Consider the following 144,179-nt stretch of genomic DNA (forward strand, 5'->3'; position numbering starts at 1 on the left):
AGAATAAAAATGCGTTTGGTAAATTTGTATAATTTTATTATTTTTTAAATTTTTCAATATTTTTATTACATTTTCTTTTCTTTTTCTTTTTTTCTTCTTTCTCTTTAACGCGCGTTTGGTAACGTTCTGTTCAAAAATTGTTCTAGGAACGAAAAAAAAAAAGTGTTTTACATTCCAGAAACAATTTTTTACCGTAAACATGCGTTTGGTAAACTTGTTACGGAAATAAAAAATGAATAAAAACACGTTTGATAGATTTTATATATTTTTTTCTTTTAATTTTTTAATATTTTTCTTTTATTTTTCTTCTTTTGGCCGGTCGCCGACCTCCTGGCCAAGTGATCGGCCGATGGGGGCCGATAGCCTCGCCCAAACATGGCAAGGCTCGCCGGGTTGGGCAAGACTTGGCCTCGCCTTGAACGTAGCCCGAGCTCGTCCGGATCCGGCAGCCGGTGGTAAACGTAAACCCTCGATGGCAGCCAGATAAACCACTCATGGGATCCCATGGTCAAGTCGTCGGAAAAAGAAGAAGAAAAGAATAGAAAAACTTTTTTGTTTCTTTGATGAGGTAGTGAAACAATTTTTTTTGTTTCTCATTTCCATCACAAAAAATGGATTTTGAACAAAAACTAAACGTGTAGATTCCTCTCTTTATCGTTGTTGAGCTAAATTGCTAGTATCGAGCAACGGGTTGTTAAAGGAGGAGGGGTGGGGAAAAAGACCACGACCACGAGTGGGGGCTGTGCATGAGTCCCGGTTCCATCAAGGAAACAGACCGCACTGGACCAAAGTGGCCAATTTTGAGTAGTGCTTGAAGGACTAGTCCGATTCCCAATTTCCAGTTTCACACAATGAGCCAAATTGACGGACCGATAAAGATTTTATTTATTTATTTTTATTTTGAAGCAAATTTTGTTCCTAATTATTTTTTTCTTTTAATGTTAGGAAATTCCCACATGTAGAAATAATGAAGAAAAAAATCACCAAATATTCCAAATCGAGTGAGCCAATTTTTATTCCATAAATTGATAAGCAATCCTGGCTGAACCAATTCCAAGTTCTAAAGTGAGAACTGAACCATCTTGAAATTGATCGTTCCTATTTATGAACATGCGAGTGATTAGATTAACAAATCGAGCTAGTTGTACTGGAAATGAAGTCGTTACTCAACGAGGTAAAGCACCGTGACGAGACAAGCGAACGATGGATCAAATCGGAATCATCATTCGAACCACCCCGACTTCGTATCATTTGTATTTTCAGTGGGCACGCATAGCCTCGGCTCGGTGCATCTCTTCAAGGAGCGGGACGGTACTCCTTGTATTCGACGAAGACGCAGGCGGCTCCAGGACAACTGACATGCTACTTGACATGCTTCCGCCATTACTCACACTCGTGCATGATAAACGATTTCGTCGCATGAAGCACATAAAATCATTTCTATTTTGGGAAAGCTACTGCTCAGGAGCCAAACAAAATCCTCGTATTTTCGCTCCCCTAGATTTCGCAACTTCGGGAAAACATGCATAAACTCTGTATAAATTCTACCTTCTGATCTTTCCCCTTCAAAACAAGAAGAGGCCACCTGAACACAAACTTGAAACCACCCGAAACACAATCGCAACGAATCTTAAATGGAGCGCCGCCCAAATTTTAACGGCATGTTGTCTGAGCCATGTGGTCTGGATACGTAATGTATCTGTGCGCTAGAGAAACATCATGAAGATGAGATTGACTCTGAATCACTTTCTCCGGATTCGGACAAGGGGATTGCCTCCGAAAAGTTGAACTTCTTGTCGACCGAGAAGATGCTAGCAATCTGCCGGACTACGCTCTGGACTGCGACGCTTGCAGGCATGAAGGATTTGGGAAGACTGGGCAGACACTTGGGAAGGAACTCCTCCTTACCTGAGGTCGGGATGTACAGACTCAACACTGCCTGGCAAAATAGAAATCTGCACAAGAAATGGGCAAAGAAAATGAAAAGAAAGTTGAGAGCCCGAAGCAAATCGTGCATGTTATATAATCATTTGAAATATACTTTGTCAAAGGCGGTCTGTACGCTCTCGCCAGAAAACTATTGTATCACAGAGCTATATTGCTAGAACAGCTAAGTTTGACAATCCCACCGGTACACTGGATTCAAAGAGAATAGTGACTGGTAATAACTCATTGCAAGTAAAAAAAATAGCCCCACAAACCTGCCGCATCCCAATGTTTTGAACTGTATTAGTTTTACAGCCCAATTCTCCAATACTATTAAAAAGCTTAATCCGGTCAAAACCACATTGATAGATTCACTAGTTGGGCCAATCAAACAGGGTAATACCTAATTTTGACCAATGTTTTTACTCAGGTGAAAACAAAATAAAGAAGCATCCAAGAACTGGTTTGGCCAGTCAAGTGCAGCTTAACAACATTAGCATACAGTGCACAAGACAATGAAAAAGAATACAATTTGTGGGAGCAGAATGGAGAGCTTTTCACTACTGAGCGAAATCTGCTCTTTTCTTGAGGTAGCCTGCTTAAAAGCCTCATTGCTCCCTTACCAACACACCAAAATAGCCACCAGCCTTTTCTGATCTGGTGTAAGGTTTTCACAATCATAATTTACAGAAAGAGAGGTCTATTCAAAGGATATGAAGTGTAAGACAATCTTTTAAATCTTTAGGACCAGGTGACTTATTCATGATGATCAAATATGGACATGCCAGACAATTGAAATTTAGCATAAAATTAAGCTGCGTAATCAGGGATTCAGAAGTGTTTTAAACAAGTGTCCAATGACAAAGCTGGAGAAAGCTACAAGAAGTTGACTTTTGGCGCCTTTGGATACCTATTCTGGATACGTTGCACAAAACTACATAAACAAACCTCTGTGCAACAGCATATGGAGTCACAAATGGCAAAACATCTAAGCTGTTGTTTTGGAGAGTCCATAAAAATATATCCATGAAAACAGTAACGAAAAACCAGCTTATGCATTCACTGATTAGGTGAAAGCCCGAAATATGTAGGACTAATATTTGCAAATGTCTCTCTACATGTCTCTCTACAGCCTTCATAAGTTAAGCAAACTTACCTGCTTTCCCTGTTCTCTTAGCATGAGTGATAATCACTGAACATAATCTCAGTGCTAAAGAGCAAGGAAACTACTGATAATTTGTTTTAGCTATCTGATACTACTAAGTACTCATGAAGTGCACCACAGTTCTCAGAAACTTGTTATATGATGTCAGAAACACTGAAGAAATATCCAGCCTCACAGACATATTTTCCATGTCATGCATCGTCTGCATTTGGCCGTGTTAGAAGTATGAAGGATAAAGTGGTCTTTAGGACCTTTAGGACTTATTTTGGCATGTGTGTGTCTCTCTCTCTCTCTCTATATGTGTGTGTGTGTGTGGTGTATGTATTAAACTTTATTGGATGATACAATAGTTAATTCCTCTCACATGGTATCAGAGCCTAAGGCTTAACCCTAGTCAACAAAGCAGCCACTCGCCAACATCAACCACTAGCTGGAACAATCAGCCATCCCCGCCATGGCTTGTCTCCATCATGCATCCCTCTCTCATGCTTCCTTGCACATTCTAGTGTGAGAGGTATTGACTATTGTATTATTCAGTTAAGTTTATATCTACATACATACATACATACATACATAAATATATATGTATGTGGGTATGGCTGCGTTAGGGAATTGCTTTCCAAGGAGCTTTTGGGGGCTAAAGGCCTTTGGGCCAAAATGGAGGTGTTTAGGAACTACTTTCCAAGGGGCTTAGGGGGAAGTTAGCATTTGCCTTGGGCTTTCAGCATTCTCGGAATGCCTCAGGTACTGCTCATGATACTGTTCATTTTCCTTCTCCAGCCACGCCGCTGATCAAAGATGAGCTCGAGAGGCCGGCGAGGTCACGGCTGAAGTCTGCGAGGTCGCGGCGACTGTCACCAGCTAGTCGTGGCAACCACCCGCAAGTCCCGGCGACCGCACGCGAGTTGCGTCGCCGCGACCCAGCACTGGGTCGCGCGACCTCAAGCGCGACCCAGATCTGGGTTGTCGCGAGGTCGTGCCGGTCGCCGCAAGGTTGCGCAACCTCCGATGGACCCAGATCTAGGTCGGCAACCTCCGTGAAGGGCCGCCGGGGGTCGCCCGACCCTAGGCGACCCTCGCCGGAGGTCGCCCGACCCTAGGCGGCCCTCGCTAGTCGTCTCCGGGGGCTGCCTGAGGCCACCAGCGGCCACCTGCCTCGCTGGCAGCCGCCTGCCCTTTGCAAATATAATTCCCCAAACACAATTTTGCTCAAAAGTACTTCAAATGGGCTTTCAAACTACAATTTATCAAACACACTTTGCATTTTGGAAAATACCTTTAACTCAAAAGGTCTTTGCATTTTCCTAAAAACTTTCCCTAAAAGCCTTCCCAAACGCACCCTACATATATATTTATGTATGTATGTATACCCACATCAAAATAAGCCATAGGTCCTAAAGACCACTTTACCCTTCATACTTCTAACAGGCCAGTTGGGATAAGCATGACAAAAGTATTCAACAACCCCTATTAATTCAACTTCCCAACTCCATCTTTGAACTTAAAGTCTGAATCATCCAATTTCACGAGAAAGCAAGCAAGAGACCACATCTTCAGCCAACTAATTAATCCAACAACTAAACCACTAAACTTGAACTGTTAATAGCATTGAAATCTGCCCACTCATCTATATGCAGTGTTGAAAACCAGGCCAACTTATACATAGACTATCCCAGTAACATGGCTGCCAAAACAAAACTTGATTCTATGATCAGAAGCAAATATTCAATTGTCTTTTGCCGGAGAAGTATGTATGTAACAGAACCAAATTAGCCAATAGAGAGACTGATCAGTACCTGATAAGAAGTCGCCTTAAAAAAGGGTCATTTAGAATTTGTGCCCAGACAGGATTTAGAGAGTCAGATTTTGCCAAAGCCAAACCCCAGTCATTCAATGAGGACGAAAGAAACTTCTCAGCGACTTCCTGAATGGTTTATTCCCATTAATTTACTGAAAGAAACTAAAATGAAGAAACTTAAAGCATGAGCAGTGAGAAGGCCTCATTCTTACATACCATATGAATTTCTGAGCTAGAAAAACCTAGCAATATACAGAAAGCCTGCAATGGAGCTGTGAGGAAGACCGTAAATAAGCTTCCACCAGGGCAACGAGAGAAATCAGGTACAACAGTTGGAGCTAAACTTCTTGGAGATAAAAGAAGGGCAGCAGGTTCTCCTTTTTCCGCTCCATGTATAGCCTGCAATGACAGTAATCAACTGAAATTCCTAAATTTGCCACGTATTGCTAAATTATACCAGACAGAGTCCAGATCTCTACAAGAAGTAAGTCAAATAGAAAGTCTCTGGAAGTTAGAAGAACAAGGAGAACACATAATTTCAAAAACACGTGGACTCTAATTATCGCGAGGTCAGTCCAAAAGGTACGCAATAGGAAAAGATTTTGACCTATCAATCTTGCTGTCAACATGATTATGTTGTCAAGCCAAACTCCAGTTTTCTCACTACAAAAGGGGCAGGAACGTAACAGCATTGTCACAGTACGCTTATGTTGAAAGAAATTATGATTTAGATGCTCCCTAATGACCAACAAAATAGTAGAACAAGTGAGAATAAGTGCTAAGATGTTTTGATGGGTAAAAAAAAATTATTCATGTATGAGAAGACATTTTTGGCATGCTTCTAATGGAAAATGTCTCTCACTTTAGACTGGTGTGAATGGATCTATATTTTTGAAAAACCAACTAAGTTTTCTAATCCACATTAATTTACATCCTCACTTTTCAAAACCTGCAATTTTCACCTCCAGACGAAATCCAAAGCTTAAAAGACTCATTTGCCCCTCTTTCGAATAGAAAACCACCACCCAAAAAAAAAAAAAAAAAAAAAAAAAACTGCCCACCACCATGTAACTAATCCAAGGTCCACATTACCCAAACCCAAAATCAGCTGCCATGTCCATTGCTGCCCACCACCAACCAATACGCTGCTTGCGGCCAGAGCACTAACCAGCACCAAGCGAACTACCACGATTCTCCCCAACCCTCATGCACGAGCTCTAAAAGAGCTCAGCCATGGAGCTCAGGCTCGAGCTTTGTTCAGAGATCCACCACGGCAAGCTCTATCCAGAGCTTGGCCATGGTGGCCATGGAGCTTGTTGAGGTGCCCATTGCGAGCTCTCTTCGGAGCTTGCCATGGTTGCGACATAGTGACTTCAATCTAGGCTGTCATGGAGGTCGGAGAGGTGTGAATGGATCTATAAGTGCACCTTCTCCTATACATTCTTGTAGTTAATCTACTCACTCTTCTATAGTCTAACCAAATCCATCCAAATGAATCTCAATGAGCTGAAATCACCTCATGATAAGAAAAATGGTTACTATATTCAAGTATATAATAAACATTGATTGCTAGCACTTAGGAGCTATATTTCAAAGGTAGGAGACTACCTCCATTAGTGAATCACAGTTATTAAATGACAATTTCTTGAAAAAACTTCTTAGTAGCATACACTTCATTTTTTGCCAACAGCACTTAGTGGGCTGAGGTTTAGTCTGTGTCATACACTTCATAGCCTGATTCACAAGATTATTGCATAAATGCCAACAAGAAACTTCAAGCATGATACAAAAATTACATGCTCAATGGGAGAATACTTGGACTTAGCAGAAAGAAAATTCTTTATCACTGTTAACATAACTCACACAGCATCCATAGCCTGGCAAAATCATTGGCTTTTATTGATTGAACACGTTGAAGGATCCAAGAGTTAAGAATGGAAGAAGTATCAATCAGTCTGGCAACATGCAGTTTTTATATTGTTTACATTGCTCACAAACTCACCTACTTTCAAGAAAAAACGGAAATTTACAAGCTTGCAGTTAGTAGATCTAGCTAGTGCCTTACTCACCTCAAAGGCCAAGCTGCTGTCACTGTCAACTATTAAAACAAGTGGCCTCCTTGTGAATGGAAGTAAGTCACAGGGATATATGCAATTTGAACCTGACAGTTTACTGTCCAAAATTAGGAGGAGAATCTTCTCAATGGAGAATAGCATCAACAGTATTTAACTCCTTTCTAATGAGAGAGAAACAAAATACTGCAAGACTTACAAAAGCAATTCAACAGTATCAGCACCATAAAATAAGTTGCAAATATAGATAATAGATGAAACATCTCCAGAAAACTGTCCTTCCAAATTTTTGAATGGATCAATAATTAAGAAAAGGAAGTATCACAAGTTTCAAAACCAATAATGCAGAACAATCACCATTTTACAACATTACTTAATATTAGCTCTCCATCATCTAGATCCTATTTTGGTCCCTAAATTTTCTCAAAATTAGAACTAAGCATGTAATTTGATGCAAACCATACATTGCACCAGCAGTTCATGTGCAGGAAGGCATACAAGGCAAAGCTTATCCAGTTCACAAATTCAATATCGTATTATTACCATCTTAATCAACAAAAAATTAGTGACAGACACCAAGATCCAGAAATGTACTAGACAATATCAGCATGATTATTTAATTGACAAAATAACTTGATTAATTAGGCTATAAGCTACGTAAAGGAAAAGCACTAATTATCTAAATACAGCCCATTAGACTAAAGTTGATTTCTATGTACTCCTACCAAAAAAAAAAGAAAAAGATAAAATTTTTTTGCGGTTCCCATAAAGAAAATTTACTTTGAGAGAAAGCCAAAAGCCGACTTTTTCACCCCTAGCAATTCAGTTAACAAAGCTCTGCAAAGATGTCCATCTCCTTCAAACTAAACTGAGTGTTCCCACTGACAAAAGAGTCCACTAGAAGTAAGTTAAAGCTTGTAAATCTATACAAAGATTGGTGATGCTTCTTTCTTTTTTTTCGCAACATGCTTCAATGAAGTCAGAAGCTGCAACAACAGCCTCTATCAAAAGAAAATTGCAGTATGCTTTGCATCTAGCCCTGTGAAATTTACAGTCACCATTAAGGAAAGAACTCATACAGTCAGATGCAATCAGAACGCATGTCTCGATAGATAATATAATATTCACATGCATACACAGACAAACACATTAAACTTCTCAACAACCATAGCGAGAGATTACCTCCATTATTGCGATTGCCAAACTGCAAACAAGGACTTCGGTGATGCATGCAGTCACCTTTGCCTTGTCCAGATGGAGGTACATCGTCACTTAGGGAGCCAGATGTAATACAAGAGGTTTCATCAGATGATATCGCAACGGTCTGGAGGTTTCTCGTTATGTTTTCTGTAGCATCAGAAAAAGCTCCAACCCCTGCTGATAGTGAAATGGGAGATCTTCTTCTTCCTGACGCAATTTAATAGTTGTCAGAATTGATGATTGTACTTCCCATGCAAGCATGAGCCAAAAAAAAAATCCAAAAGTGTCCCACCTGAAGCTGACAGATATAGTAAAAGAACTCCATCGGGAGGAAGCTCTTCACAAATAGTGGCAAGTACCTGTCCAAGAAGAGCATTAGGCAACTTAAACCAACACCTTCAAATAGCAGAGTAACTAAAATCACAGTCCCTGAAAATTTCTGTAAAAGGAAAAACTCCTCCACATTGTTTGTGCAACATGATGGCATGAAGAATGAATTAGCTGTAACATTTTAATCAAACCACCTTACATGTTCCACATGTAGCATACCAGTAAGATTTCTTGTATATTACTACTTTTTATTCATTTTTCTTTCTTGGGCTGTGTGCATGCACGGGGGGATTTAGGCTCTGCAATATACTTACTGCCACAAAATGGGTCACTGATGGTCGATATAAAACAGCTTTTCGCGGGTTTGGAGGCAGAGTATGATCAACAATATCCTGAGAGTGGTTAGTGCGAGTATGAGCAGAAGCACCAAGCTTAGTTCCAGGTGACTGGTAAAATGAGCCACTTGGTTCCCACTCCAAACACTGAAGCATCCTGAAAGTGTCAAGAGTGAGCTCTGAAAACTTCACCTGATTAAAAAAGCAGGAAAGACAACTATAAGGGTACAAAGATATTCCCAGAAACAAGTAGGAAAGGGGCCTAACAACTGATGGCTTACCTCATTATGGTGATAGCTGCTCAGTATTGCATCTCGTAATCTCAGATTTCTATTTGTGATAGATGCAGCAACACGTGGCAGAGAATCTGTGTTGGGATCCAAAGCAAGACTGTATCTCAAAGGCCTGGTATTCATAAAAGCCGTGTCAGCTTTCAAAAACCTATTAATTTCTTGAACCACCAGCTTCCATTCTTTAAAATCAGTATCCTGAAAATAAGATCATGTACACGTCAAGCTCAATGTATAAAAAATAAAGAATCACAACAACTTTGTATTGCCAAGATATAATTTAAGAACTTCTCATTAGATAGTGTATATAAATGCTCATGGTGTAAATAAATCGCCAATATATCTATGATAGCATCAAAAAAGCTTATTTGGGACAAGATAACTTTCCTATAATTAGTTTCAGGTGCTCTACTAAACTAAAACACTGTAGTTTCTAAATGTTTTGGCTTTTTGCATTCAGTCAAAAGCTCCTCCTCTGCTTGCATAGCAGCAGTTCATAAGAACCATAGACTGTACATCTCATCAATAATAACATAATAATAGCTATGTTTTAAAAACTAAAGATAAATGGCAAGATGAGAATACCCTATACATATGCAGGCATAGCATTTGGCAATTCAGTCTTTCTTCCTAAATCAATCAGATATCCACTGTTTTTAAAGCATTCTATTTGGTGCAGTTTCCCCTCAATTCTACTTATGGTCTGACATTTGATCCACCTCGTTCTGTCATTCATAAGCTACACAAAACCCAACCTATACTACTTAGAAACAGGAAGTTGCTCCCACTCCCCCACCTCCTTTTTTTTGGGGGGGGTTATCTTTTAGCTGTGTCAAAATAACTGTCTAAAATAATACAAGCATCTTATTGTGAAAAGACAATTTAAAATCTATAACCCTCCTGCAACAATTCATCATTTTATCAAATAGACAAATGCCTATAATTCCCAGTGCTACAATCACAGAATGTCACAGTTAATACCACAAACCCCAAATTCCATGTTAAGTATGAAAAACCAAAAGCAAGCTGAAGCCCCCTAAACACTCTATATTGTCCAACTTCTTCACATTTTTAGGCTTTAAAATGCTAACATGCATCCAATTGCTGTTCAGCACAGTAATCTAGTCAACTTTTGTTTTTTAAAGGGAAACTGCTCCTTTTCCGGTTGAAGCATAGGTAAGTTTGGTTCAGTGAGACCATCTCCGTGTCCCTACTATTATTCAAGATGACGAACCTATAAGTCCAATGCATACGTAGAACTCATTAAAGAGAAACGTAGATGTGTAGGCAATGACAACATCCAAGATATAGGTGTCAGCAAAACTCCAAAGAACAATAAAAGACATGAGTGCCACAAACTAAAAAATACCAGTCACGTAGACAGCTCACAGTAGGGAAGAATAAGAACCTGAAATGTCCTCTTGCATTCATCAACCAACGACTTTAGTTGACTGACCAACTGATTCACCATTTCTCTCTTGTTATAGACTAAACAGACCATCAAAAACCGGGCAAGGAACCTCAGCTGCTTGTTGGCCAAATTGAGATCCTGACACAATCCCTCCTTGAAATATTCCCGGGTCAAAATGGCCTCATAGAATATGTAGGACTCCGATAAATAACTTGCTTCGCTCGTGCGCATGTACTGCCCAAAATACAGTTGGGCAATCCGGGACGCGATCTCACCAATCTCCCATCTCTTGAGCCCAGATTCCACCAACTTCTGCCTATTCTCTTGCTGAAACTTCCACAGTTGGGTGTACACTTTGAACACCTTGTAGAAGTAGGTGTCGTACCTATCAACAGAGCATGAACATACAAACATCTCACAAATCCCTCTTAACTGGAAAAATTCATGAACGAGAAGTGACAAATTCTTACCATGTCCGAAAAAGTTACCAAAATGAAGACTCAACAATTAAAATCACGCCACTTCCATTTTCTCAAGTTTCTTAAACATACGACACGCAAAGATCTGGCTTCGTTAATAAACAGAAAATTGACTTTATACGGATCCATGTTTACAGTTACCACTCAGCAGTGAGCTAAACTAACTGAATTGGATGCTACAAATTGCTGAGAGAAGAGAACAGATCACCACAACTCTACTAATACCATCTTCTAATTCAATCAATCAAATAAACTCAGTGCTACAAATTGCTAATGGAATACAATAAATCACCAGAAAATTCTACCAACACCCTCTCCAAATCCACTGAATCAATACATGACACAGGCCATCACCCCATAGCCACCCGGCCGCCCACACACAGACTCTCTGAGAGAGAGAGAGAGAGAACCTCTGGCGCTCGTAGAAGGGCAAGTCCCTGATCTTGGAGAACTTCTTGTCGGCCTTATCGACCAGGGACCAATACACCTCGCTCACCGGTATGTTGGCATTGCCGCTGCCGCCGCCGCTGCTGTTGCCATGACCGTGCTGCTGGTGCTGATGCTGGTGCTGGTGCTGGTGCTGCGACATCGTGATCAGCAACCGGCTTCACGAACCGTCCGCGATCATCGCGCGGACCGAGAGGATCCGGTTCGCGGTATACGCCGCGGCGATTCCGACGCTCTAGGGAGAATCGGCCGCCGGAAGCGGCGGCGGCGGCGGCGGCGGCGACCGGAGAGGAGCGCCGGAGCTGAAAAAGCGAGCGCCGCGATTGCCGACGGCGGCGATGCGACGAGGAGTAGAAAAAGTCGTCTCTCTCTCTCTCTCTCTCTTTCTGAGCAACAGAACTTCTTTCTCGAAATTGCAGAAGTGGTCCCTCAAGTCCCCGTCGCTTTATCTTTGTGCCCGGGGCGGGGGATGCTTTCGAAATTACCAAAATGACCTCGGATAAAATCGATTTTTAACAATGTGTCTAAACAAGCTCGTGGATTATAAATGTTCATGATAATACACTCGACTTAAGAAGCTCATCGATCGAGTGTCTCATAGATCGTGAGTTCCCAATGGACTACGGAATTCGAATGGAGATTCGCGGGGCGCCTGTCAATCGACTCGAAATGTGAAAGGAAGTTGAAATCTAAGTTGAGAAGGGTCCATCGACTGAGGGGTAATTATAGTTAAAGGATCACGAATGGTTCCGAATGTTTGAAGTAGCACGCGAGTTAAAAAGAGAGTTGGAGATTATAGATGAAGATCAGGATGTACAAATGAAATCATCCCATTAAGGATAAAGAAGGAAATTGGTCTATAGACACATTCACGCGTGAACACGTATTTGAAGGTTTTTGCGCTTCAAACAAGAATCATATGTCATCAATCAAGAGTTCATCAAATTATGAAAAATATCATTCTGTTCGGGTCTTTATTTAGATTTTGAATTTCAAATTCAAAAACAAAGGAAGCTCATACTAGTGTCGCTCTAAAGTGTTTGATTAGAAGGAAGCTCACCTCTCCAACCTTTCCGACCAAAAAGAAAAGAAAGCTCTTTCCACCTATGTTTGGTAAGCTCCAAGAAGTACTATGAAAAAGCTATCAAACTCATCTCATGAACAGAAAATTAGCTCATAGTAAATATCTCATTGAGAGAAAGAAGGCGTGTTTGTTGGTGCCACGGTAGTAGCGATTGCCTTGACATTCAAATTCAATCGTGCTAGTCGGCCTGTACAGTTGTGATCAAGCTAGTGCGACCGCAAATGTAGCTATAGTGGTGGTCGCGTTATTATCCACGTAAAAGGAGAAATATAAGGTCCCTCTATGATCTTGAAGTAGTCATTTTTATGGTTCCTCATATACTTGAAAACTATTCTATTTCAAGAACAAATTTACAGAAAAAGAAGAAGAAGTAATCCTCAAACATTTAGGCCGTGCAACAATGTACGTGAGCTAATTTCGCAAAATCTCAAAATAGCATAAATCTATATACACATGAGATCATTAATCCTTTAAAATGATATTTAAGGGGTGATTTTCTGAGCATGCATCATTTACAAATTAGTTAACAATCTCTCTCAATTGCATGCGTGATTTTTATATTACATGAGTCATGTTCACTATAATAATGTACACAAGCTAATTTCACAAAATCTAGAAGCAGTGTGAATCTATATACAAGTGAGATCATTGATCCCTTAAAAAGGATATTTAAGGGGCGATTTTGGAAGGGTGCATCATTTACAGATTAGTTAATAATCTCTCTCAATTGTATGCGTGATTTATGATATTATAAGAGTTGTGTTCCATCCATGACCATAAAGATTAAAGTGGTTTGGTTTATGTTCCAAGGAGTACCATGGTGTCCACATAAATTATTACACTTATTCTTATTAGGTCAACCCATGGCCACCAACCTTAAACCATGTAAATTTTATAACACGCAGTTGCTCCATGCACAAATATATAAAAACCACACAGCTTGAGCAAAGCATGCAATTCACAAATCCACGTAGACAAAAGAAGAGAGATACTTGTATTAGAGAGAGAATAAATTATAGGACCGTGACCCTCTCCACTTCGTTACCACCTCGTCTTCTCAGAGAAACAACTGATGTGAAATATCAGAGCTATGTGCCGACATTGATCATTTAATTGTCACATGGCTCGCTCACTAGATTTGTTCAGGCTTCCTCTCATGGGTGAGACCATTTAGTTGATGATTTCTAGTTACTTTCTGGACCTTATTCCATTCTTCAAGAAGTAGAACATAAAGGCACTCATTACACCTCATCACCCATTTCACAATCATGACTTTGGGAAATTACCTAATGAGTTTTAAATCTATTTTATGGATGCTAATTTCATCCTAAAATTTTCAATTTTATCAACTTAGTAATAAACACTTGCACAAAATCCCAATGTAGTTCTCCTCATTAATTGTTCCTAGAAATCACCAATATGGCGGTGTGCTATGTAGGATGGTCGTTTATAACTAGTGCACCATGTCATGGATTCTTAGCAAAGTTTGAGCAGAATGATAAAAACCCAAAAACTTTTTTCTATAGTATGTCCGCCATTAGAATGCTTGATTAGAGAGGGTCCTTACGTGCTGTGAATTAAACTGTTGTAATAATTTGATTGCTAGAAAATCTGCTACATTTAATATCTCATCTTTTATCAAAACGCGATTTAACACAGTGCATACTATAATACTATATTGATTTTTAAAAATAGAAGTTGAAAAACTTGAAAGCTTTGATGGACTTCTATCAATCATATAATAACAAATATATATATATATAGATATATATATCTGCATATGGAAATTTCTCAAATTGAAGTGTTGAGCTCCTTGATCATGTGAATCAATTATTTTCTCCCTAGCAAATACAAATTCATTGTTGCTTTGCACGTTTTAAGAAAAGAATGAGTTCCAAAAAAAGAAAAAGGCATTACCCTTCTTGACAAGCTTTCATTAGATTACAATCAATGACTAATTGCCTCAAAATGAAATTTGAATTTAGATGTAGCATTTGAAAATGACACGAATGAAATATCAATAAATGCGAAGGGGAATTTATTTCGTAAGGAATGTTTGTAGTTAATGTTGAATATATATTACTTATCATGGTGGTTCGTAAGTCACTTTCTTAAGTTTCAACATCTAACGAATAAACCTTAGTCTTCACCCTTAGCAATTCAATTAAAGCATAACAATTTTGTTAGTTTATAGAATATCTTTAAAGATTTATTAGATATTATCTTACACAATGTGTAAAGAAAGAAGAAAAATAAGAAGAAATATTAGAAGAAAGAATAAGAGGAGGAGGTACATAAAAGATTGTAACCTAACCACTTCCACATTAAAATGGAGAAAATAAACTACTAAGTTTGCCCTAATAGCCACATTTCTTACCTAGGAAAGATGAGGTGAAGGGTTCGAATCATCACTTTTGGGGAGGGACAATTTAGTTTCAGGTGTGGATATCGACTCTCACACTTTACAAAGAGTCAGGTCAAAAATTTGAGAATGATAATTAGAGTAAAAATAAAATAGGTTCAATAAAAAAAAATGAAGAAAATATTATGTTCTCAAGTGATAAACACGTTAGGTTCATACTAGTCCATTTAATGGCCCACTCGTGTCATTTTTGGGGCCCATCTATTAAAAACCTTGCATCCTCTCTCTTCAATTAATGTTTTTACTAGTTTTTCTTCTTTTTCTTTTTTTTTCCCCTTTTTTTTCTTCTTCTTCCTCCTTTCACTCCATCGAGGGCGATAACCTCAACTCAAACTCTTATAAATCGCCTTCCACCACCACATCACCTTCGTCTCAGTCCACCACCTCACCGCCGTCTCAATCCTCCATTGTCATGCTCAAGCTTGGCCGACAAACATGAGCCACAAATTTTGGATCTAAGCTCGAGTGAGCCTTAGATTTGTGATCTAGAGCTCAACTCAACCTCGAATCTATTGATTCCAGGTCAACTGAGGTCAACGTAGGCAACAAACAAGGCAAAGGCAGAGGCGACGACATGGTTTGCCGACGCGACGGAGGGCCTCAAGCTCTTAGCCGACACGAGCACCGATGCAGAGGGCGCAAGAGGAGTTAGACAGGAGGCGATGGCACTAGAGGTTGGAGATGGAGGCGACGAGGCAACGTGACAAAGGTGGCAGGGTCTATGGAAGCGAGAGAGCATTTTGAAAAATTAAGAGTAAACTTTGTTCTTTTTAAGAAAAAGCAAAAGAGAGAGGAGAGAGAGAGAGAGTTTGATTAATTGAAGAGAAAGAGGGGATGCAAGGGTCTCTGACAGGTAGGCCTTAAAAATGACATGTGTTGACTATTGAATGGATTAGTATAAAGCTGGCATGTCTATCACTTAGGCACCTTATATTTCTCCATTAAAATATACTTGTAACATATGTCACATAAAAAATATCAAAGAACTTGACAACCAATCACAGATTGACATGTTGTGAGCTTGAAAAGAGCCCTAACTAGATTTATAACTTCAACGTTTCAGGATTTCGTGTAATCTTTGTGACTTTTGCTTGGAAATGAGGAGTTTGTCATAGGTTCAGTGCGGGTTGGTTCGGACCTCCAGTCCCAATAGAACCTTCGACACGATTGAACCCTTTTGACCTCTTTACTTGCATCGACATGTGTCTCTAGGATCTACCTCACTGCAAACCAGGCCACAATGATGGTTTTAAATCGTAAGCCTACCCTTTTTAGGTCAAATAATTGTAAGGTAAAATGAAATGAAAAAAAGGAATTACTATTTGATTATAAAGCTAGAGTCGCTTTTACCTTCTCTCTTTTAATGAGCCATACTTTTAGTAGGCCAATATTTCACTCAGCAAACTAATAAATAGAAATTTATATGTTGATCGTAAATGTCTGACAGTTTCAAAATAATCCATGAATTAGTTTGCTCAACACACCTTACAAATAAACAAATAAAATTACCCATATAATGTTCACAATGACTTTAATAAACTAATTACCAATATTATGCCTTAAGTTCATGATTAATTGGATCTTGTTGAGGAATGTGATCAAAGGCAAACATTTAAGCAAGCGAAATATTTTTTAACCACCAAAAAGAGAATGACTAAATCACTATTGAAATAAGGCTTCCGCTGTAGAGTAAACGTGGTGGCTTGAAGAAACTATACAGACTATATAATCCTGGTAGGATATTACAAATATATTGGCTAACAAGATTATACATTTTAGTAGTTTTGAATATTCCAAATTTTCAATTAGTTTTCTTCAAATGTCTAGTCAAGTCATGGGAAACCGGATTGACCAGACCCAATTTTACAATATTTCATCAATGCTAAAGATACTAAAATTCACAGAGTAAATTAAATTACTAAGTAATGTGACAATCTATACGTAGTTATCCAAGCTACTAGAACTGTTTAAGCACCAAAAGATATGTTGCTAGCAAATTTAGTGGACAAGTCTTAATGTATCTTGCATCATTCGATTTATTTTGTTTCACCATTCCAACACATGAAATTACATCAGTTTGCATATTTCTTTCTTTGGGATTCTACGAAGATCTTGGCTAACAAGACCAAATATCATGTAAGTTCGACTATTCCAAATCTCCAAACTACACTTCAAGCACCAAAGATTTCTTCACATATTGGTTCACATTGGGTTCAAATGGGATTGGCCCGGCCCACCCTCTCGAATTTTGGATCTGGGTCGGGTTGAACCGGTATCCTTGCAGGTTAACAAATAGTTCACTTCTATTCTATTCTTCAAGGTGGGCTCATGCGGATTAATGGATTGGGGTTATTTTGGACGGGTCTAACTCCATGTAGATTCCATATGGTGATGATTTCTCTATGCTAGTCTGTAATGCTACTTAAGTCTAGGATAGGATTAGGAAATGATCCAAATTTAAACTTTTAAAGTGATCCTTGAGTGCTGAAATTGAGAAGTTCCGACAAGTTTGGAAGCAAGCAAAGGATGATTTTGTAAATGAGTTGAATTAGATATTGATCCAAACATGATGGGAATTTGAAGCTTTTTAGGCAAAACAAACTGATCACGTTCAAACAATTTCATTGAAGTGAAATCAACCCAGCATCCGTTCTTTAGTTATTCATAAATTTGCCTGAAAGCAAATTGTACTTGATAGAACTTCTACTGCAATTGAATTATTATCTTCGAAAAGTGTATTATATTTGTTCCCCCATCTTATTTATGTAGGAAGATTGCATTGATTTGTTATGACCATTCTTTTCGTTGTTGGGCTTAAAACAACGGTGGCTCATAATTTTTGGCAATATCCTATTGTGTTAGGAGTGCAGTCACCTCTAGCCAGCTAATTAATTAGTCCCAAATTTTCTAAGGTACAAAAAATGATCCTTGAATGCTGAAGTTGAGAAGTTTTTATAAGCTAGGAAGCAATCCAAAGGTTGATTTCATTTTCATAAGTCAATGAGATATTGATATAGACATAATGGAAATTCGGTGCCTTTTTAGATGGAATGGACCGCTTTCAAGTAATTGCGCTATAGTGACATCGACCTGCCATTCCGGTGATTTAATTACGTACAAATTAGCCCAAAAGTTTGCAAAGCTTTTTTGTTGTAAATTGAATCATTATCATTGCAACGTGTCCGTTTGCCCTCCCATCACATTAATATGGGAAGATCACAATGCTCTGTTGTGACTTTCATTCTTAGGTTTAAAATAACCGAGTCATTCTTTTTGCCTCTACCAACTAATTAATTTGTCAACAACTTTTTAAGGCTACAAAAAATGTAAGCTAAGCAACAAAAGCAGGCGTGAAAAGGGGAAAGAAGCCATGAAAAGGTCAACTATCTCACTTGGAGAAGGAGAGAGGAGGACTTGGAAATCGGTTGACTCAAATGGTCGGAAGACACGTGTAACGGGCTAAAAACAAACGTATCTTCCCATCGTCCTGGGCACATAATTGAGTAGAGTCCATATAGGTATGAAAAGTCTAGGCTTCTAGAAGAGGCATGCTAAGTACGAATTTTGTATTTGCTATTTTTCATGGTTTTTTGTCTTTGATGTCAAAAGTTGGGTTCAGCAATAAATTCAGGTGCTTGTCAGCAAAAATAATTTTATTCGAGATAATTAACGAACTTAAAGACTTAAAGCATGAAATGATAAAAAATTTCGAAAACTCGCATCACAAATTCTACACTAAACTCTCGAAGTCTTAATCCAAAACTAACAAAAATTTCAGGCTGAGCACCTAATTGGGGGTAAGAACCTCTCTCTCCCCTTTAACCCCACCATCATTTCGTCAATTAGGAGGATTTTGAAACTCCTTTAGTAGCTCTTTAACAATAGGAGAGACTTTGTGATATGAACGCATTAGTCGGTCACTTCAAAATATCGAAACGCCTCTTTCCATGCAGGCCGGCCCTCGAGGAAAAATCCCTCACTTCCTAGCACCTTCCTTTAACGCCATAAATCGACTTATATCTCTTCAAATTGAACCAACCAAAACACATTTATATTGCATTGGAAGCCACTTTCATTTCAGGTCATATATCTATCTTTCGAAAAAAAGTTATCTGAAATTAGAGAATAATAAAATGAAAAGTAGTGATCGAATAAATAAAACCAAAGTGATGGAAAGTTCTAAAGACTCACGTTGCAAATTCCATGCTAAATTATCATAATCTTCATCCAAAACTAATGAAAATTTTAGCTGAGCACTTACTACAGGGTAAGAACCTCTCTTGCCCCTTCAAGCCCATTGTCATTTTGTCAATCAGGAGGACTTTGAAACTCCTCTAGTAGCTCTTCAACGATAGGAGAGATTTTGCGATCTAATTACATTAATCAGTCACTTCTATCGAAACGCTCATTTCCACGCGGGGTTGACCCTCAAGAAAGAATTCCTCGCTTCGTTGCACCTTCCTTCAATGCCAAAATTGGCTTATATCTCTTCAAATTGAAATAGCCAAAACAAAATTTATGTTGCACGGAAAGCCACTTTCAATTTAGCTCATATGTTTATCTTTTGAAAAAAGTTATTTGAAATTAGAGAATAATAAAATCAAACACAACGACCGAATAAATAAAGTAGAAGTGATGAAAAGTTCTGAAAACTCGTGTTGCAAATTCCACGCTGAATTATCAAAATCTTAATCCAAAACGAACAAAAATTTAGCCAAGCATCCATTGTGGGGTGGAACCTCTCTCGCCCCTTTGAGCCCGTTATCATTTTGTCAACTAGGAGGACTTCAAAACTCCTCTAGTAGCTCTTCAACAATAGGAGAGACTTTGTGATCTGATCACATTAGTCAATCGCTTCAAAATATCAAAATGCCTATTTTCACGTGGGGCCGACCCTTGAGGAAGAATTCCTCGCTTCCTAACACCTTCCTTCAATGCCATAAATTGACATATATCTCTTCAAATTGAACTAGCCAAAACACACTAATGTTGCACGGGAAGCTTTTTTCATTTTAGGTCATGTTTCTGTCTTTCGAAAAAAAGTTATTTGAAATTAGAGAATAATAAAATCAAATGCAGCAACCAAATAAATAAAATAGAAATAATGAAAAGTTCTAAAAACTCACGTTGCAAATTCCACACTGAATTATCATAATCTTAATCCAAAACTAACGAAAATTTTAGCTAAGCACCTACTACGAGGTAAGAACCTCTCTCGCCCCTTTAAGCCTGTAGTCATTTCGTCAACAGGAAGGACTTTGAAACTCTTCTAGTAGCGCTTCAATGATTGGAGAGACTTTACAATCTGACCACGTTAGTCGGTCACCTCAAAATATCAAAACACCTATTTTCATGTGGGGCCGACTCTCGAGGAACAATCCCTCCCTTCTTAACACCTTCCTTCAATGCCATAAATTGACGTATATCTCTTCAAATTGAACTAGCCAAAACACACTTATGTTGCATGGGAAGCTACTTTCATTTTAGGTCATATGTTTGTCTTTTGAAAAAATTTATTTGAAATTAGAGAATAATAAAATCAAATGCAGCAACCAAATAAAGAAAATAGAAGTGATGAAAAGTTCTAAAAACTTGCATTGCAAATTACACACTGAATTACCATAATCTTAATCCAAAACTAACAAAAATTTTAGCTAAGCACCTACTACGGGGTAAGAACCTCTCTCGCCCCTTTAAGCCTATAGTCATTTCGTCAACTGGAAGGACTTTGAAACTCTTCTAGTTGCTCTTCAATGATTGAAGAGACTTTACAATTTGACCACGTTAGTCGGTCACCTCAAAATATCAAAACACCTATTTCCATGTGGGGCCGACCCTCACGGAACAATCCCTCCTTTCCTAACACCTTCCTTCAAAATCATTATGGACTTATATCTCTTCAAATTAAACTAGCCAAAACACACTTATGTTGCACGGGAAGCCACTTTCATTTCAAGTCATATATTTGCCTTTCAAAAAAAGTTAGTTGAAATTAGAGAACAATAAAATCAAATACGGTGGCTGAATAAATAAAATAGAAGTGATGAAAAGTTCCAAAAACTCATGCTGCAAATTCCACTCTGAATTATCATAATCTTAATTCAAAACTAGCTAATAATTTTAGGCCTAGCACCCATCTCGGGGTAAGAACCTCTCCCGCCCCTTTGAGCCCATTGTCATTTCATGAACCTGGACAACTTTGAAGCTCCTCTACTAGCTCTTTAACGATAGGAAAGACTTTGCAATCCAATCACATTAGTCAAATGCTTCAAAATATGAAAATGCCTATTTTCACACGAGGTCGACCCTTGAGAAAGGATCCCCCTCTTCCTAACACCTTCTCCTTCAACGCCATAATCAACTTATATTTCACATTGTCATTTTGTCAATCAGGAGGACTTTGAAACTCCTCTAGTAGCTCTTCAACGATAGGAGAGATTTTGCGATCTAATTACATTAATCGGTCACTTCTATCGAAACGCTTATTTCCACGCGGGGCTGACCCTCGAGAAAGAATTCCTTGCTTCCTTGCACCTTCCTTCAATGCCAAAATTGGCTTATATCTCTTCAAATTGAACTAGCCAAAATACATTTATGTTGCACGGGAAGCCGCTTTCATTTCAGCTCATATGTTTATCTTTTGAAAAAAGTTATTTGAAATTAGAGGATAATAAAACCAAACACAATGACCGAATAAATAAAGTAGAAGTCATGAAAAGTTTTGAAAACTCACATTGCAAATTCCACGCTGAATTATCAAAATCTTAATCCAAAACGAACAAAATTTTAGAGCATCCATTGTGGGGTGGAACCTCTCTCGCCCCTTTGAGCCCGTTGTCATTTTGTCAACTAGGAGGACTTCAAAACTCCCCTAGTAGCTCTTCAACAATAGGAGAGACTTTGCGATCTGATCACATTAGTCGATCACTTCAAAATATCAAAATGTCTATTTCCATGTGGGGCCAACTCTCAAGGAAGAATCCCTTGCTTCCTAACACCTTCCTTCAATGCCATAAATTGACGTGCATGTCTTAAATTGAACTTGCCAAAACACACTTATGTTGCACGGGAAGCTACTTTCATTTTAGGTCATATATCTATCTTTTGAAAAAAGTTATTTGAAATTAGAGAATTATAAAATCCAACGCAGCAACCAAATAAATAAAATAGAAGTGATGAAAAGTTCTAAAAACTCGCGTCGCAAATTCCACACTGAATTATCAATTTTTTTAATCCAAAACTAACGAAAATTTTAGCTAAGCACTTACTACGGGGTAAGAACCTCTCTCACGCCTTTAAGCCTGTAGTCATTTCGTCAGCTGGAAAGACTTTGAAACTCCTGTAGTAACTCTTCAATGATTGAAGAGACTTTACAATCTGAACACGTTAGTCGGTCACCTCAAAATATCAAGACACCTATTTCCATGTGGGGCCGACCCTCGATGAACAATCCCTCCCTTCCTAACACCTTCCTTCAAAACCATTATGGACTTATATCTCTTCAAATTAAATTAGCCAAAACACACTTATGTTGCACGGGAAGCCACTTTCATTTCAAGTCATATATTTGCCTTTCAAAAAAAGTTAGTTGAAATTAGAGAACAATAAAATCAAATACGGTGGCTGAATAAATAAAATAGAAGTGATGAAACTGAAAAGTTCAAAACTCATGCTGCGAATTCCACTCTGAATTATCATAATCTTAATTCAAAACTAGCTAATAATTTTAGGCCTAGCACCCATCTCGGGGTAAGAACCTCTCTCGCCCCTTTGAGCCCATCGTCATTTCATGAATCTGGACAACTTTGAAGCTCCTCTACTAGCTCTTTAACGATAAGAAAGACTTTGCGATCCAATCACATTAGTCAATTGCTTCAAAATATGAAAATGCCTATTTTCACGCAAGGTCGACCCTTGAGGAAGGATCCCCCGCTTCCTAACACCTTCTCCTTCATAATCAACTTATATTTCACATTAAATTAGTCAAAGAACACTTATGTTGCATGTGGGAAGCCACCTTCATTTCAGCTCATACATCTGTCTTACACGAAAAAAAGTTATATGAAATTAGATAATAATAAAATGAAACACAGTGACCGAGTAAATAAAGCAAAAGTAATGAAATGTTTTGAAAACTCGCGTTGCAAATTCCATGTCGAATTATCGTAATCTTAATCCAAAAACTAACTAAAATTTTAGGCCGAGCACTTACTTAGAATAAGAACCTCTCTCACCCCCTTTGAGCCCGTCGTCATTTTATCAATTTAGACGACTTTGAAGCTCCTCTAATGACACTTTAATGAGATGAGAGACTTTGCGATCCGACACATTAATTGGCCGCTCTAAAATATCGAAACGCATATCTCCATGCGGGGCCGACCCACAAGGAAGAATCCCTGCTTCTTAACACCTTTTCATAATTCCAAAATTACTTCTAAGGAATACCAATCAAGCCATAATTGACTTATATCTATTCATCTAATTACCCAACACACACTTTTATAGCATGGAAAATCACCTTCATTTCAGCTCATCCCTCCAACCTCCTCAACCAGAAAGGAAAGAAAAGAAAGCTCCTCCCACCTTCGTTAAATATTATGAAAAAGCTGCCAAATTCGTCTCATGAACAGAAAATTAGCTCATAGTAAATCTCTCATAGAGAGAAAGGTGAAATGGTCTCGTTGGTGCCGCTGGTAGTGGCGGTCACCTTGACACTCGAATTCGATTGCTCTGTTGTCCAGTACAGAGCAATCGAATTCTGTCTTTCGAAAAAAAGTTATTTGAAATTAGAGAATAATAAAATCAAATGCAGCAACCAAATAAATAAAATAGAAGTGATGAAAAGTTCTAAAAACTCACGTTGCAAATTCCACACTGAATTATCATAATCTTAATCCAAAACTAACAAAAATTTTAGCTAAGCACCTACTACGAGGTAAGAACCTCTCTTGCCCCTTTAAGCCTGTAGTCATTTCGTCAACAGGAAGGACTTTGAAACTCTTCTAGTAGCTCTTCAATGATTGGAGAGACTTTACAATTTGACCACGTTAGTCGGTCACCTCAAAATATCAAAACACCTATTTTCATGTGGGGCCGACTCTCAAGGAACAATCCCTCCCTTCCTAACACCTTCCTTAAATGCCATAAATTGATGTCTATCTCTTCAAATTGAACCAGCCAAAACACATTTATGTTGCATGGGAAGCTACTTTCATTTTAGGTCGTATATCTGTCTTTCGAAAAATTATTTGAAATTAGAGAATAATAAAATCAAACACAGCAACCAAATAAATAAAATAGAAGTGATGAAAAGTTCTAAAACTCGCGTTGCAAATTCCACGCTGAATTATCATAATCTTAATCCAAAACTAACGAAAATTTTAGCTAAGCACCTACTACGGGGTAAGAACCTCTTTCACCCCTTTAAGCCTATAGTCGGAAGGATTTTGAAACTCTTCTAGTAGCTCTTCAATGATTGGAGAGACTTTACAATTTGACCACGTTAGTCGATCACCTCAAAATATCAAAACACCTATTTTCATGTGGGGCCGACCCTCGAGGAACAATCCCTCCCTTCCTAACACCTTCCTTCAAAACCATTATGAACTTATATCTCTTCAAATTAAACTAGCCAAAACACACTTATGTTGCACGGGAAGCCACTTTCATTTCAAGTCATATATTTGCCTTTCAAAAAAAGTTAGTTGAAATTAGAGAACAATAAAATCAAATACGGTGGCTGAATAAATGAAATAGAAGTGATGAAAAGTTCCAAAATCTCATGCTGCAAATTCCACTCTGAATTATCATAATCTTAATTCAAAACTAGCTAATAATTTTAGGCCTAGCACCCATCTCGGGGTAAGAACCTCTCCCGCCCCTTTGAGCCCATTGTCATTTCATGAACCTGGACAACTTTGAAGCTCCTCTACTAGCTCTTTAACGATAGGAAAGACTTTGCAATCCAATCACATTAGTCAATCGCTTCAAAATATGAAAATGCCTATTTTCATGCGAGGTCGACCCTTGAGGAAGGATCCCCCGCTTCCTAACACCTTCTCCTTCATAATCAACTTATATTTCACATTAAATTAGTCAAATAACACTTATGTTGCATGTGGGAAGCCACCTTCATTTCAGCTCATACATCTGTCTTACACGAAAAAAAGTTATATGAAATTAGAGAATAATAAAATGAAACACAGTGACCGAGTAAATAAAGCAAAAGTAATGAAATGTTTTGAAAACTCGCGTTAGAATAAGAACCTCTCTCACCCCTTTGAGCCCGTCGTTATTTTATCAACCAAGACGACTTTGAAGCTCCTCTAATGACACATTAATGAGATGAGAGACTTTGCGATCCGACACATTAATTGGCCGCTCTAAAATATCGAAACGCATGTCTCCATGTGGGGCCGATCCACAAGGAAGAATCCCCTGCTTCTTAACACCTTCTTTCCATAATTCCAATATTACTTCTAAGGAATACCAACCGCGCCATAATTGACTTATATCTATTAATCTAATTACCAAACACACACTTTTATAGCATGGAAAATCACCTTCATTTCAGCTCATCCCTCCAATCTCCTCAACCAGAAAGGAAAGAAAAGAAAGCTCCTCTCACCTTTGTTTGGTAAGCACCATAAATATTATGAAAAAGCTGCCAAATTCATCTCATGGACAGAAAATTAGCTCATAGTAAATCTCTTTCGTTGGTGCCGCGGGTAGTGGCGGTCACCTTGACACTTGAATTCGGTCGCGCTGTCGTCCAGTACGGTTGTGGTCATGCTGTTGCGCCCGCAAATCTGTATGAAGTGGCAGTATGAATGTAAAGGGAGAAATATAAGGTCCTTTGTGATCTTGAAGTAGTCATTTTTATGGTTCCTTGTATTCTTGAAAACCATTCTATTTCAAGAACAAATTCACAGAACAAAAGGAAGAAGTAATCCTCAAACATTTAGGCTGTGCAACAATGTACATGAGCTAATTTCTCAAAATCTCAAAGTAGCGTGAATCTATATACACATGAGATCATTAATCTCCTAAAAGGATATTTAAGAGGTAATCTTGGGAGCGTGCATCATTTACAAATTAGTTAACGATCTCTCTCAATTGCACGTGTGATTTGTGATATTATAAAATTTATATTCCATCCATGACCATGAAGTGTTAAATTGGTTTGGCTTATATACCAAGGAGTACCATAGGGTACAGATAAATTATTACACTCATTCTTATTAGGTCAACCCATGGCCACCAACCTTATACCATGCAAATTTTGCAACACCTGATTTGATCCATGCGCAAATATATGAAAACCACACAACTTGAGCAAAGCATGCAAATCCCAAATCGACGTGGACAAAAGAAGAGAGAGACTTATATGGATTGTCATCCTCTCCACTGCGTTTCCACCTCATCTTCTCAGAGAAACAAGTGATGTGGAATATCAGAACCATGTGCCAACCTTGACCATTCAATCGTCGTATGGCTCGCTCACTAGAGGTGCATATGACAAAATTTATGGAACAAAAATTAATTTCTGATCAGAAATTGATTTCTCATTTTTTATTTCAGAAATTGAGTAGTTAAAAATTTTAGTTTCTGACTTCTTCTTCAAATCTATTTCTAGAATAGAAATCTATTCCAGAAATAGAAAAATCAAATTGCATTACCAAATGGATTTCATTTCCAAACACGTTTCGGGGAATAGAGAAAGAGAGAAATAAAGAAGTAAAAATTTTATTATGCGCACCCTAGATTTACAGGTGGGAGAACCTTACACACAACGTTGTTCTTGTTCCTGGATCTTCTGGGCTTCCTCTCATTGGTGAGGCTCTTCAGTTGATGGTTTTTGGTTACTCTTTGGATCTCATTCCATTCTTCAAGAAGTAGAACTCAAAGACACTCATATCACCTCATTGCCCTTTTCACAATCAAAGTGCTGACTTTGGGAAAATTACCTAACAAGTCCTAAACTTATTATATAGATGTCAATTCCTTCCAAAATTTCCAATTTGTAATAAACATTTGCGCGAAATCCCAATGTAGTCCTCCCCATTAATTGTCTTCGAAAATCACTAACGTGACAGTGTGCTATGTAGGACGATTAACAATAATTATTGTGCCACATAGTGAATTTCTAGCAAAGTTTGACCGAAAGGACTCCATTGGAATTTGTGCAAAAGTTTATAACTAAACTAGCCAATTTAAAAAATTCATGATCGAATCGATATTTATACAGTAAATTTAGGATTAATTGGTAATTTTTCTCTCTTCTTTGTTCCTTTGACACAAGCATGAAAAGACATCTTGGACGAGCAAGGCGGGCGGCCAATAGTAGTGTCGATGCCAATTTCCTTATTTCCTCTCTTTTGCATACACTCATTTTGGCATTCAACTCCTCACGTGAACTATCATCAACTATCTCTTTTCTTGCTCTCTCTATATATAACTCATGGTGAGTTTTTAAAGCACTTATTCATTTGAAGGATTGACTTGATGCATACTAAAATGAGGAATGATACAGACCCACGAACTTTTTTCTATAGTATGTCCGTCATTAGAATGCTTGATTGGGGAAGGTCCGCACGTTCTGCGATTTAGACAGTCATAATAATTTGATTGCTGGAAAAATCTGCGTCCTTACATTCAACATTTCGTTTTTTTTTTTTTTAGTCAAAAAGCGATTTAACATAGTGCAAACTATAATACCATACTGATTTCTTAAAAATAGAAGTAAAAAATCTTGAAAGCTTTGATGGACTTCTATCAATCATATAATAACAATATATATCTCTGCGTATAAATTTCTCAAAATTGAAATGTCGGGCTCCATGATCATGTGAATCAGGTATTTTCTCCCTAGCAAATACAAATTCATTGTTGCTTTGCGCGTTTCAAGAAAAGAATGAGTAAAGTTTGACTTTGAACTTGAAAAAAGGGAAAAGGCATTACCCTCCTTGATAAGCTTTCATTAGATCACAATCAATGACTAATTGCCTGAAGTTAATGTATATATATATATATATATAATTAACTAGTATCGCGGTTCATAAGTCATTTGTTAGGTTTCAATATCTAAAGAATAAACCTTGGTCTTCACCCTTAGCAATTCAATTAAAGCATAACAATTTTTTTTAGTTTGTAGAATATCTTTATAGATTTATTAGTATCATTTTACACAGTATTTGAACGTATAATGTGGAAAGAAGGAAGAAAAATCAGCAAAAAAAAAAGAAAAAAAGATTGGTAGAAAGAATAAGGGGGAGGAGGTGCATGGAAGATTGCAAACTGACACCTTCCACATTAAAATGTACTTGTAACATATATATATATATATATAAAATATCGAAGAACTTGATATCTAATTTATGATTGACACGTTGTGAGCTTAAAAAGCGTCTTAGCCAATTTTATAACTTCAGCATTTTAGGATTTCATGTAATTTTCGCGACTTTTGCTTGGTAATGAAGAGTTTGTCATAGGTTCTGACGTGGTCCAGTTTGGACCTCTACCCCAACACAACCCTCGACACGATTGAACCCTTTTGACCACTTTAATTGCATCGACATGTGCCTCTAGGATTTACGTCACTGTAGATTGGGCCATAGTCACTGTTTTAAATCATAAGCCTATCCTTTTTTAGGTCAAGTAGTTGTAAGGTAAAAGGAAATGAAAAAAAGTATTCCTATGGATCATGATTATAAAGCTGAGTTGTTTCAACCTACTCTCTCTTAACGAACCATTTTTTTTGTAGGCCAATATTCCATCAGCAAACTAATAGATAGAAATTTACACATTGATCGCAAATGTCTGATAGTTTTAAGATAATTCTTGAATTAATTTGCTCAACACACCTTAAAAATAAACAAATAAAATTACCCATATAACGTTCACAATCACTTTAATAAAAGAATTAGCAATATTATGCCTTAAATCATGATTAATTCAATCTTGATGAGGCGTGTGATCAAAAGCAAATATTTAAGCTGGCATTATATTTTTTAACCACTAAAAAGAGTACGAAAAAATTGCTATTGTAATAAAGCTTCGACCGTGGAGTAAAACGTGGCAGCTCCAAAAAAACTATATAAATTATATAATATGTCTAGGATATTACACATATTATTCAAGAAAAAGAAAAAAAGAAAAAAACAAGTTCTTTGCATGTCTAGTCAAGTTGGGTTAAACCGGATTGACCTTACCCGATTTTCCAATATTTCATCGATGCTAAAGACACTAAAATTAACAGAGTAAATTAAATTACTAAGTAATGTGACGATCTGTAACTAGTTATCCGAGCAACTTGAACCATTTAAGAATCAAAAGATCTGTCATATTATCTAGCGAGCAAAATTAGTGGAAGAGCCTTAATATATCTTGCATCATTCGATTTGTTTTGTTTCGCCCATTCAACATATGAAATCACATACGTTGCATATTTCTTCTGGATTTTACAAAGATCTTGCCTAACAAGACCGGATATCATGTAAGTTTGACTATTCCAAATCACCAAACTACAGCTCAAACACAAAAGATTTCTTCACATATTGGTTCACCTTAGGTTAAAATTGGGTTGACCCCGCCTGCCCTTTTTAATTTTGGGTCCAAGTCAGTTTGACCCAGTATGGTTGCGAGTTAAAAAGTAGTTCACCCACTATTCTATTCTTCATGGCGGGCTCGTGCGGATTAATGGGTTCTAGTTATTTTGGACGGATCTACCTTCATGTGGATTTTATATGGTCATTTCTCTATGCTAGTCTATAATGCTACTTAAGTCTAGCATAGGATTAAGAAATGATCAAAAATTAAATTTTTAAAGTGATCCTTGAGCTACTGAAATTGAAAAGTTTTGATATGTTCGGAAACAAGCGAAGGATGATTTTATTAACGAGCTGAATTAGATATTGATCCAAACATGAAGAGAATTCGGCGCTCTTTGGATGAAACAAACCGATCAGTTTCGAGCGAATTCACTAGCGCGAGATCTAACAGCATTCCAATACTTTAGTTATTCATAAATTCACCCGAAAGCAAATTGTGATTCACCAAACTTCGGCGATAATTGAATTGTCGTTTATCGAAATGTGTCTATTATATTCTCCCCCCTCCCTCCCCCAATCATTTTTTATATAGGAATGTCACATTGGTTGGTTACAACCATTCTATTCATTGTTAGGCTTAAAATGACAATGAGTCATACTTTTTGGCAATGTCCTATATAAAGAAACTCAGAAATTGAGTGAATGAAGCATTACTTTTCATTGATATGTTGTACAATATATAGAGAGATATCACCATCTATAATTATGGTGAAAGATATAAATAAAAGATAACGATTTTATCTACAAGGAAAACAAGTCACAAAAGATCTCCAAATGATCAACTCGTTGATATTCTATTAGATTTGTTATCTTCATATTGATTTGTAGAAGATTCTACACTACAAATAATCTGAATTTTTCCCTTATGATTTCTTGCTTCAATACTCCCCTTCAAACCAGTCAATGGGGAGGACCAAAGACTGAGTTTGATTAACATATCTCAAGTCATGGTTTGGTGAAAATATCAGCATTTTGTGAGTAAGCATGACATAGCGTGTTACAATAGAGCCAAGAGCAACCTTTTCCCGAACAAAATAATAATTGATCTCAATATGCTTTGTCTGAGCATGAAAAACTGGATTCGTTGTGAGATGTAGTGGCGATATGTTGTCCGAGAAAAGTAACGAAGGTTGATGTTGGTAGATCCCAACGTCACGTAGTATGTATGAAATCCAAGTGAGTTTGGCAGCTGTGGAAGCAAGAGCTCGGTATTCTGCTTCAGTTGTGGAGTGGGCCATAGTAACTTGTTTCTTGGCACACCATGAAATATAATTTGATCCAAGAAAAGTACAATAACCAATAGTAGAACATCGGGTGATTTTGCACTCGGCCCAATCTGCATCAGCAAAGCCAAATAAATGGAGAAAACTACAAGACAAAATGCGAAGTCCAAGGTGTAAAGTACTACGAACATATCGCAGAATACGCTTTACCATCTGATAGGGAGCAACAGTTGGGGTATGCATATATTGACAAACTATGTTGATTGCAAGTGAGAGATCCACACAAGTAAGGATAAGGTACTGAAGAGCGCCTACGATGCTGTGAAAATGGGATGGATCAGCATAGGGCTTGCCACCATTTTTTAGGGGTGGTTGCTTGGTAGCTAGTGGAGTAGCAATATTTACATTGTGCCATTGATGCTCGACTCAAAAGATCTAATGCATATTTATATTGAGAGAGAAAGAGTCCATCAATGGAGCGATTGACTTCAATGCCCAAGAAATAATGAAGAGCACCAAGATCTTTCATGGAAAACACTTGACCAAGTGCCTACACAAGATGATTAAGCAATTATGAAGAATCACCAGTGAGGATTTTATCATCCACGTAGAGCAATAGAACAATAGTATGACCATGATGACAATAAACAAATAATGATGGATCAATAGTGCTACAGAAGAATCCATACTCAGAAGAAAATTGCTGAATTTGTCAAACCATGCCTTGGGAGCTTGTTTGAGACCATATAGCGCCCATTGGAGTAAGCAAACATGGTCAGGATAAGATGAATCATGGAAGCCCGATGGTTGTTCCATATAGACGGGAACATCTAGATCTTCATGTACGAAGGCATTATTGACATCTACTTGGCGAATTTCCCAATTCTCAACAGTAGCAACAAATAGTACAATGCGAATTGTGGCTTGTTTAACTATCAGGCTAAAAGTTTCTAAGAAGTCAACACCTTTCTCTTGATGAAACCCTTTTGCAACAAGTTGGGCTTTCAATTGTCTACATGTAGCTTTGTCTTGGATACTCATTTACATCCAACTACATTCATCGAGGGTTGACGGGGAACAAGTTCCTATGTTTTATTGATTGCAAGAGCATCCAACTCCTCAAGCATAGCAATTATCCAACCAAGTTGTTTTAATGCTAAATGGACAATGCATGGCTCGAGAGGGATAGATGATACTGCTATATTGGCATACCTCGGGTTTGGCTTCAAGATCCCAATTTTGAGCGTGTAACCATGGGATGCGCCGAGAATGTGGAAGTTTTAGATGGAGATTGAACCAAAGATTCACTTCTATTGATTGTTGCACATGATTAGAAGGTGTGGTAGATGAAGCATTTGAATCCGGTTCTATCTTAGCAAATAGACATGCACGTTTGCTCACAGATTCAAGATCTATTGGTGAACTAACATTTTGATCAACTTCTGGACAAGGTTGGCTAGAAACTTTTGTTTGTGATGGAGTTACAATTAAATTCCATTGCAATAGCTCCCATTTAGTCATAGCAGAAATCTGAGAAGAAGAAGCAAAAGGAAAATAATGCTCATAAAAAACAATATGTCAAAGACATATAAACACGACTAGTAGATTGATGAAGACAATGATATCCTTTGTGCTTCTCACTGTATCCTAAAAATACGCACATCAAAGAGCGCTTGTCGAATTTGTTCATTGCGTAATTGCGTAAATATGGATAACAATGAAAGCCAAACACTCGGAGTAATGAGTAATTAGGGTCCTTCTTGAATAAGATCGAGTATGAACTCTGGTTGCCAAGAGCAGTTGAAGGAAGCTGATTTATTGAATAATTCATTGTTGTAAAAGCTTCCACCCCATAGTTGATGGCATAGAGGCCTCAAACAGTATAGCAAGCCCGAGTTGAATAACATGTCGATGTTTCCTCTTAGCAACACCTTTTTGCTTTGGCATACCCAAACGAAAAGTTGTAGTTGTATGCCTCATTCACAAAGATGCGTGAGAAAATTATTGCGCATGAATTCACCTCCTCCATCGGATTGAAAAACTTTTTTTTTCTTTTTCTTTTTTGCTATCAAATTGATTTTCAACTAATTTTTGAAAGGTTAGGAAAATCTCATAGAAATCTGACTTTCGCTTCAATGGATACGACCAACAATATCGAGAGAAATTATCAGTAAATACCACATAATATCGAAATTTTTACATAGAAGGAATTGGGCTTGGTTCCCAAAGATCACAATGTATTTTCTCCAATCTTTGATGTTCAAGTCTACGTTGGTGCAACGGTCTCTCCGGTAAGAAAACCAAGTAGGTCTTGACTTTCAATTAGAGATTCTACTTGTGTCTCCCAAAGTAAAAAGTTGTTTTCGTTGAGCTTTAACGTAACAAAATTTGCCACATTGATGTTTGAAGGAAATGGAAATCTCGGGTTTGAAGAAGAAAGCGACATGATTACAAGAAAAGATCAGTGTGCCCTTGTGTGGCTTTGATACCATAAAGAAACTTAGAAATTGAGTGAATGAAGCATTACTTTTCATTGATATATTGTACAATATATATACCACCTATAGTTAAAGTGAAAGATAAAAATAAAAGATAATAATTTTATCTATAAGGAAAAGAAATAATAAAAGATCTCCAAAAGATCAACTCATTGATAATCTATTTAATTTGTTATCTTCATATTGATTTGTAGAAGATTTTGCACTATAAATAATATGAATTTTTCCCTTCTGATTTCCTACTTCCATACTCTTATGTTGGGAGTGTGGTCACCTCTACCCGGCTAATTAATTTGTCCCAAATTTTCTAATGTACAAAAAATGATCCTTGAGTGCTAAAGTTGAGAAGTTTTTATAAGCTTGAAAACAATCCAAAGGCCGATTTCGTAAGTGAATCAAATATTGATTGAGACATAATGGAAATTCACTACCTTTTTAGGTAGAATAGACCACTTTCGAGTAATTTCACCATATTGAGATCAACTTGCCATTTTGATGCTTATATTATGCATAAATTAGCCCCAAACCATATTGAGGTTCGCAAAACTTCTATTGTAAATTAAATCATTATCATCCCAACGTGTTCATTACATTTGCCCTCTTGTCATATTTGTATAAGAAGATTATAGTAGTGGCATTTGTCACGATAGTTTTCTCATCACGAAATAAAATTAAGCACAAGTCCTACTTTTTTTACCTCTTCCAATTAATTAATTTGTCGAAAACTTTTTAAGGGTACAAAAAGTTGTAACCTAAGTAACAAAATTAGCATGAGGAAGTCATCTTCTTCTTCTTTTTTCTTTTTGGGTCGGAATGATGAAGTCATCTTTCCTATTGGAAACATGCGTATCTCATCTAAAAGAAGCAAGAACACGTGCTCGGCCGCAAAAACCGGCGTAAAAAGAGGAAGAAGCCATGCAAAGGTCGCTAACCTCACTCGGAAGCAAATAGAGGAGTGGCAATGGCTTGACTTGTCGGAAAAAAGGGTTGAATCAAATGGTCGGAAGACACGTGTAGCGTGCTAAAAGGGAATGTATCTTCCCATCGTCCCGGGCATTTGATTCAGTAGTCTATACATAGGTATGAAAAGTCTAGGCTTCTATATAATTAGCTTGCTGAGTCAGATTTTTGTATTTAATATTTTTCATCGTCCTTTTTTCTTACGTCTTTCAAGTCAAGTGGCTTACCGCAAAAATAATTTAATTTTGACCGATTGATGAAGAGTTTGAAAACTGAAGTTGTAAATTCCATGCTGAATTATTATAATCTTAATTCAAGACTAACTAAAATTTCAAGCCAAGTACCTACTTTGGGGACAATCAGGACGACTATGAAGTTTAGTGGCTTTTTAATGAGAGGAGAGACTTTATGATCTTATCACGTTAGTCAGCCGTCTCCAAGATGTCGAAACACCTATTTCCATGGAGGGCCGACCCTTTAGGGGAAAATTACGCTTTCTAAAACCTTCCTACTACATGATAATTGACTTATATCTCCCTAATTAAACTAGCCAAAACATACTTTTGCTGCATGGAAAAGCCACCGTCATTTAAGCTAATACATCTATTTGACAAAAAAGTCATTTGAAACTAGAGAATAATAAAATCAAATGCAAAGATCGAATAAATAAAAGCAGAAGCGATAAAAGTTTCGAAAACTCGCATTACAAATCACGCACTGAATTATCATGATCTTAATTCAAAACTAACTAATAATTTTAGGCCCAACACCCATTTTGGGGGGTAAGAACCACTCTTAACCCCTTCATGTCCATCATCATTTTTTCAATCGGGACGACTTTGAAACTCCTCTAATAACTCTTCAACGATAGGAGATGCTTTGTGATCTAATCACGTTAGTCGGCTGCTTTAAAAATATCTAAATGCGTATTTCCACATGGGGCCAACCCTTTAGGAAAGAATTCCCCCCCGCTTCCTAGCACCTTCCCTTCCACACAATAATTGACTTATATCTCTTCATTTAAACTATCCAAGACACATTTCTGTTGTGTGGGAAAGTAACCTTTATTTCAATTCAGGCACCTATCCTACAAAAGGTTGTTTGACTTTATTCGGCCCTTCCAAAATATCGAAACACCTATTTCCACGCGAGGCCGTGAATCCCCTCGCTTCCTAACACCTTTCCTTCCACACCATAATTAACTTATATCTCTTCATTTAAACTTGACCAAAACACATTTTCATTGCACGGGAAAAGCCACCTCCATTTCAGTTCACACCTTCGCCTTACAAAAAAAAGCTATGTGAAATTATTGAATAATCAAATCGAACGCAGCAACCCAACAAATACGTAGATTTATATAACACGAAACTGAAAAATAATTTTAAAAAAATAAAAATAGAAAAGGACATTTTTCAAAGAACATTTTTCAAAGAACAATTTTCCCCCATTTCGACTCGGACGGAGTAAAATTTCCGTTGCGGTGGCAGATCGGTAAAATCACCGAACCCCCACGACGCGGCGCGACACCTGGCGCGCCGTGCTCCTCCGTTTCGACCGAAAACGACCGGTGGCGGCGGGGCCCGCGCGGGGGGCAGGGGCGGGGCCGGGGCCGGACGGGGGAAAGGCGAAGCAGGACCGCAGAAGCTCCCGTCGCGACGACGGACGCCGACCGTCGTTTTCGCGTTCCATCCTCCTCCTCCCTCCTCCTCCTCCTCCGCCCTTTCCACACTCAAATCTTTGACATTTTTTTCTAACAGAATCGCAGGGGCGACACGACTCCCTCCCCCACGTTTCCACGCCCCTCCTTTGACTTTCTTCCCTCCTCCTCCTTCCTTCGTCTTCGTCTTCGTCTTCGTCTTCGCCTTCGCCTTCGTCATCGTCTTCGCCTTCTGCCGCAGGCCACCGCCGCGTCCCCACCGCATTCTCTCTCTCTCTCTCTCTCTCTCTCTCTCTCGCTATATCTCAATCGATATCGATCGATCAATCGAGACTCCGGCTTCGGCTTCGGCTTCGCGTCGAGGACTCGCTCGTTGTTCGGGCAGGTGGCGATCGTATCTCTGCTCGATCTAGTCCGTGGAGCTCGGAGGCGTTGCTAATCGCGGTGCGCGCCCTTCGGTCGCTTCCGTCGTCGTCGGACGGTTAGTCGCTGGCTTTGCTCTCTCTCGCTCTCTCTCCCCCCGGCGGCGGCGGCGGCGGAGGCGGCGGAGCTGAAGCATTGCGCCAGCTGCTTGAGCTCAGTCGCTAGCTGAATTCACTTCGCGCGCGTTCCTCCGTGTTTTTTGCATTGCTTGATGCGCGCGTGAGCTCCTGAAGCAGTCGCCGTCGTCGCCGTCGTCGCGTTCGTAGTCCGTCATCTACGCGTTCAAGAGGCACGGCCTCCCTTGCCCCGACAGGACGCTTTCCTTCCTCTGCTTGACTTTGCGGGGTTCTTTGATTCATTTTGTGCCGGTGGAACTTTGGCGATACGTGCGGTTATTGCGCGATTCCTCTCGAATTGAAAAGTTCTACTTTGGTGTAATCCGTGGCTTGACCTGTTATGTTTTTTTGTTTTTGGAGGAACTGGTGCGTTGGTTTGCATATTTGCTGTTAAGACTGCCGGTCTACATAGTCTTGGGTTTTCGGCAGAGGCTGAATTACGTTATCGGCCTTCTTATTAACGGCAAAAACTTGCATGTTGTTACTTTTGCGGGTGACGACTGGAATTCGAATAATTAGACTGCAGTCGATGTTCTTCTTTTCTCAAAGTTGGATTCTTTTCCGTTATCCTACTTGTTCTTCATGTAGCCACCCCCAGTTAGCAGGAAAAGCCTGTTTGGTGTAGCAAACTTGCTTAGTCACGTGCTTACTCTTTTTAGCTGCCTATACCTTTTATTCTTGCCTTTTGTTCCGTGAGTAATGATTATTGGTGTTACAAGTCCGATTATAGGTCCTTCAATGGCCGTCGAAGGTTAGCACTTGGGTATGAAAATGACCGATTCTTGATATTATGCCTGTGTGGTTTGTGTGGAAAGTGGACTGCATAAGAAGATTGCTTATCTGTTAATTTGTTCAACAACTGAAAAGCAATACGCACTATCTCTGGTTATCATTTCTATTTTGTACGTTAAGATTTCTTTTTTGACTTTGATGCTAATTGCAGGCCTTCTTTGTTCTCGTAGATAGCTTCTTCCAGCATTCTGGAGCTCACAGCTATCAAAGGAAAGTTGATCAAATCCTTGGAAGCAACATAGGGGGTGAAGCTTGAAATGCACTAAGATGCAAATTAGGATTGTTAACAATGGAAGTTTTTAGCTGTAATGCTGGCATAATTTATGCTGAAGAGGATAAAGAATCAGCAGTGTGATGTCTGCCAATAGAAGCTCAAGAAATGGGCATAGTGGCGATGGTCTTGGCAGCCAACAATCTGGTGCTTTAAGCAGGTTATAATTCTTTGTCAGAAGTAGTGTTTCTGCAACTTTAGTGTCTGCAACTTTATTGCTTAAAGATTTTTTTTTTTTTTTCAGATGCATCAAATCACTTATAGCTTTCTTTTCTGTTCAGCTGTAACTTCGGTCAGTGATGCCATGAGATACATAATTAACTATCTACTAAATTGAATTATGCAAATTTTTTTTTTTTTAACTTTTTCATAGAGGTGGCCTCGAAAAACATTCCCACGAAAAGATTTCCAATGGAGATGGCAAGATTGATCATTCACACGACCCAGACCCAGAGACTATGGTACCACTGTTTTGTGTCCATTTCTTTTCCTGAACTTTTGCATCTAGCATTGTTGTTTCAGTTAACCTCGTCCTTTTAATCTTTGTTTTCAAAGTAGGAACTTTATGCCCGAGCTAGGGCACAAGAAAGGGAGATCCAGACTCTTCGCGAACAAATTGCCGCAGCTTACGTGAATGTATACTGCTTATTTCTGTCAGAAGCCTATCTATGGATCATTAATCTAGCAGTGTTCTCTAGTATCTCTAACTTGCCACGATTTGATCATTATGGTATCAGGAAATGAAGCTCTTGAGTGAAAAATATGCCTTAGAGAAGAAATTTGCGGACATAAGACTGGTCTGTCTTTCTCCTGTTGCATGATATACGTCAGAATAGAGCTCAGAAAATAAAATCACAAAGTTCTTTCTGAGTGCTGACACGATTCCGTTTGGTTTTATAGGCAATCGATGAAAAGCAAAATGAAGCCACTGCCTATGCCTCAAGTGAACTGGCCCGTAGGAAAGGTGATCTGGAGCAAAATCTAAAATTAGCTCATGAACTGAAGGTAAACTGCAGTTCCTTATCCTCAGAAAGCTCCTAATTGCCCTGATTATTATTGTTACTTTTCATTTTCCTCTAGAATGCGGTCAGAACTCGTTTGTATATGAGTCCGTCGAGGTTCTTGTGGGGGTTTGGGTCCTTAATTGATATCTTTAAAGTTGTGAATCACAAGCGGAGTTGAATTTAGTTGTGTATGACATTGCTAGCTAAATAGCGCAACTAGAAAATTGGGATGGAAGTTTAGTTAAATTACGTGCTGTGAGTTTCAATAATTTTGGTGGAGCCACAGCTGGTATTAACTTGGTTATACATTGATACAGAAGAATAGTGCTATCATGGCTTGTGGTGTTCTGCAATGACCATTGTGTTTGTCAGTTTGTCAAAAATAAGCCTAGTAACCCTGTTGACCTAACAATACTTCCGCTGAGGTGGGAAGATTTGAATGAGGTGTCCTTATCACTTTCTAGACGTTCATAGGCTCCTTAGGATCTCTAACTGAAACTGTCTTCACTCTTCCACAAGCAACGTTGCCATTTTACATTCTTAGGACGGTCTACATACGAAGGCTAGCTCTTTAATCAGCAAGCTCAATGAGTGAAAGCTTCATGAAGTTCCGCTAAAAGGTTGTTTTTGAGGTAGGTATCATAGACATTCCTACCTATTAGAGGTCAGACTAATTGTCCTTTAGTAATTCAGTCTGATAGCCATTAAGAACGCTGCTGAGCCTAGTATATATGAGCAAGGATGCTCCATTGTTACATTGTTGGTTGTGGGGATGAACGTTTGATTTTTTCTAGTAGAAGAGAGGACCAAAATAGAATGAAATCTTTGGTCTAGTTAATATTTTAATCCGAGAACTGCCAACTTGTTCATACGAACCAAGCAGGGCAAACTGAGAGAATCTTGCTTTAGATTGGTTGTCAAGCTGGTGTTGCACTCTATAATCACATCTTTCTTGTATTGTTTTAGTCTTCATGGCACAGTTGACATGTATCTGGTTGCTTAAGAAGCAGAAAGTCTGAGATTCCAAACTCTACCTATAGTAATTACTGGTTTGCTACCCCTGTGGTTGGATAGTGGTTTCCTGATCTTTGTGTAGGGGATGGGTAAATGCACTAAGCTTGATACTTGACAAATGTTCCATCTGACTCTGGATGCCTGCATTACAAAAAGCTTGGTGACGATGTAATTAAGAGGACAATTTTAAAGATAGTCGTGTACGATGAAAAATATTATCATGTCGGTTGAGTGCAAAAAATATCAGTCAAATCTGGTAGTTCGGCTTTTTGTTCTCTTAGCTTCAACACTTCCTGTGTACTTGGCTTTGTAATCCTTCTCTTATTTATATCTTATTTGTCCACCAGATACATCTGTTTAGCGTTCATATTACTGGAATATCATTTATCCAATTTGCTTGCATTTTCTACTGTTTTTTGATTATTATCCTAGCGTTGCTCTCTTTGCTATTTGCATTTAGTGAAGCGTCATATTTTTCACTGATTTGTTGCTTTTAATCTTCTTTTGTTCAGTTTCTTTAGCATATGTGTTTAATAGAATGCTTTTGCCGTGTAAGTTACAAGTTTGATTTTCCTCCAGGAAACAGAGGATGAAAGATACATGTTTGTGTCTTCCATGCTTGGTTTGTTGTCTTCATATGACATATGGCCACCAGTCTTGAATGCCACTGCCATATCCACATACATTAAGGTAGAAGCATATTTCTTCTAGATATTCTTGTAAGCATTTAAAATTGCTATCCAGTACAATTAAAATATAAAATTTTCAAATTACTCGGAAAATGTTGCATTAATTCACGTATGGTATTAATTTTGCAATGGAAGGCTGTGTCAACCATGGACTGTAATCTGGTTAGAGAATGTTGACACTGTAAAGTTTTATGTGGCTCCATTTAATAATTTCTTTTAGGACTGCAGGAATCAATATTGGATTATTTGAGTAAAAGTTTCTCATCTATTGGTTAAATAACCTATTTTTTGTATCTCTTACTGCATTTCTTCATTTCCTTCATTTCTAATTGTCCACAGCGTTTGCATGATCAATTAAGGTGGAAGCTTAGGACTTCAGAGGTAATCCTGCAAACATTGCATTAGTTTGTTGCGTTACCATCCTTCCGTTCCTCTCTCTTCTGACGTAGGATTCTAGTTGTATCTGTGTGCTTCTTTACTCTGTTTGTGTACTTTTTCTTTCAATGTTAACTATGCTAACAATGGTTACTGGCAAATGTTATGATGTAGACATATCACAATAAATAACAGTTAATCTTATTTATCAAACTTTTTGGAGTTCCATGATGCATTTGGGTTGTATGTCACATACAGACTTGTTGAGCACTCTTTGCTTAGTTAGTGTGGCCTCATTCTTGTGCAAAGAAGATTGATTTACTTAGTGATTCCACCTTGCTTGAGTTTTGATATCTATATCTACAAAATCCTAATGAAGTATCATTCTCCTCTTTAAGTGAAATGTGTTGCTTCCTAAGATGGAGGGTCTCTTCCTCTTGCAAAAGGTTACGATTAAATTTAGATCAAACTTCAAATTAAAATTAGAGCTTCTAAAAGATTTTTAAAATTTCCTAATAATGTAGTAGTTTAAAGGCGGCTTTTTCTTGCATTGCTTGTGAGCATAATAAGCATATGATCATGAGCATACATAATATGTATTGTGGTCAAATGGTAAAAGCAAATCAAATTTAAACAACCATTGAAGTTTTAGAATCGTGTCATGCTTTGAAGGAGTTCTATCTTGTGAAGGTTTAATGGGCATGAGTACATGATCATCGAGTCACGTGATTTATATTATGGTCAAGTGATAGAAGAAAATAAAATTGGAAATTAATACTTCTAACAATTACTATAGAATTGCGTAATACTTTAAATTGGTCCTCACTTGAAGCCTTAGCAAGCAGAAGTGCATGATCATGAGATCAGTATTTTATATCTGGTTGTATTGTAGATCCCTCCCATGTTAAATAAAAGCTAATCAATAGATACAAGGAATGAAACTGATGTGAATGAACGAGCCATCTCTTAAACTGAAAATTGAACTACTTTTCTCTAGATTACCATTGCAGATATACGGTCGCTGGCAATGTACTTATGTATTCAATGAAACTAATAGGAGGGATTTAAGGGCCTCCTTATTCAACTTGGGGGAATTCGCTATCAGTGCATACAATGAATTTTACCATCAAACTGTAGCGACATTTCATTCCTTGGCATCAAACGAGCATTTTACTACTTCAGATATTACTAGGTTTAAAAATTGCTTATGGACATGTTCTGTGATTTCATAAGTATCTGGTAACTTCTTTCAATTCGTAGTACTTCCTCCGTGTAAATATGAGTTATTGGCATTTGTGTTTGTAAAGGGAAAATTGTATTGCATTATTCAATAAAAGTCTATATATACATTAAGTAATCACCAATAAAATAAGCCCTAAAGCCCTGAAGACCACTTTTCCCTTTAATGCCGCTAACAGTGTTCACAAGTAATATAGAGTTGCCTATTCTTTTTTCACATATAGTAGTAGATCTGTGCTAGAGTTTTGAAAAATGTATTGGATTTCATGGTTTGTCTTGTTGATACTTTGCCTATGTGCTATTGGACCTGAGAAAATTCCTAAAGACATGTACTTAGCTACCTTTGCACTGATTTGAATCTCCCAAACAGGATAAAATTAGAGAAGCAGAAAATGCAGGGGGAATCAATATTGGGAATGCTTCGGATGTTAAAGACAATAATTGGTCTGGCATGCCAACAAGACAAGTTCCCCAAACATCGATGGTAACTTCGGCATGTATTCTACTTGTACCATGTCCCATTATAATAATGCCTTTTGAAGTACAAACTGCAATCTTATGTCTGCTAGTTATATTCCCACTCTTCTGTGCGCAATCATCAGGGTGTTTCCGGTCGAGACACATATAAAGATGGGAATGCTTTGGAACTAACGAACAACTTGTCAAAATACATGCATTACAATCAACCTACCTCTTTGCAGAACTTAACATATGATCAGGCAATGAGCCAGCAACTGGGTACTGATAATGCAGCAGAATTTGCATTCGATATACGCAGGTTGGCATTCTTCACATTTTATTTCGTGTTGGCATTTTAAGAAGTTGGTGTAGAGGTCATTTTTTTATTGAATTAAAGATATTAATGTTGGACATTCCGCTAGGCCTATAAAAGGAAGATAATAGTTTTGTGCTACAAGGTTTATGGACCATAGGGGAACTGTGGCATTTTGAGGAGCTTAAAGTTTCACTTTGACCATTTATTGAGTGTTCCTAAGAAAACCAATTCATGATCTTTATTGGTTGATTATTTTCTTCTTTCTTTTATTGTTATATAGGACCTTGATGTTCAAATTTGTTCTTTTCATCTCTTTATTGGCTGTAAAAGCGCACTCAACTATTGTAGCCAGGGTGTTAGTATATGTAGCAGATTGCATTGTGTATTATTATGCTTTTACTTTTCCTACATCTTATCCCTTTAATTGTCTCAAAGAATTTTCTTCTACAGCTCCTGCCAAACTTCACCTGTTTAAGTTTGTGGCAGTAACAGACTAAAAAACAAAAAGGTTCGTGGCAGTAAAATTAGATCAGCATGGACTGTTTGAGACTTGGTGCATGATCCTATAAGTTCCATAAATCCGTTACCTAAACATGCAGTGAGTTAGTGTGATGCGTATCATTGAAATTGGTGCTTGAGTTGAGATTAAGTTCTATGGAACATATATGTTATTACAGAAAGAAGTTTATCCTGATGTCTTTAATTAGAGCAAGACTTTTCTTTGAGCAAGATTTCTCTCGTTACAGACATATCCTTCAATGTAACATCCCAGTTGTTGGACCAATTCCTTGTAGGTCTTCAGAGTCTTCAGATAGAATACTGATGGAGGCAATAGCATCTCGAACTCCTAACAATGATGACAGTGTTGCTTCCAGTGCTTCTCAAGGTGTGTACATTCTCATATATACAACTAGTAAAGGATTTCTGATTTATTCTCATGTGCCTTGGTTCAATTCAGGGGGACCGGGTATAGATGGTTTTCAGATTGTTGGTGAAGCTACACCAGGCAACCAACTTCTTGGGTGCGGATATCCTGTTCGTGGAACTTCACTTTGTATGTTTCAGGTGATACTCTAGCTTATGTACTTTCTTTCACCTGCTGTACATGTTTGGAAAGCTAAAGTTGGTCTTGTCATTGTTGTCAAAATCAGTGGGTCCGTCATCTTCCCGATGGTACTACGCAGTACATTGAGGGTAAGTGGTGTGACGAAGTCTTCATTTGTGGGAAATTTCTTGGCCAATGAACAAAAGTCCTTGTTAATTCTCTATGGAGCTTTTGTGTTAACTTTCTTTGGGCTTACCGACTCAGGTGCAACAAATCCAGAATATATTGTTACTGCTGATGACGTTGACAAGCTTATTGCTGTTGAATGCATACCAATGGATGACCAAGGCCGCCAGGTATTCTCCCTCCTCTGAATGTATATTTACACTTACCGGTTCTATCATGCGCTACAATTTAGACTAGCAAGAGTCAATATGAAGCCCATAGGTTCAAGTATCTGCAAAGATGATAGAAAGATAGTTTTAGTTGCGAAATACTTTTTCTTTGTAGTATTCTTTGTGATTTCATGGACTAGTATGTTTTGACTCAGCCAGCAGTAGAAAGTTGCTAATCATGTCAAGGGACTTTCCATTTCATGATTCACACTTTCAAGGAATTGTTCTTATATTTTACAAGTACCTGTAGTGTACTTGTCTAGATCAAGACTAGCACTCTGTAGGTTGCTAATTTGAGCATCAATTTTTATCAGCTCAAGGATCATGTAATAAACTTTGTACGCATAACCCAAACCTCGGCACGTCTAATTAAGAAGAATTATTAGCGGTGAGACCATTATAAGTGGGTACTGCAGTGGTTGCCTATATTGTTGCAATAGAGCAATGTCATATCTTGCTTCCTTACTTGAAGAGACCATTCTGGATCTATGGGATGGTGGGATATGGTCGCCTAAGTTACCATCATATTACTTGCAGATCTCTCCTTGAGATCTGCTTAAATATCTTTTAGACAGGAAAGATTTCTCTTTCAGGCCCCTTTCTTCATTTTGAAATCTGGTTGGATTTGACAACTCTTATCTCTTCCAACTCAATTCTACACCTAGTATGGCTAATTGTTAACCACTTACCCTCAATGAGAGATGATGTTCGGGGTTGAGCTCACAAGTACCCTGAAAAAATTGTGGATCAAAGAAATTCTTCTAGTCTTCGGGGTTCATCTACCTTTGTAGTCTTCTGGGTTCAACTACCTTAGGTGGACTTTCTCATCATTGTCAAATAGGGAGAGCCAAAGTTACATCAGTTTTGTCTGCTGTTGTTTTTGTGAACAACCTTCCATTCTTGTCCATCTGCAGTTTTTACATGCTCATCTTAGATTCATTGTGTTATCACAGAATAACTTATCGATTTTCATACATGATGTCTAAACTAAGGAGTTAATTCTGGAAGCAGCCTTAGGTAGTGTCTCTCTTTAAGTTCGCATCCACCATAATATAGATAAATATTTGGCTTTGTGCTACAATGGCACATAACCTACCACGACTTGGTTGCACCAACTGCCTTTTCTCCATATACTGCTTTTGTTCGAAAGCCTTTTTTACCTCGTATTGTAGAGTTTTTCTACATCTGGAGGAATGATTCATTAGAAGTGTTGCTTAGTCTATTGCATGTTCGATTAAGCATTGTACTAATTATTGTGCGTAACTTGTACACAGGGGGACATCGTGAGGCTTTTTGCTAACGACCAGAATAAAATAAAATGTGGTAAGTACTTAAACAAACGGTGGATTTGCAAAGATTCAGTACTTATATTGACACGTCGATAAAGTGGCTCTAGCAAAAGTCTTTCAGTACTAAGCAAGCATTATATTCATTGATATGAGTGGGACCTTGAAAATGATCTTGTATGTGGGGTGTTTGCAGCCCTTGGATTTGAAAAAGGAAAACTGTAAAACCATCCAGAATAAAAGGGAATCATAGATCTTTTAAGAATTGATTAGATGAGTTCCAATCTTCAGAAGCTCTGTGGTTACTTTTTGTTGTAAAATTCTCTAAATAGGAAGAACCTTTCATGCTTATTCTTCTGGAATGCTTTCTGGTATGCCTCAGCATTTCCTTTTTCCAACTAATGATTAGACAACATGTAGTCTTCTATATTTTTTCAAGAATAGGACACAACTTACGTTGGGCACGATTTTCAATTTGGCCTCAAGGAAAATGGACTGATTGCCCCAATGTGGACCTTGTAAGAAATTTATTCATTGCTATGCAAATATTTCTTTGTCAAAGAAGTATATTGGACCTAATATCATTGACTGCGCGCATGTTCCCTGATTCTTCTTTGAAGGCGTAGGCATGACCTGTAATGCTTATTCTATGACTTTTATTGTGTGTATCTTTGTTTCAGACCACCAAGGTTTTCTAATCTTTCTTATATGCATGATTGTTTCTTGTGTAATTATTGCATCTTTATTTGGTAGTACAGAGTCTATGGAGTACCAGATTAATTAATGCTGTTAGCATGTTCTAGCTTGCTTAACAAATTTTTTCTTGAAGTGCATGCTTTGTCATGGCTTATGGATTAGCTTCATTGCAGATCCAGAAATGCAAATGGAGATTGATACATATCTTTCTAGTGGTCAGGCCATGTTTAAAATTGTAATAATGCTGGTAAGTTGTGGTTGGCTTTGCTGTAAATGTTACCCGTTTTGTTTTACTGTTGCACTGATTTCTGTTTCTTACTCTAGTATGTTTACTATTGCCTGCTGTGATGCTTACTTATGTGGTTGAGGTCATGGGATTTTTGAACCCTTGATTTCACATCCTTAGCCCTGCCCCTAGACTGAGTGACTATTGGAAGGATACACTGAAGCCGATAGTGAAAAATAGAGCTTGAAATACTCTTTTAAAGTAATGTTAAGAGGAACTTTAAACCATGCACTCTCTCCTTTGCTAAGATGATTCCTTGGCAGGGAGACTGATCTTATGCATATTGTTGAACTTCTCTCTTCAGAAAAATGGGGGAAAACCAAGATGTTATTAGCTTAGGTTTCCTTTCCCTAGTTAATGTTAATTTGCATGAAAATGCAAGTTTTGTCAAAGATATAGAACTCTTAGATCTGCTAGACACAACTTGCTTGTCTGAGCTTGTAGTCTTGGATAGAATCGGCTGACTTAATTATCTGACTTTGCTTTTTACGAATTGGTGAACTCTCATATGCTGAGCTGGTATTGCTAGACATCGAACTTTGTATCCAAATTGGCATTTTCCAACATATTGGGAAGTTCTATAGCAATGGTACTGTTGCTTTGATACCAAGCGTTTTGGAGAATGAGTCCCATAATAGTGAGCCTCAATTAGAATGAATTCTGAAAGGGACATGCTCGTAATTAACCTTATGCTGAAGTTTTTGAGGGATTATGCCTAAAGTATACCTAGGCTGTCTCAATAATCAGACTTGAGAATCACATGAGCAAATTGATTCTTCTGAGAATAGGGAACCAACTGCCCTAGTTTATTTGCGCTGTTGGTTTTTTTCTTTTTAGTGGCAAGTTCTACTCTTGACAGTCCTTGATCTAAACTATATGCAGCTTGATTCTTCTGAGAATTGGCAATCAGCTACCTTAGTTTTGGGACGGTCTGCCTACGAGATCAAAATCATTGAAACGGGGGCTTTATTAATTGCTGAGAAGTTCTCAAATCAGTCGTCTGTAAGTGAAGTGCTTGTAAATTCAACATATATTGGACAGCACATGCATTAAATGAACACTAGGTCATGCACAAGTTATAATAATTGAACTCATACTTCTATAACATTGATGATGTTGCACTAATTTGGTTACCGCAAAGTTTTTAGTAGTCTTTCTTAACAAGATAAATGCGTTGCCTTTTAAAAGTGCCACTTCTTAATATGGTGAAGATATGCCCAAGTTGATTTGATTTGCTTTCATGAGAGATTTTTCCACTGCATTTCTTCACATTAGCATAGAAGTCAATGAAAGACACCATTTTTGGGTTATACTTCAAATGGAGGAACTTATATGACACTACTATTGCAGATAAAAGTTCCTTCTGGGCTCTCGACGCAGTTTGTTTTGACTTGTTCAGATGGATCTACCTATCCTATAAACACATACAATGTCCGGTAATACATATTTCGATGTGTATATTAATTGTCACCATTAGCGTTCATTTGCTACACCATATTTTGATAGTTAAGTTTCTTCTTACCCTGAAATATTTATCATTTTAAATTGTTATTTCTTCTATTGGTGAGGGTCTCAAAGGTAAATATGAGAAATAGAACCTTGGCCCCATTAGCCTGTGTAAAGTGAGAATATTTTAGGGGATGCAAGTAATTTATGCCTGTAAATTCTATGCCAAGGATACTGCATTGCTAATACAACCAGGACACTAATTCGGCTTTTGGACTAACAAAACCCCCAGTGTGGATTGCACCTACACTATGCTTAATTTATTGCCTGGTGATAGTTATGTTTGTTAATCTTCTACATCAAATGCAGAAACTAATAATTTTCCTGCTGCAATTTTCCTGCTAACTGCCCATGCCAACTGAGCTATTGTGATGGCTTCTTTTTCTTTTTCTATTGATAAGCTTTGGACCTTGAGCCACAAACCACTTAAAATAACGAAGTTTTCAGGTTTCCATCCTGGATAGTTAACGATAATTATTCCCAAACAGGATACTGCGTGATGAGGTCTTGACAAATTGAGTTTCTCTGGATAAAGTTCCACCATGTTTTATTCCTCTCCCTATAGAAGTGAATTCATCTCTCCAAAGTTTTGATACTCATTGGCCTGTGATTTTTGTTATCTCACCTGTTTATATGTTTTTAACAGAAGCATTGCTACTTCATATTTATCCTGTGTTCTCTTTCATGTATTGGATGGAGCTAGATTGTACCGCCAATTCTTGAAATAATGTTCTTCTGTAACTTTTGTAGAAGGCGCGACACTCTTGTGGTGACCATGAGAATGTTCCAAAGCAAGGTACTTTTCCTCATCAAACAACCGTTAGAAGGAAGGAGAAAAAAAATAAAATAAAAAAGGAGCTTCCCTTCCTGCTCTTTTTAGTAAAATTTGGCTCTAAATGCCTTCTTTTCTGCTTCCTCGATCTGCTTGTGATTTTGACAACTTGCTTTACAGTAAAGCTTGATATGGATTTAAGCTTATTGGTATATGGAAACTTTAATTTCATTGGCTCTGGGTTCCTCTTCATTCTGGATACTGTGTGAATCCCCTGCACAACCTTTACATTAGATCCTCGTCAATGAGAGTCATAGACCCAATTCCATTCTTCATGTGATGAAAGCATGTGCATGTGAAAACCATGCAGCAGTTATTGCACCCAAATATTGGCTACCAAAGTTAAAAGGATGATATTCAAGAGAAGAGTTCCGATCTGTTGTACCATGTAACTAGGAAATACTTATCAGAGTCGAAAAGAAGCTGCTTAGACATTTGCTTGATAGACAATGTGAACTTTCCCAATGACTTATTAAGCATTTTAGAAACGCAGCTGTTCAACAGAGGCAAAAGATACTAACTGTGCATGTTGCCTTTTTTTTTTTTTGGTTCTTTTGGTTTTTCTATTTTTAATCCAGCATATTTGCTCTGATTTTCCAACGTCTTCCATGTGCAGTCTCTGGAGGACAAGAGAAAAGCAAGAGCATAGACTTAGGGAGTCGGTCGTAGTGTCAATAGTAAAATTCCCCCCACCATAGAAATTCAGAAACAATGATTTGATGTCGAGGCTTGTAATTTGATTTTGATAATTCATGCTGTAATTGTTTTGTCTTCTACGGGCTGTAATGTTTTTTACCGTAGGCATCACTACACGGCCTGCGTTAATCGATGACAGTGAGCAATGTCCTCCTTCCTTTCCGCGACTAGAACTTCTGACATGAGCTCTACTCCACGTGGTCGGGGCTGCCTGAAATTGCAATGTCTTGTTTTTGTACGCTGCATTAAGAGACTCCTCTTACAGGATAAAAAATTTAGTGGAGTGGAACTTGGCTAGTTCACTTGTCACTGAACTTCAAGAAAAGGCCTCGAAAAACTAGAGGTCGATATATGTTTTTGTTTGACAGCTGAAATGCAACTTGATTGGAGGACGTGATATTGAATAAGACTAGTTGCTAGAGCCTAGAAGTGGGAAATGAAGTTGTGATTTACTCATTGCATGAAGCTCATTCGAAGATCTGATGCTTTGCACAGAGCGTAAGCCCGGTCGCGAACATGGCCTGTTTTTACGTTTGGCATGTCTCGGTGGATAACCTCTCTCTCTCACTCTCTCAAATTACCCTTTTCTGTTGATTGGGATCTGAAACTTTTGTCCTTTCAATTCTCACCCACCAAGAGATGGCGACACTTTGCTAATCATATCTTAAAGCACCATCTCGGCAGGGAAAACAAAGATTATGTACCATTGACCTCAAATGCTACGATACATATCTAGAGTCTCTTTGACCGACGCTCAACAAACCGCTTACGACTGAGAAAACGACTCGTTAGATGGCTAAACTACAAATCCAGATTTAAATCCAGATTTGTGAGGTATAATCTCTTATTCGATTTGAACGATGGGCACAATAGCTTGCCTTATTTGTTACTGTGAGAATCTCATATTCGTTACCGAATGTTGGAATATTTAAGTTCACGCCGGCACCACCAAGTACAGAGACTAGGTAGACGTCCTCTGCTTTTTTTCCTTGGCATCATGTTCTCCGTCGTGCGGTGTTTTCATTGGTCGATCAAGTCAGAAGTGGGTGGCGCTCTCATTTTCACGCCTAAAACGCAAAGCTATGCGCCAGATTCCTCTCACCTACACTCGCCCGCCTCGTTGCACAGTGGCTCCTCCTATTTTTGATCATATCTCCTGGCTCCTGGCTCCTGGCCGAGAGAACTTCAATTTGATTAATTTGCTTCGATGGGGGAAAACTCAACCTACCGACCGATCATATTCAGTCAGTCAACAAACCATCACCTCCTATGTAGAAACTTCACCCTTCATCAAAGACCCCCACCAAAAGAAATTTAAAAGCAGATGATAGGGTGGCATGTCACCTTTCCATCTCTCCTTCTCTCTCTTCCCCCTCAGCTTTGCTTCCCTTTTCATCCACGACCCACCTTTTGTACTCCTTTTTCCTTTGACAACTTGCCATCATCTCTCTCTCTCTCTCTCTCTCTCTCTCTCTTCCTGATATGCAAGTTAAGCTCAGATTGTGTGGGAAACCAGACATCCTGGCACTCTGTCCCAGCACTTAGTGCCCCCAAATCAGAGCAGACAAAAATGGGATCTTCAGGCCCTAACCCCTGGGCACCATACGACACCTACAAAGACTGCTCCCTAGGAATCTGCTCCATCTACTGCCCACAGTGGTGCTACGTCATCTTCCCTCCACCCCCGCCTGACGACTACTCCGGGGACGATGGCTCTGGAGGCACCTACTTCTCTCCCCTGGTCATCGCAGTCATCGGCATACTGGCCAGCGCCTTCCTTCTAGTGAGCTACTACACCATCATCACCAAGTACTGCCGGCGGAGGAGAGGGAGCAACTACTCTCTGGACCTGGAGGATTCCGCCGGGGACCATCAGATGAACAGCGGGTCGTGGCAGAACGCCGCGCCGGCCGGGCTGGACGAGGCGGCGATCAAGTCGATAGCGGTCTGCAAGTACAAGAAGGGCGACGGCCTCGTCGAGGGCACGGATTGCTCGGTCTGCCTCAGCGAGTTCCGGGAGGAGGAGAGCCTGAGGCTGTTGCCCAAGTGCAGCCACGCTTTCCACCTGCCGTGTATCGATACCTGGCTCAAGTCGCACTCGAGCTGCCCGCTCTGCCGATCCAACATCGCGGCGGCTAATCACGACCCGCCGCCGATGACTCTTCCCCAGGATACGGTCCCTGCCCAGGAAGCTCCTCGGCCTAGCCATGACATCGAAGCGCTAGGATCCCCGCACAGAGATGAGACTGTCCTGGAGATCCACGATGATTTGAGGATCGAGGATCGCGACGAGGCCGCCGCTAGCCATGGCCTTGCCACTTCGAAGTCTCCATTTCGCGCTCCGGGGACAACCCAAGACAGGGAAATCGAAATTGGCCAAGATGATGCTCAAAGAATAAGGAGATCCGTGTCCTTGAACTCCGGCCTATCGCAGGGACGTGTCTCGGTCGCGGACATTCTGCGGGATTGCGAAGATAACGACGACGACGGTCATCATCATCGTCTCGACTGCATCCTAGCGGAGGACGTGCAAGTCGGGACCGGAATCGGACCCTCGAAGCCACCCGTCGGCGGAGGAGAAGATTCCAACTCCCACCACGGAGCAAGAGCGACGCCCCAGATCGAAAGGAGCCCGCCGGAGTTGAAGAGATCAGTTTCCACGGGGAGGTTCACGTTCGGAAGGTACGGGCGAGGGAGGAATCTCATCCAAAGCACACCTGAATTCTGACCCTTCCGTTGTACACAACAGCAACACAATCTCTTGTGCATATGACGCAACATACCAAACAAAAAGACAGAAGATCTGATGTACATTCTTCATCCGGAACATCATTAAGAACATGAGATTTGCACTCGGTGTTCCTCTGCAGAAAAACCCTTTTTTTTTTTCTCTCTCTCTCTCCTGGTTTTTTTGTTTGCACTTCTTGGTTAAGGTTTTTACCACCTTCCCTAGATGCACCACGGACCAGTTGGGGCATCAGCAAGTGCTACCTTCATTGACTTTACCAGAGAGAGAGAGAAAAGAAAAGAAAAAGAAAGGAGGAGGAGGCACCACCAGATTCCTAGTTTCAACACGGTCACTCTGTTGTCAACAAGTGCTATTATTGTTGATTTCTTTTTTTTTTTGGTCGGTCCATTATTCTTGATTTCAGCACCAGAAATTTATTACGATCTCAGATATTGATATTTAATATCAAGGGTTCCCACATGGAAGTGACCTTTTATTCCTTTCCCTGACTTCGCGATGAATCACCATCCTTGCTACTCCCAAAATAATAATCATTTACATCTCTTCGGTCAATAATTATTCATTTTCCGGCCAGCAACTTTCGGCCAGCGAAATTCACAGTTAAGAAAAAGAAGAAGAAAAAAGGGGTAATAAAAGATAAGGACAAGACAGTGCACCTACTCCTCTGCCCCAAAACTAAAACGAGCTGAGGGCGACGTTTGGCCGAACGATCTCAAGAACGGATGGTGATATTTATCTTCTTCGTCCTTCGTTTTTTTGTCCTGGAATGGGTTAATAGTCAAAGGAGAAATCCAGCTGGAGGCGTGAGAAATTGCAGAAGTTGGGACGTGGTGTCTAAGACAAGACAACTCGGCCCACCAACCTTAAATCACATATAAAAAATTCTTTTATGACGAGACAGGGATGATGAATCCGTAAATTACCTAAAATTCTGCCGGATTTTCAATGACGTCTTTGAATTCTTCTTTCCTATTCAATGCAAGTGTCTTGATTTTCAAAAAGCAGCTCGAGTTAATACTTCCGTTAAACCATATGTTGAGTCGTAAAGTTTTTGCCGACCTATCTAATTAAGTCGGACATAAAACAAAGGTGGGCTATGGTGGCGTGCGCAAGTGCCCCGGGGGAGGGGGCGACCGGAAAAAAAGTAGAGAAATGAAAAGTACGAAAAAAAATAGAGGTCAATGCTTTGTTTATTTTGAGAGAAATGAATAATCTAAAATAATTTTCTTAAATTATCTCTTATATTATTTATTAAAATGTCAAAATGGAAATGTGTTCATCATCCACACAAATATTTAGATATAAAATTATGCTTGTGTTATGAAATATTTGAATGTATGAAATACATGAATGAATCAAATAATTCGAATAAATATTTATTATATTTATCTTATTTAATGTACTTATTTTGGTACATTTGTATTATATATTATAAGTACATCTCCTATACAATGAATGCTCATCTCCCTATCTAATACATATATTATTCGATATATTAATATTAATGATAAGTATATTCTTATTTTCCTATAAATATAATGTTAGTTTTTGTTGTAGAATAACCGTGATATATTGGAAATAAAATTCTCTCATCGACTTTCTACTATGTTTGGTGTTTACCTAATTTCTCTTCTCAATCTCTTTATTCTCTCTATTACATATTTGCAACGCAATATTTTACAACAGCTTGCACTATTTCTAACCCTTATTAGCTCTTGAAACCCCATTTTACGTTGAATTAACTACATTAACTCTTGTGAGCTCCACTCTAAATTTAAAATTATCTTATATTTCTTTTCTTTTTTATTTGTTTCAATTTTACTAGAGACAAACTACATGCCCCTCTCAAATAATATTTGTTAATATTAAACATGGGTGATGCAAAACCCCTTATTGAGCGGGTCACGATGGTCATTCGTGGTGGTGATGCAAGCTAGTGTTGGTACAATTTATATGACGGTCGTCGTTGTTGGTGGCGCGAGTTGGCTATGGTAGTGCGAGGCTTATGGCGGTTCAGTTTCTAAGTCCTAGTGGTCGTCTCCAAAAAAAGTAGATTAATGTTTTGTTTATTTGGAGAGAAATGAATAATTTAAAAATAATTTTCCTAAAAATGATCATTTATATTATTTATTAAAATGTTAAAATGAATATATATATTCATCATCCATGAAGATGTTTAGATATAAAATTAGGCTCGCACTATTTCCAACCCTCATTGCCTCTTGAAACCCTATTTTATATTGAATTAACTACACTAATCATTGCGGCTCCACTCTAGATTTAAAATTATCTCTTACGTTTTTTTTTTCTTTTTATTCGTTTCAATTCTACTAGAGACAAACTACACATGCCTCCCTCAAATCATATTTTTAATATTAAACGTGGGGCCCACTCTTGGTTTAAGACCCACACTTGCCTTTATTACTTCTTTTTTGGTTTTGTTCTTCCTTTTCTTTCTCAATTTGGAACAAAATTGGTGCGCCTTTTAAAAAAAAAAATTTATTTGATAGATCGCTACCGAATTATTATTTTATTATATTGATGATTTTTATATTTTTTATTTATATTAGGAAAAAATTATTTGAAAAGTATTTAAGCACAAATAAGATGATAATCTTTGAGTAAATTATATATAATGCATACATTAGCCACAATATTCGATTTTTGAGTAATTTGTACCAAAATTCAAAGGTAAAAAAATCACAATCAAGAGGATAATCTACGAAAATAAAGTAAACAATTTACAGATAGAATTAATATTTCTTTACACTCACTTAGGTTATAATAGTTGAGAATAAGTTTTGAAGAAGACACGCATGAAGGAAAAGTTGAAATGTAAGGAGTGTGGATGAATTGGCTAAAGTGAAAAAAAAAAGTTGGTTGAAAGTGACAAGGGTAAGTTTTTCTTTTAATGAAATTGAAAAAACAAAAAGAAGAAAGAAAGGTAAAATATAATATTAAATTAAGAGCCGGGATTATAAGGGATAATGTAATTAATTCAATGTGATATAAAGTATCAAGAGCCAATAATAAGGGGTGAAAAAGGTAAGAAATAATCTTAAATCAAGAATGGAACCCATGAGAATTAATGTAACCAATTTAATGTGATAAGGGTGTTAGAAGCCAATGAATTAGTGAAAATAGAGTGAGCCTAAAATTATTGTCGATGATAAAGACATTTTTTACTGTTTAATTATTTGAAGTGGTGCAAACAATTAGAGAAATTTCTTTTTCAACCAATCATTTACCTAACGAAATAAACGGAGCCTTAATTAAGATCTGTGCATTGAGAGCGATGTCATGTGGATGCATCTCAACCGTCCGATGGTTTATTTTCCTACTCGGCATCAAACCTAAAAGAGACATCGGCATGCAATGTGTCCAACTAAAGGTGACTTAACGGTGAAGTTGGGCACGTCAAGTATGACCACTAAATTAAATTATCTTAATAGAACTAGCCTATTGTTCGGTTAGTACTTAATCGAATTGAAAGAAAAGTCGAGGTACTTCTGACATCTACACAATCCTCGTTCCGACCGAACGAATGTGGATCACAATTCTCGCACGAGATCGAGCTTAATTGGGATTCTTCTTGTCTCGATCATGGCTCTTTTCCTAGATTATGCGCCTTTATCTTTCTATCGGTCCTTTCGGTTATCTTTGTGACGGAATTATTTGCCCGCTTCAATTCGAAAAGCATCGTGCCCCGATAAAGGGGTGCCAAATATATCCAACAAAAATGGCTGGACCCCACTCTAAAGTTGTGGGGCGACTCTCCTTCCGAGAAAATTACTAAAATTGTCCCGAATCTATTTTAGTCGTACCAATTCAATCATAAATCTTTTGATTTGATTGATTTAATTTTAAATCTTTTGATAATTTATCAATTGAGTCTATTTGAGTAATTTTGCTAGAAAATTGTTGAAGTACACATCGATCATGCTGCGTGGTATCACCGTCTTGACGTGACAATTTTTTTCGAATTTTTTTTGAACTTTTTATAATTTCTCATTAATTTATAAATAAATTTAATTAGAATGATTACATAATAAATTATTAAAAATCATAATCAAACTGATAAAATTTCAATAGATTTATGATTATATCAATCGAATTGAAAAGTTAAAATTAAATTGATCGCTTCATAGTACAATAAAGACTTTTAAGAAAATTATCCCATGGGTCGCAATTGCTTAAACTTGCACCCATTTTTTTTTCAATCAAGTGCCCGAGTTCCTCCTTGTCTTCGTTTGTGTAGGCGTGGTACGTCCGACAAATCGAGTGCCGCATCCTTGCTGACAATGTCCCGCCAATTCGACAAGGAGAAAGGACAATAATCATGGAGTGCACCGTCACGTCACTGTTCTTTTTTCCCCCAAAATTAACAAACGAGTGCCTTCAGCATGTGATCTAATAAAGAGTTCAATGAACCGGGGTACTCCTAGGACCCTTGGAACTTTCAGAGTTCTTCACCTGAAATCAAGTGTTTTTCGAGATCAATTGATGGCTACTTTGCTTTTCTAACGAATATATTATTGGTGGATCGATAGGACTGTGTTCTTTATTTCAACGTGTCGGTACTTACATATATCAATTTTTCAAATTTGGTAAAGTATATTTCTCGAGCCTTGCTATTGACTCTACTTTCTAGTTGTTTTATGTCCAAAGATGTTGAGGTCACAAGAACCGAGATGAAGCAATTTAAGGATATACTTAGGTCCAATATGTAATTTAAAAAAGAGTTCAACAAAAGTATGGGAGTTAAAGTGAGTGAACAATAGTTGGATGGCAAGGTGAAAAGAAGATCGAGAGAGGGACTCGATCACTATAGTAGAGAAATAGAAATGAGGTAGTGAAGTGACAAGTTTCATTAGGTTCATCTATAGACGAATTAAGCCAAAAATAGTTCAACATAAATTGACCCATCTAAGTCATTTCAACTCATTTCAATATGATACAAATTTAGTGGTTTATATCAAATATATACATGACCTGATCCGTATTACTAAAACACTTATATATTTAACCAAATTTAGGAAAATTCATACAGAAATTAAGGTAAACGCAAGATCAAATAAATGCAAGAAAAAGTCATAAAAGTGGACATGGTCTAAATAAATTGTAAATCCATTTAATATACATATTTAACTCATTTATCACTATAGAATTGGGTCTAAATCTATTTATGACTAATTCATTAAATATAACGCAACCCATTTAACGGTTTAGCCCATTAAATACGTATTAAGAAATGGGTCCCTCACCCATTTTGACGGATCCAATTTGCACGGATTGAGTTGGTCAAAACAGAGACTTAGATACTGCTTATCGTAAGAAGAGACAAAGGAAGAGAAGAACGAATTAGTCAGAAGATTTTCGCTTGGAATGAAAAGATGTCAATACCAAAGAATTTATATATTATGGACCTTGAAAAGGAGTAGGCAGAAAGCCAGGGATGGAGCACCAATTGACCCCACTGAAAATTGGTCACTATCTATCTATAAATCCTTATGAGCAGTGCTCCTCCTTTTGTGGATTCTCTCCCCACTAAATAAATGGGACTACACAAACCTGAGCTCATCAAAATGATAAACACTAAATTGCACCAAATAAAGATTAGAACTCAAAGCTGCACCTCAAATTTTAAGCAAAAGGAAGATCTCGAAAACTAAAAAATCAACTTATCATAACTTTTCACGGCATCTTCAATTCTTAATTTGAGAGTGGCTATAAAATAGATCGGTCGCATGCATGCCCTTCTTACATAATTTTGGCCTTTTGCGTCCAACAAGAGTGCGGTCAACAATACAATTAAGAGTAGACCACATATGAGTCTGGACTATACTGACCCATATAAATCCATTTTCATATAAAGTAATTTATGTAACCCACACCCCACTCCATTCAGATCTAATCCAAACCCACCAAAATAAGTCATATTTTAAATATGACCATGGGACCAGCTGATCACTAAAATGAATAAATGATGACCAAGAGCACTTCAGCAAGGTAAATCTAAACCAAGATGTGAAAGCCAAAATCAAAAAGAGAAAAAGGACAGATCTATATGGTATCTACAACAGCATGTGAACCACCAAACACCATTGATGATGTCCCAATTGGTGGCCCTAGTGGCAACCACCGGCCACATTGCCGGTGGCGGTTGAGGTGGTTCGTGGCGGCGGTCCGCCGTCAGTGGTGGGGTGGAGGCTGGTTGTTGTAGATAAAAAAATGGACGTCCACCAAGAAACGGTAGGCTTAGCCATTAACACGACAACCCGAATCAATGGGTCACTTGCTCGTCGATCTAATTTTTCTCATATTATATAATATCGATATTCTATAGAAATATGCTTCACGAATATTAGCACATACACGAGCGAACACAAGACCCGACCCGAACCGTAATAAACGGGTACTACGGAGAAAACAGATTCTCCGGTTCATCATTGCTACAAATCCCGGAGCTTATTCATCACTCACCGATCGACCGGCCGGCCGGCGAGGCTGGCCGGGATCGAAGCCTCACGGCTTGGCCTCGCCGAGCTTCGAGGCCTCGAGGTCGACGGCGCGCTTGAGGAAGCTGGGGTCGTCCTCCTCGATCGCCATCTGGATGGGGCACGAGCCGAGGCCGTCGGCGATGGCGAGCATGATCTTCCGCATCTCCGACCGGAACTCCTCCAGGTCGACGGCGCCGCTGCCGTCGCCGTCGAAGCGCTCGAAGATGGAGTCGTAGAGGCGGGTGAGCTCCTGCGGCGGGGTGGCGACGTCCACCCCGTAGTCGGACTCGATGAGGCGCATCGACTCGAAGGCCTTGCGGAGCTCCGACCGGGAGAGGACGCCGTCCCGGTTCAGGTCCAGGGCGGCGAACCGCTCGTCCACGCTCTTCTTGAACTGCTCCTCGTCGCCGACGAAGGCGCGCACCGCCGAGCCGTCGATTATCACCATCCCCATCTCTCACCTACTCTCTCTCTCTCTCTCTCTCTTCTGTCGAAGCTCGAAACTGGTAGCTTGTCTGAAGTGAGGATATACTGAAAACCAAAATAGAAAGCAAAAGGACAAAAATAAAATTGAATTTGATATTTTTATGTTTACTTTTTTAAGGGGAATAAAGTGAGAGAGATATTTTATTTCTTTATTATTATTCCTCGGGGGTAACGTGGACAGTTTACAATACAATGTCCACAGATTGATTTCTTTTAAATGTTTCCTTTTGGGAGGGAAGCATACTTTTTTTTTTGTCTAATGGGAAAAGCATACCTAGTGCTCGAAATTCGAGGACAATAATTGCAGTCCACAACTTTATTTATTTATTTTTTTGGTAAAGGGTAAGTCCACAACTTTATTTGTACCCCTTTGGTAGTACAATTTGCAAAACTTTTAATCAGGGTGATTGCATTTTTAAATCTTTAAATACCTAAAGGGGGCGGGGCTCAACCACGAGGGGCGGGTGAAAACCCAACATGGTAGGGTAGGACGGGGAGGCAAAAGCCGCCTTCGGCCCTTTGCTTAGTAAGCCCCTCTTCGAGCCTCTACGCCTGTTTAAACACTTTGGAGTTGATCAAACTCTGGCGTCACGAACCGTAATGAAAGTTCAGATCAAGTGCCAGAAGAAATGGTCGAGACAGCAGTGGACCACTACATTTTTTTAGCAGAAAATCCTCATTCAATACAACCATTCTACGGAGGGGCTTCCACCAAGACCCCACCCTCACCCTTTAGAGATAGGAGCGCAACAAAAAGTTTATAAATTTTAACTAGCAATCATTGACGTGAACGTTGATCATCTTAAATAATGACTTGAAATATTGTAATTTATTATGTTGGGTTGTTAAAGTGTGTTTTCACTAAGAATCACCTTTGATTATTTAATTGGAGACAAAAAGAATGTGCTTCTTGATGATGTGCAAGAGTATAAAGTTGTGAAATTTTCTATGCATTTCATTGAATTATCATGAGTCTATTTAAGTATTTATAGGCTTTACAAAATGACATTACAATCAATCTGAATAACAAGATTATGATACCAAAGATACTTATAATCATATTATGATTTGAGGGATACTCAGAATTACATATATATTTTTAAAATCTCCTCAAACTCAACGTGACATGGAAGAAGTTCACTGAAGTTTAGAGAAGAGATCTTGAAAATGCCCCGGTGAATGTGCCTTAGTGAATATATCGGCAATTTGATTAATAGATGAAGTGGAGACAAAATGAATGGTGCCTTGAAATCTATGAGAACATATAAAATGGCAATCTATCTCGATATACTTGGTGTGTCTATGGAAGATATCGTCATGTGCTATTTAATAGTACTCTAATTGTCACAATAAAGTATTGTGGAATGGTACGATGGACACCCGTGTCCTCTAATAATCATCATAATCATAATAATTCTATTGTTGTATTAGCAAGAGCACAATATTTTGCTTGCGTACTAGATCAAGTGACAATAGTCGATTTCTTGCTACGTTGGTGAGTTACTTAGAAAGAAGCAGTAGTTAGTAGTGGAGCGATGATTAAGAGGGTTGCTAGCCTAGTCAACATCAAAGCAAGATTTAAACTCTAAGGTAGATTTAGCAAAAAAATGAAGACCAATCTAATAAGGTGCCCTTAAAATAGCGAAGAACGGTAGCAAAATGAGTGGTTCGCAGTGTAGTAATGAATTGACTAACAATGTGAACGTCGTAGGCTATGTCAAGAGGAATCACAATGAAGTATATAAGACTACCAACTAGCTGTCAATAGAGAGTAGGATTTGAAAGAAGAGTCTCATCTTTGTCATTAAATTTGGCATTAGCCTCAATGGGAGTTGCAATAGTCTTGTTATTAATGAGTCCCGCTCAAAAAAGGACATCAATGACATATTTAGCTTGATAAAGATAATAGCCAGAGAAATCTAAAGTAACCTCCAAACTTAGAAAATAACTGAGTCGGCCAAGATCTTTCATTTCAAATTATTGACTGAGATATAGCTAGAATTTTGTAGTGTTGGTTTAATCATTGCTAGTTATAACTATGTTGTCCACATATAAAAGTAGTATAAAATATCCACAAGACTTTTGTTGAATAAATAAAGCATTGTCTTATATACTAGATTTAAATCCAAGCTTTCCATGGTAGAGTTGAGTTTAGAGTACCAAGTACGAAGAGCCTGCTTCAATCCGTATAATGTTTAACGTAGTTGACACACTTTATTTGAACTGTATTTTCAATCCATATAATCTTGGAGGAGGTTCCATATATACTTCCTTAGTAAGATCACCATTAAGAACTCTATTTTTAACATCCATTTGGAGCAAAGGCCATCACTTAATAGAGGTGACAACAAGAAGGCCTTGAATGGACGTGAGACATGCAACTAGAGCAAACATTTCATCATAATCAATCCCATACCCTTGAGTAAAACCTTTCGCTTGTAGTCAAGTTTTATAGCGTTCCGCTATACCATCTGCCTTTGTTTTGGTCTCATACACCCATTTACAACCTATAGCAAACTTTTTATGTAGCAAATCAACCAAATCCTAAGTAGAGGATTTATCTAATGCTTGCAACTCATCCACCGTTGCTTGCTACCAAAGAGGATAAGTGCAAGCTTCTCTAAATGTATGATGCTTGTGGAAATACACAAATAGTAGAGTAATAATGAAAATCATGAAGCTGAACAGATGGTTAACTTACATGGGTGGAATGACAAACATGAGAAGAAGGTATTTCTAAGGGTAGAGAATTTGCAGATGACATGGACATGTCAGGAGCTCTTGAAATGGGATTGCCAGATGTACTTGCATCAAGATTAGAAGAGGACAACTCCGAAGAGAACAATGCAATCATGTCATCATTACGGAATATTCCACTGAAAGGTTGGTGAAGAAGCGAATGGTTAGAGATGACTCAAGAGGATAGAGAGATGAGAGTTCCATGGTGAGACACGTAGACTTCTAGAGACCGGATCCCAACATATGTACCTTTTATGCTCAATGTCATACTCAAGGAAGCAACATAAGCGAGCACGAGGCTCTAACTTCGTGCATTCATTATGGAGTAGATGCACAAAACAGACATTATCAAAGACTCGAAGAAGATTGTAATTCAAAACATTACTGTACAAGTACTCGTAAGGAGATATGTTACCTATGGTAGGTAACGTGATGATGACATGTCTAATGACGTCACTCGTCAGCAAGTGCCACAGATCTTGTGAGGGCTGCTTGTAGAAGCTTTCAACAGTGCGTGACATGTCGTACGACCACAATCTTCCCATATTCTAACTCCCGGATCGATGTAGAGGTGGATGGTGGTGTTGATTTGCCGAATTATGGTATTAAAATTGTCAAAACAGCATTGAAATTATCGGGGTCCATGAGTCCAGGAGGTAGCGGCACGTGGCGGAGCATGAGAGCTTGTCTGGCGGCTAACAACGATGAAATTTCATGGTCTAGTTCTTTTGGAGGTGGTGAGTCTAATGGTGGCATCAATTTTACGAAAGAAGCAACAGAAAGTGGCGGTATAGCACTCAACAACGGTGGATTTAGCCAAATACGGACATCCAGCGACTGATTAATGTTGTTGTGGCCACCATCTTGTAATAGACTCAATGGGTATTTCTCAATCTATAGTGGCTATGATATCATGATAAGTATAAAGTGGAAAAGAAAATTGCGGAATTTTTTTATGTATTTCATTGAACCATACATAAGCCTATTTATAGGCTTTACAAAATTGCTATCTATAGTAACATAACATTATAATATAAAAGACAATCAATTAGAATAACGAGTTTATTATACGAGACATGCTCCAAATTAAATAATATATTTTTAACACAGAAGATGGAAACTTAGATGTTGAAAGTGCTAAAATTTTGAATTTTTGCAGGGTCTGAAACATTTCGTTTGCAAGGGCAGCTATATTTGTCCAGATGAAGGTGAATTCTCATGCAATCCCACGACGTATTGATTTTTTAGAGACTTTGGGACAAAGTTAACATTTGGGCTTCATTTATTTTGAGAAAAATGAATGATTTGGAAAAAAAATTTCTATAAGCCAATGAAATTATTAGCCAATGAAAAATATTTTCATTATCAACAATAATTTATGTTTAAATACTTTTGTAAACGATGAAAATATTTTTTATTTATTCATTTTTGTAGGCGATACAAGTGATTATTTTTTTTAAAAAATATTTTCCAAATTCATCATTTTTCACAAAACAAATGCTATCTTAATCAGTTTGAGCCGAGAATGGGAGTATTTTGTAGGGTCTGAAACCCGACCGAATTGCCTAGTTCAACTAGTTCCACCGAAATCAGAATTGTGGTCCAATATGGTCTTTGGGAAATAATTGGAGTGGTCTAGAATTAGTCAAGTCGGTGAACTGTCAAACTGCATGACGGATATTTTGGCCCTATAAAAAAACAATATTTTAACCTTGTAGAAGCGAGGGATCATGGATAACTGTTTTAGTGGGAACCTATATTTTTTTTTTGGATCTAACTTGGACTGATAAAACGTGTAACTTGAGACGAAAATTGTTCCAACGGTTCGACCGGCGATGGAACCGGTTGAACTGGTGGGTCCTGCGAACTGCCGGACCTATCCGTTCTTGAATTGGGTCGAGTTTTTTTTTTTTTTTTTTTTTGGCAGGGAAATTGGGTCGGGTTTGAAAACCCTGCTTTTGGACATTTTTCATCTGATTTTCTGGGTGTGATTTTCGTCTACTGGTTTAGCTACTTGCGTATGGGTTTAGGGGCCTGCTGGGTCTTGAGCTTTGTGAAAATAGGATTGAGGCCCGTTGGCTCTTGGGTTAGTGAGCAGTGGGAAGTGGTTGTCCCATCTGTCTTTGGCATTCGATCATAAAGATAATTGCATAAATAAATAAACATACAAATGAATGTAGGGCCACTAGAAACATTACTTACTCTTTGGTTCTTACTTTTGACTCACTTAAATAGAAAAGGGTTAAAAAGCCACTGAGATTTTCTTAATGGGAAAAGCTTCTTGTCTTTGCTGGATTTTTATTCGAGAGAATTTAATCATGTGGAGTTTGTTAACAAGTATCATAAAGAGTACTTGTTAAGTAATCAATTAATTTTATTTTTTTGCAATTTCCAACGCATTTGTTATTAACATGTGAAACATGATTAGTTTTTTTTGGAAAATGCATTATTTCGAATTAAGTATACTAAAAAAAGCATCTCGGGGGCACGAGTTAACAGGATCATTATCGTGTATAGATGCTATGATATTGGAGAGCTAATTTGATATGTGTATCCTCATTTTGTTTGCTAATGATAAGTTAGAGAAATGTTAAGGAGATCACTAACATTGATCATATGGAATAAGTTAGTCTAGAGGGGACAAAATATTTGGGACGCTTGTCGAGGTGCGTCTCAAATGTTGTATATCCCAACGGCATTGAGCCGTTCACAGAAATTTGCCAATTTAGCAAGGGATGTTTATTGGATGTTCCCATTAGTCTTGAAAATGTCACTATCTACGCTATATCTTGTAGTGTGGGGAGACTAGGGATCGGAGGTGGTTGGTGCCGGGTTGGCTTAGGGTTTTGTTCTATTTGAGGAGTTAGATTTTTTGTGAGAATTACGTTTACTGTGGTTTAGAAATTTTCAAAAAACCGTCTAATTAAAATCTCATTCAAAAGGAATAATGGGTCTTTTGAAATCCTCACAATTGACTTGTTTCTTCACGTGTCATTATTATGTAAGTGTATTCAATACAAAAAATAAAGTACTGATATGAGTTGAATGATGTTATCTCCTAATGATTGATGATGATAGTTACCACGAAACACGAGAGTCAATAAATTTACCAATTTTTACCTTCAAATAATTGGGCAAGTAGCTTTCAATGTGTACTCTCGGCAGTGGGAAGAACTCCCCTGTTCAATTGTAGATGGACCTAACCTCTGCAGCTCCTTCCTCCCCACAAGAAGGACAAAACCTAAACCATTGCATAAAGCGCTCACCTACTCCCTCCTCTTTCTTCTCCAGCTGTATTAGACTATTCTCTTCTCACTGGATTTCACTGTCCTCACCGATTAAAGCCGACCGAGAACAAGAGCAAATCATGATGATGAGAATAAGACTGGATTTTGGAGCAAATCTTGCTTCAGAGTGTCAGTTCAGTCTCACATAGTGCTCTGTGATTGAAAATCTTGAAGGGTGCCGGTAGGGATGGAAGCGTTTTGTATTAGGATTTGACGTACAACCACGAAGAAATAAAGAATGAAAGTAAGAAAAAAAATCAAGACACAAGATTTTTATCTTAATTCATTCTTAAACTAGAGTTACGTCCAGTAGAGAATTCCACTATGATTATCATATTGCGCCTCTTTTTTACATCCTTTACTAACAAGAGAAAGTGATTATATATATTTGGTAACTATTTTCGTTAATGGGGAGTATGAACCACATCTAACATCTTGAGGAGCCGTATTAATAGAATCAATCACTCCTCTCAAGTTTCTTGCTTCCCAGCAATTTGTTGCAAAATTTGTGCTGAAAAAGTGTAAGTCCTGATAAATAGAGATTGATTCAACGTCTATGACCAACAGGAAAATAAAACCAATAACCAACCAGACTCGGATACTTAGTTCGGGTTCTTCTCAAGTCACAGAAAAACACCATTCTTCCAAAGAGGATACCCGACCCGAGCCATTGACAGTCGTGCTTATGATCACATCAATTCTACTTGTTCGATGCCATCTATTTACCTCATGACATTTGGTGACCTTCCCCACCTGTTGGTTAAACAAAATACCATGATTCGATGACAAAGCTTGAATATCCCAAATTAGCATGACAATAAAATAACTGAGTAACTCTGCTCCTCGAAAAATTAGATAATTTAGCGAACCCAACCGACAAAACATTACTGCCTATGCCTCCATTTTCGTAGCTACAAATTTTGATTGGTAAATATTTTTAATTTTTCTCATGTTATGTGAAAGGAAGTCGAATATGCCGACAAAGGCTTTATTATAATAAGACCGGGATCCTTGGGGGATTCAACTTGCAAGGCCTAGTAATCATTCTTACCAACCAGCACATACCCGACCGAACACAGGACCCGACCCGACCCAAACAAAACTAAACCGTCACCGGTTCATTTAAACTGCAGAGAAAACAGGTTATCGGATTTGCAATTACAAATCTTGAATCTTATTCATTATTCACCGATCAACGACCTGCCGGCACGATCGAAGCCTCACGACTTGGCCTCGCCGTCGCCAAGCTTCGAGGCGTCAAGGTCTGCGGCATGCTTGAGGAAGCTGGATCCATCGTCCTCGAGTACCATTTGGATGGGGCACGACCCTAGGCCGTCCGTGATGGCGAGCATGATCTTTCGCATCTCTGACCGGAACTGTTCCAGGTCAACGGCGCCGTTGCCATCACAGTCAAAACGCTTGAAGATGGAGTCGTAGAGGTGGGTGAGTTCCTGCGGCGGGGTGGCGACGTCGACGCCGAAGTGGGCCTCCATGAGGCACATGGACTCGATGGCCTTGGGGAGCTCAGACCGGGAGAATGAAAAATTGAGTTTTAAAATAATTTTTATTTATGAGATATTATCTTCGTGGAAATGGCCAAGGATCACATGATCATATTTCCATTTTTTAAATCTAATTTTTATTTATGTAGTTTGGCGGAAAATTAGGACTAATCAGCTTTCGTCGCCGGGGAGGTCTTCCAAATAACGGATGAAGAAAAGTTTAGGAGGTCTTATTAGATCGATCCCATCACAGAAAGCTGTCACCTGAAGAAAAGTCGAGCTTTCCAAGCTGCACTTGTTTTCGTTCTTTCGACGTCAGGATAGCTAAACCCCAAAAGCGATGTGGCTGCAGCAGGGCCTTGATAGGAGAGGTCGTGGTGCGGTGTCGGTCGAAGTGGAAATTTCACAAGAGAAGAAAGTTTGAGAGTAAATTAAGAGTTAAAGTGAAACAGACTAAAAAGAAAAAAATAGTAAATGGTTGAAGAGCTGCAAAAATTTTCTAACAAGGGAAATCCTACTTATCTTCCTTGGAACGAATTTTGTTATAGGGACTGTTAGCGAGCGCCCTAAGAACACAAAGTAGTTAATCAAGGAAACTTTGTAGTTTCCTGAGCATTAATTGTCATTGTGTTATGCACCATCAGTGTCCTAAAAATTGAAATAAATTCCAAAGTATGCATGCTATAAAGTGACCGTGTGAGATTGATTGATGAACATGTAGGTACTTGATCATGCAGGCTGAGTGTTCATCAATTATAAGAGAAATAGATTACATGTACCCAGTAACTTTTTCTATCAATGAGAACCATACTCAACCATTTAGGTTCCCAATCATTTAAGGAATCGTAACAACAGGAGCAATCATCCCTCTCAAATTTCTTGCTTACCAATTTGTTGCATAATTTGCGCCGCAAAAGTGAGAGTTCGGATAAATGGAGATTGATTCGGCATCTATGGCCCTCAAGAAAAAAAAAATTAAAACCAAAAAGCAACCCAAATCAGGTGTTCAGTTAGGGTTCTTCTCAGGTCGCAGAAAACACCATTCTTCCATAAAGCATATTTGGCCCGAACCATCGACAACCCTGCTTATAATCACATCGATCCTACTTGTCCAATGCCATTCATCTACCTTATGATATTGGTGACCTTCCCCACTCGTTAGATAAACAAAGTAGCACTATGATTCGAATGGCAAACCTTGTGTATCACAAATTAACACAACAATAAAATAATCGAGCAACTTTCTCCTCGAAAATTCAGATAATTTAATGAATCGAACCGACAAAACACAGCTATCAATGCCTCCATACTCCGAGCTACAATTTTTTTTTTTTGTGAACTTTTATTTTTTTCATGTCATGTAAAATCTGGCAAAGATTTATGCTTCACGAGAATATGCGGTCACGACCCGACTCATATCGTAACCAATTCGTTCAAACTGCAGAGAGAAGCAAACAACTGGGTTACGCAATTACACATCTCGGATCTTATTCATTACTCACCGATCACCGATCCACCGGCCTGATCGGAGCCTCACGACTTGGCCTCGCCGCCGCCGCCGCCGCCGCCGCCGAGCTTTGCGGCCTCGAGGTCCGCGGCTTGCTTGAGGAGGCTGGAGTTGTCGTCCTCGAGCGCCATCTGGATGGGGCACGACCCGAGGCCGTCGGCGATGGCGAGCATGATCTTCCGCATCTCCGACCGGAACTCCTCGAGGTCGACGGTGCCGCTGCCGTCGCCGTCGAAGCGCTCGAAGATGGAGTCGTAGAGGCGGGTGAGCTCCTGCGGCGGGGTGGCGACGTCCACCCCGAAGTGCGTCTCGATGAGGCGCATCGACTCGAAGGCCTTGCGGAGCTCCGACCGGGAGAGGACGCCGTCCCGGTTCAGGTCCAGGGCGGCGAACCGCTCGTCCACGCTCTTCTTGAACTGCTCCTCGTCGCCGACGAAGGCCGCACCGTCGAGCCGTCGATGATCACCACCCCCATCTCTCACCTCCTCTCTTTTTCTGGTTATGGGAGTTTCGTCGGAGCTCGAAGCTGCTGGAGGTCTAAATTCGAGGGTTTCTTGAAAATGAAACTTGGAAAATGAAGATAGGTTGAGTTTGATATTTTTTTTTGAAAATTTTTTTAAAGGGAAGAAAGAGAGAGAGATATATATCTCTTGGAAAAGGCAGAGGATCACACGTAATGCTAATTATTTATTTCTCGGCACGTGGGTGTATAAATGGGATGTGATAACGATGACTAGAAAACAACGTTCTCGTCCACCGATTTTTCTTAAAATGTCTTTTGAAAAGACTTGAAAAAGATTTAAAAAGGCAGAAAAATTAAGACGAGTCGGCCTTTCGTATAACACGTGTGGTCTTGTATTTAGACACGATGAGGATACACACGAAGTTGCGGTAGGCTTAGGTCTTAGATCGATCGGATGTAGAAAATAAAGCAATCTCGCCAAAAAAGAAGAAAGTCGACCTTTCAAACCACCCCTTATGCCATTTCTTCCTCCTAAAGAGAGCTAACCTCCGTAGCGATGTGAATGCACCCTTCACGAGATGTAGGTTGCGGCGCCGCCGATTGAACAAGAAATTTCATAAGAGGAGGAAGATGGGTTGCATAGAAAAGGAAAGAAGACATCGTTTTGATTCGAAAGGGGTCTCTTGTTTTTTTTTTTTTTTTTTGGCCCTGGTGAACAAAAAGGATATCTCATCGTTTGAGGATTTAGCGGTCTAAGGAAGTGGTTTGCTCACTTTTAGGGTTTGAAGAAAATGTAGTTGCTTTTGACTTTTTTTTCCTTCTTTCCTTTGTAGGGATTGGCTTGGTCTTTAGGGCACCGCTCCACTCGGGATGATAATTCCAGTCCACAACTCTATATTTATCATTGAAAAGGAGTCCTTCCCAATGAATTTCAAGAGTTATGTAGGAGATGGAAGATTAGATTTTGAATGTATTTGAATGCTGACTTAGGGAAGGGGTCATTTGCAGGGTCTGAAACATTTCACTTGCAAGTGCAGCCATAAATGTCCAGGTGAAGGTGAGTCCTCTTGTAGTCCGAGATCCATTTGGTTTTTGAAGCGAGTTTGGGGACAGAGTATTAGAACCCGGACCGGATTGGATAGTTCAATTGGCTGAACTAAGAACTAGAGCAGGAACCGATCCCTTTTTTTGTGAAAGAACCGAAGCGGTCAAGAACTGGACAATGGTTTGACCATTTTTTGGCCTTATAACTCGCACAAGCAAAGGTCTCGACCCCCAAAATGAGAAGAAGCGCCTCAACTAGACGTGCTTTAGGGTGGATGACTGGTTTTTATGGTAATTTAAGTTGGTAGAATATGTAATTCGAGAAAAAAAAAAAAGAAAAAATCATTCGAATTTGGTTGAACTGGTTGAATTGGCAGGCTAGTGAACCCCTGGGCCTATCGGTTCTTGACCGGGTTGGGTTTTTTTTTTGGGGAAAAAAAAACATTGCTTTTGGACGTTAGTCATTTGGTTCCACTGGTTTAGCCACCCGGGTATGGGTTAAGGGTCTGCTGGGTCTTGAGCTTTGTGAAAATTGGACTAAGGCCTGTTGGCTCTTGGGTTAGGGACTATTTCTTGCTAGTGTCTATAGGCCTGTGATGGGAAGCGGTTCTCTCCTTTGTCTGATCAATGAATATAATTACTCAGCAACTAAATAAATAATTGTAGGGCCGCTTGAAACATAGCTTTACTCTTTAGTTCTTACTTTGGACTCACTAAATAATAAAGGGTTAAATAGACACAAGAATTTTCCAAAAAGGAAAAGCTACTTATCTTCCTGGGAATGAATTTCTGTTGTGTGGACTCTGATAATGAGCACCCTTAGAACACTTATAAATGTAGTTAATTAAGGGAACTTTGCAATTTCTCAAGTATTAATTGTCCTCGCGTTATGCATAGTCAATGTTTTGAATATTGAATTAAATCCCAAAAACAAAAGTACGTGATACTGTGCAATTTTTAAAAATTGTTCAATTGAAATTCTGATTTGGAGAAATTATATCTTTTTTGAAGTCTTCTCATCCATAATTTTTGTTTTTGTGGAAAGAATATTATATTTACTGCTCAAAAGGATATATAAGAAGCATATATACTTTCATGGCAAAGTAAATCCAAATAGAGCAAATGCCATAATACTACAAAAACAAAACCAAATACATAAAATAGGGAAGATCGATAGAGTATGGACAAGGTTAAGCACACATTTGTTTCATAAGAATGGATTTGTCAAGTAAAATAATTGGTGGACAATCGCTAGATGTATAGTATTATTAGTGATTAGCACATGTCGGAAATTTCTTCTCCAATAACTATGATGTTATTAGTTGATGGTGTGCACCTAGGTTCGACTTTCTCTATACCATTGCCATACGGAGGCAACCAAAATAAGTTGAATAAAAACAAATCTAACATTTGGAAGAGTAAGTCTTTGTACTTCAGTGAGACGCCAAAGTTTCTATGATTATCATTGAAACTGGAGGCGGATGACCTATACATCGATGAGCATGGAGGTAACAAATACTTGAAAGTATTCATAAACTCCCACATCTAAATCGGGAGAGAAGAGCTCCAAAGTCTAAAATTAAATTAGGAGAGTTTAAACTCTCATATCTAGAACTAAATCAAGAGAAGAGAGAAAAGAAAAAAAAAGAAGAAGAAAAGAACAAGAAAGCTCATATAAAATCAACAAATGACAGAAGGAAAGGTGGGACTAACTCAAACCCTCCCACATGGCTGAGGTTGAAGAAGATGATGGAGAGATGAGAGAAGAAGAAGAAAAAAAAGGACTTTTTGATTGCTTTTTAGTTTGTAAACTTAGTGTTTCTCATCTATAATTGACTTCTTTTTTCACATGTCACAGTTACCTAAGTGTATTCGATGGAGAAATGAATATCGACAAGAGCCGGATGGTGTTCTCTCCTTCACAATTGATGATGATAGTTACCTCGCAACAAGAGAGCTGGTAGATTTGTCAGTCTTTACCTTCAAATAGGATATGTAACTTTCAATGCGTACTCTCATGAGTGGGAAGAACTCCCCTTTCAACGTAAAAAATCATCACGTCGTTGTTGCAATAATTTAATTGGGTCGTGCAATCTATTATTCATCTTGATAATATTAATTTTATTCAATTCTTTGAATTTTGGGTCTCATCTAGTCTTAAAGTCAATCGATCATTTTACAATTATTTCATGTGTGAAATATTTGCATATGGACCTAACTTTCATAGCTCCTTCCTCAACCCCAAGAAGGACAACCTAAACCATCTGCGTAAAGCCCTCACCTTCTTCCTCCTCTTTCTTCTCAATCTATGGACTCTTCTCTTCTCACTAAATTTCACCGTCCTAAACCAATCAAACCCAACCGAAACATGGTCTCGGAGAGCAACCCTGCTGCCGCCACCGCCGCCGCTGCTGTCGCCCCTCAAGCATGCCCCATCAAGACGGTGGTCGTTCTAGTCCAGGAGAACCGCTCTTTTGACCACATGCCCGGCTGGATGAAGTGCCTCAATCCCAACATCGACGGCGCCAACAGCACTCAGTCCAACCCTTTGAAAACTGAAAAAGTAAAGCAAGGCCACTTGAAACATGGCTTTACTCTATAGTTCTTACTTTTGACTCACTAAAAAAAAATAGAAAAGGATTAAAAAACCCATAAGAATTTTTCGACGAGGGAAAAGTTACTTATCTTCCTTGTAATGAATTTCTGTAACGTGGATCTACTAACTAGCGCTCTAAGAAAACTTGGAAAGTAGCCAGTTGAGGAAACTTTGTAGTTTCCTGAGCATTAATTGTCCTCCGGTTATGCACCATCGGTGTTTTGAAAATTGAATTAAATCCCAAAGTAAGTATACTTATAAAGTGTCCATGCGAGATTGATTGATGAATATGTTAAAGTACTTAATCATGCAGACTGTGAAATGAGTGTTCTTCATCAAGGTAGCAGTTCATCATTTTCACAAAAACACAAAAAAACAAATAATGCAATCCAATTGCAAACCAAGACAACTTCTATACAACTTTAAGATAAAACAAGCTCCATATAACTAGATGATTAATCGGAATAAGGTTAGGGATCAGGGCCACAATGCCCTCACCGGCCAAAGCTACATAAGAAGTCATAGGTCCACATCACTAATTTTTTATCCAAGTTGACAAAATTGATTTAATTAGCAAATGATGAAAAAGTCTAGGATTCAAGTAGTAGAATTAAAAAGTTTGAAACTGAAATGATAAAAGTGTAATAAATCTAGTAATATTTTAATAAATCGTCAAGTCGTGGTAATTATTTTAATTTGATCATGCAATCTACAATTTATCTTGATGATATTAATTTTATTTAACTTTTTGGGTCCTATCTATCCCATGAGGTCAATCGAGCATTTTACAATTATTTCACGTGTAAATTATTTGCACATGGACCTGCCTTTCGTAGCATCTTCCTCAACCCAAAGAAGGACAACCTAAGCTATCAGCGTAAGGCCCTCACCTTCTCCCTCCTCTCTCTTCTCCATCTACAGACTCTTCTCTTCTCACTGGATTTCACTGTCCTCACCAATCCAACCCGACCGGAGCATGGTCTCGGAAAGGGCCACCGTCGCCGTCATCGCACCGCCGCTCGGGCATGCCCCATCAAGACGGTGGTCGTTCTGGTCCAGGAGAACCGCTCCTTCGACCACATGCTAGGCTAAAGGAAGTCCTCAACCCCGACATCGGTGGCGTGGACAACACCCAGTCCAACCCTTTGAAAACTAAAGAAAAATTGCAGGACCACTTAAAAACATGGTTTTACTCTTTAGTTCTTACTTTTGACTCTCTAAAATAGTAAAAGGGACAAAAAGCCCACAAGAATTTTTCAACAAGGTAACAGCTACTTATCTTCCTCGAAATGAATTTCTGTCATGTGGATCTTTTAACAAGCGCTCTAAGAAAATTTAGAAAGTAGCCAGTTGAGGAAAGTTTTGCAGTTTCCCGAGCATTAATTGTCCTCAGGTTATGCACCATGGATGTTTTGCAAATTGAATTAAATCCCAAACTAAGTATACTTATAAAGTGTCTATGCGAGATTGATCGATGAATATGTTAAATATTTAATCATGCATATTGAGAAATGAATGCTCTTCGTCAAAGTAACATTTCATTCATTTTCACAAAAATATAAAAAAGAAATAATGCAATCCAACTACAAACCAAAACAAATCATATGCAACTTTAAAATAAAATAAGCTCCAAATAACAAGATGAATCATCAAAATAATATTAGGAGTCACACGTTCAAAGAGTAGATGTGTGACTTCTTCAAATAAAAGACAGATGCTGACCACCAAATTTGTCTTTAATAATGAGCATACACGGAGATCTTCATTGATTGGTATGGCTTTGCCTTCTGGGGATGTGCACTTGGGTTTGGCATCCCCAACACCATCGTCGTTCAGAGTAATAAGATTGCACGAGTATAGATTTGACATGTGTTCAACAACATGAAACAATGAAAGTTAATGTTCAACAAGAGAGATAAAACAATGAAACTTAATGTTCAACAAGAGAGAGAAAGAGAGAGATTTATTCAGGTGTTGGATGTTTGTGATAAAAACATTTATTTAATTGTGCAATTTTTTTCAAATAATTATTCAATTAAAATCCCGGTTCAAAGAAACAATATCTCTTTTGAAATCGTCTTATCTACAATTAACTTATTTCTTCACGTGTCACTATCATGTAAGTGTATTTGGTGCGAAAAATAACTATGGAAGCCAAATGGTATTTTTTCCCATAATCGACAACGAGAGCTGGTATATTTGCCAATCTTTACTTTCAAATAAGGCGAGGAGCTTTCACTGTGTACTCTCGCAAGCAGGAAGAATTCTAGGAAAATTACGAAAAAAATCATAAACTTATCATATTTTTGTCAATTAAGTTATAAACATTTTTATTGTATCAATTGAGTCTTAAACCTTTTTACAATTTGCCAATCAAGTCCATCTAACTAATTTTGACTGTAAATCGCTAATATGAATGTTGACAGTCCTATCTAGCAAAACCGATGCTGACATAGATATTTTTAATAATATTTTTTTTGGGTTTTTTCCAATTTTTCTCTACCTTTTTCTTGTTCTATGCAATGGCTGACCCTTGTCGACTCTAGGCGAGGGCATCGCGGACCTCGCTCAATGCCCTCGCAATGGCCATTGAGGGCTTGGCCCTCACCGGCTAAGCTACATAGGACGCTCGAGGTCCACATAAGCAATTTCCCTGATGGACTCAATTACTAAAATTTGAAAAGGTATAAGACTTAATCATTGAAAGGTTTGGGATTGAAATGGTAAAAGTACAACAAGTCTAGCAATTTTTTAGTAATTTTTTGAACAACTCCTCTTTCAACAAGGACAATCGTCAAGTCGTACAGTTATTTTAATTAGATAGTGCAATCTACAATTCATATTGACAATTTAATTTTATTTAATTATTTGAAATTTTGGGTCCCATCTATCCCTAAGTTCAATCGAAGCATTTTATAATTATTTCACATGTGAAATATTTGCACATGGACCTAACTTTCGTAGAACCTTCTTCAACCCCAAGAGGGACAGCCTGAACCATCTGCATAAGGCCCTTACCTTCTCCCTCTTCTTTCTTCTCAATCTATAGACTCTTCTGTTCTCACCGGATTTCACCGTCCCTCACCGATCAAACCCGACCGGAACATGGTCTCCGAGAGCAGCACCGCCGCCGCTCAGGCATGTCCCATCAAGACGGTGGTCGTTCTGGTCCAGGAGAACCGCTCCTTCGACCACATGCTCGGCTGGATGAAGTCCCTCAACCCCGACATCGACGGCGTCGACGGCACTCAGTCCAACCCTTTGTCCGTCGCCGACTCCAACTCGCTCCGCGTCACCTTCGGCAACTCGGCCGTGTACGTCGACCCCGACCCGGACCACTCCTTCCAGGCCATCTACGAGCAGGTCTTCGGCGAGCCGTGGGACGACGCCACCTCGCCGTCCAAGAACCTGCTCCCGGCCATGGAAGGGTTCGCGCAGAACGCGGAGCGGAAGCAGCAGGGGCTGTCCGAGTTCGTCATGAACGGGTTCAGGCCGGAGGCCGTGCCGGTCTACAAGGAGCTGGCCTCCGAGTTCGCCGTGTGCGACCGGTGGTTCGCGTCGATCCCGGCGTCGACGCAGCCCAACAGGCTGTACGTGCACGCGGCGACCTCGTGCGGCGCGATGGGGAACGACACGCAGAAGCTGGTCGAAGGGTACCCGCAGAGGACCGTCTTCGAGTCCATGCACGAGGCCGGCCACAGCTTCGGGATCTACTACGCATACCCTCCATCTACCCTTTTTTACAGGTACGATGAAACCGGGAAAACAAGGGGGAAAAAAAAGGCAAAACAAAACCATTTTCGATAGAATAAAATGCAATAATATTATAAAGTAAAGTTTGGCATTTTCACTTTTTCTTTTGACCTATTGTTAATCTAAAGTGGGTCGGTCCTACGAAAATCAATATGAATTTCCCTTAAATTCCTCTGAAAAGTTAGACTAATTGCATTGTTGCTTTATTGGTTTTGGTTGGAAACTTTTACTAAATATTCGATTCGTGTTCATGGGCGCAATCTCGGGAAGGGGAATGATTCCAAGCAGAACATGCTCTTTTTTTTTTTTTTTTTAATATTTGGGTTTGGTTTATACAAAATAGAATCGGATCTGACCTAACTTTAAGTGCCCTACACCGGATATTTCTCTAACAGATAATATTATGTACTATGTTGGCTCGTTGAGGTTGTTATTTGCTTAGATTTTACACCTAATATCTCTCGATCAAATCCATTCAAGTTGACGCGATTTCATTGACCAGCTTTTCTTGGTTTCACACGTCGTTTTTGCATCTAGAACGTGCTGTGACGTTTCAGGTTAGAAAAACTAAGGCGTTTTTTTTTCTTGGGGGTTGGGTGCTTGGGGGATTGAGCATGGAAACTTTGGATTTTGCTGTGTCGTTGCTTTAGGGTGTTGTCAATGTCGGATCCAAAGTTGATCTTGTCCTCGTGGGTCACATGCTTCAGCTGAAGGGAGTCATATATTAATTAGATGGGTCTTTTGAAGGGGCAAAAATGGAATTGCATAGTTAATTGTCACGTGTGTAGGGACGACCAAAAGAGAGCGCCAATTTCCCCTATACTATTAGGGCCCGTTCGAACCCGTCATTGCCATGCTGCGTGGGGGCTCGGGGAGGATGAGATTGGCGTTGCCACAGTATGTTGTGGTGGCCAAGCTGAGCTGCAGAAACTCAGCGTGATATGTTGTAGAGGCTCCCGGGGTCGCGAGCTCTGATCAAGCTGCCATAGATGGAGATGGAGGTGCAGGGAGAAGGTCGGCGAGCGGCGGCAAGGGAGTTCGGGCTGCGTGGTCGCTGCCCGGGTGGCATTGAGTCATTGGATGGATGTGGCTCAACCAACATGCAAGAGGGGAGAGAGAGAGAGAGAGAGAGGAGTTTGAATGTAGATCCACCCAAAATCATGAAGGTCTTTTAGGTAGGGAGAGATGCAAAGTACAGGTTTCTGAAATGCAAGGAGGGTAGTCAGCAAGAGCTGCGCAATTGAAAATGGCATTCCAGCTATTTTCAGCTTAAAAGAAAAAAGAAGAAAGAGGGGTGACATATCATATATCTCCAGGCAGGTGCATTGCCCCGCAATCCTAGGAAAAAGAAAGGATCAAGTAACATGATCTCCAGACCATTATCTTTGGATTAATCAATGAGAGTTCATCTCAACTTCCACATTTTTTTAAAATTAGAAATTACCTTTTCTTTGGCCATACACGGACATCACCTCCACTTCTTAGATCCAGTTAGATTTGGGGCCATGTTCCTTCTGACAGAGTGGCGGCGACGTGCTTTGCTTTTTTAATTTTGGTAAGCAAGGATTAGGTGCAAGTCTGATCATGATGCTTTGACATGGCATAATTAGCCACGGATCATACCCCCCCTATCCTTTGGCATTTTGCTTTTCATCACTGCTTATGTCTCTTTAATTTGAGTGGAGTTGGTCGTTAAAACCCTATCAAGTATGCTGGTGGTCCTCACTAACTATGTCCTTTTTCCCTTGACATATAATAGAGTCCTTTGACACTAATTATTGATTTATTAAGGTTAAAACGTTGGCTTAATGACACGTTTCGAGTCATTTTATAATGCAAGCCGAGAGGTTTGAATATATCTAGCTATTCAAAAATATAATATGAGCATGGAATGATTAAAAAAAAGGTTTTTTTCTTTTTCCTTTGTTCAAACATAAGAATTAGTGGAGTTTGATTATCTTAATTGAAATTCAAAACCGTCATTATAGTGGACCCACCATGCATTCATGCATAAATTCTATTTCTCATATAACTAAATTTAGAGTTGAATACTTAATGCTAAGTTCCCAAGTTGCAAAAAATATGTAATAATCATGGAGCCAATATTGCTAATCTTCTTTCTGATTAAGATGTTTAGTAGCTTATATTTGGACCTCCAAGGCGAATTCAAAACTGGTTTTCTCCTTCTCCAGGAACCTTAGAAAACCAAAGTACTTGAAACATTTCCATCAGTTCGACCTGCATTTCAAGAGACATGCGAAGGAGGGGAAGTTGCCGAACTACACCGTGATCGAGCAAAGGTACTTCGAGCTGTCTCATATCCCCGGTAACGACGACCACCCGTCTCACGACATCTCCGAGGGGCAGAAGTTCGTGAAGGAGGTGTACGAGGCGTTGAGATCGAGCCCTCAGTGGAACGAGATCCTGTTCGTGATTGTCTACGACGAGCACGGCGGCTTCTACGACCATGTCCCGACGCCGGTGGAGGGCGTCCCGAGCCCGGATGGCATCGTCGGGCCTGCTCCTTACAGCTTCAATTTCGACCGTCTCGGGGTCCGAGTGCCGGCGATATTGGTCTCTCCTTGGATTGAACCCGGAACAGGTTTGCACATGAACTTCATGTGCATAGTCAATTTTACTTGGTTACATTCCTTGACAATGTTGCATTCTCTGTCTTGCAGTGTTGCATGAGCCTTCAGGGCCGTATCCCACGTCCCAGTTCGAGCATTCCTCAATCCCAGCGACGGTCAAGAAGATCTTCAATCTACCGAGTTTCCTAACGAAGCGCGACGAGTGGGCGGGCACCTTCGACGTTGTCCTGAACCTGAACAGGACCAGTCCAAGAACCGATTGCCCAGGTGAACATGCACCACTCAAGCATCACGTGTATTGTCCCTAATAAAGATGTTAGCTACACTAATTTCACGCGTAACGTAATAACTAAAGATTAATCTCCATTCCAAAAGCATGTCAAATCCTCTTTGCGATATCTGTTGAAGGTTTGTTTGTAAAAACAAACTAAGTGCATTTTCCTTGTTCCACATAGGAAAAGTGGGAGGAAGTGAGCTAATTAATAAGTATGGGATTTCCTTTGTGTACTTAAAGGAATGATTAGGTGGGGCTAGCCGCCACCATACCCGCATGCGGGTGTGCGAATAATTGGCGCACTTAGCACTTAGCTCACCCGCGATTTAATTAGCACTAATCCCCTTATGAATAGACGCCTTTGTTCAACTAGGCAATTTTCGAAAGGACGTGTTTGTTCATTTTTTTGGCAATTTTTCACGAAAAGTTACATGTGTTTTAAGATTGTTTTATATATATGATTGTCAATTTTCGGAAGAACTAGAGTGATCATTTCCGAGCCTTCTTTCAGAAAAAAAAAAAAATTGCAGCCAATTTTTAAATTATATCCTAGAAAGACCCTGGAGAAATATTATAATTGCTATCTAGTATTCTCATTTTGAGATTTTGTTGTATTTTGGAGGATATTTGTCGGTGACCATTAGCAATGTTATGGGGCAAATAAATCCTTAAAGAAAGTGATATCACGCTTCAAAGTTCGACTTGAGTATTCTGAAGATCCGTCTTTATTGTTCTACTCAATTCAAAGCCATATTTTCCAACAATCTCAACATGTTAACATTGATTTCTTACGTTCGTTCTCATTGTTACTCTTTTTCATATGATAATTTGTTTTGTTCAATTGAGCGAAAGGCGATGGCCGACCTTGTGAAACTCCATCTAGACTAATACCATTTTCATGAAAATTGCAGTGACTTTGCCAGATCCGGCGAAGCTGAGAGAATCAGGGCCAAAAGAGGCAGCACAGCTCAACGACTTTCAGGAACAGCTGGTTCAATTGGCCGCGACGATGAACGGGGACCATAAGAAGGACATCTATCCGCACAAGCTGGTGGAGAACATGACGGTGGTCGAAGCCGCGAAGTACGTCGAATCAGCTTTCGAAATGTTCTGTCGCGAATGCGAAGGAGCCTCCGAGAATGGCTCGAACGATGCCGGCGTGGACAGCCAAGCCGAGGAATCGACTCGGCCGGCATCCGGAAGTTTTTTCCAGAGGTTGTTTTCTTGTGTGATTTGTGATCATTGACGCTCGTCATCTATGCTTTTCTCCAAGTGCTGCGTACAACCTATTTATTGTGGTTAAATAAATACAAGGTTTTGTCTCATCATTGTATGAATTCTTTTAAGTTCATTGATTTCTAAATCTACCTATGCTTAAGATTAAGAATAGGTCGTATTAACATGTTATTCACCCTCCATCATATTATCTCACTCTTGCAAACCTGCTCATTGAACTCAATTTCCGCATAAATTTTTTTCCAATTAATCCTAAATTTACTGTCATAAACTTTTTAATTTTGCCACTATCCAATTATCACTAATCGTCCTAAATGACACACCACCATATCAATAATTTACAATGAAAATTAACTGAAAAGACTATATCCAAATTCCGCACGAAAATTTAACTAAATTGACAAAATTAGAAAATTTAGAACTGATGGGACAATTTCCCCAATTTTGGCAAGTTATTCACATAAGATGCGACGCTCAACCTTAATTGCAGCCTTGATCATCTTCATGGTATTAAAGCATTTGTATCCTTTCGATTTTTTTCAATCAGGTCGCTCGAATCCATCAAGAACTCAACACAAACCTTAGAGTCATAGGCACATCGACTAACCGATCGTCATCTGGATGCACATGAGACGAGTCTAAGTATAACCTAGCATTGTTCTCGGGAAATATAATTGCAATTTATTGGAGACGTATGACTACGAAAGATCTACCCTAATTTTACGATTTCACCAAGGGCCCCTGGCACCAAATGTACAATTATAACCCATGTAAAACTTTACTATCTTTGTAATACATTTACAAGACTATTACTAGCGAAAAATGCCGCAAAGTGATATCACCAAACCTCATTTACGGAAGTGAATGTTAATGGATGGCTGTGATGGCTGTGAGATGGGCGTCTGCTGTATGGAGAGAGTGAGGGGCAAAAATGGATGGAAGAGGAAAGACGATATCTTTTTAGCCCGACCATCCGTGCTCCCGGCCTCCGGACCTAGTCAAAAGCCATGTCGATTTCAATCACTTGCTTCTCTAATCTTAAGTGTAAGAAAAATGAAATATCACAATCAAGAAAATGAGTTGGAACAACAACCATCATTAAACCTTGCAAACGATGAAACATGCGGATGGTGAAACCCTTGCTACCTTGATTATGACCAACTTAAATGTCTAACGTAGTCAAAAGAGTTCACCTGATTTAATCTTGAACTTGTGTGCGTATTGTTCCCTTCTTGTAGTGAACTTGATAGGATGGTCAGTTGATGGCCTGGGCCGATCAGTTGCAGAGATCAACTGCAAGAAAAGGAGAATCAGACCAGTAGACAACCTTCCAGTCTAATCTTATAACATATGACATCAATTGTAAGAAAACCAAGAATGGAGAGTAAACCGTCCTTGAAGAGAAAAACCACTCTCGAATAGATTAATAGACAAATATGCGAATGCATCAACTCCTCACCAGAAAGAAAAGAGTAGAAAAAAAACTTAGAATATAGATGACTTAAGATCCTTGCTGCAGCTTCAGTATGTGTAATAAACAGGATGAATTAAGTTGAAATAGCTGAACCGATGCCACCAATTGATGCAATAACAGAATTAAAAAAAAAAATAAATTAGGAAGCAGAAGTGATCAAGGATATATCCATGTCGAACCCTTCAACATCAAAACCAACCGTGGAGGATGAATTGTGAAACTTATTTGATTCAAGTGCCTTCACTTTTGTGCCAAAGTACTTTTATTTATTGTTTCTCATCACTTGGATGCAATCATGCCAAACTGAACTTATTAGTGTAAGGACTTACTACTGGAAACTCGAGAAAGCTCAAGCAAGTTATCAGTGAACTGAGAGCATGTGAAAGTCTCTATATACGCTATAAAACATACTCCAAAACGAAGTAACTACTCAATCAGTCAAAAGTTGGACGTGAACTTTGAATAGTCAGTGCTTAAAAGTCTTTTTATACTCATCAACACTAACCTATTTATGTTTCTTTCTTCATTTCTGACATCAATTATCTTGGGTGCTCAAGCTTTAGTGTGCAGTTTTTATTAGGCATTTGGGATTGCTGCATTTCAAAAATTGATCAACACCAGTAACATTATGTCTTTAACTGAAGGAAACATTTTAATCGTGGACAAGGATAATTTTCATTTCTTTTAATGTATCTGTAACAGTTCCGTATCTTAGATGGAAACTGTGAGCAAAAATTGACAAACTCTGATATGATCTTGCTTTTCAAAAGAGGAAACAAAACCAGGCATTGAAAAGGATGTGACACAATTCCACGATCCACATCTAGGAATAACCTTGACATTCTTACATTTATTCTAACTTGTAGCCAGGTCTTCCCATCATTGGTTCTCAGATTTCCTTTGATTTTCTATGGCTTAAAATTTCTTGGTAATGATCAAAGCTAGAGGTGGACAGAGTTAAAAGTACCCAAGACTACGGCGAAGTGTTCAGATAAATGGAAAGATGGTATCAAAGTTGCATAGAGTTTTCTGTGTAACCAACTATTGTAGGCAAAAATCTTGCAACATTTTCCCATTGCTGACTTCCTCGGACACATGCTTAGCAAATGACAGGTGCAGCTTTTTTCTATGTTCCCTGAAAGCTATCTAATGGATAACTCCTGGCAATTACTCAAAGTTAAAAGGATCCATCATCGATGATTTGCTTCCGCATGTGTAAAACCAAGGTTAGCTTCATACACTAGGAATGCAGTGTACTCAGTCTTCTTATTTTAATGTGTGTTTGTTGGCAAGAAAACTTTGAAGACCCACAGACTTCAGCATCAAGCACTATACAACAATTAGTCCTTCAGAACCCAAAAAAAGAACAAAGTGCAAAACCTTAAAATCAAGCAACTCCACAGGCCAAAATTGAACAAGCAACTCTACAGTCCAAGAGATCCTCTGCCCAAAGTCACCCAATACGAATTCTCAGCACTGAAAGTGGGTTGAGCTTGTGCATTTTTGAAATGCAAATTCGAACATCTAGAGCTTCCATGCTCACTGGTGAAGCTAGACCTCAAAATTTTGATGGTTTGCAAATTTGTCAAAAGCCAGCCTCAAAGTGCAAGATTGAATTGCTTTGCACACATGGAACAAGACATGCATGTAGTAGGGCTATAAATTTAGAGAAGCATCCAAGACAAACCTTTTCGTCATACCGGAAGAGTGACTGGTCAAAATAGGGAGAAGGATTTTGTGACTGACAGCTGAAAGGTAGAGAACCCAGCATCTTCTTCAAAAACTGCAAGATGAATGTTGCACTTTTATTAGATTTCAGTGTATTTTTTCTTTGTTGATGAAAATCAACACTAATAAATTCTTTCTTGGAAAAATGGATTTCAAATTTATTGAAGTTACTCGATAAAACATTAGAAATTCCAAAAAATTAGCTCCTAGCTGAAGCATTGATGAGGGTTCCAGGTTTACTGAATCTTTATTCTTACTTTATTGGTCAAGAGAAGCACTATGAGGATGAACATATTGTAAATGTATCCAATTTAGAATCATTTCCATTCAAGGCTTTACAAGAAAATAAAACTTGAGATGACCCACAGGAAATATAAATTATTATCATTAACCATGCACCAGCTCAGATGACTAACCTGAAAGTTTGGTTTCTTTTTAATGCCTCTTAATTGCTCAAAAGCGTGGATGTTGTTCGAATGAGAAGAAATGAAATTCATGTGTGGTGAATTTTTTGAGTGAGGGTGAAAATGATCACAGAACATCTCAAAGAAGAGATAAAGCTCCTCTGCTGAATTCTACAAATGGAAAATTGAATCCATCAGCAAATAAGTCCCAATAGTACAATGGAAAGTGTGGCAAGCTTTGAGACAAATAGTACCTGATAAAAGGCAACAATTTCAGTTGTCTCCATGTTATAAACAGCAAAGAATGCAGGCTGTTGATCAGCGTTTCTTGACACCGAAAGCTTAAAATGAAAAGAAGTCAGGAGATCTAGTCCTATATCTTTTGTATTACAAAATACTTTCTCCAATTAAGAGAAGGAAAGATTAGAATCTTAAAATGAAAAAACTTCAAAGTTTACAATACAATAAGCCAGGATCAGTGAAGCCAATTGCACCATCTGACATTGAATTAATAGGAGCTGCACTCATTGAGCATAATCAGTGTCTCATCTAATTTGTTTCTGAACTAGCACAGAGGAACCTTAAGCAAGAACAGTTTTTGGGCTCCATATGGGTTCTTTAATCCAAATGCATCACAAGGTGGTATCCATGTAACACTTTAATTTTCCCCTTGTTTCCAGCTTGACACGTAACCCTATCTTTACCTCATTTTCAGCTTGAAGGCCAGTAGGGACCAGGCATTGTGATTAGTATCTCTACCATGATCATAGTCTTGGATTTATTACGCAACAAACCTTACTATAAGAGGTGCCAGAGTAGGTTTAAAAAAAGTGACACCTACCACTCCATCCACACTCCCAAACTTCATTAGCAAATGGTGCCTGTCCAAAAACTGTACCTGCCGAAAGAATATTTAAGAGTTAGAATTAAGACAGACACAAAAGCAATGTCCATCTGGACCAAGGCAAAGGGATGTAGTAAAATCATCCTGTGAAAACTTCATATCTTACCTTCAAGATTATCAAGTCAACATAATCTTGGAAATGGAAATAAAATTTCTTCTTCAGGGATTGAACTCTCTGAACCAAGAAAAAAAGTTCATTAAAACAAGGAATTATCATAGTATCTTGATATCAAAGATCTATGATGAGCCCCTTCTAGTAGTATTTAAGCAATTACTTCTATTAGAAAGACATCGGGAAATTGAGAAAGATTGCTTCTATTAGAAAGATGTCAGGAAATTGAGAAAGATAGCAAACTGTGTTCACTACTGACAACATATGCTCGAATTAAGTTTTGATTATAAAGATTCCACTATTAAATTTTGGATTTTCCTATGACTCCCTCAAGATGCTAGTGATAAATGAAAAGAGCTTCCTTCAAGCTCTTGAATTCAGAACTATACAGAATTCATCAGCTGAATGGACTAGATACGGTGCGTTTCCTTTCCAAAAATTCCAACATCTTTTTAATTCAGTATTTTTTACATCTAATCCCAAGGTAGCTCAATTATAATATTTCATATGGATATCTTTGATTCTCGGTTTAATATAGTCTTGCAAGACAGTTTGCTGTGCTTTCCACTATGGATGCCAAATGATCGACAAATTATTGCCTCTCACCCTATGCAGCATCAGTTAAGTGTTTAGGAGGAACGTGGCATGTGACTATAGCTTGTGACAGAGAGTGGGGCTATACAGAGATATATGGTATGGATGGATATTTTGGGCTCTCATATAGGATTGGAGGAAAGAAACCAATCAGAGCCCTTGCCTTCATTTTCTAGTTTTTATCTTTATATCTGGCAAAGGAGCTAGCTTTGTCTCCTATCGATACAACCTAAACAAAGAACCGCTCCCCATTGTGACAATTAGATGTCCTTGGATTGCAAGAGACACAAGATACAATAGATACAAGAATATTGCTGCCGGCAAGGGTTGGGATACTCCAAATAAAACCATTTTAGAACTTAAAAGTGCTTACAAATTGCATTATATTGCTTGTCTTGGATAGATACCACCACCTAGTAAACATTGACACACGTAATCATTAAAGAAAGTTCGATTCATATCGACTTGTGCTCTATGTGCTAGTAATCTAAATGGTTTCTGGACCACTTTGACAAGCATAACAAGGCTGCAGCAGGTATGTTTAGTGCAGCTCTTGCAGCTTTTGACTGCAACCAGGCAGTGCCATGATGGATTAATGGGCTAGCGCCTCAATGGCAAGTGATCAGCATAGACAAGATCTAAAAAGCTTTTTAATGCAATTGCTATGGATATGCCACCTGCCAAATGAATGAACAACTGCCATATCCCAAAAGCAGTATGGTAAGCTAGCTAATGATCAGAAAACAAATCCAGGAACTAACCTGGGCATCATCAGATTCTTCATTCCATATTGCTCGGAAAATAAATGACAGCAAGCGTTGCTTGATGCCACTTAAAAAAGAACTGTTTTGATAAAGCTGATTTTGATGCGCACAAGTCTCCACATGATTCTCTGAGTGAAGTTGACTTTGGTCAGAAACTGGCATATACTGCCATCAACAGTAATATCATTAGTTGAGACTAAAACCTTAGATGACAAACAAGACCAAAAAAATGGAACAAAACAAACCAAATAGGGAACAGCCTTGGAATTGAAAAGCAACCAAGATTGAGTAAGTTCAGAATTCAGATACTCATAATTTCAAAACAGCAAACCATATCATCTTTTACGCAATTGTAACAGGACCTCATCAGGATAAAGTAATCTAATGACAAGTTTCCTTGATAGTCTCCAAAAAGACCACAGACCAAAGAGACCATGACCAGTGGACTCACTAGCATAAAGATATACAAGAAGAGATGACTAAAAAGACCATACATCCATATGGATCACATTCCTTTAGCCACTTAGCCATAGCACGAAAAAGGAGAACTCCATTAGAAACGCAGGACAGTTTTTTACAATTAACTAGCAGGTTCCCTCTTACCTTTGAGTTTCAATAAAGTTTTATCTATCAGAAAGAACATTAAAGAGTAGAATTGCTAACAAATAAAGATGTACTGCCTACTTTGTTGACTTCCCCACTTCCTTGCCACCGTGGCTTGACACAATTGACAGGGTCATATCACATTCATTAGAACAACAAAGAACATTAAAAACATCTCATAGGCCCACAAAAGCAAACGAGCTAGTTTAGTAAGAGGATCACTACTCCACAAGGGCATAACCACATTGGTAATCTCACAAATTTGATTTTGTAAAATGATATGCTCACAATATTCCGACAAAGAATATAGTTTTAAGATGCAGTCCATCCTACTGAGTATATTGAGGTCACAAGCTTGTTAGTGACAGTCACATCTCTTATGGCAAGAAGTAACTGTTCTACTACGCTGGTAACCATCTATTTCTCCTTGAAGCAGACTGGTTTAAGGTTAATAAAATAAAGAGATGCAACCCATGCAGACCATAAACAAAAAATCGAGAAGTCCACTTGCCTGGGCATTGGAATTGAGGAAAAGTTCATCATCTTCACGACAGAATGTTCCAATAGCTCGTACATCAACTAGGTTCCCAGAGTCTCGAATTTGTAGTATGTGGATTGTTTGAAAGCGAAGAGAAACAATAGCCAGTAGATCATCATACAAGAAGACTCCCACGTTATGGTTGAAGGTAATAAAATCATTGTGAAAAACCTTCTTATCCAGTACATCTCCATCTTCAAGTCTAACGGGACCAAAAAAATCCACCAAAGAAAGCAAATTAATGGACTTCATTTAGCAAAGCTTTGCAAGGTTTGATACCAGAGACTTCATATTTTAAAGAACCCACCGTAAGAGGTGAAAAGTTATCTTATCTATTGAGGGGATCCCAGGGACAGCTTCCCCAGATGAAGGTGCATCATGAAGTAGAGCAGTAGAAGTAACAAAGACCCCGAACTGATTGCTCTCCAAGTAAAGAAAGCAGTCTTTGCATATTTGCTCGTTGCCAGAAGCAAGTGAGACAGTGTACAGCTCAGTGAAAAAGCTCTCAAATTTTTTTGCTTTCTGGGGGAGATCATGCATGCAGTTCTCTTCTTTGCAACAGAATGACAACCATCGTGGTCTATATACTATCAAATCTTGATTATTCCGGCTGAAACTTATGAGATAACGACCATCTTCAGTGAATTTTCGGAATGAATAATCTGGACATTCAACATCATATATAGTGTGGCTTGGGACCATATTCTCATAAAATAGTCTAGCACGGTGAACCTGCAAGGTGCAGATCTGATCAGTCTCATCTTGACGCAACCACATGCATTTCATGTCAATGGCCCAATTATGGCTCCAGAAAGGACAAAACATTCATCTTACTGGCACAATTAGTAAAATTTGCCATGTCCAGAGTGATTGTTGCTGCAACTATCCAACATATTCATTACATCACGCCAAATATCTTATATAAATTGTTTATCTGTCTACTGCTTGTTCCAGAGACTAGAATACATCTTATGATATGCTACATGGACAACCAAAAAGAGCATGCATGCTACAAGCACCCTGATCATCATATATTGTGTAATTACTATGCCATGGAAGGAAAGCTTCTAATCTGAGGAAGTTCGGTTATTTCCATTCCGCTAATGCTCTCACATATTATTATGATCTTGTATATCCAAAATAGCACATAGGCCAATGAAACTCATATAACAGTCACTAATGTAAAATTTTAACATCTTTACTTTCTTTCTCCCCATTCTCCCACCATCATGCAGAACCACTCACATCCAGTACACCAAGGTTATTCGATTTTTTATTTTCTTCCGCTCTAAAAGAATGCACATGAACTTTCATTACCACAACATCCAACTCCAACAAGTTTGTTAGTCGACTAAATTGAAGCATTACTTTACTAAATCGAGCCGCACACAATAAAATTTGTGGAAGAACCAAACTCCCATGCACCATGTGGATATAATATCGGATAAAGTACACTTCTCCCGACAGTTTCTGCTCTATTTAGCGTTGATTGTGCAAACCGACCGTGCAATGACAAGAGCGAGAAGTCATACAATTTTTTACTATTCCAAAGTCGAAGTCAAAGACTGTCGATATATAGTCCGGTGCGACAGTTCAGCGTGTATCCAGCTCACTTTCATTGAACTGACAGTGACCGAATGTTTCCAAGTTCCCGAGATTCAAACGAAGCAATTCCTCCTTCATTTCTTCATTTAAGTAAAGATAGAACTTTGCACCACATCATTCGAAGAAGTAGCCCCGAATTTCAGTTCAGCGAGTAAGACTAAGTAAATAAAACTCGGAATTCGGCCCAAACCGGAAGGTCCCCAACACAGACGAACAAGCATAAGCAGCAGCAGCAACAACGAAGATCGAATTGCTACGGGAAAAAAAGAAAAAAAGCACAGAGGAGGAGAGGAGTACGCTGGTGCCGGGAGCAGGAGTCCGAATCTGCCGCTCGAAAATCCTCGCAGCCACGTTGCTGCTCCTAAACATCCCACCCGAAACGGCCGAGCACCGTGCCGAGCGTTCCGCACGAGCCCGCCGCCCTCCAAATCAACGCGGAGCGGCGACAAGCAGCGCGGCGAACCCAAAAGAAAAGAAAAACCGACCCGAATCAACAGCTGCCGGCGCCTCCCCCGCTCGACGGCCGAGTCGCGGCGGCGGCGGCGGGCATTCCGGGCGGGCCCCGCATTCCGGACGGAGCTCGAAACGGGTCGAAACGGGCCCGGAACTCGATCTTTTCCCGCCTCCGAGAGGGACCCAGAAGGCGAAGGAGAAGGGGGCGGGAGCGAGAGAGGCGGGGGAGAGGTCAATTTGGGAACTTGGCGAGCTCGGCGCTTCTGGGTCAGGGAGATATCTGCCGCTTGTGCTTCGTCATCGATGCAGCGCGGCGTTGAGGAAGGCGAGGAGCGGCCATGGGAGGTCGGAGGGGGAACACTTGGCAGGGCGCGAGCTCACACATTCGGGACTGGAGGGGACTTCACGGCGTGGTGATAACGATGCCACATGAGGAGACGTGGGACTCCCAAAAAAAAAAAAAAAGGCCAAAAAAAAAAAAATTGAGAGGAAAGAAAAGAGGAAATTCGGATTTTAATTTTCTTGCCGAAAACAAATCGATCACAAAAAATCAGTGTATGATGATTCCTGTCCGCTGCTATGCAAGACAGGGCCGCATCATTTGGGAGAAGCCCTCTGACCTACTTGATAATGTTGTGTCTCTCCTCAACTCACAAGACGTCTTTTGACGATGTGTCCCTTTTAGATTAGCATCAAAGCCAAGTTAAGATGGATTTAGGTGCATGTTGATCCCTGGCTCCTATGGCTCTCCTCATCTCATGATGAGTTTGCAAAACTTAACAGAAATTAAAGAGGGAAAAGGCTGTTGTACATATATTGGTTTTAGGGTTTTTGTGATCAAAATATTAATTTATGATAAATTTCTAGTTTAGTACTTTTTATAGTATTAATCCATCATGTTCACGAGTGTAATTTAAAAAAATTTTTTAAATAAAATTAATTTGAAATAAATATGATTGGTAAAACTAATTTATGCATTTTTTACGGTCATCAAATGACTATGCGTATTTAAAATCACTAGATTTTCTATTTATCGCTCACAAGAGCCTTGTTCGGGGTGTAATAATAAGGGCGGGGCTTAATTTTGCTCAACATGGCTCAAAATCTTGCTTTTACCCGCGCTTTACTTGTGTTACGATTATTTGAATTAATTTCTTATCTGAGTGAATAACGATAGATGGACACTTGGATGCATGTCTTAAGGATGAACCGTGACGAAAAGATTCCAAGAAATGTTTACATATAAAAGGAAAAAAGAAAGTACCAAATTGAGCATCAAACAAAAAGGTATCTCGCGTCATCAACCCCTAGACCCACGAATCTTTGGCTCACAAAAAGTAAGGTGAGCTTTTGCACCTTACTTGGATCATAATCAACCCTAAATTAATGGCAATCCCTAAGTTTAATATATAACAAAGAACTAAATGAAAAAAATGATGACACGATAAAAAGGGTTTGGGGGGATTCATGTTTAAGCATAAGTGCCATCTTGCGAAGAGTCATCATGTGTTATCATCATTATCTTCAAGACCTCACTCTCTCCGATCTCATGAGTTGATGAATCAAATTGCACGGCACAAAAGAGATGAAAATGATAATTGGGGGCAACCACTAATGATAATAATCAAGAAAGTATGAATCCAATTAAGGAAGTTTATTATGGCCTATTACATAAAACATCAAAACACATATTTCATGCAATCAATCCAACATTTACTAGTATGAGAAATGATACCGAAAATTAAGATACTAATATTGAATCATGTTGAGAAAATACTAATAGTCACTTAAAACTGTCTTTGTCTATGAATCGAGAGACACAAATGACTATCTCCCATAACTGCCTACAATGCTATCTCATATTCAAAAGGTGTTCCATTAATTTCAAATGTCTACATTCATCATTTGACCTTGCACTCATGTGTCATGGGTTGGTTGTTTCCGATTGACCAATCACCCATGTGGTATTAGGATTTTCGATCCCAAGTCAGCCACACACATACACGAGAGATGGCGAAATGGGTCATAAACCCATATTGTGACCCATTTTTAGTTAAATTGGTTATATATGGATCAAGTGAAAATTAAATATGGGTCAGAAATGAGTCAAGTGAAAGTTAAATATGGATCAAAAATGGGTTAAGTGAAAGTTAAATATGGATAAAAAATGAGTTAAGTGAAAGTTAAATATGAATAAGAAATGGGTCTGAGAAAGTAAAATATAAAAAGAAATGGGATTAAATGGGTTATTCGGAAACCCATGTTAAATTTTAAACCCATGGCCTTTTTTTACTTTATAAAAATGTTTTTCTTATAAAAAATCGATATTATAATTATTTTTCATATTTCAATTTTTTTTTTTTCTTACTTCTTTTTTTCTTCCTTCCTTAGCTAGCGGACGGCGACAAGCGAGGCGAGGCTCGAGCTCATCGGCGTCGGGTGGGGCCTCGGCCTTGTCAGATTGACGAAATCGAGCCTCACCCGATGCTGGCAAGCTCAAGTCTCACTAGATTCGACGAGGCTCGGCCTCGCCGACAACCGGTGAGGCTTGAGCTCGCCGACATTGGGTGAGGCCGAGGCCTTGCCAAATCGATGAGATTGAGCCTCGCTCAATGCCGCCGAGCTCGAGTCTCACCGGATGACGACCGGCGAGGCTCGAGCCTCGCCGAGCTCGCCGACATTAGGTGGGGCCTCGGCCTCGCATGGATCGGCGAGATTGAGCCTCGCCTACACACCGACAAGCTTGATCTCGCCTATGGCCGGTCGCCAACCATCGTCGTGGCCTGGGTGGCCGACCAAAAAAGAAGAAAAAAAGAAAAGAGAAAATAAAAATATATTTTAAAAAATAAAAATTATAACAAATATAATTTTAAAAATAAAAATAATCAAAAATTTGAATTTTTTAAAATATTTTAAAATAATAATAATAATTTCCAATTAAATAAAAATTTTTAAAAATTTGTATTGCATAAAAATGTTTTAACAATACTTTTTCTTATAAAAAATAATAAAAATGAGTTTTTTTTTTTTAGCTTTAGTTAAAATAATTTCATATTACATTTTTAGTTATTCAATGGTATGTCCACTTCAAATAAGAGAAGCATGTGCATAGTCTAATTTTTTATAAATATTTCAATTTATAGGTTTTTTTTAACTTTTTTATTTTATTTTATTTACTATTTTTAATTTAATTTGAAGTTTTAATCCAATTAGCATATAGTAAAAGTGAGTTTTCCTAGAATATTAATAGGTTTTAGTAATACGAGTTGGGTTTGGTATGGGTTGGGGATGGGTCATTAGATTTACACTACAAGAATATGGGTCAAAACGGGTTAAATGAGCCAAATATAGGTTGACCCATTTTCGATCCGACTCATACCCGACTCGACCCACCCATTTGCCACCCTTAACGCACGCACGAACACAAGGGTCATATGAGCAATGAGTGAGTGTATTCTCTTATGAATGAGATGAACACAATGTGGGGGAATGACCTCTATTTATACAAGTTCGGGTCTCATCTCATTCGTTGATCATCCCTCCGATCCAAGGGCTGTGTTTAAATGTGTATCATCATTACAAGTCTATACACTAGGCCACTTAATGGCAAGGCCTTCAGATGCCCATGGGCGTGTGTCAGAAGCAAGGGCAAGTTAGCAGGGATGCTTGACATGGAGTAGGTGAATAGTCACAAGGTTGCACATGGGCCGATCGAACATTGATCACAATTTGTGCAAAAGTCGTGCATGAGTCGTGCATGAGTCGTGCACGGGCTTTTGTCTGTATTGTGGATGGGTTGATCATGCGAGGATCATGAATCATTCATGGATTGGTCGTGGGCTACTGGTGGACAAGCCCCGTTCAAGGAGTCTAGGTCTAGGAGGATCAATTTTTCCTTAGGCGAAGAAGAAAAATTGAATAAATGTCAAAGGCTATTCGTGTATGTGTTTATTTCCTTAGGCAGAGAAAGCTGAACTGGAATTGCAACTTGAGAAAAATCTCAAGAGCCTTCAGCATGTCCATTTGAGCTAATGCATCATTTTGATGGACTTGATGCACTTCTGTCAAAGCCAAAAGTTCCCTTTCCTTTTCCTCCAGAGTTTTCTTCATTTCTCCCGATTCACTGTTGAAGTCTTCAATCTTTTTCTATGCATTCTCAATGTCATGTAAAAGTTCGGACACTTTAAAAGCTAGAGACTCGTTTTCTTACAAGATGACTTCTAGGGAGTGGCTTAAATCTGCAATTTTCTTTTCTATTGATTCTTGATGCTCTTTCATACCTTGCCGATCTGCTGGTGGGGCCAGATCCGGCGAGGGCTTGCCTTGTCGTGGCTAGGCGGCCCTTGCCCAGCGACCTTGCCCTCAGTTCGACGATCGATCCTCCCCTTTGGCCGGCCGAATTGGGCTGACCAATGTTCACGTGGACACTCGCTGGCATCGATGGACAATTTTTTAATATTGTTTTATTTTTTCAACCCTTTTCTTAGTTTGAATTGCAGTTTCATGGGAGACATTCAGACGATCACACACTACCCGCCTTACCATGACCACGGTAAGCACCATGATGTGGCGGTAGTGGTCGTGATCATAAGAGCCGTTGTCCTAGTCATTGGCAGTTTAATTTTCTGGTGGATGTGGAGATGTGGTAGTCGGTCTCTCGTAGCAGCGCTGGTGGAGGCGCTAGTAGAGGCACCGGTTGAGGCACCGGTGGAGGTGCCTGAGGAGGTAGTTGGAGCTCGCTGACATGGCGTTCAATCTGGGAGCGTTGTCGCCGAAGTCTAGTTAGGTTGTTGGTGTGACTTTAGTGAAGATAATATTTGTCTAATGCATTCACTTGGGTTTTCAATAGTTGTCCTCTTGCACACCGATAATGCATAGCACCCGTATAAAATAATGCCTTAAAAACTGCAGAGTTTCCTGATTTGTTTACTTCAGATGTGCTCTTAGTGCACTCGTTAAACAAGATGATCAGCTTTCTTGTTGGCAAGTCCTTACGTCTCGTAACCCTTTCTATCTAAGCAAAGTCAGTAAGTAAGAAACCGAAAGTCTCTTGAAAAGTTACAGAAAAGTAATGTTTGAAGTGGCCCATTGTTCACAAACCCAAGAGCCAACAGGCCTTAAGGAACCTAAAACAAAACCCAATTCCCAAAATGCAAGCAGGCCCTCAACCCATACACTCATATAGCAAAAGACATCAGATATGCAACTATTGCAGATGCTTGTCAACAATCAAAACAAAAAAGAGTATTCCTTGTCCACAATCACTATCTTTCCTTCAGCTGAAAGAACATAATTTTACTAGTGTTAATCAAGTTTTGAAATGCAGCAACCCCAGATGCCAAATAGAAACTACACACTGGAGCTTGAGCATCCAACAGGGTCAATATTAGAATGAACAAAGAAAGATACATAGAGAAGTGTTGAAGTTGATAAGTATTCTTTCAAGAATTGATTGTTCAAACCTCTCTCCCAACTTTTGATAGATTTGAGTAGTTCTTCGTTTTAGAGCCAGCTTTATAGCTTTATGTATAAAGACTTTCACTTGCCCTTCGTTCGCTACTAACTTGGTTGAGCTTTCTTGAGATATAAAGAACAAGTTCTTAAACTTATAAGCTCAATTTGGCATGACTTGCATCCAAGTGATGGGCATGGATAGAAGTCATTTGGCACAAACGTAAAAGCAATCGAATCAGAGAAGATATATCCTTCAATGCTTTTGCTTCCTGATTATATTATTTTGTTTTTTTATTTAGCTGATTTATTAACGTATTCAATCTAATTCATCCCGTTTTCTATACATACTGAAGCTGTAGTAACGATCTTAAATCATCTATATGTTAAGGCTTTGTTTTGTTAAAAAAAAAAAAATGATTTGAAAAATATTTCCTAAAAATAATCATTTGTATTGCTTAAAATAATTAGTTAGTGAATAATTTTCATTATCGATGACAATTTATATCTAATTTTTTTCATGAATGCTGACAATTATCTTTCTTTCATTACCGACGTGTTGATAATGATGCCAAATGACAATAGAAAAGGGGTTAAAAGAGAGAAAGAAAAAAAAAAGGACATTTGATTTTTAATTTTCTTGCCAAAAAAAATATTAAAAAGGAATTTTATTGATGATTTTAAGTGGATTGTACTAACAATTGCCCCTAAAGTATTTGTTAAATGAACTTAATTTGGAATAAACATGTATTGAAGGTATATTGTTGATTAAGAGATGTGCACACAAAAAGATGTCTATTTTTATTGAGAGTGAAATGAAAAAATTAAACCAAACTAAGAATATAAGATATAACCAAAAAATTATATATGATGTAAAGTGTAGATGAAGAAAATATTCGCAATCATAAAAAAAAACATCAAATATGAAAGAGTGTGTTTTTAACCAGGTTAGAATACATAGAAACATATTGAAAATTACATATGCAATCATCAAAAGAAACCAACCACATTCTAATTCCTCATAACTTGTAAAAAAAAATTAGGACTGAACTAGCTGCCTATCATTTTCTTGAACCCAGCCTAGTATGCTAGAAGAAGGGCTTCACGGGAATCAAGGCCGTGGGACCCAAATTAAGGGTGGTCTGAACCCCGCGATTATCATTACCTCATTTTACTATTGGGGTTGACTCCGATAACATAAACAGTTTAAGGACATGCTTAGGTCCCATGTGTATATCAACCATAGATAAATTGAGAATCACATAGTTTAAAAATATACGGCGGCCTAGAAGATGAAGAATGATCACTTTAGCACCAAGTTTTTTCTTCAAAAAAAATTTAAATGACTTAATGATTGATTTGAAAGTTACAACACTTGAATAATTACTCGCAAGAAAAAAAAAAGAAAAAAAAAAAAGAGCCGGCACCAAAGTGATTGATTTAAAACTGTCCATATCTTTTAAAATTAAAGAAAATGAGGAATCAAAAGCACCTTCTCTTCCTCGCTGACGTCACTTCCACGTGGCGCACCTGCGTGGCCGCCCCGGAACTTGAAGCCGAAGCCGAAAAACTTCTCAATCGTCGCCAGAAAAGAACCACCGAAAAAAAATGCTCCGGACACTCCGATCCCGGCGGCGGCCCCGCTGCGGCGCCCACGCCTGCGCCCTGATCTCCGCCGTCCTCCTCCTCCTCTCCGTCTCCCTCCTCTACTCCCGCCTCTCCTCCTCCACCACCGCCGCCTCCGCCGCGGACGCCGTCTCCGGCCGCATTCTCTCCGATCCCGCCGCGGACGCCGCCGACAGGCTCGACCTCGGCGGCGGCGGCGGCGGCGGGGACGACAGGATCGACGAGCTCGACATCGTCGACGAGGACGCCGACCGGAGCGGGGCGTCGAACTCGCGGTGGGAGGGCGAGGACCAGGACGACGACGACGACGACGGCGAGGCGGAGGCCGATCGCTCGGCGGCCGTGGACAGCAGTTACTTCTACGACCACGTGACCGGGTCAATGCGTCGAGCGTTCAGCAAGCGCTCGATCGACGAGTGGGACGACGACGGCTCGATCTTGGGCGTGGGATCGGTTCCTGATGATCGCAGTAAGACGGCATTTGGATCCGACGATATTCCGGTGGACGAGGGTTTGAGGAGGAAGGTGACGGAAGTGATGAGCGTGGAGGATGCTCTCCTGTTGAAGGTGAACAAGAGGGTTTCGCCGCTGAGGGAAGGGTGGGGCGATTGGTTTGATAAGAAAAGCGATTTCTTGAGGAAGGATAGAATGTTCAGGTCCAGTCTGGATATTTTGAATCCGTCGAACAATCCGATGTTGCAGGACCCGGATGGGGTGGGCGTGACTGGGTATACTAGAGGGGATAGATTGGTGCAGAAATGGTGGTTGAATGAGTTCAGGAAAGTGCCGTTTTCTGTCAAGAAGCCATTAGGGATCTCAGCGGATGGTCACGAATTGCGAGAAAACAATGATGTGGCTAGTAGTAGGAAGGCCGGTAGCGCAGAGAGTCAAGATGGTGAATTTGAAGGGAGGGTTGAGGTTAGGAGGGCAGAGAGACGGACCTTAGATGACGATGTGAGGAATGCATCCGATAGTGTTATGGAAAATGATGGAAGTGAGGCTAAAGGACATGTGGACAGCAATTTGTCCGACAAAGGTAGTCAGAGTACGACAATTCATGAGAATAGGCGGAGTTCTGAGATCGAAGGTCATGTATATGCAGATGGAAGGAGATGGGGTTACTACCCTGGTTTGCATCCTGGGCTAACATTTTCAGAATTCATGAATGCGTTTTTTAGAACAGGTAGATGTCACTTAAGAGTTTTTATGGTGTGGAACTCACCACCATGGATGTTTGGTGTTCGACAGCAAAGGGCACTGGAGAGTCTGCTCTCACAGCATCCAGATGCTTGTGTTGTTGTGTTCTCTGAGACTATCGAGCTTGATTTCTTCAGAGATAGCTTTCTCAAGGATGGGTAATTGCTCATGTTCCCATTGCTTTTCTTTTTATAGATGAACTTTTGCTGGATAGGCATAGGTATCTTGTAATTTTTAAACAGTAAGCATGGAGTCGCTTCTTACCTGGTTCAACTAGTTATTGTTGCTCTTTTCATAGTTTGCATTGCACTGGTTGTCATATCTTCCTGGTGATAATATGGACTGAATAAACCCAAGTTTCTACACATCTAATGGCTCCTTTGAGTAATCTTGTGTGGATTTGTACGGGCAGATTTGTGTTAAGTCTTTTTTGTCTTGATTTGAAGTTTCTTTTTTGGAATGATGTCTGCGTTTTTGCAGTTTATCCAGACACACCTCTTATTTTCTGCAATTAGTTGACTTTTGTTCTCGTTTAGATATCGTTCAGTTTAACAGAGCATAGGGAATTTCTTTAGTATAGTTGTTCCTCTATGGTGGCTCTTTTTGCCCTTTACCATTGCAGTTCTTGGATTGGGGCATAAGTAAGCTCACAGCTTTACACAACTAATCTGACATACCTGATGGTTTCCAACTGACTGCTTGCTTTCAATATCGTAGATACAAAGTTGCTGTTGCCATGCCAAATCTTGAAGAATTGCTGAAAGATACGCCCGCACTCATATTTGCTTCTGTCTGGTTTGAGTGGAGAAAGACAAAGTTTTATCCTACTCATTTTAGTGAGCTCATCCGGCTTGCTGCCCTTTACAAGTAGGTTTTCATCAACTTAAATATTTCTGTTCCTCATTGAAATTTTTGCAACTCGTCTCGTTTGAATTAGATAATAATTAATGATTCCCAATGTATTGGGTAGTTCATGCGAGTCCTTTTGATGCTATGGTTTTGTTTGTATAATGAGCTGTTGCTATATCATAATGCGTACTTGACTAGTGAGATTTCGATGTGCTCTGGTGATTAAAATGTGTCATATATGTGATGCTGCTTGTGTAAGTGAAATCTCTACACATGATTGTAGGATTTACTTAGTTTCTCCAAAAGTGAAAATTACTAAAGAGATTTGTATCAAAATATTATTGAAATATGAGAAATATTGAAATTAGAAGTCAAAGAATCTGTGAAAACACTCATAAGCAGTCAGCTCTAGGCTTTTTCTCTTTTTATCTGTTTATGTTTATAAATTGATGTGCTCTATTGAAGTATCTTTTGATTATCTGAAAGTAGAACTAGCTTTGCGAAATTTTTCCCAAAGATTGATAAAAATTTGGTAAAAATTAGGCTTCAAAGTATTTGTTGAACTTATTAAGATGGTATGCCATGATGAATTAAGACCTTCGGATGTCCCAATGAGAAGGTGTGACGAAGGGATGGAGTTATGGGTTAGAAGGGCAGGGGAAGACGTAGAAAGATGTGGAAGGAGACAATAAGGAAAGATATATTTAAAGCTTACATAGGATGTAAATGAAGGATTGAGCACAATAGAATAGGATTCATACACTTGAGATTGCTTAGTGGAATAAAGCTTAGTTAGTTGATGTTGTTATATGAATGTGGGAATCTGGTAGTTTGGAATTTCAAGGGGACTATTCTGGACCGAGAGATAACCCTTTTCTCTCTCCCTCCCTATGTGCGGATGCATGTGTCTACTTTTTGTTGTTTTTGTTTTTGGGCCCCGGGGGGAAGGGTGTGGTGTGTGCTGCATGACTAGCTAGCATCAGAAAGTTATTTTCCAACAGCCCCCCTGTGATATGATCTTGCATGAGAATGGCATAAGCTTACAATTGGCCATTTGATGTTGCTGTGGTTTGCATAGTGGTCTTAGTTCGAACTGATCTCTATGGGGGGTTAATAATCTACAGAAGAGTTCTGCCAGAATATAGAGTCAATAATTTACATAGTGGTCTCTTTAGTTCTTTTTTAGTGCAGGCAGCAAATTCAACTGATCTGCTAAATCAGTATACTCCTTCCTGGTGATTACCTCTTTGCAAATTTTAACTTTTTCTTGTGATATTGCAAATGTTTTCTTCCTAAATACCACTAGGCTAAAATTTTTCAAATGTTATATAAGTATCTGGTTCTATTTCTAGCGTTGGCTTTTCAATATTTTCTGCTTGTGGTATTGGAAGTTCAAAAGCAGTTGATGAGATTTGAGAATGTTAACATGAATGAAATAATTCTATCAGTGATGAAAAGGGTGTTCCCTCTGTGGTACAGTTCTTTTCCTTAAGAAATTGAATTCAACTGTGATATGGTAGCACACCCTTAAGAATCACTGTAATAGTTGGCTCTAGGCTACTCTATTAGTGCAGTGAGACTTCTACATTGGCAAAATTGGCATCTGTATTGCATGTATATCATCTAGGCATGGATTATGGTTCTTATCTGCCCAATTCTTGCTTACTCCTTCATGTTGGTAAATAGGCTGACACCCAGAGAGTAGTTAAGGATGTATTCAAGGCTGCATTTATGGAAATTTAGTTCCTTCTTGGTTAGTTAAATTATTATGTGTCATGCATGAAGAAGATTGACTTCCTTTGCAGGAGTGAAGCTTCACATTTAAGACAGTCATTAAATATTTCTTGTGCTTAGAAGTTAGAATTACTTCAGATTATTTGCCTAGGTATAAGTCTCCATATATTCAAGCACTTACCTCTAAGGTGGGAGTTTTCGTATTGTCTTTTCCATGAGTGCCATGTTTGTCCTTGTTCGCTTGCCAACAACAGAAGGAGTTCTAATTATCTTAGTAATCAGCTTTAAAGAACTTGTTTATTTCTGGTTTGCTTGCTTAATGACCATGACGATGGGATTGTAAAGTCTTAATTTGGTACCATTCTTTCCCTTGTGGTATTGGCCTAGCAAGAACAGCTGTCCTTCTTTGTGAATGTTTTATACTATTCTGACTGATGCAAGGGGTTATTCTTATTCTTGGTAGACTTTCGTATATTGCTTAGAAGGAGAAAAGGCTGTTATGAGTAATACCTTTTTAGATATTGGGGAGAGGAATAGGAGATGGAAAGACCCGTTAAGGGAAAGAAAGCAGTATAGGCATAGTTTCCTGTAGGTGCTTAGCACTTTGCCATGCTGATTTTATTGGTAGTTTAGTGAAGATGCAGGATTGAATTTTTAGCATTCTTTCCTCATGAATGTTTCTCTCTGGCATTTCTCTCTGGCATTACATCTTATGCCATCTTGTAGTTGTGAATGAAATCTAATTCAGTTTATCCATATAATTCATCTCTCTTTTTGTGGTTATAAAATTAATGTATAGGACGTGCTATGTCTTTAATATCTCTTGGTTGACTTCCCAATGCTCAATTTTTCGTTTTGCTCAGATACGGGATAGTTAATGTTTTGTCACATTTGTAAATTGCCATGGATTATTAATTTTGACGTATATACTTATATATCTTTCATTCTTTTCTCTGCAGATATGGTGGAATATATATTGATTTTGACATCATTGTGTTGAAATCACTCTCTTCTCTAAACAACACTGTTGGTTTGGAGAGTCGGCTTGATCGACAGTCTCTTAATGGTGCTGTAATGGCATTCAGAAGGCATAGGTACTTCTTGTTTCTAGCCATGGAGGAATTATGCATTTGTTGTCAACTGTGATTATAACTTGTAATTTTGTAGATTTTGCTTGTGTTTCTTTTACTCACCACTGATAGATGCTTTCATCAAATGACTTTTGTAACTGAGGCTTACAAAATATGGCACTGTTTTGATATATCTATGCAAATTGAGGAATAATTTTTTTCTCTTCTTTCATCATGTCTTTTATGTTGTTTGAATATTCTACTTCCATGGGTAATACCATTACTATTTACAACTATTATAAGTTCTTTTTCACATGAATTTGAACACTGCATCCCCACCTCCGCAAAAGAATATTTGCGTTAAAAGTGTGCAGGATTGGTTTCCTCATGTCGCTTGAAACTTAAAAACAATGATTACTTTGGATATTTTTCTGGATCCTTAAATAAAATGAAAGGAGAGCTGCAGTGTGTATCTGCTTATTTCGTATAACACATTCCTGATGGCATGCATTGATTTGTTATTTATTTATTTTTTGTTACTCTATGTTCAGTCATTAATTGCTAACCTACTCTTGCAGCCCCTTCATATTGGAGTGCTTGAGGGAGTTCTACTCAGTTTATGATGATACCCAGTTTAGATGGAATGGGGCTGAGCTTTTGACGAGAGTGGCAGGAAATTTTTCAAGAAGTGGGAGAAGAGAAGTTGAGCTGCTGGAGTTGAAAGTGCAACCCTTCTTCGTCTTCTTTCCTATTAGTAGCCAAGATATTATGAGGTATCTCTTTTCTTTGTTGGAAGTATCTCTATTTATACAGAAGCATGTAGCACCAGGAGCCATGTTGGCCCTACTTGACCCAATTGCATGTGTGTGTGTTCCACATAATTTTGGATGCAAGAAATTCGTGGTCTCATGTGGACTACATCTTAATGCATAAGGTCACTTGGATGTATCGATCAAAGCTGCGAACATCTTAATATACAAACTATGCAAGACCATGAGAAAATATCCCAAGCTGATTTTTATAAAAGAAGCAAGTATGCATTGAGGATAAGTTATATCAACAGCTATGGTTAAGTGATAGGACTTGCAGTGTGGTAATTGCTGAAAGCGTTAACTTCATCTCCTTCTCATCAAGCTTTCCTACCTGCTAAAATACGTAAGTTTTGTATTGCCATGTGGAGGCATTGCTGTTGAAAGTGGACGGTACCGCTGAATATTTTAGGGCTAGTTGATTGAGAATTGGAAAAATTAGAAATCTAAGAACTTTGAATGCCTCTTATCTTCTGCATCACTCTGGGAGACAGTAAAAGCAATACTTTTTGCTTGTGATGAGGATTATAATCGTCATGGATGTGAAGGTCATCGTGTCTTCCTTGACAGAAATGAGTAAGTGGATAGTTTCCGGCATCAGCTGCAAATTGAAATAGGTCAGCCCAGTGGAAGCAAAATGCTTGATCTGTCATTAGATTAGGATCCCAAACCAGAAAAATTCCACACAAGACAGTAGAGGAAGTGACAACTAGATATTGCTTATGTTGGGAGATGAGAGTTCATTTTTAAATTACAGCAGTTAGCATATAATTTGGGGTTTTGTTCAGAGAAACCCGTTGTCTGTGCATATAGGATCTTCTCAAAACTTAGATTAAAAAATGAGCACCTCCACAATTCGATTGGTGTGACTAAGCATTAGGCAATTTATAGGCAAGATGGTCGTGGGAATATTCTGAAGTGATGGGATGACTAGATAGTTTCAGTTGTATTGACATGATTGAGAGAAGGTGTGAATATAATGTCTACCCTGCATGCATGATGAAGTAGGTTTTTTTTGGGCTTGATGGAGTACGATGAAAACTGTTGAATCTGAGCAGATGGCTTGCAGGATGCTTGCTTCCAGTGGTCTTCATTTAGCCTTTGTTTCATGGGGAAGAATACATGCATTTTCATGAAAATTTGCAGCAAAAGATTATTAAAATTGTTAATCCTGGCAATTGGAGATGTCAATTTCCATTGACTTGAACCAGGAATACTGATTGTGATAGCACCTTGAGTATGCCTCTATCATACTGATTGTATGAGAGAGGTGTGTGATCTTTCAAACTTGAACCAGCAAAAGAATGATGCTGATTGCACCCTCTCGGTAAATACACTAATGTAACTTCATGCCTATTAATCAGTTATGACAAGAACACAGGCTTATAGATGTGCGTACATGTTAATTCCGTGCCAGTCTTGTTGAAACGTGCACATTAGATCTGTTGTAAACAACTCTTTTCTGGACTGCTGATGCCATTTGAGCTGTCTCCTAAGATCTGTGTTCTTTTTTCATTTAGACCATATAGAGCTTAATGTTTTCTGTCAAAAGCTTGTCTGCCCTTAAATTGACCTTTGTGAGCTGCAAACAGGTATTTCGTTGCTCCTTCAACAGAGATCGAACGTGCACAACAAGATTCTCTTTTCAGAAAAATTCTGGATAAATCCTTGACATTTCATTTTTGGAATAGCATTACTTCTTCTCTAGTTCCTGAGCCGGGAAGTCTTGTAACCAGGCTAATTGACCACAGATGTATCCATTGCTCTGATGTATTGTGAAGTTCACCCAATTTTTCCCCAAGTTGATTGAAGACTTCAGCTAGCACCCTAATTGGCTAGAAGCATTCACTGGTCAAATGCGAGGAGATTCAGGTTTTTGCTCTGATATGAGGCCCAGTTTTTGGTTAAGAGTAGGGGGCCCTATGTATTTCTTTCCATGAAGAGGAGGGCTTACCACCTATAGGATCGGCTCCAGAAGGAAGCTGACCATATACGGGATTATGTTAGGGGGGCATATATGTTGTTGTACAGTTAATTCTTTTCTTTATCGTCTGCGTTAAGAGTTCTCCTTTTCTTTTTATTGTCAGTGCTTGTACAAATGGATTAGTGGGAAAATGGAAACCGTGGTTCCCCCTTTTTATAATGGCAAAAAATAAAAATGTTTATCCCCTGAATTAATATTAACTGTTAGTATTCACAGTGACCATGTAGGATTGTGTATGCTACCTTCGTTGCTATGTCAGTATTTATGTCGTCTAGGCATCTGCAGATATCCTGCATTGTCAAGAAATGGGCGATGAGCAAGCACGTGGGGTTATGCTTCTGTTTAAAGCAAGTGTATATGCTTGTCCCCTCCCGTGACGTTTATAGCACGTTCAGTAGGATTTCTTTGTTTCTGTTGCTTCGTGCGCTACTAACTTACATCAGAAGCACAGGGAAGCCTACATTTTCGGCAGTCACTCGGAACTTTGCCCTCATTCTCGTTGGAATTATTAGGCATCTGTAGAGCGTGCATTCTTGTGCACGGGTTCGTTTCTAATGTGATTCTGCAGGCGGCGTATGGTAAAGCTCGTCACTGGCTTAGTAAAGCTCAGTTAACGTTAATATTTACTTCACAAATAGGAAACTAGTGGAGTTACAGCAAGCAACGGGAAATGAATGATTACAATGGAAGCAGTAGATAGAAAACTGCACTACTGAGTTCTTGTGCTGCAGGAGGATGATGCTCCAAAAGCCTGTTTTCGGGGATCCTCACTGTCGAAAGAAGCAGAGACAGGGAACATCATTGAGCTGCCGTCACGAGGCGTGCCGGACAGAGCCTCGTTCTGATCCGGCGGCACGGTCTCCACAAGCCGGCGCCGGTCGCTAGACATCGGGATCCAGGAGTCGGAACTCATTCAGGTAGTCATCATGTAACCCGTCTCCACGAGTCCCACCTCCTCAGTCGAGAGCATTGGGGCCGTAGCATCTCCTCCTCGCGGGGTTCCACACCCACTGCACCAGGTACTTCCTCCCCTTCACTCCATTCAAGTTGAACCCGCTCCCCCATGCGTCCTTGTTCACCGCCCCCACATACCCTCCTCCCGCACCACTCCCGTACATCCCCAGGCACAGGTCGGCGATCTCGGTTGGTGCTGTGGGGTCGTCCCCTGCGTACCACGCATTCACGAGCGGGTTGCTCGAGACCTCGGCGAGCTCGTGGGCGATTATGCTGATCATTCCGTCTGCCCCCACGTCGCCGTTCGGTGGCTTCATTATGTCGTGGCCCCCGTTCGTGCCTGGTGGTGGCCTGCCCGAGTAATTTGGCCAGGCGAACGGGTAAGCGCAGATCCCTGGGCACTGTGTCCCGCTGTAGCCGATCCACGCGTAAGGAACGGTGACACCGACGATCGTGGGGAATGTGAAGTAGTGGAACCCGCACACGGCACGGCAGAAATCCTGGACTTGGACATCAGAGGAGGTGAGGACTAAGTAGAGGCCATCGTGAGGATTGAGCGGCAGAGCATGTGGATCCGAAGCGGTGACAGAGTTTTTGATGACGGACTGGATGTCCAAGCGGCTGAGGTAACCTCCGTGGGAGTATTTGTAGTCGTAGAACTCCCCGGAGAGGACGATGTTTCCGGTGATGTTGGACCCGGTCTGGTCGGTGTAGAGCCGGACGGTGCGCCACCAGTCGGCGACCGAAGGATAAGAGGCGGAGGACGACGGAGCGGATAGAGAATAGATGAAATCTCTTATGGTGGCTTGCTGGTTCTGGTTCCAACGGCCATACCATATGATGTAAAGATTGATGGGAGATGCAAGGACAGGACCCATGTGGTACTGAAGGTCCACAAGATCCGACGAGCCCTCGAAGTTCTTCTCCCCGCCGAGCTCTCCGCTCCGGTCCGACGACGACGCCATGGGAGAAAACCGCAAGAGAAAGGCACAGAGCAAGAGAAACTCAATCCACCGGTTCTTCTGCATTTTTTCTTGCGTTTCTGTCTTACTGTTGAAGTTTGTCTCGTGTGTAGTGATGGTCAGAGAGAGCAAGTGAATTTAAAGGGGAAGGCGTGAGGTAGCTAGCTTCTTAAGTGATGAGGAAGGTGAGATTCTTTCTTTTGCAATATTTATATAATTCCCACTTTCCATTGCTGCTTTATAATATGTTTCCTGTCCCCACATCTTGTGTTTAAATCCTGTTGTTCCTCTTCTCAAGATCCAATAGGGATTCTTCAATTTGATTGTTTTTTGCTGCCTATGCATTGCTGTGCTCAAACACTAGGATTAATATAAGGATTTCGTTACTATTTTATGCACCGAAGCCGTTACCGTCAAATGATTCTTGTGTAGTGAATGAGGGACGACGTTTTGTCAATGAGAGTTGATTAGATAAATGTTTAATGTACTAGATCTTTTACTTGACTAGCATATTTAATAATTTTCCTTTCATCATTAAGAGAGAGAGTTAACAAAGGAAGACGAATCTTAGGAAAAGTGGTAGTTGAAAGCTGAAAAGGAAAGGAGAGAAAGCAAAGCATGGCATGCGTCAATCATGCACGCAAAGTGAAAAAGGCTTTATCTAACTTTCGATCATTTCGGGACAAATTTGCTATTTTCATCCCAGCCACCATCCTCGCCCAGTAGGAAATAGAAAATTTTAATTAGTAATATAGAACTAGAGATTTCATCTTGATCATCGTTTCTTAACTTATCGTGAAATTATATCATTTATGTTGAGGGTTCGATCCATATGAATTGTCATGTCAATGCTAATGACATGAGTCTAGTTGACATAGAACAAAACTTTTGAACACACGATCAATCCCGTTTCGAATCCATTTGGGATAGAAATGCTTCAAGGAAGGAGCCATCTTTCAAAACTGCGTGGCCACCTCTACTTCTATCTGTGTGTTGTTTTTTAGAACTATACAAATTGGCCTTGACGATGATGGTTCTATATCACGAGAACTTTTATGAATACTTCAAATTTACACTAGACGTCAGAAAGCCTCTTTTCTAGTACCGGCCCCTATGGACTAGGGTCGGTTGTTACAATAAAAGTAAAAGTTTTCCCCTACTTTATAACCTTGACCAACAAGACCATGATTTAATTGGGGATCCTACATCAGTAACACGAGTCCCCACGGCCTAAATCAATTGCTAATCCCACCTCGGTGCTTTGACGAATGGCCTCGGATAGAATCAACTGGAGCTCAAAAGAAAAAGATGCGAGTCAACAAATTTTACTGATTAGCAATTATGGGTGTGCCCCGTGGGTAAAACCGGACCATGTGCTGCCTTTTCAAAGTCATCTCACTTTTGGACTGACATCATTTTACCCTTTATTCGACATTGGACCGCGCTACAGTTCTTTATTGTCCGAAAGTCATTGTTTTTTGTGACGAGTCAATTGGTTTGGTTGAATGACACGGACAGAAGACGAGCCGAATGCGGAGATACGGGAGGATTTTCTTGGCCGACACAAGATTTTCAACTATTAAGCTTGAATTTTCCAGTAAAGAAGAATCCTACCCACGGTTGACAAGTGTGATTAATACCTAGGAAATGGACCATCACTTTGTAAATTGATTAGATTTAGGCATTACCAAACCATCAGCACACGTGTTAGGCTTTGTTTGCCTTGTAATAAAACTAGAATTGTACATAATATGTGTGGATGTCATATCTTCCATTGATAGAAAGATGTGCATGCCGAATCCCGACCCAAGTGGTCATTTATTTGGTATTTCCCAGCAATAAGAAAATGCCATCTAAACCTTTTGAAGCACAAAGTTTATGGTTGATTGGACCAAATTAGATATTACTAACCTCAATTAAAGTGACCACTAATTTTTCTCCAATTAAGGAGAATTACCAAAAAAGTCCTAAACCTATTGCAATCGTGCCAATTCGGTCTAAACTTTTTTAGCCAATTGTTCTAAACCTTTTACTTTTTTGTTCATTCGGTCCTTAGGCCAAAATTAGCCGGCCCGGCGTGGCAGCCACAGGTCTTGGCGAGCTTTTTTAATAATATTTGATTTTTAAAAAAATTTTATCAATTTTTTTATTAATTTTTTTCCTTTTTTTTTTTTCCTCCCTCCTCCTTCCTTGGGCTCCCGACGCCAGCCGGCTGGCCGCCTCGCCGAGGCGATCTCGGCGGGGATCCGGCGAGGAGGCCTCGCTAGACGCGACGGCGAGCCCCCGCCGGATCCCGCGAGGGCTCGCCCGCCGACCGCGAGTCGAGCCCTTGCCGATCGCGAGGGGGCCTCGCCGTCGGCCGGGCGCGAGCTCGCCTCGCGGTCGCCGGGCGAGGCGAGCCCCCTCGCCTCGCCGGCGACCACGAGTCGAGCCCTCACCGATCCGGCGAGGGGCCTCGCCGTCGGCGGGCGCGAGCTCGCCTCGCGGTCGCCGGGCGAGCGAGCCCCCTCGCCGGATCGCGAGGGGGGCTCGCCGTCGCGTCACGCGAGGCCTCCTCCCGCCCGGATCGCCTCGGTCCGGCGGCCGGCCGAGCTGGCCGGTCGCGAGCCAAGGAAGGAGGAGGGAGGAGGAAAAAAAAAAAAAAAAAAATTAATAAAAATTAATAATTTTTTTAAAAAATCAAATATTATTAAAAAGCTTCACACCGCCGGCTGCCACGCAGCGGCTGTCGGCACTAATTTTGGCCTAAGGACCGAACTGGGGCAAAAGTAAAAGGTTTAGGACTGAATTGGCCAAAAAAAAAAAGTTTAGGACTGAATTGGCACAATTGCAATAGGTTTAGGACTTTTTTGGTAATTCTCCCCTCCAATTAAGGTACTTACTAGTTTCGCATTACCAATTCTTATTCGACCAAGTTAGTTGTTCTTTCAAATTACCGACTTCTCTTATTTATGACAAAAAAAAAGTTATCAATTTTTATTTACTTTTCTTATCAAAGCCTTAAGTTTGTTAACTATTTTTTGGAATTGCCAACCTTAGGGGTGCTCTTGGCCCAGTGAATATCGCTTATTCTGGTGTTTATCAGTGGTGGTATACAATCGGTTCATGAGATTTATTACCTTTTATTCTTAACTTCGCCAACCATTACATTGAATTACCAACCTTTGAATGACTCATCAACTTTTTTTCCAGATTGAGTAACTCAATAGAAAAATTGATTTAATTCAAATGAAAGTTGATATTCTAGAACTAGTTAAAATCTTAATTGGGAAAACTTGATAAACCACTCAAATTATAGTTAATAATTTCACATAGAAGTTGGTAATTTTAAGGCGTAGTTTAGAAATATAAACAAAAATTGATTAAAGATAGGAAAAATTGGTAATTAAAATAAAAAAAAATTTTTTTAAGTAACTCAAATTAGAGTTGTTATTCCAAAACTAGTTGGTACTTTAATCAGAGAAAAGTTGCTAATTCATTCTAATTAAGGATAACAATTTCTTAAAAAGTCACTTGAAATTGTTGACGTAGTGGTGAGTCACGTAAAACGGTCAGCAATCCATGTAGCACGGTGGGTGATGATTGGATCGTGATGTCATCTGTCAAAAATTGACCGAAACGATTATTAAGGAATCTCGCACACAAGTTTAAGATTAAATTAACAATTTTTTTTTAAATGAGACTAATTTGGTATCCGTATAATAGACTTATAATTGATCAGGTAATTTTTGCCTAAAACCTAGGTGTTTCGTGGAGGTTCAATTTTAAGTATTTTAATTTTGCCCCTATCGTACAAAAGGCCATGTGTTGGCTAACTAAATGGTGAGCACTTAGAGGCAGAGCTTCAGGACAATATCCCCGTTGACTTTGATTAAGAGCGGCAGTTCTGTCTGCCTCGTCGCCAAGGATATCCCGCGGAAGTTGCTGCCAAATTGCTGCATCCGATCCGATGCAGAACATGCACGGACCACCCCTAAAATTAAAAACGATCGAGCGATGTGGACGGGAATTCGAACACGTCGAGCTTACATGGGAAGAAAGATTACGCTTGCGCTGCTGTCTGGTTGGCTAGCCCCGTCATAGGGGATCGAGATTCAACGTACATTTGGCTGTCTGTTCGCGGTGCGGAGCGGTTATTCTTGTTCTTTGGGGAGTGTCGCTATCGTTGGGAACATGCATGTGGTCGGTTCTATCTTATATGATCTTCAATCTTTAGATACTGAACTTGAGCTAGGGAACTGCTTAAAAAATGTGGAGATAGCTGGAAATAATCTGTTCTGCACCATAATGGTATTGATATTTCCTGCAGTGAGTGAGGGTTGCTAGGAAGACCGAGAGTCCGAATGACCGACATATAGTTGCAATATTAATTTTTTTTTTTTGGTTGAAAATGTAAGTATTATAAGGCATATGAAGTACAACAACTAGGGGCATGCCTTGGAATTACAAATAGAAGTAATAATTCAAAAAGATGGGCGTAGGAAGTCTCCACATAGTAGTCAATAAAACGTTTGATTCGGAAGGTTTTAATTTTTTTGGTAAAGTGAAGCTTTGATGGGAATTGCTTACAACCGTAATGATGGTATTGGAACTGTTAAGAGGTGGTACCGGGGAGCGACCGAAATGTTGCAAGGCACTGCCCAGCAAAGGCATTGAGACTCTGAGAGAGAAAGAGAAAGTGAGACCGATGATTATGCTTTTGTGAAAAATTTTTTTAAAAAATCACAAATTTGTTGTACAAATGTAAATTCAATTATAAACCTTTTAATTTGACCAGTTTAATCATAAAATTTTTAACGATTTATCAATATAGGTTTCTTAATCAATTTTTATTGGAAATCACTGATGTGGATGCCAGATATCCTATGTAGCATAATTATCGTTAATATGAACAAACTTTTTTCTTTTTTATTTTACTTTTTTTGGAATTTTTCTAATTTTTATTTTTATTTTTTCGTTCTTGCTTTTTCAGTTGTTGGGCCTCGGTGATGGTCAGTGGGGGTCAACCTTGCCAACCTCAGGCAAGGGTCGACCTTACCTAGCCACTAGCAAAGGTCAACCTTGCTAGCCTCGCCGAATCTGGCAGGGTCGACCTTCTCCGAAGCGTTGTGGCTTGCGGCTAATTGCCGACCATTAGCAAGGCTTGGTATTAGCCAAGGAAAAAGGAAAGAAAAAAAGGAAGAAAGAAAATTAAAAATTTTTGGTTCAAAATTTAGAAAATAGGAAAATTACCAAAAAAAATATTCAATATATTACAATTGTATCAATTCAGTCATAAACTTTTTTTTAGGCCAATTGAGTGCTAAACATTTTGCATTTATACTAATTCAGTCTATGTAGTCAATTTTGATTGGTTGGCATTGACATGGATGTTGGCTATTCTATATGACATGACAGGCGCTAACATGAATAATTTTTAATAATATTATAATTTTTGAATATTTATTTATTTATTCTTTTTTTCCTTTCATTCTTTCTTCCTCTAGTCGATCATTGGACCTCGATGACTAGTTATAGGCAAGGGTCAGCAAGCCTCGAGCCCTTGCTAGAAGCTGCATGGTCAAGACTTGCCTGTGGTTGGCCAAGGCATGACCTTGTCGGATTTAGTGAGGTCAGGCATTGATCATGGCTTGTGAGGTACCCCTCGTAGCCGCCGGTGAGGGTTCAATTGTCATCAAGCCATGGCAAGGCTTGCACTCGCCTTTATCTGCTAAAGGAAGAAGGAAGGAAGGGAAAAAGAGAGAGAAAGAAAATAAAAATAAAAATATTATTAAAAATTGTCATGTCAGCGTTGGCTAACTAAAATTGGCTGAATAGATTAAATTGACACAAATGTAAAATGTTTAGATATTAATTAACAAAAAATATTTATGATTGAATTGATACGATTACAATATATTTAAAACTTTTTTAGTAACTTCCTAATCAACACTATAAAACAAATATGGAAAAAACGTCTAAAGGCTGCTTATTGCTACATTCTTCCCGTGAGCATTAACACCGTATTGGTACTCATGTCTTACATTTAAATTTAAATGAAATAATTAAAGCTGATGGACAAATGAATGCCAATGATTGATACACATGTTAGTTTTGTTGCGGCTAAGGGCACTAAAGAGGCAGATGGCAGTTTGGCAAAAAGAGGGGAGAGAAACCTTAAAGAATGCAACGGAGTTGGTGGTCACTTGCGGCGGCGGACGGTGGCTGTTGTTCAAGAGAATATACACAACGGCGGAACGAATTATCAGATTATTCATCGATTATAGTAAAGTTGTTTAGCTAACTGAGGATATTATTTTAATAATGTAATCTGTTTTAATTATGGAGTTTGCATGCGACGTTAGGAGAATCCTGGGGGCATGCAAGATCTTGGGAAGATATTATTCGGGTCGAGACTAAAGTTTAGTAAGCTAAAAGTTAGGTTTTCTGTTGGAATTATACTGTGGATGCACATTGTAAGTTCACGAAATGTCAAACTTCACATGCACAAAAGGGAGCAGAAGGAATAATAAGCGAGATAATTGTCCAAATAGTCATAATTTATTGTGCGACACTCAATCAGTCATAAACCTTTCAATTATGTCAATTTAGTCCTACACCTTTTAATGATTTGCTAATTTAGTCAAAACCCTTTCTCTGTGTCAATCTAGTCCCAAATCTTATGAAAATTTGTCAATTTAGTCTCAAACCTATTATTTGGATATTTGGTTGGAATGATTATATCAAATTGTCAAAAGATCTAGGACTAAATTAATAAATCGTTAACAAATTTAGGACAAATTAGCACAATTGAAATGTTTAGGACTGCATTGATTACGTACAATAGGTTTATGACTTTTTGGACAATTTTCCCATGAGCAAAAGCATCAAAGAGTTGGGTTCATGCATACTTGAGAAAGGTCACCGGAGAGAGAGTCGATTGATGTCAATATTAGTCCCCATATTGAGTGAACGAAATTTTTTTACCATATAATGATGAGTTCGCAAATTCTAGCCCGGTTAAGAACTTGCTCTGGAAATCATTGTTCAACTTGGAACCTGCTGGATTCGCATGTATAAGCGCACCTCATAGTTTTTCAAAGCCTTTTAATCCAAAGAAAGGAGGGCACCGCTTTGGTTATTGACATATTGAACATTCGACACAACATATATAAGAGATCATGCCTAATTACAATCATCCTAAAACTACAACAACATCGAAAGTTAAAAAAATGGCAAAATAAATCAGCTCATGCCTAGGTTTACAGGAAAATTCATCGCGCTCAAACGAGAGCATGGAGTTGTATCGTTGTGGACATAGCCAACCTCATCACAAAGAGAGAGAGAGAGAGAGAGAGAGAGAGAGAGAGAGGATTAGAATTTTTTTTTTCCCGCACATATATAAATCTGAAATTTTGTAAGAAAAGTCATAAATAATTAAGTACGCAAAAATTTACTTAAGAAACAACACACGGAATACAATTTTTATAGGATACCCTGCGCCTAGTTCTAGGTGCAAGATGAGCATAGGGTGGTGTAATCCCAAACTCTATTAAAGTTTTGGAACCTGGAGACTTCTCGATCGGCTTCAACCACCACCACGGAACGTATGCAACCATATTAGTTCTGTAGGGCTGGTAGGCTCCAAGGATTCATCTCCTGCATACCCCTAATTAACCTTAGTTCCCTGAATAATGAATGAAAGCTACCATAGAATTCTCTTAATTAACAAAAGCGAAAAATTTGGGTAGGTTTAGGCATACTGAACTTTGTATGCATCGTACATAAAAAATTTGACACGATGAACAGTGCATTTTTGGGAGTAGGAACAATACAAGTACTAATACTTTTGTACATCGTTTGAGTGTCAAAAGATTTTTTTCGCTCACTCAAATACTATAAATTTGAAAAATCGATCACTTGAATGCCACTTTCAATTTACCCCATCGGAAAATATTTTTAAAAATATTTGTAATATATTTTTTAGTATTACATTTTTTGAATTTTTATTTTTGTTTTTTGTTTTTCCTTTAGGGTTGGCAAGGGTCAACAATGACCCTCATCAATCATGGCCGCCTTGGCCTCGGCCGTGAAGGCCCCAGTGCAAGGCCGTGATAACCCTCGCTCACTCTAGGCAACCCAAAGCTGGACGCCGCCTAGAGCGACGAGGGCCATCATGACCTTGCCAGCAGTCGGCAAGGCCCTAATGGCTTTGCTCGAGACCTTTGCAACAAGGGTTGCAGCCCTCACCCATGTCTAGCTACAAAGGTCTTGGGCGAGGCCGGTGAGGCCTCATCAATTGTTGGCGACGCTGCGATGGTCCTTGCCTGCTCTGGGTGGTGTTGCTCCTGGCCACCTAGCGACCAACGAGGGCCCTTGTGGCCTCGTCTAGGGCCTTCATGGCCGAAGGTGAGGCAGCTACGGTCAGTGAGGGTTGCCGGTGACCCTTGCTAGTCCTAAATTATGAAGAAGAAGAAGAAGAAGCAAAATACTAATAAAAGTAAAAAATTTAAAAGAATAAAAAATTCAATATAGGATATTTGGTTAGAATCAGCACTCAAGTGATCGAATTTTCTTTGTGTGGCATTGAAATGCATGAAAAAAGAATTTTGGCACACAAATTAATATCGTATGAAAGTTTTGGTACTCTTATGCCATTCAGTTTGCGTTTCCGCCCTAGAAAACACCCTCTCCCTCCCTCATTTTGTAATCTCTACACGAAAAGAGGGAGCAGAATCGAGCACAGCCTCGCCGCTGCTATCAACCTCGGACTTCGCATACCGCGATCGTCGCGCTCGTTATCACGTTCTCCCCCCGCCCGCCGTCCATTGCAGTCATCGTCTCTTTATTCGTCCCTTGATTAGAATAATAAAAGTTTGGGTCTTTCACGTCCATCTCTTCTCTCGCTCGCTCTGTCCCCGTCTAATTTCAGTCTCCCTCCCTTGTCAATTGTCATGCCTTTGCCTCCCTTCGCCCTCCACCGTTTCTCCTCGCTGCCTCCAGCTCCAAGCCCGCACAGTTGTGGCCTCAAATCGAGGCCGCTGGACGTGCTTGACCTTGATCCAGCGTGAGGGCTTGATGTAGTCTATTAACCACGCAATAATTTTTTGGGGTAGGGAGGGAGAGGAAAAAGAGCAATGTTTTCTTATTTCTACTACGTAGACTTAGGCACAATTACAAAAGAGGATCAATTTATAGAGAGCTACGTAGACTTAGGGCCTGTTTGTTTTTACTCCAAATAGTGTATGATTCTGTTCTTTTGTTCCCTAGAACGAAATTAGAACAAATATCGTTTGGTAAAATTTTTGTTTTCGGGAACAAAAATCTATTTTTTTGTTCCCGGAAATTGATTTGGAGCCGAATCAAGAAGTAGAAAAAAGTAATTTATTATTCACTGGGAACAATACTTAGAATCGGGTCCTATTTTTTCTTTTTTCCTTTTCTCTTCTTCTCTTTCCCCTTCTTCCGGTGGCCAGCAACCGGCTACAAAGAAAAATGAGAAAAAAAAAAGAAAAAAGAAAAAAGAATAAAAGTATTAAAAAATTAAAAGGAACAAAAGAGAATAGCATTATCAAACAGAGGCCACTGAAAACATTTAAATGATGGTTAAAGATTGTCTGGGCGAGTGTTCAATGGGCCCAAAGAAGCAATGAGGGCCCAAACGATGAAAATCCACGCCAAAAGCCACACCATAAGAAATCAAAAGACTGAAATCGTCATCTATAACCCTTTTGTTATAAGCAAAAAGTTGGTTATGAGTTATGATTAAGGGCGCATTTGGTAACCATTTTGTTGCGAGAAAATAATTTTTGATCAATGAATTTTTCTGATTAATGTCACCTAGGAAACAATTTTTGAGTAAAAAAATGCGCTTGTCGCTTAAAATTTCTATTTTCGGGATAAAAATACGTTTGGTAAGAATCTTAAATTCTTTTATTTCTTTTAATTTTTTAATAATTTAAGGAAGAAGAGAAAAAGAAAAAAAGGAAAAAAATTCTTTTAATTTTGTAATACTTTTATTATATATGTGCTTGTGCTTGTCCAAAATTTATATTCTAGGATAGAAATACATTTGGTAAGAATCTTAAATTCTTTTATTTATTTTATTTTTAATAATTTAAGGAAGAAGAGAAAAAGAAAAAAAGAAAAAAAAGAGAAAAAGGAATATAACAAAAAGTATAAAAAATTAAAAAAACAAAAGAATTTAAGAATCTTATTAAATGCTATCTATCATGAAAATAGAAATTTTGAATAGTTAGCATATGCGTTCTTTTGCTCAGAAATTGTTCCCGGAATAGAATTATAAAAAAATCTTTTTTGATAAAAAAATATTCTTCGAATAAAATTGTTACTAACCAACTTTTTGCTTGTAACAAAAAGGTTACAAATGACAATTTCAGTCTTTGGATTTCTTATTGCCCGTGGCTTTTGGCGTGGATTTTTCTTTTATCTTTTCGGCCCTCATTGCTTCTTTGGGCCCATTGAACACTCATCCCGTCCCAGACAACCTTTAAACATCGTTTAAATGTTTTATGTAACCTCTGATTGATAATGCTATGCTCTTCTGTTTCTTTTCCGTTTCAATTGTTTTTGCTGTACATAATGCAATCCAAAACTCAGCTGCTTCAAAATTGGCTTTTAAATTTCGTCGAAGATTCGAAACACAAATCCCTACAGACTAAACCCTAGACAGATTCTGTTCTCTTATGCTCTGGTAGGAAATGTGTTAGAGTTTTTCTAATTGTGGACTACATTAATTGATATTGTAATTTACCGTTTAACGTTTATCGTTTTACGGGGTTTGGTCTAAGATGAGATAGAATGTTTCTTAATTAGTCTAATATGGGTCAGGCTGAGTGTGTGGACGAGTTGAGCTTGGCTCGTAATGAGAGGGATTGGCTGGAAACTCTATAAATAGTGCTCAAGTCTCTCTTCTAACCCTAATTCTCACATTATCCTCACATAAGGGGCGTTTACCTAACGCTACACGTGAGGGGGCCGCCTCATTGAGCCGTGATACGAGGGCAATAGAGGAGAAGGACTTGCGCGTGGAACATTGTGTTTCCACTTCCGCTTCAAGAACAATGGATCCCAAATCGGGTGCGTTAATCTTTCTACTCGATCATGCATGTTCTTGTTCTAGTTATGGAAATCTTGGGGTTACGCAATTTGCGTCCATCATGTGGTATTAGAGCCTCCATAACCTTAGAATTTGAACGCAATTGATTTTGCCCTAATTTGTACGAATTAGCCCTAATTAGTGTGGATCTTGCCATAATTTGCGTATTTTTCTTATATTTTCTGTGATTTTGGAAATATAAGTGTTGGGTTATAGGTATATTATCACATAATCATTATAAATGTGTGATTCATCAATAAAAATCAAACTTTATTGTGAACTAAAGCTGGCTTAATGAGATTCAATCATTATGAGATAGTAATTGAATATATCTTGAGATAATGAGAAACCGTAAAAGTCATGAAATTTTTATTGCTCATGCATACTCTTTTACACGCTGGTAATCTTTGAATGATAGACGTCTTAAGAACTCGTGACCAAATTGATTGTACTTGATTAACATATCTGCTGTATGTGGGTAATGCATGTCAATTAAATTACTGCATATTGTACATGAACTCATCTCGTCACTTGTTAATGTCTATCAAGTTAAATATTTTTATGGTAAAGGAGTATGGCAATATTTACCTACAGAGCAATAGTATCTACTTGTTAAATTTTAGATATTTGGTTCTCTCGGTTTGACTCAATTAATAGGCCACTGGTTGATTACAATGATAATTTGTTGCTTAAAATTGATTAATAAATCAGTCAATGGCCTTGGAGTCATGTTTTGCCGTATGAAACTCATAAGCAATAGTTGATTAGTTGTTAAGCTTGTCGATATGGTGTACCCCTTGTATTACTATTGATGTTAATTTGTGAGAGATATTTTAGATCAGCATTCTTTTATGTTGTTGTGGTAATATGTAATTGGGGTGCATAAGAGATGTTTTATTCTCTGTTATGGGAAGTTTCTTGTGTTACTGTGATCAATGATCTCATTGGAATCTGTATTTCAAAGGTTATTTGTATATATATTTATATATATGTATGATTAATTTTTTTATTAATGGATAAAGCAATGTAATTAGCATGATATGTGATTTTAGTGATAACCTGCCCCTATCACTAAAATTAAAATCACATGTATATGGTGTATGTGAGGAATAAAGTTATATCCCTAGTATGAGAGAATTTCAAGGATTCAATTGAGTAGTGACCGCCAAAGTGGCACGCTTGATTGGGTTTGAGAAATTTCGGTCTCGTGTGATGATTGGGATGTCTCCCGGGTCTAATGCGTAGTCATACTCCCAAAGGAGGTGATTGTGTATTAGTTCATGGAGGGATACATGATAGTGTGGTGGAGGAGTGACCGATACTAATGGTTCATATGCCCAAAGGTGATGAATTCACGAAGATTGGAATATATTCTCATAACCCTTATCATGTGGGGAGTGTACAACCGCATGTCATGTATTCTGCCCAAAAATTATATGATTATGCGTGTAACTCTCGGATGTGTACTTGTATGGATGTGTACTTGTACGTCAAGTTACACAATACTCACATGATGCTAATTATATATATTGCTTGGTTTTCAGTCACCTTTTATGTAATTAATAACTTTATTATTATTGAGGTTTTTACTGCTTCAAATTTTAAGTTATGGACATATGATTTGTTGCTTGAGAAAAGAGCAATTGAATTTTGCTTACTGTCCATGAAGCGTTTCATTTTAGAACACTTGAAAAGAGGTTTGCCTACGGACTGCACTGCTATAAGATGATGGAAGCCTTAGTTGCTTGAAATTATGTCTTGTCTGATATTGAAATTAGGACATATCTGCAAAGATTGTGTTTAAGTCCTAATGACATATACATATCGTATAATGATTAAAATGTTGTTTCCGAAATTTTTCTATTTAAGGAAAATGGCCATGATAAAGAATAAACTGGTTAAAAATTAGTTTTGAAGGATGTCAGGCTTAACAATGGCCGTGAGTATTTTGACAAGTATGACAATGCGAAATAACTTAAAGGGTTATTTGTCAAATACTTGGTAGATTCTGGGTGGTAATTTAATTACTATACCTGAAAATTCTGATAAAAGATTTGGCCAAAATGCATAAATACACCATAATGAACATGGTGATGAGTATGATCAGTAAGACCAATTTATCCGGTTTTCTGCGGGCTGATATTATGAAAGCAACTTTTTCACATACAAAATGTGTCTCTTATTAAAGTTGTTTCATAAACTTCTTTTGAGTTATACACTGGACATAGATTATTTGAATCATATTAAATTTAGAGGTGTTATGCAGAAGTGAGATTATCTAATCCAATATTAGAGGCGTTGGAATTTAGATTCACTTGGAATTATTTTGTTTCTTACCTAGATTGTTCAAAAAGGATATTAATTTTAAGACCCTAAAGAAGATACAAGAATTATGGTATCACATACTGTAAAGTTTCTACAGTTTGACGAGGATAGCTGCTCTCAGACTATTAAGGATAAAAGTACGATGGAAAATCACCGTGTCTTTGTCTTTGCCTATATAAACAATTGTGGTACAGACAATTGTGAAATCTCCTGTACCATAGACTAAACTTGTTGAGGTTTAAGGTACTATTCTTGATATAGTTTATAATGAAATTTCTTGAACCTCTTAAGTGCAGAATGAAGTGGTTGCAGCTTTATTGAGGAGATTTGTTAGGGAAAGACGATCAGTTATACCATCAGACTATATAGTCTATTTGTGAGAGCATGATTATAATATCCACTACATGGTTGTTTTAACGACATAAATAAATGTTGTTTCTTATCCTCAATCAAGTATGTGATTAGATGCCATAAAAGGTGATATACAATCTATGAAACATCATAGTGTTTGGAAACTTACTTGCCTAAAGATTACAAGTTCATTAGTTGCAAATTGGCATTCAAAATTAAAAGAATTTCAAAGAAAAGATTGTGGAATTTAAAGCCAAATTGGTAACTAAAGTTTTCACTCTGAAAGAGGGGTGGATAGTTTATAGTGAAGAAATAATTATTTCTTTAAATATTCTTTCAGAGTGAACGTGGCATTAATAACTCTTTTTTATTTAGAGTTACGTTAAACATATTCAAGTAAACTATATAGTGCAACTGGATGATTTTGCAGCAGATTCAAGTAAACTTGTATGTAGACTGAAAAGTTCTAATTCATGGTCTTAAGCAAGTTTCCAGACAATATTCTTAAAGTTTCATAGTGTTGTTATTTTGTTCAATTGGGAACAAAGTAATTCAATATACTGCAAGGTCAGTGGGAGGAAATTTATTTTTTCTCATACTTTATGTACATGATGTTTTGCTTACAAGTTGTGACCTCGAGACATCTTATATCCTTTGTACTAAGGTTTGTAAGGATTGTTTTTGCCATATTATATTAAATTTTCTCTGAGGACATTTGCTGATTGTATATCGGAAATATTCAATATACATCATTGTAAGCCAGTAATTGCTCCTGTTGTTAAGGGTGATGGATTAAATCTATCACATTGTCCTTATTTAGATATTGAGAAAATCTAATTAAATGGTGTACCTTGTGTCAGTCCACTTAAAAGTATAATGTATACTCAAATTTGCACTAGACTAAATATCGTCTTTGTGACGGACTTCTAGGAAGATATCAGTCAAATCCATGACGTGATCACTGGTTGTTGCCAAGAAGATTTTAAAGGTACTTAAAGAAAACAATAGATTATATGCTAATTTATAGAAATGTTCAATTCTTGCAGTTAGTAGGGTATTTAAATGTAAACTATGCTGGCTGTTCTGATGACATGCAATCAATAACAGAATACATATTTATGTTAGCGGTAAGTGCAGTAAATAAAGTTTTATGTCATCTTCTACTATGTAAGTAGTGTTAGTAACATTCTTTTAGGTTGTTACTTGGGCTTTTATGTTCCAAAACCTCATGAAAGGAGTTGATTGTTTTAACGTTATGGATAGACCCATACGGTTGTATTGAGATAACAAATTTGTAGTATTATTTATTTACTACAGATGTCTTAAGGGGTCTAAATATATGGTAGTCAAATATTTTTTTGACCATAAAGAAACGGTACAGAAATGTGACTTATAATATAACATATTTTCACAGATGATGTGGTTGCAGATCCACTAACTAAAGGCCTACGCCCATGTGTATTTTAAGTAACATATCGTTAACATGGGCCTAGGAGTATCTTCGGATACTGTTGTTTAGTGGGAGCTATTTTGGTTTTACTCTGATAAAGATTTCATTTGTATTCGTTACACTTTGTAATGGTTTGATATGTATCAACTTTTGCATTCAATAAAATCTTTTGAATGTATTGTTATTATGTTGAATACATATTGATAAAGTCTCAAGGGATTGTATAAACCTTGAGTGAAGACTAGGGGCATCCGGGCATCCGGTTATTAGCCTTGTGCATATGTCTTGTGATACATAAATAAAGGTTAACCATAAGGACAAGACATATGTGGGTTCATTGGAACCATAAAGCATTCTCTAGTGGCACAAGTTTTTGTGACGCCTAAAGTTAAGAAAATGGTGATTGACAAATGGGATCTCTCTATGAGAGACGTTATCTATTTGACACACTACCATATTGAATCCATATCAATAAAGTTGAGAACATTCGTGACCATGGAAGGCTTTGTGTGTATACACGCAGTTACCGCCATGATTCGGTGTTTAAGACTTTATGGGATATGATTGACTATTAAGAATTATCTCTGGACCAATGTGCGCGCATAAGGTACGATTTCAATTAATATAGTCCAAGTGGGAGAATGTTAGAGTTTTTCTAATTGTGGACTACAATAATTGATATTGTAATTTACCGTTTAACGTTTATCATTTTACGGGGTTTGGTCTAAGATGAGATAGAAGGTTTCTTAATTAGTCTAATATGGGCTGGCTAGTGTGTGCCGAGTTGAGCCTGGCCCGTAATGAGAGGGACTGGCTGGAAACTCTATAAATAGTGCTCAAGTCTCTCCTCTAACCCTAATTCTCACATTATCCTCACATAAGGGGCGTTTACCTAACGCTACACGTGAGGGGGCCGCCTCATTGAGCCAGTGATACAGAGGGCAATAGAGGAGAAGGACTTGCGCGTGGAACATTGTGTTTCCGCTTCCGCTTCAAGAACAATAGATCCCAAATCAAGTGCGTTAATCTTTCTACTCGATCATGCATGTTCTTGTTCTAGTTATGGAAATCTTGGGGTTACGCAATTTGCGTCCATCAAAATGTTCCACAATATTTTACACTACAAGGAGAAATAATTGACTATTACCAAAAATTTGAAGCCGAATCACAAGCATCATCATCATCATCAGAATAATCCCACGATTTTGCAGTGCAATTTTAATGACTAGTTTAACATGGGTTCAATGCTGGCAACCGGGAGCCAAATCAATTAAGGCCTGCCCCCCACGGGCACAGGTTGTGTTAGGCTTAGTTCGGTTCAATACAATTCAGTTTGGTTTCCAAATTGAACCAGCCCGATTACACATCCTAAAAGAGACATGTGGGCAGGCTATTTTAATTTGGGTGATGCCTCAACGAACGAGGATATGTGGCCTCATGCAGCCAATAGATGTATATTAGCTCAATTTTATCATACGTCATTTCCGAGTCCCGTGAGCTAAAAACATAACATTATTTAGAGTATGTTTGTTTGAGTGAAAGTTTTCTTTTTGAAAATTAGTTTTCCACACTTTCACTTGTTTGATTTGCTGAAAATGATTAGTCAATTGAAAACATTTTCCCATCAAGAAAAAAATATTTATGTATGAAATTAGAAAAATAAAATCCTAAATCTAAGAAGGTCAAAATACTTCTTAGAATAACTCATCTTGATTTTTTTTTCTTTTATTTCCTTTTCTTTTACCCTTTTTCCCCTGCTTGTTGGGCTTTGGCGATGGCCGGCAAGGCCGTGGTGAGCTCGAGCACTGCCAAGGAAGAGGGAACTCTAGAAATTCAATTCCATGGCAACCTCCTTGTGAAAAGACAGAGAAAGTAAAATCATTTGAAAGTTCTACGGGAAAATCTATAGAAGCCTTGGAAATTCAATTCCATGACAAAGCAATGACCCTCGTCTACGGCATTATCCATTGGAAAAAATAGAAAAGTAAAAAGTCGGAGGTTTTATTTTTCTCTCCCCCTGAGGCAATCTGGTTAGAATCGCACCTATCAATTGATCTCCTCTTCCTTTCCAACAAAGCAAAAACCCCTAGCTGTGGAAGCAAGGAAAAAAGGAAAAAATATTTTAAAATTTTATTTTTTTAACATGAAGTCATGAAATCGAAACCATTTTCCAAATGAAATTCAAATATCAGAATTTTTTTGGTTTTCGATCACATATTACTAAATAAAGGAAAACTAATCATTTTCAAGGAAATTGATTTTTGGAAAATATTTTCATTTTATCATAGAGTTTTCCCCAAAAAAATTCACCCTTATACTCAATGTCATTGTTAAAATTTCAATTTCATCTTAGATAAATGTAGAAAGTTGATGTTAACTTTTACAAGAAAACAATTATTTCCAATGAGATGAAGTAATTTTAAGGCGACCCACAACATGAAGGCACCATGTTGCAAGTCACGATAAATGCAGTCACTGTTTGAAAACTTCAATTAAGAGTTTGTTTGTTTTTTTAATTTTATGGTGTTTGGATGGTGGAAAAATAATCAATTTGTGGAAAATTTTTCCATGACTGAAAATAATAAATTTAGATTGGGAAAAAATAATTTCACTTTCTAGCAAAAATAAAACTATTTTGCCTAAATCAACAAACAAATCGTCCTTAAAAATGATCTCTTTGGGCTATCATGAAGTTTTTAGCAAAACAAATGCACTTTAAGTGGTGTGCACTTGGGTGCATGTGTGATAGAGATGATGACTACTCTTGTTATTTACTGTAGTAACCTTTAGCAATCAAGTGGTTTTGAAAAAAGAAGTTTGGTAAAGGCAATGGGCAAATAAACGCATTCACTAATTATCTACATTACAAACAAAAGGGAAGATTCAAAATTGTTATCTACCTTAATATTTACTAAAATGTCATGAATACTAAAAATTGCAATAATAAAGTCTCTTGTCTATTCACTTGAGTAGGTATTTTTTTCCCCTTAGTGAGTGCTTACTCATGACGTAATATTTGATTTTCTTTTGCATTCAAAGTACAACAGTCCGACTTGAAAAGCCAAAAGAATTGAAATATCTAAATAAGCCCAAGTTCTTAAAAGGCTTACGAATTGAAAGATCACAAATATCAACATAAGGTAGCGACACTGCGGGATGAGTTTTTTTTTTTTTTCAAGATCTTCTTACTTTCCCCACAGAATATGAGATTAACTTTCCCCCGAATTTGCCAAATGAAAATTTGAAGATCTCTCTTTCCGAATATGAGACTTGAATTTGTCAAATTTGCCCACTTGAAACATTGAAGTCGTCATCATTGTCGGCTCATATTGCTCAACAATACTCCCCCATTGTGTGATTTGGTTTCACCTCTACCCTCTCGCCACCCCAGAAGTCCTTTAGGAGTTATATCTTTCGAAAGCCTTCTCACCTTGGCCAGCACTCGTTGCTCTAATTGGATTGGCTTGTATATTTTATCCTTGAGCCATGCATTTCCACTGGAGGACTTCTGCAATGATAACATTTGTCACAATTTGGATATGTGTATGTATGTCACAATTCGGCCGGAGCCAAGCCCAAGTATCCACACAAAGTTGTGACATGGGAGGGTAGATCTTGTTTGTATGCTTAAAAAAGGCCTCCCACATTGAACTTAGAATGTCACGCGAAGATCATCAGTTTGATGACTGATAAGGCTAACGCGAAATCTATAAAGGGTCAAAACGTTTCCCAAAAGGAGATTTGAACTTCTTTATGGAATTCTCGCAAATACTGTGGAGTAGAGACAGAAACAGTCATATAGATGCTGATACTTCTATCAGACAATTAATGAAAGAGCTCTAAGAGATAGGAAAATGTATTAGCATGTATATAGTGATTTGCCTTTAATTAGGCTTACAGCCACTTAGATACAATGAAAAATAATAATTGCTGGAATATGGCTCTTGAGTAAGTGATGGAAGGAATTTTTTCAATGAAGTCGGACGTTTATAACTTTGGGGTTGTTGTGTTAGAGATAATTAGTGGGAGAAAAAAAATAGCTGTTTGCAAGTGACATAATTTGGTTAGACCCTACTTGTGTTGGTACTTCCGTTATATCGATTATGCTCTTGGCCCCTTTCTTGTCAAACAAATTATAGTTCTATTCTTACTCTAATATCTACAAGCTGCTTCAATGCAACAGGCACGGAATCTGTGGTCTCAGGGCTGAGCGCTGGAAATGATGGATACTTCGCTTAAGCAGTCATATGAAGTAGATTTGAGTGCTGAATTGCATCCACGTTGGGCTGTTGTGCGTGCAAGAAGATGCAGAGAAGACTGAGAACCGACCGTGCATGTCGTCTGTTGTCATCATGCCGGGTGGAAACAGCATAGAACTTCTTGGTCCAACAGAACCGACGAGCTCGGCTGGATGAGCACTTCATTTCCGGCATCAGATGAGCAGCTTCTTTAGGTGTTTCCTTGGTTTGATGTGTTGCCATCACTAGTGTTATCGTAAAGGAGCTTGTTTGCTGGACATGATCAAATGCTCTGGAAGAAAGAGGAGATATTTATGAATAGTTCATCCTAAACTATAAAGAAGCTTCTTATTTCACATCAGGTAGCAACCCAGGAGTGTCACATTATTCCTCTGTCGTAGTCTAGCAATCAAGGCAACTTCATTCTCCCGTTTGGAAACTATATGAAATTATTGCACTTTACTTGATTTTAACATCCTTAGAGGATAAATGTACTATTCAATTAGATAGTGTTGATAATATTCTCATAACTTAGATTATTGGTATGCAGGTCAAGATTAGCCTACAAAATTAATTTACACTATAATTTGATAAGACTTTTTCTAAGCATCAAACATGATTTACTCATCTTAGTTTTCATTAATTATAACTTGATAAGACTTTTTCTAGGCTTTGAACATGATTCACTCATCTAAGTTTTCATTTACGATTTATTCTACTTTATGAATTAGTGATATGGACCTAATTTAATTTACCCAATGATACTACAAGTGATTTGTATAATCAAGTCTTAAATATTTTTATGTTAGACGCCATTTACTCCTTCGTACGAGCTCAATGCTAAGTCTGTTGATTTGGCATGCCGAGAGCTTTTTGCATAAATGATACTGAGTCTGTTGAAAATTTGGCTTTATTATTTTTTTTAATTTCATATTGCGTAACAGATGTTGATTTGGCATAAATTAAAGAAAAGTAAAAAATTAAAAAGAAAAAAAATCAAAGTTAAAGAGGGAATTTTACCTTCGATTGATATAATGAAATTTCGTGAATAATAAATGAAAATTACCAAGAATTCTCAATAAAAGGGTAAAAGTTGGGTAGGCTTTGATGTAGTAGTCAACTTTATATTATGGGTGTGAAAAATGGACCGCCCAAACCGGTTGGTTGGATCCGATTCTCGAGAGTGTCAATCTAATTCTTGGTTCCTAAAGTGGAACTAATGTCTAGGTGGTCTAGTTTCTAGTTCCAAGAGGAAACTGGACTAGACCAATGAAATATATTTTTTATTATTATTTTTATTTCTTTAAAAGAATTAGTGGGTTTAGTTTATTATTTTTGAGGAAATAGGAGCCTGTAATTGGATAATAACATATCAAGATGGAAGTATAGAATTTGTTTTGAGCTTCAAATTTGTTTTTGATTATGCTTTAGACAACAAGATATCCGGATGGAAATATACAAAAAAAAAAAAAAAAAAATAGTGATTGATTCCATTGGATTGGAATGGAGCCAAACCGGACACGTGGTCGATGTGATTCCAAGTCCTTGTCTTGGTTCTCAACTTTGGGAATCGGTCCTTTTGATCCAATTTCAAGCCAATTCCTAATTTCATCTTGGAATTGGACCGAACCAAGAATCAATCACCTCTACTTTATATACACCTTTCATTAAAACTTTGACATATTGCAATTTGCATCTTATTTTTTTCACCTCAAGAAACACCTCCTCCATCCATCCTCAGGGTGTATTTGGTTGGACTTTTAGGAAAAGTTTTTGGAAAAATACAAAAAACTTTAAGTTAAATAGATTTTTCAAAATGTAAATTGTATTTGGTAAATTATAATCTAAAAGTCTATTGTGAAGTATTTTTGAGCAAAATAATGTTTGGAGAAATTATATTTATAAATGGCCTTTATTATTAAAAAAAAAAAAAAAATTGGCTAGTGAAGGGCAGCAATCGCTGATGATCCAAATCTCTCGCTAATGGTTGTTGTTTGAGGTTGCTAGACTTCAAGCAACCCCTAAAGACCACTTATGAGGGCTGCTTAGGGTTGGATGACCGCCAGTGGGGCTCGAGTGACCCATGGTAAGGGTTGCATGACTTAGGCGAGACCCTTGCTTGAGGTCGCAAAGCCTCAGCGAGGGCCTCTTGGGGTTGGGCAACCTTCGTCTAGGCCGTGGCGACCCAGATCACGTGGCCCCTCATGGAGGTTGCTACGAGCTAAATGGCGTGGAGGTCATGTGATCGCCTGGGTTGCCATGACCATGCTGGTCTCTTTCTAGCTCGTCATCGGCCTCTTTCTAGCTCGTCACCAACCCCTTGCAACCCTACGCAACCTTGCCAACAGACCTCAACTGAGAAGATGAACAATCAAATAATAAGGGCAAAATCGGAAAACAAAAAGTTAGTGAGAAATGAGAATAGTTTAGGAAGAAATTTTTTACTGGATTAACCTTGGGCTTTTAGCCTTCAAATAGCCAACCTTTCCCTAACGGGGCTTGTAATTTTTTTTTTTTCCAAATATTCAAATATTGGCCAAAGGGGTTTTCGGGGTCCAAAATCCCTTCTTAAGGTCATTCTCAAACGTAGCCTTTCTCAAACGTAGCCTTAGTACATTTTTAACAAAGGAGCAAAGTTGAGACCAAACACTAGGGGTGAGCAATCGGATCGAGTTTACCCAAACCACCCGGAAAACCGGTTTGGAAATCGGTTCATAGTAGAATCGGTTTGGGAATCGGTTCCAATTTTTGGGAACTGGTTAGAACCTGTCTAGTTCCTAGTTTCGAGTGAAGACCCACTTAAGAATCGGACCAGTTTTGGACCCAATTTTTAAAAATGACTAAAAAAATAAAACCCTAAGCATTTTACACCCCTCTCTTAGTCTCTCCTTTTTCGTGCGATTGCAATCTTACCCTCCCTCTCTCTCAATCGCAATAATATTTCTCTCTCAATCTCTCTTCAAGCTCGCGCAATCTTGATCCTGTATAATGGTTATTGGGCAACCCTGGTCAGAGGGAAGGAGCAGGGCGAAGAGACTTTCACGAGGATGGGGGGAATTGGAGGGAGAGAGGAGAGGGATCGCTGACGTTTGGAGTGATTTTTTGTACGGTTTTGACTCCTCCTCCTCGTGAAGCCCTGGCAATGATTGCTGAGCAACCCTGAATCTGCCGCGCCCTCGCTAGTCACCACCATCGTTGCCAACCGGTTCGCCTCTTGTTGGCACCCCGTAGGAACGCAACTCATTGTCACCTCTCATCCGCTTGTCACCTCTTGTTGGTGGGTTTGTGACTCCACTCTAGTCTGAGTGTTATTATCACTTCTCTACATTTATTGTGCCACTTGCATGTTAAAACAGTCCAAACTCACTAAAATGAAGAAACTCATGACTATTTTATAATTTGTTAACGTATGGATCCTTTGATGGTCAAGAGAGTGCTCCTTTGGCTTCATTATGTAAATTAGTTAAGCAACTGAATCTAATCAATAGTTGGATAGTATAAAAAATTAGAGATTTTGTCTTTAATGGAAGTACTGTTAATCTGGGATTGTGGGATACTACTGGTAATTTTTACTTCTTTTATTGTTCATGATTTTGCCAATTGATTTGGCATTTATTTGTTTTTGTCTTTTTCATTTCATTGAATAGGAAAAGAGGATTATAATAGATTAAGACCTCTAAGTTACTGTGGAGCAAATGTTTTCATACTTGCTTTCTCTCTCGTAAGCAAGGCTAGTTACAAAAACATTTCAAAGAAGGTCAGACAGCTTGATAGTATATAATGGGCTTTGGCTTTTTTGTTTACATGATTTTGTATGCTGATTTTTTATCACTTATTTTTTCCAATGGATTCCGGAATTAAAGCATTATGCACCTGGTGTGCCAACAATTCTCATGGGAACAAAGTTGGGTAATTTCTCTGTTTAATCAGCATTTAGCTTCTTTTCTGCCTTTTCTCGATAACATTAGTGTGTTTCTTTGTGCTAACCTACATTTGTATGTTTTATATACTCCATTTTGCAAGTTGGAAGAAAATACAATGGCCAACTATTAATAGTTGAACTGCATAGCACTGTTTACAGTTAACATTTTCAAGCAGTGTTCAGAATTATCAATTAACTCCTCATGATTAATTTCTTCTTTAACAATATTATCTGAAAGTTTTAATTTGTTCACTCTATGTAAAAAATTCTCTACAAGTGTAGTGATCTTAACATGGAGTTGACTTGAATATAATCACTCTTTGGCTTCCCATTTTATATACCCTCCTTTGTCTTGTAAACTTGCAACTGAATCTAATTGATAGCTGGATAGTATAAAAATTAGAGATTTTGTTGATAAGCATCCCTATTTCGGTGATGTGAAGATTCTTATGATTTCCTTGCAAGTGTTGTCCTTATCTGGGGTTGATTTGCTCTTTCTCTTTTCAGTCGATGGATTAAGACAAAAATATATCAAAGGAAGTGGATGGATATAATGAAATGAGTCCGCTCATGGAATCGCCATTCCATGGAGCTGATGAAATAGAATCTACAACCGTGGGTGCGACAAAGAAGGCGAGGGCACCTAACTCTCGTCCTCCTCTGGGTAAAAAGCGAGCTAATCAATCGGAGACTTGGGATAATTTTTCAATAATCATAAATGAGAAAACACAGAAAACCGTTAGGGTGAAGTGCATTCATTGTGGGGTTGAATATGTGTATAATGTTGATCATGGAATGTCTACTATATGGAAGCACTTAAAAAAGTGCTAAAAGTATCTTCATGCAGGTAAAAAGCTAATGTTGATTACATCACGTCAGGGAGATGTGACTTGATTTTAACATCCTTAGAGGATAAATGTACTATTCAATTAGATAGTGTTGATAATATTCTCATAACTTAGATTATTGTTATGCAGGCCAAGATTAGCCTACAAAATTAATTTACACTATAATTTGATAAGACTTTTTCGAGGCATCAAACATTATTCACTCATCTTATTTTTTATTAATTATATCTTGACAAGATTTTTTTCTAGGCATTGAACATAATTCACTCATCTAAGTTTTCATTTACGATATATTCTACTTTATGAATTAGTGATATGGACCGAATTTAATTTACCCAATGATACTGCAAATGATATGTATAATCAAGTCTTAAATACTTTTATGTTAGATGCCATGTACACCTTCGTACGAGCTCACAGCTAAGTCCGTTGATTTGGCATGCTGAGATTAGGTGTGGTGTATTTTAATTTCATTTTGCATAAGTGATATTAACTTGGCGTGCCGAAATCTGACTTGGCTTTTTTTAATTTCATATTGCGTAAGGGATGTTGATTTAAAACTATTTAGAAAAAAAGTCATAAAAAAAAATCAAAGTGAAAGAGGGAATTTTACCTCTCGATTGATAATATGGAAAATCGTTAATAATAAATGAAAATTACCAAGAATTCTCATAATTAATTAAAGGGCAAAAGTTGGGTAGGCTTTGACATAGCCAACTTTATATAACGGGTGAGCAAAATGGACTGCTCGAATCAACTGATTAGATTCGGTTATCGAGAGTGTCGATCCAATTCCCAGTTACTAAAGTGGAACCAATGTCCAGGTGGTCCGGTTCCCAGTTTCAAGAGGAAAGCGAACTAGACCAACGACATATGCTTTATTATTATTATTATTATTATTATATTTTAATTTCTTTAAAAGAATTAGTGGGTTTAGTTTATTATCTCCTCGAGAAATAGGAGCTGTAATTGGATAATAACATATTGAGATGGAAGTATAGAATTTGTCTCGAGCTTTGAATTTGTTTATGATCATGCTTTGGACAACAAGATATCCAGATGAAAATATGATAAAAAACAATAGTGGTCAATTCCATTGGATTTGACCGAGCTAGACCAGACACGTGGTTGGTGTGATTCCAAGTCCTCGGTCTTGATTCTTAACTTTGGGAATCAGTCCTTTCGATCCAATTCCAATCCAATTCCAAGCCAATTTCTAATTCCACTTTGGAATTGGATCGAACTAAGAATCACTCACCTCTATTTTATATACACCTTTCATTAAAAGTTTGACATATTGCAATTTGCATCTTCTATTTTTCACCTCAAGAAACACCTTCTCCCTCCATCCATCCTTAGGGTGCATTTGATTGGATTTTTAGGAAAGACTTTAGGGAAAATGCAAATGACTTTAAATTAAAGAGATTTTTCAAAATACAAATTGTGTCTCGGTAAATTATAATTTAAAAGTCCATTATGAAATACCTTTAAGAAAAATAATGTTTGGAAAAATTATATTTATAAATGGCCTTTTATTTTTTTTTAAAGAAGAAAAAAAGGTCAAAGAGAAGGGCGGTAGCCGATGATCCAAATCTCTCACCAATGGTCATCATTTGAGGTTGCTAGACCTCGGTGGCCCTCAAAGACCACCGACGAGGGCCACTTGGGGTTGGACAACCATTGGTGGGGGTCGAATGGCCCTTGGCGAGGGTTGCGCAACCTAGGTGAGACCCTTGCCTAAGATTGCACAGCCTCGATGAGGGCTGCTTGGGGTTGGGGAACCTTTACCTTGGCCATAGCGACCCAAATTGCGCGGCCCCTTGTGGAGGTTGTTGCGAGCTAGATGGCGCAAAGGTTGTGTGACCCCTCGACGACAATCACCTAGGTTGCCATGACCACGCTCGCCTTTATCTAGCCCGTCGTCGGCCTCTTTCTAGCTTGTTGCTAGCCCCTTGCAACCCTACGCAACCTCGCCAATCGATCTCAATGAACAAGATGAGCAGTCAAATAACAAGGGCAAAATCAGAAAACAAAATGTTAGTGAGATTAGTTTTGGAGGAAATTTTTTTACTAGCCCTACCAAAATTTGCATGCTGAGAAGGTTGAAAGCCCAAGACACCCTAAGACTAGCCTTGGGCTTTTAGCCTTAAAATAGCCAACCTTTCTGAGGCTTATAATTTTTTTTTTCCAAAAACTCAAATATTGGCCAAAGGGGTTTTGGGCATTCAAAGCCTCTTCGTAAGGCCATTCCCAAATGCAGCCTTAGTACATCTCTGCATAGAAAGGAGCAAAGTAGAGACCAGACACCCCTACTTCAATGGACGGGTCTATCGACCTCCTCTGCCTCTATCAATCTTAGCCTTGTTGAACTCATTGTTGGTTAATAAATCATGTAATATTTTTTTGATTAATACCATAAAAAACCCCAAGCTAGCATGTTTGTGATAAATTTATTTCAAATTATTTTTTTGATCATAAAAAATTCTAAACTAGTACGCTTATAATAAATTTACTATTTCATTAGTCATTACATGTTGCCTTTAGCAAATTAAATTATTATAAAATACCAAAAATACCAATTATTTCAACTAATTTCTAGTGTGAACAAACGTTGCATATGATTAATTTTCTCTGGACTTGAATTTCCTGGATAATATTTTTAAATGTCAAGAAATTTTCAGCAAAGCAATCTTAAAGTTATCTCACTTGTCAACTGGTGTTTGAGTATATGGGCACGATACAATTTGAATAAGATTAATGTTGTATCTATTATTTTGACTTCGCAAAATTCTACAACAATTTATTACTTTATAGATAATACTTTCCAACGTTATTCTAGAACTCAATTTTTCAGTTTTATCCTGAAATTTAGAAACAAACCTAAAGTTGTATTAGAATTACATGCAAGTTGCAAGAAAAATTTGTAGAACATTTGGGCCGAAAAGCCCATACTCAGCACTCCAGTCTGTCACCCTCTGCGCTCTGCAATGGCTAGGTTGAAGGCCCAAACGTTCGAACGTCGCAATTTTCGATCCATCGAACCGGGCGGCGTTCTTCATCTTCTTCTTCTTCCATCTTGCAAAGCAGTCGAATCCCCTAAGAAGAACGGAGAGGGTTTAAGGCTTCCTGGGACGAGACCAGAACACCCTTAAACCCTACGCCCGCAGTATTCGCCGTCGGGTTTCTTGGTGGGTCTTTGGTCGGAGATGGGGAAGCAGAAGAGGGTGATACTGCCGCCGGACCTCCCGCCGGAGGTTTCGGAGGAGGCAATCGAGGTCTCCGACGAGGACTTGCAGTTCGTGAACGAGAACCTCGACTACGCCGGCTTCGTTTCCCGCTTGGACACCCATTCCATCACCAAGTCAGTGATCGCCTCCCTCCCCCCTCCTTTTCTTGTTTCTTGTTTTGTCGTTCTTGATCCGGTTGAGGAGGGAAGAGGGTACCCGGTGAGCCCATTTGGGGATTCCCCGTGAAGAAGTTCGTAGAAACAGTAGGTGGGTCGGTGCGTATTTCGGTTACCCTGATGATGGTCTTTGTATTTGTGGGCTGCGCAAGGCATGTGACGCGGGTGGCTGACCTGAAAGAAGATGCCCTGGAGGCTCTCTACGAGAAGAGGCTGAAGAAGAAGAAGGCCTTGCAGAAAGACGAGGAGGAGGAGGAGCAACCCGGGATTCAAGTGGGTCGTTTGGATGCTCTGCCAGTCAAGACCTTGGACGGCCAACTCTACTATCGCCCTTGTATTTGCACCCTTCTTGCTTATAGAAATGTGAATACACTTTCGGCTCGTGATGGACGTGTGCTGACTTTTGTGCCGTTTTGTCTTTTGGAAAATGCAGTGTCGAAAGCATCCAAACCAACTGAAGATGGAGGTGAAGGAGAAGAACACGCCCAAGAGACAGATAAGGGTCTGGTGAAGCTCAATAAAGCTGAAAGGCGAGCTAAACTTAAAAAGAGCAAGAAAGAAGCTAAAAAGCAGGCAAAAGAGCTGCCTCCAGATGAAGTGAAAGACAACCCCCAAACAGCTGTTTTGGTATCGCATTACTTCATCTCTCCCTGTGCATCTTTTGGTCTTTGCTTCTTGTTTTCTCGAACTATCTTTTCATCTAATTGAGTGGCTATACTTTGTAAGGGGCTGGAAATTCAACACTGCTAAAATTGATGGAAGGATAAAAATATACTCTTTTTTTGCCTTTTCTTTCTTTCTGTTTATGCTTTGGTTGTTCGTGAGATTCAGCGTGCCCTGGATATCTCATTATACTTTGCGAAGCATCAGTTTGGAGGTGCCTATACCTCTCTTTTCAGTGCTTTGCTTCCTGTTGCATAGAACTTGTGCATATATCTTGTGGGATCACTTTAGCTTGCTTATACTGAGTCGTTGGTTTAGATGCAATGAAGATTTGGACTTGATATTATGCCTGGATGTTTATCACAAGTTTGCTAGTATCATCGTACGGTTATCATACAGTACTTTAACATCAATACATTTCTTCTCATCTTTATGCAATGTCGTGTTTTCTTTAGGCTGAGTTGAAAGAGGACATCACTGCAGAAGAGTCATTTGAAACTAAGAAGTGTAAACTTGCGGAACTGGGAATTGCTCTGCTTGCTGACCCAGAGTCTAATATTAAACTGTTAAAAGAAATGCTGCAGATGTGCAATGACCACAATCATGCTATCGTTAAGCTTGGGCTTCTATCTTTGTTGGCTGTGTTCAAAGACATCATTCCTGGGTATGTTGCTGAGTTTATTTTGATGTGATGTTTACAGTTACGTCTACTCTCCATGTGTTCCCTTGGCACTGTTGTGATGTTTTCCTTTGTTGTGATATTATAGCTACCGCATTAGACTTCCTACTGAGAAGGAGCTGGAGATGAAAGTTTCAAAGGATGTCAAGAAGATGCGGTATTATGAATCGACACTTCTGTCTGCATACAAGGTTTTACTTGATTTTCTTGTGATTGTTGAATGAAGTGCACTCACCAGAAATGGGACAAAAAACACTACAAATCTTGGTTTACACATTCCTGTTTTAGTTAGTTTAATGTTGATTCAGAATTTGTTTCAATCCAATTTTATATACTCTGAGCTATTTCAAAATTTATTTAACAGGCCTACCTGCAGAAGTTGATGGTTTTAGAAAAAGTCTCCTTGTATCAACATGCGGTGGTTCGCTGCATCTGTACTTTGCTAGATGCTGTTCCTCATTTCAATTATCGCGAGAGCTTGGTTGAAGTTGTTGTCAGAAACATAAGTTCCTCGGATGAAGTCATAAGGTTTAGCCATATATTTTTCACTTCTCATTATTCTTCTTATGTTAAGAGTTTGCAATAAAAATAAGACCTTTGGTTGACTAGATGAGGAGAATTGTTGAATAATTGAGAACTTCGAAGAATAGTCTTTTGTTAATGTGGTCATTTGGGTGCAGAATTCTATTCTCATTTTGTGAATGGCTTGGGTGCTTCTGTGACAGATGAACTCATAAGATCACCAGTGTTGTTTTATCTATGAATATAAGTTGTTGCTTGCTTTTGGTTTAAGTTCCCTGCCCAAACAAAAGGGAAATAGATGAAGCATCGCTTAGCAATCATTTAGAGATGCAATGGCTTATGTTTGTGGTTATGTAAATCTGTGAGCATGTGTGCATGTGCCCTTGTATGAAGTCATGCAGGCAATGTAGTATGATCTTTTTTATGTTTAAGTCTGAAAAATAGTAGATAACATTCTATTTATTGTACCTTTTTACTTTTTGGTACGGAGTTGGGACTACAAGAAAAGGAGCTACTCCTTAAAGAGTCAAGTCCTACAATGACACGTGATACTTCTAGTTTTCTGGTCATATTCATTTGAGCATTTCTTCGAATGTATATTTTTCCCTTTTCCTCTCTACTCTTCTCTTGAATAAAAGATGTGAATGTATATCATCAGGAAACTTTGTTGTGACACTATTAAGTCACTCTTTACAAATGAGGGTAAACACAGTGGTGAAGTGACTGGAGCAGCTATTCGATTGATTGCAAATTATGTGAAAGCTCATAATTGTCAGATGCATCCTGACTCGATTCAAGTATGTTCTCTTTTTGGTCAAATATCCACGTATGTTTAATAGGTCACTATTTTGAACTTTGCGTTTCAATTACTTTGTTATTTTGTTAATTCACCCCCTCCTTTCCTCTCTCTCTGTCTCTCTCTCCGTTATAACTATCAAAATGCTTTTTCAGGTACTTATGTCTCTGTCATTTGACGAGGACCTTCATAGATCTGAAGCACCAGATAAGGATAAAAAAGTTAAAAAGAAGCATTATAAGAAAGGAAACCGACTAGAGGAATCAAGCCATCCACAACCGAATGATAGAAAGAAATCTAGGCAAGAAATGATGTCGAAAATGAGGGAAGAGGTAGGGATTCTTATGCAACAACTGCTTACTTTCTCTGATTTTCTAATTTCATATCATAAAATTGAGGTGCTTGGTGGTGTAAACAGGTTGCTGCTGATTATAAAGCAGCTAGCTTCGATCCAGATATTATGGAGCGCCGAAGGATGCAGTCAGAGACACTTTCTGCTGTATTTGAGATATATTTTCGTATTCTGAAGCATACTATGCACTCAATTGTGCCCAGGTGATTTTATGTGTCATTTTGTATGGTTTTGACACTTTAGTGAAATATTCGAATATGGTAGGGCATATTGGTCTTGGTGCGTAGTACCGTGTCAAAGCAAATGTTTTATCAGACACTGAAACTGGGGTTTCAATATTGGTCAGGTCTTCAGATTGACATGAAAAAATTCATAGGACAAATTTAAGCTGTGGTTCTTAATTATAAGTGATGCTGTCCATTTGCTGTGTTGATTTAATCTTTCTCTATAATCAATCTAAAATATGTGCATAAAGTTGAGTTAGAAATTGTCTTTGTGAATGGTATCTAACGGGATACTGTGATCACTTCATTCTTTCTGTTTGTTTTACAGACCTAATGGAGATACTGGTACAACTCATGTGACTGAGGCTCACCCACTTCTTGGACCATGTTTGGATGGTCTAGGAAAATTTTCTCACCTGATTGACTTGGATTATATTGGAGATCTCATGAATTACCTTAAAAAGCTTGCATGTTCTGGTGGAAAATCGGACAGTTCAGGAAAATGTGTGACCGTCTCGGAAAGACTTCGCTGTTGCATCATTGCTTTTAAAGTAATGAGGAACAATCTTGATGCTTTGAACGTTGATTTGCAAGATTTTTTTGTTCAGCTATACAACCTCATACTTGAATACAGGCCTGGAAGGTTAGCACTTCTATGTTGGGCGCTCAGTACCTTGCTGTCAAGTTTGTTTTTTGAGGTCATGTGCTCATGCACTTTCAGTTACCTGATTTTATTATACACCGTAGCTCTAAATGCAGATGACTTTGTTCGGAGATGAAATAGTGATCTATTTCTCATGACCACAGCACTTTTAACTGTAATTAATATCTGATGTCTGAAGCAGAGATCATATCCTTGCTGTCAAGCTGGTTTTCTGGACTCATCTGCTCATGTACTTTCGTCCACATGATTTTCTTTATAACCGCAGTCCTAGATGTTTGGCAATGACAGAGAAAGTCATGCAAGCATTAGTGACTTTGTTATAATGAACAAACCAGATTGGCAATAGTGTCTTTCTCCCTTTGTATGGTTACTCATTGATATCTGATGTCTCAAGCAGAGATCGGGGTGAGGTGCTAGCTGAAGCTCTAAAGATGATGCTGTGCAATGATAGGCAACACGACATGCAGAAGGCTGCAGCATTCATAAAGCGTTTAGCCACATTCTCATTATGCTTTGAGTCTGCAGAGTCCATGGCCGGTATCCTCTTGGTATCCCATGCCAATTATTTCTTTCCTTGATACTAAGATTATCATTCTAATTAGTTACTTGTTTGCCCTTACTCGCAGCCTTGGTCACTTTAAAGCATCTCCTCCAAAAAAATATTAAATGTCGGGTTTTGTTGGAAAATGATCCTGGAGGTGGCTCAGTATCAGGTTCTGTTGCGGTAAGCAATTTACTGCTTCCATGCAGAACCCTTAATTGATGCATGATATGTTAGATTTAAAATGGAGATGAACGTACTTATGCATGTGAAGTGTAGTCTGGAAATCAGGAAACATCTCCTCATTATGATTGACTTCAGTTTTTTTCCCTATGTCTTGTGCCAGAGTAAATTTAAATTTCCCCATTTAGCTCCAAGCAGGGCCTTGGAGAAAGTTGTAGCTAGCAGCCTTACTACAGTTGTAGCTACGTTTGGAGCCTTTCCTACCATTTATTAGTTTAGTTTTATGATTTTTGCTTTGCCTTTTAACCGTAGTCTGCAGAAAATGAAAAGAAATCTGTAACTTTACTAAATGTTCTTGTACAAGATGTCTGCTCAGTAGGATTGTTGCTTTCTAGATCCATTTTTCTAGTTGTCATCGTAAATGTCTGTTGAGAAGCTATGGTGGTGGTCTTTCTGACGAGCATTGGGCGAGCTTATCTTACATGCTCCCAGGCGTAGCGATGTTTTGCCATCTGCATGACTAGAGTGCACTCTTATAAGCTTTACCTTTATTAAAGCTCCGCTCAATAAAGGACCAATTTCTCGCATGATTCTGTCATATCAGATTACTTGGTTTCATGTACCCTTTTGTGTTGCTGAGTAAACTATGAACAATCTCTCTCATAGCAATTACTGTTTTGCAGAAATATCAACCATATGCCTTGGACCCTAATCAAAGTGGTGCGCTAGCTTCCGTGCTTTGGGAACTCAACCTTCTAACAAAACATTACCATCCAACAATTTCAACTATGGCTTCGGGCGTTGCTAACTTGAGCATTGCTCCTACCCAAACTTATCTCTCCAGGCTGTCCCCTCAACAAGCGTTCCTGGACTTGTCACTTGAACGGGAATCCTTCAGCCTGAAGAGCAATGCTATGAAATCGAGCAACAAGAGGAAACGTGCGAGTGAAGGAGCGGCCACATCCAGTGTGGACCGTATTCTGGAGGAAGCAGGTTCACTCGACGAAGGCGAGGTGAAAAAGAAGCTATCAGAACATTATATGCTCCTACACGACATAAAAGAGAATGAGAGATTGAGGAGCGAGTTAGATCGTACAACGAGGGCACTCAGTTTATACGATGAATACAAGAAGCAAAAGAAGCAAAAAAGAGGTGGAAAAAATGTATCCTGAATCTATAGAAAATCGGTCTCTGCCCACTGCCCAGGTGGTAATTTTGGTAACTTTTCATCTTTTTTTTTTTTTTTTTTTTGTGTGGAAATTTTGGGTTACCTACTACGTCCATTTTCCATCTTTTTCTCCTCTAAATATTTATTCTCTTATTGGTTTTTTAATTGAAATCCCCTAACCGAGGATTTTAAGAGCTGGACAGAATTAGCATATCGGTGAGAGAATGATGGGACTATGAAAGATGTGGCGTTGTGTGCCTCCCCCTCTTTTGTCCGGCAGGGGCAACCCATTTCGTCGGATCGACCCAATTACTAGCACCATAAAAACTTAACGGCTTATATCGAATAAAATCTCAGATGTCATTTTTCTACGTTGGGTACCTTGAGGATTTGGAAATGACAATGACCATCTACGTAGATATCAAGACGAATTTTCTGATTGATGGGACTTATAATTGCATGTGAGGCAGGAAATGTATAGTCCGAAGAAGACTAGTCCGATTTAGCATATGATGCAATTCTATAATTGATGGCAGTAATTCAGCAATTGGAAGAAAGACTGGCAAGTTTTAACATCTCCTCTACAGATCGAAAGCCTCTTCTAAATTAAGGATTAACGATAATCATATGGTTACGATTCTGTGATTAACACCCGTTCGGCATTATGAAACGAGTAGATTTTGACATTCAGATGGTGATTAGATAGATCTTCGAAAGCTCAAAAATTTCCCTAACCCTACTATAGCTAAAACTTCTCTCTAAAGGCAAATCTCCTATTCGGACTTATTCTTCAACGGCATAGTATGTTTCCTTGCCGGCGATAATGAATCGATAAAGAATAGCGGCTCGCACATGACATAGCGTGGTCAGCTCCTACTCGCGTTGGTATGTACATCCCTCGCGACGAATATGCTTGCAATACTATCCTTGCCAAACAAGTTGTGGTTTGTACTCTTTGAATTCTAGCATCTTGCTTGTCACGCCCCGGACCTTCTCTTGTCGTGGAAACACAATAACCACTTCGTCAGGATTAATTTGCAACATCCTAGGAGGTGTTGCCATCCCATTGATTTTTGTCTTTCCATTAAGCACATGTAGAAGTGTGCAACTCCATCACCTAATCAACAACGTCAAATGGATAGTAAGGAAAACACATGAATTATACATTTTATATACTTCATATATAAATTGGAATGATTTATTGACAAGCCCACTTCTTTAGGGCCATTCCCCGCACAAAAAAATATAAGGAGGGAGGGGTTAGTCTTAACTCTTTCTACAAGGGCGGTTACCAAAAGTGGTTCCCATTAAAAGCTGGTGTCCTTAGGGCTAGGGCTTGAACTTTGGGTCGTAGTCGGGGTTGGACTCGAGGTCGTCCATGGTGTATCAAGAGGGGGCAACACTTGACTTGTTAGCATCACTGGGCAGACTATCGAACCCACAACGAGGACCGTAGAAGTCCTCGTCAACCCAGGCGAAATAGGCCACATATAGATGGGGAATCAGGTACTCCATGCCCTTGTCCACCTACACCATTGTGGTATGGCACTAGAAGAGGATGTCGGTTGTAGCGTCCTCATGTCCAACACCACAACCTCCATATATACAGGGAGACCAAAACAAGATGGTGGAAGACTCATACCAATTGGCTTGAAAAAGATTAAACAACAACAAATGAGTTGAAAACTCAATAAATAAATAACCTAAACCTCGTATAGACGGATGCCTGGCATCAAGACCTTATGATTACTTGACCTAAAATGTTGATGGCAGATCAATAACAAAATCTTTGCTTTGCCTTAACTATGAACATGAAGGAATTCATTCTTTACTTAAACATCTGTCCTATCAAGAATCTACGAGATATCCCATGCTCAAGTGTTGTTCATGCTCACCTGGATCCTTTGAGTATGCCAATATGTTGTCAATGAACACTATGACAAAACTATCCAAGTATGTCTTGAACACTCGATTCATTAGACTCACAAAAGCAGCTGGGGTATTAGTCAGTCCAAATGGCATCACTGGAAACTTATAGTGGTCATACATGGTTCGGAACGTCGTCTTCAGGATGTCCTCTTTCTTGATCCTTAATTGTTGATAATTCTCTCTCAAATCTATCTTGGAGAACACTGAAACTCCTCAGAGTTGGTCAAACAAATCATCAATTCTTGGCAATGGTACTTATTCTTGATAGAAGCTTTGTTGAGTTGCCTGTAATCGATGCAAATATGCAACGATCTGTCCTTCTTCTTCACAAATAATACTGGTGCACCCCATGGGGACACACTAGGGTAGATAACCCTTTATCAAGCAACTCTTACAGTTGTGCCTTCAATTCCTTTAATTCTAATAACGCCATTCGGTAAGAGGTTTTGGAAATCAGCTTCGTTCTAGGAGCTAACTCAATAACAAACTCTATTTCTCGTTATGGGGGTAGCCTTGGTAATTCATTTAGAAATACATCGGGAAAATCTTGTATTATGGTGATGTCTTCCATCCTTAGTTCCTCAACTGACATGTTCATCATGGTCTCTAAATGACCTTGGCAATCTTCCTCCAGAAGTTGAGCTACCTCAAGTGTTGAGACTAGGGGTATGGAGGGTTCTCCTCTGTTTCCTATGAACTTGTAACTAGGATGGTTGAATGATCTAAATTGAATCACTTTACTATGGCAGTTTAACACCACTCGTTGCCTAGTGAGCCAATCCATCCCTATGATGACATCAAAGTCATACATGGCCAACATGACTAAGTCTATGATTCCCTTATGATCACTTATATTGATTTTACACCCTTAACACCCTATGGCGGACAACACCTCATCTCTCAATGGGGTAGAGACACTAAGATTCATTTCTAGCGATTGAGATTCTAATCCAGCTAACTTTGTAAATCGTTTAGCGACAAACAAATGTGTGGCTCTTGCATCAAATAATGCGTAAGTAGCATGTTCTTGTAAGGAGACTGTGCATGTGATTACAACTAGGGAGTTCTTAGCTTCTTCTTAGGTAAGGACATAAACTCTTCCTTGGGCTAGGGTTTGGTTGGTGTTGTTCTGTGGTGTAGCTCCAAATTGTGGCCTCGTTTGCTGTTGCTACATTTGCATCCTTGGTTGACACCGGGGATAGTTTCTTATATGATGGCCTTGTTCGCTACACCCATAACAAGCTCCTGTCTAAGCTAGACACGGTGCATTCTCATGCTGTCTTCCATAAACGTGACATATCTCACTTGAGGCGTACATCGGCTTCCCACCATTGTTCTTCTTATTAGGAGGAAAGAAACATTTACCTCCTGCCATTGGCTTCTTGCCCATGATTGGTTGTTATGAGAAGATAGATACTGCGGTCTTGTTGCAGTTGCTCGTTCTAGCGAATCCCTTTCTATTAGCTAGGCTCGCTCGTATAACTTATTATAATCCTTGAGGTTCAACGGCACCAACTAGCTTTGGATGTTAGGCTTCAAAACATCATGAAATCTTTTTGCCCTATCCACTGGGTTCTCAATCAATTTGGGAGTAGGCTTTGACAATTCTGTAAACTTTGCCTTGTATTGGTCAACCGTCATCTAATTCTGGTAAAGTCATGGAAATTTCGCCATCTTTTGATTGCGGGCACACTGAGATAAATACTTTCTATTGAATGTCTCGATGAAGCATCCTAGGTTGGAATGGTGCCTTTAGGAAATACCCTTTCTTTAGTGGCATTCCACCATTGACTAACGTTACCTTATAGCTGGTACACTGCCAATGTAACCTTGTCCTCATTCGAGCACCTTAGTAGTGCAAAAAATTTATCTAGTTCATCCATCCTTATAGTGGCCTTTTTAGGATCACCTAGCCTAGAAAACTTTGAGGGTCTCAATTTCAAGAATTGTTCAACTAGTCCATGCATCAATGGTTCACCATTCTCGTTGCCAAACCCATTTCCAGCTACTGGGACATTAACAGGGGTAGTAGTGGCCTAATTTTGAATCTACTAGTCCATTATATTCTCTATGGTCTCCAGTGCTTGCAAAATTCCATCTAATCAGGCGTTCTCTTTCACCTCCTTTTGAGGTTCACTGGCCCTAAGTAGTCATTCCTCTCTGAGCACTCATTTTGCAATTATAGGAGTTCTAGGGAAAACTTCCAAAGCAAGTTCTAACAAAAGATTAGATCTCTAGAACACTAGTTAAGAAAGCAATCAATAATCACAAGCATGCAATGTTTTCCTAGCTAACTATCCCAATTTCCCATGCACCTTAACAATCCTAGGTATTAATCCCCAAACCTTCCGTTGATACCTATAAATAGGTCAGAAGTTGTCATGCCCATATATAAACTATTAGGGGTGTCACCTTCCCTCACCACGGAATGCAAATCGACCACTTCGTTGAGATTAATTTGCGATGTCTTAGGAGGGATCACCGTCCCATTGATTTTTATCTTTCCATTAAGCACATGCAGAAGCATGCAACTCCATCACCCAATCGACAACGTAAAATGAATAGTAAAGAAAACATATATAAACTATACATTTTATATGCTTCATTTATATAAATTAGAACGATTCATTACAAGCGCACTTCTTTAGGGCTATTGCAATTTATTAGCCCGCCCAAAAAGATATAATGGGGGAGGGGTTAATCCTTTGCATGTGCTTAAATTGAAGATTAAAAAGAAATGGGGTGACGACGCACTTGGGACATTGCAAAAATAACCCCCGCCTCTTGAGACCCTAAGGATGGAGTCATGGTAGTGACAGCTTTTTGTATCAGAGCAAGGTTATTACCTGAAATGATAAGGTGCGCTAGCATTCGGGATAGTTAGCTAGGAAAACAACCTGTGCAAGTGAATGATTGTTTGATGATAGTTCTT

At 38.8% G+C, this 144,179-nt stretch overlaps 9 protein-coding genes and 1 non-coding gene across 20 annotated transcripts; 5 read left to right on the forward strand and 5 right to left on the reverse strand.

The window, feature by feature from the left end:
• Positions 1-1,415: 1,415 nt before the first annotated feature.
• Positions 1,416-11,858, reverse strand: LOC104444540 (protein SCAI). Its single transcript, XM_010058231.3, has 10 exons — positions 11,417-11,858; positions 10,525-10,912; positions 9,108-9,314; positions 8,806-9,018; positions 8,454-8,520; positions 8,144-8,368; positions 6,959-7,050; positions 5,106-5,288; positions 4,888-5,015; positions 1,416-1,955 (listed from the first exon to the last, which is right to left on the reverse strand). Exons 1-10 carry the CDS (start codon positions 11,593-11,595, stop codon positions 1,718-1,720), a joined length of 1,920 nt encoding a protein of 639 aa, XP_010056533.2. The 5' UTR covers positions 11,596-11,858; the 3' UTR covers positions 1,416-1,717.
• A 24,063-nt stretch (positions 11,859-35,921) lies between these two features.
• On the forward strand, positions 35,922-49,566 carry LOC104444542. Of its 11 annotated transcripts, none has more exons than XM_039311024.1 (20): positions 35,922-36,390; positions 37,392-37,671; positions 37,885-37,972; positions 38,070-38,147; positions 38,249-38,308; positions 38,412-38,516; positions 40,109-40,219; positions 40,558-40,599; positions 42,203-42,316; positions 42,402-42,610; positions 43,402-43,493; positions 43,566-43,672; positions 43,759-43,801; positions 43,917-44,008; positions 45,322-45,370; positions 46,203-46,276; positions 47,198-47,317; positions 47,666-47,751; positions 48,572-48,617; positions 49,270-49,566. In XM_039311024.1, the coding sequence occupies exons 2-20, from the start codon at positions 37,595-37,597 to the stop codon at positions 49,300-49,302; spliced, it is 1,626 nt and encodes a 541-aa protein (XP_039166958.1). In that variant the 5' UTR covers positions 35,922-36,390; positions 37,392-37,594; the 3' UTR covers positions 49,303-49,566. The 11 variants fall into 11 exon arrangements, with proteins under 11 accessions (XP_039166958.1, XP_039166960.1, XP_039166957.1 ...); XM_039311026.1 differs by having other exon boundaries at positions 37,411-37,671; positions 42,402-42,611; positions 43,412-43,493; XM_039311023.1 differs by having other exon boundaries at positions 37,411-37,671.
• Positions 49,567-50,254: 688 nt separating this feature from the next.
• On the forward strand, positions 50,255-52,562 carry LOC104444543 (RING-H2 finger protein ATL52). The gene has a single exon (XM_010058243.3). The coding sequence runs from the start codon at positions 50,674-50,676 to the stop codon at positions 52,075-52,077; it is 1,404 nt and encodes a 467-aa protein (XP_010056545.2). The 5' UTR covers positions 50,255-50,673; the 3' UTR covers positions 52,078-52,562.
• A 5,838-nt stretch (positions 52,563-58,400) lies between these two features.
• On the reverse strand, positions 58,401-59,134 carry LOC104444544. The gene has a single exon (XM_010058245.3). The coding sequence runs from the start codon at positions 59,050-59,052 to the stop codon at positions 58,624-58,626; it is 429 nt and encodes a 142-aa protein (XP_010056547.2). The 5' UTR covers positions 59,053-59,134; the 3' UTR covers positions 58,401-58,623.
• An 8,636-nt stretch (positions 59,135-67,770) lies between these two features.
• Positions 67,771-68,718, reverse strand: LOC104444545. The gene has a single exon (XR_005550384.1). It is a non-coding gene; the product is annotated as an uncharacterized LOC104444545 (transcript).
• Positions 68,719-75,190: 6,472 nt separating this feature from the next.
• On the forward strand, positions 75,191-80,246 carry LOC104444546 (non-specific phospholipase C3). Its single transcript, XM_010058247.3, has 4 exons — positions 75,191-75,968; positions 78,168-78,577; positions 78,657-78,833; positions 79,752-80,246. Exons 1-4 carry the CDS (start codon positions 75,328-75,330, stop codon positions 80,084-80,086), a joined length of 1,563 nt encoding a protein of 520 aa, XP_010056549.2. The 5' UTR covers positions 75,191-75,327; the 3' UTR covers positions 80,087-80,246.
• Positions 80,247-80,717: 471 nt separating this feature from the next.
• On the reverse strand, positions 80,718-89,545 carry LOC104444547 (light-mediated development protein DET1). Its single transcript, XM_010058248.3, has 11 exons — positions 89,100-89,545; positions 87,505-87,929; positions 87,171-87,399; positions 86,054-86,221; positions 84,693-84,761; positions 84,524-84,580; positions 83,937-84,023; positions 83,695-83,853; positions 83,238-83,333; positions 81,270-81,369; positions 80,718-81,070 (listed from the first exon to the last, which is right to left on the reverse strand). Exons 1-11 carry the CDS (start codon positions 89,169-89,171, stop codon positions 80,925-80,927), a joined length of 1,608 nt encoding a protein of 535 aa, XP_010056550.2. The 5' UTR covers positions 89,172-89,545; the 3' UTR covers positions 80,718-80,924.
• A 6,643-nt stretch (positions 89,546-96,188) lies between these two features.
• LOC104444548 (uncharacterized protein At4g19900) lies at positions 96,189-104,172 on the forward strand. Its single transcript, XM_039311335.1, has 5 exons — positions 96,189-97,687; positions 98,247-98,396; positions 101,072-101,206; positions 101,761-101,955; positions 103,584-104,172. The coding sequence occupies exons 1-5, from the start codon at positions 96,315-96,317 to the stop codon at positions 103,768-103,770; spliced, it is 2,040 nt and encodes a 679-aa protein (XP_039167269.1). The 5' UTR covers positions 96,189-96,314; the 3' UTR covers positions 103,771-104,172.
• A 379-nt stretch (positions 104,173-104,551) lies between these two features.
• On the reverse strand, positions 104,552-106,129 carry LOC104444549 (protein EXORDIUM-like 7). The gene has a single exon (XM_010058251.3). It carries the CDS (start codon positions 105,955-105,957, stop codon positions 104,932-104,934), a length of 1,026 nt encoding a protein of 341 aa, XP_010056553.2. The 5' UTR covers positions 105,958-106,129; the 3' UTR covers positions 104,552-104,931.
• Positions 106,130-133,189: 27,060 nt separating this feature from the next.
• LOC104444550 (nucleolar complex protein 3 homolog) lies at positions 133,190-139,577 on the forward strand. Its single transcript, XM_010058253.3, has 13 exons — positions 133,190-133,484; positions 133,679-133,860; positions 133,960-134,153; positions 134,645-134,853; positions 134,957-135,059; positions 135,233-135,396; positions 136,049-136,187; positions 136,342-136,518; positions 136,605-136,741; positions 137,091-137,405; positions 137,824-137,963; positions 138,053-138,150; positions 138,834-139,577. The coding sequence occupies exons 1-13, from the start codon at positions 133,330-133,332 to the stop codon at positions 139,320-139,322; spliced, it is 2,502 nt and encodes an 833-aa protein (XP_010056555.2). The 5' UTR covers positions 133,190-133,329; the 3' UTR covers positions 139,323-139,577.
• The last annotated feature ends 4,602 nt before the right edge of the window (positions 139,578-144,179 follow it).

Source organism: Eucalyptus grandis, chromosome 4 (genome assembly GCF_016545825.1).
Source record: "Eucalyptus grandis isolate ANBG69807.140 chromosome 4, ASM1654582v1, whole genome shotgun sequence".
In the NCBI taxonomy this organism is placed as follows: Eukaryota; Viridiplantae; Streptophyta; class Magnoliopsida; order Myrtales; family Myrtaceae; genus Eucalyptus; species Eucalyptus grandis.

Coding starts and splice junctions, on each gene's coding strand:
- LOC104444542 (XM_039311024.1), top strand. CDS start 37,595: ATGTCTGCCAATAGAAGCTCAAGAAATGGGCATAGTGGCGATGGTCTT. Junction 38,517..40,108: donor AATTAGCTCATGAACTGAAG/GTAAACTGCAGT, acceptor ATTTTCCTCCAG/GAAACAGAGGATGAAAGATA. Junction 40,600..42,202: donor GGAAGCTTAGGACTTCAGAG/GTAATCCTGCAA, acceptor TCTCCCAAACAG/GATAAAATTAGAGAAGCAGA.
- LOC104444544 (XM_010058245.3), bottom strand. CDS start 59,052: ATGGGGATGGTGATAATCGACGGCTCGGCGGTGCGCGCCTTCGTCGGC.
- LOC104444540 (XM_010058231.3), bottom strand. CDS start 11,595: ATGTCGCAGCACCAGCACCAGCACCAGCATCAGCACCAGCAGCACGGT. Junction 9,019..9,107: donor GCAGCTATCACCATAATGAG/GTAAGCCATCAG, acceptor TTTTTTAATCAG/GTGAAGTTTTCAGAGCTCAC. Junction 8,369..8,453: donor ACTATATCTGTCAGCTTCAG/GTGGGACACTTT, acceptor AAATTGCGTCAG/GAAGAAGAAGATCTCCCATT.
- LOC104444547 (XM_010058248.3), bottom strand. CDS start 89,171: ATGTTTAGGAGCAGCAACGTGGCTGCGAGGATTTTCGAGCGGCAGATT. Junction 86,222..87,170: donor TCCTCAATTCCAATGCCCAG/GCAAGTGGACTT, acceptor TGTTGATGGCAG/TATATGCCAGTTTCTGACCA. Junction 81,071..81,269: donor CAAGTTCAAGATTAAATCAG/GTGAACTCTTTT, acceptor GCTTTTGACTAG/GTCCGGAGGCCGGGAGCACG.
- LOC104444548 (XM_039311335.1), top strand. CDS start 96,315: ATGCTCCGGACACTCCGATCCCGGCGGCGGCCCCGCTGCGGCGCCCAC. Junction 97,688..98,246: donor GATAGCTTTCTCAAGGATGG/GTAATTGCTCAT, acceptor TCAATATCGTAG/ATACAAAGTTGCTGTTGCCA. Junction 101,956..103,583: donor AGTAGCCAAGATATTATGAG/GTATCTCTTTTC, acceptor AGCTGCAAACAG/GTATTTCGTTGCTCCTTCAA.
- LOC104444543 (XM_010058243.3), top strand. CDS start 50,674: ATGATAGGGTGGCATGTCACCTTTCCATCTCTCCTTCTCTCTCTTCCC.
- LOC104444550 (XM_010058253.3), top strand. CDS start 133,330: ATGGGGAAGCAGAAGAGGGTGATACTGCCGCCGGACCTCCCGCCGGAG. Junction 133,485..133,678: donor GACACCCATTCCATCACCAA/GTCAGTGATCGC, acceptor GGGCTGCGCAAG/GCATGTGACGCGGGTGGCTG. Junction 136,742..137,090: donor ATGCACTCAATTGTGCCCAG/GTGATTTTATGT, acceptor TTTGTTTTACAG/ACCTAATGGAGATACTGGTA.
- LOC104444549 (XM_010058251.3), bottom strand. CDS start 105,957: ATGCAGAAGAACCGGTGGATTGAGTTTCTCTTGCTCTGTGCCTTTCTC.
- LOC104444546 (XM_010058247.3), top strand. CDS start 75,328: ATGGTCTCCGAGAGCAGCACCGCCGCCGCTCAGGCATGTCCCATCAAG. Junction 75,969..78,167: donor CCATCTACCCTTTTTTACAG/GTACGATGAAAC, acceptor CTCCTTCTCCAG/GAACCTTAGAAAACCAAAGT. Junction 78,578..78,656: donor TTGGATTGAACCCGGAACAG/GTTTGCACATGA, acceptor TCTGTCTTGCAG/TGTTGCATGAGCCTTCAGGG.